A 134,274-nucleotide genomic window follows, 5' to 3' on the forward strand; every position below is an offset into this window, starting at 1 on the left:
TTACTATAATTTGATATGATTTTTTCTAGTTTATAATCATGTATATATATTTTTGTTTTTGGATACATATATATATATATATAGAGAGAGAGAGAGAAAGAGAGAGAGATGGAGTTTTAATGGAGTTTGCATAGCTGGGGTTGTGTGCTGTCGGCTGAAGGAGCTGAGGCCTTGATTTGGGGTTTTGATTATTGCCTTCTTAATCATTGTTTAATGCTTTAATTTTTTTATTTTTTCCTTGGGTGCTTTTTGTAGTTTTTGTGCATGGGGAGGGTGTTTTTTGCTTATTTTTCTTTTGCATATTTGTAAACAACCCCTTCACTTAATCTTAATTTGAAAACTTGAGAGTTTTTTTCTTTTCTTTTTTTTTTAAATGAATTTTATTACATTTTTATATTTGTTTATTTATTTTAATTTATTTATTTATTATTATTATTATTTTACCAATATTGATGTTTCTCCAGGTATATAATCTATACTGACCAGCACCTCAGTTTTTGTGCTCATTCTCTTCTCTCTTTGAGACCTCTCTGCTTCGTTGTTCTTCTTCTTCTTCTTCTTCTTCTTCTTCTTCTGGTGGTTGTAGTTGGGTTGGTCTTTGTCTCAGTGCTTGCCCCTTGTTTGCAAGGGGGCTCATGAAGAGGCTAGTAAGTACGTTTTCTCCTTTGCTTTTTGGTTTGGTCTTGAAAAGGAATGCTCTTTTCTTGATTGCTTGAGATCTTCTCAGAGATAAGTTTGCTATTATTTTAGTTACTGTTGTGTTCTTGTTTTACTCTTGTGTTTCAATCTTTTTTTGTGGTTTAAGTTTTATTTGGTTTTTGTCTTGCATAATTCTACTTGTTTCTTTTGTTGGATTAATGGACAGTGATGAGTTTGTTCAGTCACTTTGTGTCAAAAAGGAAGTAATTTGCTGAACAAATCTTTGTTCTTCTTTTTTGGTTTTTGTCTGAAATTGATTTCTTTGTTTTCTGGTTGCTGGTTTGGCTTCTTCTTCTGTCATTCTAATGTATCTAAAGTAGCTTCAGGTTAATGGCCTTTTGTATAATTCAATGCTCATTTAATTGATCCATACTGATGAAATTTAGCACTCTCATGGTCAATGAATTCAGACATTGTTTTTCTGGACTCTCTCAGACATGGTCCTGTTTTCTCATGGGTTTTGGTTTAAAGATTAAATTCCATTGACTTATAATGTCCTCTCGAAAATTTCTCATGATCAATCCAAGCTTCATTTTTGTAACCCTTTTGTATCAATATTGCATCATCATGTCTTTGTTTCATATATATTTTCTTGAGGTGGTGATAGTTTTATTTTTTCGCTTGTCTTTCAGGTAGCATAGCAGTGTTGTTAGTTCTACTAGTTACCAATGCTGCCAGAGGCAGTGGAGGGGATTATGAACATTGCACATCCACGACCAGCTTAAGCCCGAGACCGCATAGTGTTTCCATCTTAGAATTCGGGGCTGTTGGCGATGGAGTGACGTTGAACACTATTGCATTTCAGAATGCCGTTTTCTATGCAAGATCATTTGCAGACAAAGGTGGCGCTCAATTGTATGTTCCCAAAGGACGGTGGCTGACCGGAAGTTTTAGCCTCACCAGCCACCTCACTCTATTTCTGGACAAGGATGCTGTCATTATTGGAAGCCAGGTTTATAAATTTCTCTACCTTTCCTACTAATGAATTCAGTTTGGTTCTTGTATCACCGATTTGATACTTTATAGCATGATTGTCTAGCAAAAGCTAAATTGAGGCATCCATGCACCGTCTTTCTTACAGTTCAATGTTGTTAGAGTTTGTGAGGTTAATGCCAGTCATATATATTTGATTGATTGGAATAATCTTCATGAACAAGTAGATTGAAGATTTTTCTGAAATTTTTGGTGCAGGATTCATCTCAATGGCCTATAGTTGATCCTCTGCCATCTTATGGTAGAGGTATAGAACTTCCTGGTGGTAGGCATCGCAGCTTGATAAATGGCAACAACTTAACTGATGTAGTAATCACAGGCACGTAAAGCACGATTTAATTACTATAATCAGAATAAAAAGCTTTCATTCATATTATAGATATTCTAATTCACGTGATTTTATATAATTTGCTCAATTTAACAGGTGATTATGGAACTATAGACGGTCAAGGTTCTGTTTGGTGGGACTGGTTTCACTCCCATTTCTTGAATTACAGTCGTCCTAATCTTGTCGAATTTGTGAGTTCCACTGATATTATCATTTCAAATTTGACATTCTTGAATTCCCCGGCCTGGAGCATTTATCCAGTCTATTGTAGGTATGTTCGGTGTAATCATTTAACAAACATGAAATATATATATATATATATATATATATATATATATATATATATATTTTTTAATTTTTACAGCTATTTGTATGAGACGATGTGGAAATGCTAAACTTTGCTAATTTTATTTATTGCAGGAATGTACAGATTCAGAATGTAACAATCTACTCATCACCAGATTCCCCGTTTACAAATGGTATTGTTCCAGGTTAGTACCTGAATCCCATCCACGTTGTAGACTTTTTTCTTATGTCTTGTGTTCTGTTTTGTTTTTTTTTTTAGCTTGATAATTGCCATATATTGGTATAAAGTTATAAACACTATGCTTAAGATCTTGAACTGAGTATTTTATAGCGTTTTTCATCGATGTGACATAATGTACCAGATTGACGTGTCTTATAATCTGCATTTCTTTTGCATGTTAAAAGATAAGCTTTTAATGTGAGCTGTGAAAACAGCATCTGTGCTTGAAAGTAATGTTCACCAATCCCCACTTTAAGGTTCATGTTTTTATTTAAATTGATTGAATTGTTGGTTATCTATGGTGAATGGTGTCAAAAGGTGGACCACTTCTTGTACGTTTCTATCCTATCAATCAGAATTATACAATGAACTCATCTCTGGCTACTTCATTTAATATAATATGATTTTTTAGATTAAAGTTAATCTAATAACATCTTAATTTACCGAAACAAAAGGTCGATCATGGCAATGCCATCTTGCTTGGTTTGTCTCATCTCTCTAATTGGATCACACATAAGAGTCCATTATACGAGCATAAGTTTCTGACCTGCATCTCTGTTGTAAATTCAGATTCATGCTCGAACACATGCATAGTATACTGCAGTATCAGCGTTGGACATGATGCTATTTCTCTCAAGAGTGGTTGGGATGAATTCGGTATTTCTTATGGAAAACCGGCTTCAGATATTCACATCCATGAGGTCACTCTCCAAACCGCCCATGGTTCAGCTATAGCATTTGGCAGCGAGATGTCGGGTGGCATCTCTGAAATTCATGTCGATCATCTCCATATCCATGATTCTGCCACTGCCATACAATTCAAGACGGCAGCGGGCCGTGGAGGCTTCATGGAACACATACTAATTTCGGATGTTGAGATGGAAAATGTGGAGACAGCCATACATTTCACAGGTCATTCTGACAACCATCCTGACGAAGATTATGATCCGAATGCACTCCCACTGATCAACGCAATCACAATCAGGAACATCGTCGGCAAAAATATTTCCACCGCCGGAATCCTTACTGGAATAAAAGGTGACCCTTTTACTGCTCTATGCTTTTCGAACATCTCTCTTTCTGTTACTTCAGATCCAAAAAGCTCATGGGATTGTTCCGACGTATCGGGTTTTTCGCAATCAGTGGTTCCACAACCTTGCTCAGACCTCAGTCAACTCACATACCCAAACTCTTCTTTCCAGTGTTTCTCCCTTTTAGACCAAAATGGGTATGCTTTAGCCGAATAAAATCATTTTTTCTTCATGTTCATCGTCTTCACCGATTGTTTCATCCTACATTTCGGGTCTGGCCAAATTCTTTTTCCAATAAAACCAAGAAAACCATCTCTTGTTCCTAGTAGTAGGAGTGTACTCCAATAATATTTTTATGCCTATCGCCTCCAAGACGAAGCGATGAGTTGTCTTGCCTTCACCAGGACATCGAAGATTCGCACCGCACCCTCAAAGACTACAAATGTGCACTCTTGTACAGCTCAATTTCTTCATTCAATCTGTAAGAAAAGAAAAGAAAAAAAAAAGGAATTTTTGATAGTGGTGTTGAGAATATGATTGATACTTCTGTTGCATTGGTTGTTACTCTTGTTAGATTATGACATATAAGTGTTGTGTTTGTATATTCTATATGATGGTGATTTGAATCAGAAATGGTGGTGTTCTTATATTATTTTTATATAAAAGGGAATGAGAAGGGAAGCTGTTGATCAAATGGGCACATGGGTTCATGTGGTGGGAAATGAGAAATTAAAGGGTGGGTGGGTTTGTTGGTTGGTTGGTTTGGTGGGTAGCTGAGGAAATTGAATAAGTGGGTATTCGAACAGTTGGTGGGTGTGTGTGTGTGTGTGTTGTCTCCTCTCTGGGTTTCTTGCTAATTATTGTCAGGGTCTTAGCACTGCACAATGCATGGCTTGCACTGGACCACTTGGCTCATTGAAATTTATATGATTGTTTGGGTCTCTGATGTGTTGTTAAATGGCATGCACGACATTTTTCTAATGGGGTTGGTGGACTTAAGAGGCTTGCAATTATACTATACATACAATTATTCACCTTAATCCTTAGTCAACTTTGTTAATTAAATCATTCAATCCAATTTAAAATAGAAATGTTATTATTATTATTAATGCTCTATGGAGCAGGAGAATAAATAAATAAATACATAATATAAATCAAATTTAGTTCCATAGCGGAAGATGGAAAGGGAGTGACAGGGTTACCAAGAGGAGAGTCAAGGCTAAAGATTAGAGTATAATTTTCTTGGCCTTTTGGCTAAAAGATCAATGGTAGTATCTGTATATATATATATATATATATATATATTCTAAATTTAAGTATTATCATAAAGGCTGTGAAGTTTTGGAAGTAGCAAGAGAATGTTACAAGTAAACATAAAGAAATTGAAAGTGCAAGATAAATAAATAAGAGTCACAAATACAAATGAGTTATTTGGCACACAAGAATCACTTTTAAATGAATTGCAAAATTTCATCTGAAGCTATTTATCATTCAAAGAAGAGGTTGTGCATCTTTTGTTTTTCTGAAGCAATGATTGATTGATATTACAAGGCACTTGCATGTTATGGTGTATTTCGATTATACTGCAGAGAGACTGGCTAATTTGCCAAGCTCAGAAGGATCTGCATGGTAGTATAACTTGATTCTGTTCGACAGGGATAGACCCGAAGCCAACGGAAACCGGATTTCAGAGTCATCTTGCTCAGCTATGTCATCTGCGAAGGCCGTCACATCTCCTAATAATCTGAAAATAAGCCGTTGTGTCTGTAGCGGCCTGGGGAAATCAAAGTAAAGAGCAGTCCCTGCTTTCACCTCAGGTAATCGATATTCGCCAACAATATATAAATTCCGGGGCTCCTGTCATGTGTGAAGAAAAGCAAATGCTAATCAATCATCAGAATAAACCCTGAATCCGAACGGATGTTGTAAGGGGCCTATCAGAAAACTAAAATGGTCAAACTTGAATATTTCTATAAATAGAATTCCAGTTCTGATTTAAAAACAGAACTGCATTTGGAAATTTTCATGATGTAAGCCACAATATAAAACTTATAGTTGGCAAATTAAAGTACAACATGCCACTACATCTGATCAAGGAGATGTGTTTTATCAAGACACAACTTAAATCTGTGTGTCAAGAATATGCTAATCATAGTAATATCTTTATGACCCTATTGTAGCATTAAATGAGTTGCGGAGGTTTATAGCAGACCAAACTCAGACTTGGCACCCGAAACATGATGGCATGATGCATAAGTTCTAGTTTTGGGCAGTGTTTTATTTTTCAACATGAAAGGAATACAAGCTTGGAGAAATACAAGCTTATCCCTGTATCACCGGGGATTAGAATTACCTCAATGGCTTCTGGATGAGGCCCTTGAAGCTGGTCTATCTTTCTAATTTTTGTTTGTTTTGTTAGATCTGTAGCTTTTTAGTTCTTTTGTCAAAAAGGAAACTTCATTCCAATGGTGCTAGCTAATACCTGTCACTACCATTTCTATGGTTTGCAAGAATTCCTTGTACCCAATATTTAAAGCAACATAAAAATGAAAGTAAAGAAAAATGACACTGCAAACAAATTAAGTAGTTACCTGATAAGCAGAAACTTGGATATGCAAGACAGCAGGAGTAATATGCCTGTCTTCCAAGCAAGTCAATGAAGAACCCCAAATACTGGAATCTGAAGATGGAGGAGAATGCGTAATACGTGGTTTTATTACATTGAATGCATCTAAACGAAATCCTGCTATCAAAGGTACATTCAATGATAGATACTGTTCAAGCACAAGGTCCATATCCATTAACCTTTCAGCTTCAACAGGAACCTAAGCAAGAAACAATATAGTCAGTAAAGGCAGTTATGACAGTAGAAGTCAACTAAATTATCAGGACTGAAGTTTACTCTGAAGCGGTTTGTTTGTGGAGGTCTGTCTGACAAATTTCTGAATTTTAAATTTTCAGGGGTTTGCATTGATGTGTCAGAGCCTATTTCTTTTCGCAAAGGTTTTCCAAATACGATAAGCCGTTTTGCATGGATAAATGGCTGGCTCCCAATACTTCCACTGAAAGAAGCACGCCTTTTAGTGTCTGGAAAGGAACTATCATCCAATGATAAAAGATTATAATCCTCCTCCAAGTTCAATGATCTTGAACCAAATTGCGGAAGGGTTAACATTATCCAGATAATCCGGCACCTCACAGAATTACGGAACAGAAACTTTATGTGCCTAGGCACGTTTTTTTCACTGCCAACTTTTTCTGGACCATATAACTGCGGTGATGATGATGCTAAAGATTGGAGATCCCATTTTCCCATGCATGAACGCTCCTCCCTATTTATTTTATTGCTTGCCCAAATTTGTACCTGGGTAAACAAAAAATTACATTTGTCATTAAATACCAAAATTGGAAACACCGGCAAGAAAAATAAAATGCATTTTTGGGTTCAGATAGATGTAAATTTCCATTGACAGGGAAGCAGGAAAATTATAAACTAAGAGATATATGTATTTATTGAAACAAAACATCAAATGACATTGAAATGCTAAAACAAGAGCTAAGGTATTTACACTGAATGGTGATACAAAGCATCAGGACAATGATGCTGGTGTAATGTATGATAGTTATTAGGCATGATACTTATGCGGATCAGTATTTCTGGGTGCCAACACACGCACGTACACACATATCAAACACATTTTGTTTACGGAGTAGCAAAATAAGTGATGGTTTCAACACTATGAGAAGTAAGAGCATCAAAGTGAATAATTTCTAAGCACTCCTCTGTCAGTTACATGACCTTTTTTTTAGAAATTCCTATTAAATAATGAAAATTGCACTAACTTCTATGTTTCATAACCGCTTGAATAATGACTTGAAAAGATTTGACAAATTAAGAAAAGATAATACTAAGACGAACACAAAAGGTAACTGAAAAAGAAAATTAAAATCAAAGATGATAAAACATTATATCAAATGGGGAGGTTATGTGAAAAGAAACACAAGAAAACTAGCAAGAACAAGACAGCAGAAATGATCATTAAACATAAGCAAAAGCAGGTAATGCTTTCAAGTATCCCATATGTCAATGGTTCGGTAAGAAATGCAAGACATTGTTTGGATTTATCTTTTATAACATAGTAAATTCAGGAGAATAAGAATATTTTTGAAAACTTTATACACACACATGCGTGCAAACGCGCACACACACAAATGCACAAGAACACAAGATATCTATTTTTCAAATAGATACAAGTAAATACATAGATTAAGTCATAAAAAGGACAAGAAAACGGCAAAGTTGTAGATGCTTACAGTAGGGCAATCAAAAGATGAATAGCCACATGAACTGACAAGTAATGCAACCCCAGAGACATCAGCAAGATTTCCAAGGATAACTGAAAATTCTACAGTGGATACTCCTGTTGGAGCTCTCCAAAAGGAATGATGAGCCCCAATTCCAAGTGGTGCAATCAAAGACAATATGGGTTCTGAGCCTACTGCTGTTTCAACCTGAAACATAAAATATGATTATTGAACATGGACAGACGTGAAAGACCCAAGCTCATCATTAAGTTCAACTGTGGTCGAACTGAAGAGTCCATATGCAAATTAGGATGTCATATTGATTTTTTAATTTTGCAAATATTACGATGCTGAACTGAAAATGGCAAATAGCAGAGATTTTTTAAGGATGAAGTAGTTATACACACTGGTTGGTTTCACTATAAGCCCCCTTTTAACAAAAACCACGCAGTTTATACTTCATAAATGGTCAAGTTCCCTTTCAGTTACACTAAAATACTTCCAAGTCTCACTTCAAGAAACAACCATGTTAACAATATGCCATGAGATATGCAACACTTTCATTTTGAAGCCTGTTTAGACTACTAACACATCCATGATAAGACTCTGAAACTTACGCAACACTTCAATACAGTGATCCTGAAAAAAAAGCTATTTCATCACAGTGACATTATTTGGCATGTACTCTAAAAAAAATAATTTGGATCATGAAGTGGCCATTAGCTTTCCTTGAAAAAAGCACACCTGAAAGTTGATCATTTGCAACCAATTTATAAATGTCTTGTTACTGAAATGAAAAAAAAGGGAACTATGGGTAGTATTCCACTGGTGAACATTCCTCATTCTGAAGAGCATTTCTCCTAGTTTTGTATTCCATTTTCTTAAAGTTAATGCTTAATTAACTAGTTTACCTAAAGGCAAGAGCACAATGCCATCCTTTCAAGTGGATGGCAGTAAATTTGCTGATTTGTGAAAAAAGAAGAAAATTCACATGCACATGTCAACATAGGTATCACATTTAGAATATACCGGATGCAATATTCCTGCATTTGGAAATTCAGCAAGGGATTCATCTCCGTTTAGTAACTTTTCCAGCACCTTCTTTCCAGTGTCTATACCTTGTGAAAAGCCATGAAACCCTTTCAAATCAGGAATGACTTGATTAAGAGCTTTAAATGCTGAATCATATTCACGATTTCTTCTTCGCAAACTGCTCAAAACCCTGATATAATCCACAAATAATGCATGAAGAACAACTTCCCCACAACATATCTTACACACAACTTCATCTGAAGAAGTTGAACTCTTATAGAAATCTAATTCACTCTGCGCACCAAAATCAGAACCACTCTGGCTTGCCAAACCGCCATAGATTTTCGCATCTTTATAACTACTGCTCATGATCAAAGTGGCCCCTTTCCCAGCACAACAAGCTTTACAAGCCTTTCTTCCACATTGGAAACAAACCAGAAGCAATGAAGAATCATGGGAAGAGGCTTTTGTAGGTGGTGGTTGGATTTCAGCACGAACTTCACACATTGCTCCATAGCAGGTTCTTCCAAGCTCAGAGCTGTTCCAGAAATCTATAACATTGTCATCTACACATTCTAGGCCAATGGAAGCGTTAATCTCGTCTTCATATGCTACCTGACCCAGCAAAGAGAGGCTCTTTGCAAAATAGCAAACCTTCACCATGTAGGAATCCTGAATTAAACGATTCGGATCTAGCGTTGCAGGAACAGTACTGATTGACACAAGAGCTCTATCTCTTTCAGCAGCAGAAAGATTGAGTCGCAGACGCTCAATTTCTAACTTCATGGCTTCCAAAAAGCTCAATTTTTTATCCTGAAAATGGTTTCCATTCACAAAAATTCTAATAAATTGCAATATTCAACAGAACCCAATTTGCCGGAAAATAATTACAAAATAAAAATTACAGTGGCAATCAAAACTCTAATTGAACTACAACTGAGAGCTAAACAACATTGTAATTAAAAATCAAAAAATTATGTAGAACTTTCAGGTTACACTGAAAATATAAAAACTGGATCTACTGCAATTGTATGTAAATCTTGCCAAGACATTTCAGCAATTGGTTTGTGCTGCATGATGCAGCAGATAATGAAAAAGAGAGATAAAAGCACAATATTGAATCAGGAACAATACTCGATAAAATAAAATAAGTATGTGATTGTATAGAATGTTATGACAAAAAGAAAACTTAAGATCTAATATGATTGAGTTGCAAGATGGAATTTTTGGAGATTAAAAAAAAAAAATAGAGATCAAGTAAATTACAGCAATCTCCTGGTGTGTTTGGGGAAAAGGAAAGAAAATTGACATTTAAATAGGACTATCAAATACAAAGGCTAAGAGAATGCTACATTACCTTTTGCGAGCCAAGAAGGGACTTGACTAAATTAATGTATTTCTGAGTACTGCCAGATCTGTCAGGTCCTTCATGGTTTTCATCTTGTGATTGTGCATATACTTTAGAAGCAGTTTCAAAGTTGTCCAAAAAATCTAGAGCATCACCACTAGTGGAATGAATTTTTTCTCCTGCGTTTGGCATCTCTGTTTGAGACAAATATTGTGAAGATTCAACATCTCCAGTAAGAAGGTCAAACCAATTAGTGACTACACTTGGCTGAGATAATTGTGGAACATTATTATTCAATGAAGATGCAGCAGAGACACCATCATCATATGAATCAGAAAGAAAAGGGTTGCTGGTGCCATTCATGTCTGAATCAGCTACAGAAGTATCAGGCCACTGAGTTTTCTCAGAAACATGCTTGATAAATTTTGCACCGGCGTCTTTATTATTAAATATGTTTGACCAAGGAAGAGAAGCTCCAAGGATTTCAATCTGTACAACCCATAAGGGAAAAAAATTATCAAGGTTAAGTCATGGTGAGACACAAGAAACAAACAACAATCTCTTATTGGCATATAATTCATAACTTCAAACAAACAGAAGAAACTAAACAGATTGCTGCATTCTACTATAAATTGATGGACATATAAATATAACTCCTCGATGCAAATGTAACAAACTATTTAAAATCATCATCCTCAACCTCTAATATTAATTTGAAATGCCATCTAAGTTGAATCCAACAGCATATGTACAAAAGATGAGTTTTATCTTCCATGTAAGTCTAAGACACATTCTATCATATATATATATATATATATAAGTTGCAGTATTAATGGAAAAATAGAAGGTAACTAATTTCTGATATCACAAAACAAGTAATGCTAAGTTGTATGATGGCACACAATCACAATAACCTAGACTTACCAAGAAAAGTTTACAATAATAATATATATACATACTTGAGTTGCATCATAATTTCATTGAAACAGAAGACACACTAATGAGGAATTTGGAAATAATTCAAGAAGATAATGCAATCAGACCACATATGCCTCACATTTTCAAAACAGCTACAGTAATGCTACAATAAATAAGGCCAGCAAAATTGTTAATCATAAGATGAAAAATACTAGAAAAGTGCTAAAATGTAGAGGATTAAGTTACTTCTGCTAATTAAACTATCTGTGATGAAGATAAATGAAAAATATAGACCCATTCATTTGTATCAGCTTGACTAAGCCAGCAGCAAAATAATCATCAGATATTAAATGCAAGATAAGAAAAATAAAATCAATGCAGTACCTCACCAAGAGTGATGGGGATTCTTCCAGGAACAGCAGGATAAAATGTAAGTGCAACAACACGTGTAAGAAAATTTAATTCTCCTTCAAGTTCTTCAAAGTCATACAACAAAGGGAGGTAGGGATTTTCTTCAACAAGAAAGCGTGTACTAGTACCAGTAATAGCAAAATCTTCTGGATCTATTTTTCCTGACAAGGGTATCAAGAGGTTTGTGCCATTGGAACACTGAGGAATACAAGCACCCTGGAACAGGAAAGAGTAGATAAAATTAGCATTATTTCTAATGTAATCAAGGTAAAAGCTAAAAGATCTCACGCAAATACTAGCAAGAGAACAGATCATATTCAGAGATATGAACAAAGACATCAAGCAGAAGAATTGTACTCGAAGCTTCTTTAGACATGGTATAAATATTAACTAACTAGTACATGAAGACTCCAGATAGTAACCAGAAAAAGAACTGAAACATCATAAGCAGATCACTCTCAACCTTTGTTTCCTATATAAAAAAAATATGAATTTGAAAATCTCAACTAGCTCAGTTTGGAGCCTCATAAAACCAGAATTCCTTGATGAGAAGTTGGAGAAGATTTTTTTATTTCAATTGTGTAGAACAATGTCCATGATCACCCTTAGTCTTTCTCGCCACATAATTTTAAAGATTTGTTTGCAGGTAAACAAAAGATAGTCAACCGACCAAGTAAATAAAATAGAAACAAGGTGAAATAAGTTGAAACTTTAAAATTCAAAATTATCAAAAGACACAGATGGTTCTGTTAACTATACTTTGTGTTACAAATGATAAAATGATGCTACTGATTGAGATTTTAGAAGAAACCAACCACAACCAATGGCAAGACAAACTAATGAAACACTTTAGCCCAACAGATTATACAAGGGAAAGTACTTGACCTTTCCATGAGCTAGTGAAGAAAAGCAAACATACAAAAAGGAAAAAAGCAATGTAAGGAAGTAAGGACCTCAAGGACAAGCTTAAGCCCTTCTAAGTTGCTTCCAGTCCTAACATCAACGGTGGCAGGATATGATGCATCTTCAGCACCATGTGAAACTGTAAGAAGAAGCTGGCAAACATGGCAAGGCTCTCTAAGATATATAAAAACTTCAACTACATCTGCAGCTGGTGGGCATACCTGTGCAAATATATTTTTGTTAAAAAAAAGACCAACTCCGCTGGGGACATTATTGGTTAATAGGGAGATATCATGTATGCAAACACCTATTTATAACAAAATTATTAGTTTATGTAGCATGGCAAAGAGTAATACCCATATCAAGTCTTTATTTTTAAAACTTAGAAGGCCAGAACCACCATTAGCGGTTGGAGCAATACTTGGGACTGGTTTCAGCATGCATCCAGATGGTCGTGATAAAACCTGAATATAGATAGATGCAATAAATAAAAACCTATAATTTATAACAACAAAAGAGTAATTGAGAATATTTTATCAATGAACATGAGAAGCAAATACTATTTGCACCTACTTTTAAAGGATCAACTGCAACAGAGGGGAGATGCTTGAAAAGCCTTATTCCAAGAAACATTTCAAGCTGCTTCTGGCGAGAACTATCAACAATGACGTTTTTGTACCTACGCTGTATGGTTATCTTGACATTTTGAGCAACAGAAAACTGTTTGAACTTCCCACCATCTTCACCAAAAATATTTAGGATCTGACTGTGCATGGCTTTAGAACCAGTATACAGCGTAGCATGGATATCACCTGCTAAAAGGAAAAGATCAGCCAGCAGATTTATTGGAGCTGATAGTGTTGTGCTTTTAAAGTGATCAAAGGTCATATCAAATCTCTTCCAAGTATTATCCTGGCAAGGACGCTCCCATGTGGTGGTTCTTGTATTATGATCAATGTAAAAAGTTTTCCCTGTCACAGCATCAGAACGTTCCTCCCATCCAGATGGTAATGGTGAAGTATATCCACGATAATTACCAAAATCTGTGTATCTATTTGTTGATGGAAACCCAAAAGCTGCATCCCTGTCAAGTGGGATACCCAAACGATGACACTGTTCAACAAAAACCTGAAGAGAACCAAAAAAACTAGCAGCATTTGTTCTGTCCAAAGAATCTGCACAATTGAACCGGATCACCCCATTCTGAAATGACCTTAAACAGAACACACCTTCAAAATCATCATTACTGACAACTGCACCTTTAAATTCCTTTAAATGCACAGATGAAGGAGAGTACATTCCCTCGAGAAAACCAATGGCAATGGTACGTTCCTTGAGAAGTTTCCAAAGCCCCTCAATTGTCTGTTGCTCACCTCTGGTCTTGACAGTGGCATGCCAGTCATAATTTATCAATTTGATATGTGTGCCGCGTAGTTTTCCAGTTGAATTAACAAATTCTACACATTTCTTAAAGTAATTTACTAGTATAACTTCTGATCTTTTAGGCTCATTTCTGAGTAAGTTAACACAGACAATAGGAACCGAAGGAGTCTTTTTTTGATTGACCAGTGCAAGGTCAGAGTTTCTAGCACCATATCTGTTACTTAGTCTCTGGAAATACTGTAGACTACCTTTGAAAGGATCATGAGCTGAAACATAAATCTCAGCTTCTGCAGCTGTCAACCTTAGCTCTGCACCCCACCAAATTGGGATGGTGCCCCGTCGCCAGACATACGTGCTGAAAAGAACATTTTCTTCAGCTCTCTTGGCAACCCATACAATTTGCTCACATTCCACTTCATTTCCTATTAGAGTAGATGATGCCAATGAGAATCCATGAATTACACTGTCAATATGCATAAAGCAATATCATGATAGAATTCTGTGACAGCAAAAACATTTGAAAATGATGGTCAAAACATTCCTTCATGGCCAAAGCATGTACAAAATCAACCACAGTCAAGTGACACATGGCAGGTAAAACAAAGGCTAGAAGAAGACAGGATGATATCAACTCACCAAACTGTAGTTCATTTTATAATGAAAATGATCGTAACAAAAACGCATGAGACTATAGAGTAAACAGCAAGATGGAAAAGTAACTAAATCAAAATAAAAATCATCATGAGATATGCACAGAGTTACAAGGGAAAAAACATATGACCATACCTGAGGAAATTTGAAATACCAGAGATTCAAAATTTAATGACAATCAACACAGATCAACATCAAAGCAATGCAATAAAATTTAGATGCGCCGGATAACACAATAAGCAAAAATGGATCCACTAAACCAGCAGTGAACAGGAGAAAGAGTGAACAATACACATAAATTATTCAAGAAAGATATAAAATACTGTGAAAAACTATAAAGAAATTAAATAACAAATAATTCAGCCATTATGAATCAATCATGAACTTAACATATTATTGGCTACCTTCCAAATTTAGACGAGAAATATTTCTGAAATGACCAAAGGCATGAAACACTAATTAAGCTAATTATTTTTCATTCTTATCGTTGTCATTTATTAGCATTAAAAAAGTTCTGTATTTTTCAAGTACTGCAACTCAACCTCAAAATTAACGCCTATAGTTTGCATAGTATAAATACCATTACCCTACATGGCAAAAAAGATATTATCCAATACCAAATCCATTTAGTAGCAGCAAAAGATTACCTGTGCCAGAACAAGCATTCAGCCCTCTAGCCAAATATCGAGTGCCGGGATGTAACCTACTACGACGAGCCAATAGAGCAACAAATCCAACTGGTTGACCAGAGCCGCTAAGACTTCTACACTCCGCGAACCCCTAAAAACAGCATATCATACAGAATAAACAGGATGAACAAAGACAGAATATCATTCCCAAGTGTTGGTACACCACCAGCTTATAACTAATATATCATAAATATGGTTAGCTGGAATAAATGTCCGCACCAGAAAATAGACAAATAAAGGTGAACACAAGGCCAAAATAAGGATATCTTCAAAGCACAGAAATAACTATAAGGTGAGGTAAGATCCTTATCGAGGAACAAAAAAAAAAAAAGATTGATTGAAATCCTCCAGTGCCTAAAATAAAGCAAAATTAACTTTTCACTAGAAACTAATCAACAATGAACTAATAAATTATCTTTGAACAAAATAAAGTAAATAAATGAGATATTTCACCATTACATCTACAATAAATATAAATATTTTTTTCCAAAAAAAAAAAAAAATTTTGAAGCCCAAAACAGTACCTTCTGCCTTAGATGTGAAGCATTCATGTAAAACATGAAATCCTACAAAGTTCCTAAAAAGGTTATATATCTCACAAAAATTGAAAATTCTTATATTTTCTACTTACAAAAAGAGATTAATTCCAGCATAGACCGATGTTGACCACATACATAGGTATGTTTCAACAATTAATCATCAAGATTATGTTGAGACATCATTCAAGTCAATGCAACAAATTTGCATATAAATGAGTGGATCTGCATCAGATTTCAAATCGGATAAAAGCCCACCAGTGAAACTGAATGCACCAAAGATGAATGTACAGATCAGTAGCTTCACTGAAGGGCTCACAAGGGTGACTGTGGTAACCACCAGTATGTGGTTCACTGAAATTATTGTTCTTCAATGAGTTAAATATAAAATAATGCCGTACACAAAGACATGAGTTGATGATTGTATTCTCGTGGATGCCCAAATGCTGCTTTTCCATTCCAAAGGAATTACTTTTTATTTAAAAAAAAAAAAAAGTTTATGCAGTCAAGATGAGGTTTAAGGACCTCACAATCTATGGATGCACATACCTGTAGAAGAATGACACAGTGGTTTGGCAAACCAATGTCCTTAAAAGGCTTTGAAAACCAACCGTTCCAAACAAATTCATCATCAGGATTCTGGTGAGACATACGGCTTGGAAATGGCCTGCTAATGTCCCTTGTTTCACAAAAGAAGTGCTTTCCGTCAATGTCAAGCTCAGCTAATTCCATCACATTCTTTAATTCACCTTTCCCTTGAGTTTGAGGATTTTGAAGGGGAATCTTAATCCACTTACTTTCTGTCACCGTATATACACGCCCACCACCAGGCAGACTAGGAACTGTAGCAGACAGCTCAGTTGCAACTAGAAGCAGCCCAAGGCTTCCTAATGCTGAATAACCAAGCAATGCTCTTGCATAGATGGTCTCTTTACACAGCAACCTAGATCCATCTGTGATGTAGTCCAAAGCCTCCTCTTCAGAACGAAAAATATCATGTCCCCAATGCCCATTATATGACAACAGCCCAGTGGTTGGTTCAATATAAATAACTTGGGTGTCATTCCCAGTTGACAAACTGACAACAATATATGTTTCGCTAGATTCTAGCACAACGACTAGGACTGATGTATCCCTTCCACCTGAAACAATATCCAGAACACAAACATTCATATAATTAAAAAACCCTAACTTATTCAAGAGTACACATTCAAATTAAGAGTAAAATATGCACTCCTATAGTCCTCCTGCATGAAAAAAGAAAATATAATAGGCAAAGTACAGAACAAAAATGCAAATGATCTTTGGAGTATCCTCAATTACGTCAAAGCGTGTCCGAGCTATCAGTTAATGGATAACAAAAGCAAATTTTGCTGGTCTCAATAACAATCAACTAGTTCTTGGTAATGAACTAGCATAGGTATAGGATTATGATTTGTCACAGAATTCATATTCCATATATCACCAATCAATTATCATCAACAAGTAATTGGTAATCATATACAATCACCAAAGAACCAGCAACAAGTTTTTTTTTTTTTTAAAACAAAAGGTGGATAAACCACTTCAATAAGAACCAGCAACAAGTCAAACAGATCCAAAGATCTCAAATTTCTTCATTAATTCAATCAACGGGTCCATAAGAAAACAATAGCCAATTCAGTTAATTGCATCTTATCACAAGATCTACAAGAATTCAGCAATCGGATCACTTGCTAAGAAAAGAAACTTCTTGATTCATAAAGTCTAAATGAATCTGATCGTCACACGATTAACGATCAAGAAGGCTTCATATTCTTTCATGGCTTACAACTAAAGAGTCATGGATCTGAGGCAATACAACGGAAAGGGTTTCCAAATCCGGTGATTCAAGAAGCATAAGTCATAAAATGGAAGCGCGAAATATACGAACCTTGGCGGGATCGCAAGGAGAAGGAAGTGGACATTGAAGCGCAGGATGTTCCCCGCGGTGAGGTCCCGCGGAGGAGCTGTAGCGATGGCGAGAGAGAAGGCAAGACGGAGATGGAGAGAGGGCGAGCTCCGATCGGGGAGTTAGAAGAGATTGCGGGTCGGATACCCAAAAAGGATCCGAATCCAATATCTTCTTGGGGACCAAGAACGGACGAACCGACCCACTAACGTGACTCGTGGTTTTTCGAATTTACTAAAATAACCCTCTATTATGTATTTATTTGTTTTACCGAATAAATATTCAAAGTATTTAAAATTAAAAACCATAAACATAAAAGTTAGGAACCATGTGCTACGCCAATAGAAACTACCCGTGATTCCGATTAAGAGGCCTTAAATTTGAACATCTCATATTACAATTCATGTTCAGGATCTCTATGGGAGTTATATGTAAGGATTAATTCTCGTTTTTTCCTCTAGAATGATATGATGGGGTTATCCTCATGAAGCTCGTTAAATCATTATATATATATATATATATATAAAAAAACCTTTATTGCTGGTATTTAATTACATAAGAAATAAATTGGCTTTAATTGATCACCTAATTAAGAGCTATATTAGGAACACAATTTTCCAGATCAAGGCATGGAAATTGGATTGACTGCAGGGACATGAACAGGGAATTGATCAATTTCATCAAGCCAAGGGGACCTTCTCTCAGGCTCAACATTCTTAAGAGCTCTCCAAACAGCACTGTTACACTTAAACCCAGAACCAAACCCAATCTGCCAAACTCTATCACCTTTCTTGACCCTCCCTTTCTCCTCAACATAACCAAGTTCATACCACACAGAACTACTTGAAGTGTTACCAAACCTATAAAGTGTCATCCTTGATGGCTCCATATCATATTCACTGAGCTTCAACCTCTTCGCCACCTCATCCAGTATTGCCCTCCCTCCTGCATGGATGCAAAAGTGCTCAAAAGCCAGCTTGAAATCTGGTACGTAATCATTGATCATCTTCATCCTTAGCACTCTTCTTCCAATAAGGTTCATGAGGAAATGGAGTAGCTCGGAGATGGGAAGGACTTGAGGTCCTAACACAGTCATGTTAGTCTTCAAAGCCTCACCGGCGACGAACATGATTTGTTTAGAGAGAACCACGCCGACCTTGTTTTCGTTATCTTCTTCCTGGAAGACACACTTATAGGAGTTGTCATCGGCGCCGGCATGCGTACGAATCAAGTTGGTGAGCCGGTACTTGGCGCGGCGGCGATCGGCGGTGAGGTTGGAGAGAAGGATGGCGGCGGCTCCCATGCGAAAGAGACAGTTAGTTACTAGCATAGATCTTTTGTTTCCGTAGTATGCGTTCTGTGTTATGTTTTCCGTACTCACCACCAACGCATATGAATTTCTGTGTACCTGCATGCATGCATGCATACATATATTAAATTATAATTTAAAAAAAAAAATCTCTCTCTTTAATTAATGAAAATAAGAACTAAGAAGTATATATATATATAATAGTACCTTGAGGAGTTGGGTGGCGAGATCTACAGAGATAAGACTAGCACTGCAACCCATGCCACTGAGATTATAAACCTTGAGATCCTCTCTCATTTGATACCTATTAATGATAGTCTCTGAAAGTGATGGAGTTGGAGAAAACAAACTACTGTTGAGAATTAGGAACCTTATGTTCTTAATATTATTCTTGAACATAGTTTTGTCAAGAAGGTCATCAATGGCACCAAAGATAACCATCTCTGATTCCTCCCTTACTCCAACCATGCCTGGTGACTGATGTTTTGAGAGTGCCTTTGGGAAGTAGGTTGACTGGCCTAATCCTGAACGTTCAAGTATCATCTTCTGAAAATTCACATTCTCTGGAGTGAAGGTCCCTGCATCTATTGCCACCTTCACAGTGGCCTCACGAGTAAACTTGTAAGCTTCACCAGGTCTGTAACATGAGAAGTTGATCAAATAGAACTGGGGATGATGATGATGATGATGAAGAACTACATACAAATATATGAATGGAGGAATTAGTATTGAGGCCAAGAGGATGATGGTAAGAGGTGGTGCAGGTTCATAAGAAGCAATTAGATGAAGGAGATACTCCATTGAGTGATGAAACTAAAAAAATGGTTTGAGTAGTGAAGAGAAGGGAAAGAGATGGGAATTTAAAAGGAGGAGTTTAATTAATGAATTCATGTGATTAGTGAGAGACAACTGGGATATTTATATATCTTAGAAATGAATGTACTATCATTTATTGAGTTGGGTGTTAGCATGCCTTTTTCCCATCACTTACCATAAAAGATGAATGTGCACTAGTGCATTGCTATATTGCTATTTATTTATTTACTTAAAACTGCAAGCTTTCCTATTGATTTTATCTTTCACTAGCAGGGCTTGAAGAAAGTCAAAGAACTGTTAATACTCCAGAAATTAATCATCAATGTAGCATCACATACAGTTCTTGGGAAAGAAAAACTCAAAAAAGACATTGAAGGCAATGAAACAGAGGCAGATGCTTAACTTAAATGTTGTCAGAGATGGTTTAATTTTCTCACCTTGGATTCTTGTAAACATAAGATTCATATATGGGCTTAAATCCCTCTAGTCATCAGCTCAAGCACACAACATTGATCAAACGATCGAGTGTTAGTTTTGAAGTTCTACAATTATGGTCATAAAAGTAATTAAATAAACATTTATGGATTTATTGAAAGCAACTTAGTATTGTAATATATATATATAGTAGTATTTTTATTTGTCAATTTTAATTAAATCATATAGATTAAAAAAATTAGTTAAAATAAATTGATAATCTAACATTTATATAAATTATATTAACTTTTTAAGATTACTTTTTATTTAAAACATGTTTTAAATAAATGTGTAATTGAATAGTATAATTTATTGGAAGTTGTAGAAGTAAATTATATATAAAAGTAAATTAAAAAAATATTTAATGCTTTATAATTTATTTTATTTTTCCAAGATTAAAAAATATGTTAAAATTAGTTCTTTAAAATTGTATTAATTTTTTAAAATTACCTCCATTTAAAACCTATTAAGATTTTTATTAATTTCTCTTTATAATTTAATTATATATTTTATTTTTATTTTAACATAGTGTTTTTAGTTAAATATTCAAAATTAAAATGTAGTAGTATATTAAAAATAAAAAGTAAAGTTAGAAAAAAAACTATTTAATGTTTTGTAATATTTTTTAATGGACATATAAAAAATAAAAAAAAAGTTTTTAAAATAAGACGAGTAAAAAATTAGGAAAAGAGGGAGTAAATGATATATTAAAGCAAGTGGTTCTCACGTGAGTAACACGTGAAGATGTGAAGACACGTGGCGTGTTCGTTGTCGAATTTTTCGTTTCCCTCTCTTTTGTTGCCTCTTTCTTGGGCTTCCTCTTCCTCTGCTCGTCAGTTCCTCACCAGGGTTAGGGTTTTCAAGGTTTCTCTCGAGCTCCTTCTAGGGTTCCAGTGAAGCGAAGAAGATGTCTCTGAGGCCGAACGAGAGGACGGATCTACGTAGGAATAAGTATAAGGTTGCCGTCGATGCGGAGGATGGGCGGAGACGGAGGGAGGAGAACATGGTGGAGATTCGGAAGAGCCGGAGGGAGGAGAGCCTCCAGAAGAAGCGCCGAGAGGGTATGCAGCCACTGGCTGCCGCCGCCCACGCCATAGCCTTTGAGAAGAAGGTAGTTCACCACTCGCAATGAGATTATTGGATATTGGATTTTGGATCTTGATTTGTGTCTGGGTTTTGATCGGTTCTTTGATTTTAGTTGGAGAGCCTTCCGTCGATGCTGACGGGGATTTGGTCCGAGGATAGCATGTTGCAACTCGAATCGACCATGCAGTTCCGGAAGCTCCTTTCAATAGGTATCAGAAACCAGGAATTAGTTTTCTTTTTATTCTTTGATATCGAAATTGGATGATTAAATTACTAATAGTTATGCTTAGGTTTTGAATCAGGATAGTTTGAGCTATCCTTTTTGCGATTTGGTTGTTCTGTGATTGTTTAGTGCTTTCTATATGGCAGAACATATATTGGGTCTAGGAACCGTTCAGAAATTTGTTGTTTTAGTGTAAACTATTTGATTTGATCGTTGCATGGTTAATCTTTGACGAAAGACTGACAAAAAGTTGTTGCCATGTTTCACCAAAGAGGAACAAGATGATCCTCCATTTACTCTTGCATTATTTCTCAAATTCACTTTGACTGAATTTCAGCCAATAATGCATAATTTTTTTATGCAATTTACTTGAAATATAATACTTTGATTCTGTTGTTAAATACTATATTCACATTGTTGATCAACATCTACAAATCGCAATAATGAAACATAAAAATGTAAAGCGACCGCACAAAGATAGAAATTTTTTGGTTTTGCAATTTTGTTCGTTGTTGACAAAAATCCAAGAATTCACAAGTTCATCGATGTAGATTATTGTTATATGTGTAAGTTGTGAGTTATAAATTATCATGGATTGGCAAGGCTTTAGTAATTGTTGTTGCATTTGTTCCTTATTCATAAATAGCAACCACCTTTTCTTGCAACAACTGGAGTGCTTTGGGATGTGGAGGTTACCCATTTTGATAATGTTTCTTGAGCTGTGGAGTGAATGCCCATCTGTGGAATGAGGACTTCTTTATCATTTACAAATACAGCCGCTCCATTGTCCAGTTCTAGACGAGGAGAAAAGAAAAAAAAAATGGCACTCATAAAGATAAAATGGCAATTTATTAATTTGTTTTATCTGTCTGCAACCAGACCAACCTAGGTGATCTATACTGTGTCCTTATTCTGCTATATTATACGTGCAGACAATCTTTTTGTTATTCTGTGTTCTGTTTTAAAAATCTAATTCTTTTAAGTATAGGATATGAGGCCTAGCCTGCCTAGTACTGGTTGGAAATGGATTAGATAGACTATGAAAATATTGAGGAGCATCAGACTGAAGAAATGCTAGATTATGCTACTTTCTTGACAGCTACCCCTGTTTGTTTTTTGTGGATGAGATTACTATCTGAAAGAATTTCGTTGCTATGCTTCATTTGTGACTGTCAGAGTCTGATTCATCTTTATTTCCAATATATGTCCAGCAGAGATTTCAGATAATCCCGATTAATGCTTCCTATACAAATAGTTCTGTAGAAATAGTTGGAAAATTATTTTCCCACTCTCAGATCTCTCTATAGCTTATCATGTTGTGACTGTCAGAGTCTGATTCATCTTTATTTCCAATACATGTCAAGCAAAGATTTCAAATAATCCCGATTAATGCTTCCTATACAAATAGTTTTGTAGAAATAGTTGGAAAATTATTTTCCCACTCTCAGATCTCTCTAAGCTTATCATGATGGCAAGGTATATTAGTGTAAGTAATTATTGTTCAGATGGTCAAGAGTACGATGGGCTATAATTTAATATAAATTTTAAAGTGCTGAAAGCCCGGAAAAAAAACTCGAAATAAATTTCATCTCATATTACCAACGATCAAGTGGTCTAATGATAGTCGGGTCCCTATTCAAACGTTTCACAAGTGGTGAGAGTTCGAATCATAGGTGAAGGCACATTTCTGGGAGTGTGAGTAGTGGTTGTGTGTGGGTGATCTCAGCACCTATATGTGTGAGCCCTATCCCCACTTGTTCCGCTGTGACTTGTGCATGTCTCTATCTTTCTTTTAGCAGCCTAACCGCTCATCTTACCAAAAAGAAAAAAAAAAACCTCATCTCGGGTTAAACATTTAGCTCACAATTTTAAACTTGTTAGAATTTTTTTTTTTATTATTGGTTTTTTTGTTGATAATTCTTTCTATTACAGCTGCTGTCTACTGAGAGCAGTTGCTGAGATTTCCCAATCATGGCAGAAATTATACACGATTTTTTGTCATTTTATCAGAGCGATGCCCTCCAATTGATGAGGTTATTCAGTCAGGAGTAGTTCCAAGAATTGTACAGTTCCTAATGAGAGAGGAATTCCCCCAAATTCAGGTCATCATCTATGTATCATTTTTCTAAAATTTAATTGCGTGTATTTCTTGTATTTTTTCTATAGTTGTGGTAATTTTTTTTCTTCCTTTCACAGTTTGAAGCAGCCTGGGTACTGACCAACATTGCTTCCGGGACTTCAGAGAACACCAAGGTCGTGATTGATCATGGTGCTGTTCCAATCTTGGTGAAGCTTCTTGGCTCCCACAATGATGATATGCGTGAACAGGTATGTGCTAGTGTTTTTTCTGTTCTCAGGTGAATGTCATGCTTCTCATGGTAGCTTTCCATTCTAGGCTGCGTGGGCTTTGGGCAATGTTGCTGGTGATTCTCCCACATACAGGGATCTTGTACTTCAATGTGGTGCTTTGAGCCCACTGTTGGTGCAGCTGAATGAGCGTGCTAAGCTTTCTATGGTGAGGAATGCCACTTGGACTTTATCAAACTTATGCAGGGGAAAGCCACCACCACCATACGAGCAGGTTGGTTGTTTATTTTGCCTTAGGATTTTTCTTTTTTTAATTTTTCAGAGTAATCACTGGGATTAGTTCTGTTGTTGAATGCTTTTCTGTCTTTGCTTAATAGACAAAACCCGCTCTTCCTACACTTGCGTGTCTCATTTATTTAAACGATGATGAGATTCTAGCTGATACTTGCTGGTCACTATCATATCTATGCGATGGTACGAGTGACAAAGTTCAAGCTGTAATTGATGCTGGAGTTTGTCCACGACTTGTTGAGCTTCTTACGTATGTATGATGTTATTTTCTCAGTTACAATTCTTCATTTTCCCTTTTAGAGGAATAATTTTTATTGTTTTTCCATGTAGGCATCCATTACCAACTGTTGTTATTCCAGCCCTCCGCACTGTTGGCAACATAGTCACTGGAGATGACATACAGACGCAGGTATAACTGTTGTTTTCCAATGCTTATGTGATCTTATAGTTCCAAGTCCCTACCTTTTCTTCCATTGAAATATTCCAGGCTGTATTCTTCTTCTGTACCTTTCCAAGTTCACTCAGATCAGGTAGGGTACTAGAGCTACTTAGTTTCCCAAACTGGTTGACAAATCTATTTATGACCCAATCAATCATGCATGAGGTGTTGTAAAATTAAGACTGTAAGGTTATTAGCTTAATAAGCCTGAGGCCTTCTCATAATGCTTGGAAACATTTTGAAATCCAAACTCAAAATCTTTTGAGAAAAATTTGTAGTAATGTTTGTGATTTTTTCACCTTCCCCTGTGTATGTTCATTTTTTTTTTTCAGCTGCTTAGCGTGGTTTGGTTTGTGCACCTGCCAGTTTTGCATAGGTCTGTTTTTAGGGTTTCCGTAACTATTACGGGTACGAAATGGTTATTTTTGGGTGCATGTGTACACGCGTGTGCACGAACTTGATTTAATATTTGCATTTAGGTGTTTGTTAGATATATTGGTTATTTTCTAAGTGTGATGCCAGCATTTTTTAATGATATTAGAAGTATTTCTGGAAAATTATTTTGGAATCCAATATGTAATGACTATTTCATGGGGATTACTGAGGGGCATTCTTCTTTTTTGCTTCTTAAATAGTGTCATATGACTTAACATTTACTCACTCTTCTTTCTTCTATCTAAAAATATGTTGTATCTTATTAGTATTTTTCTCCACCCACACAGCATATTATCAGTCAAAATGCACTTCCATGTCTGTTGAACCTTCTGATACGTGATCATAAGAAGAGTATCAAGAAGGAAGCTTGCTGGACTATTTCAAACATTACAGCTGGAAATAAGGATCAAATACAGGTAATCATTGCATATTGACGTTGTTAACCTATGTTTGCACGCCGGCATGTTTGCCTTTAGAATGCCCACCGTTTAATTTGCAGGCAAGTGCCCATCATTCTTAGCAATCTTAAAAGTGCATGCTTTAGATGTGTGGAACCACAACAGCACGTTAGGCTTGGCTTCTGGCCATGTTTATGCTAATCCGCTAACCCAATTTGAACTAATTAAAACACTTTGGTCTATATACCATCAGAAAATAATTGTTTGGGCCCCATGCATGCACGGACACACCAATACATATCAGATTTTTTAAAAAAAAATTATTTTTATCATTCATGTCTCACATCATGAACCATTGTGTGTGTGGTATGCAAACCTCTTTAGACATTACATTTCATCACTAATAATCAATTAACAGGCTGTGATTGCTGCTGATCTCATCCCTCCGTTGGTACATCTTATTAAAAATGCTGAATTTGACATCAAGAAGGAGGCTGCTTGGGCAATCTCAAATGCTTCTTTAGGCGGTACCTGTGACCAAATAATGTATTATGTTGCGCCTTCCGCCATTTATCTCTGATTCATGCACCGTGAATCGTCTTGCTGACATTGTGACTTTGGTGCCAGGTTTCTAGTCAATGAAGGTTGCATCAAACCCTTGTGTGATCTCCTTGTATGTCCAGATCCAAAATGTGTGATGGTTTGCATGGAAGGGCTAGAAAGCATCCTTAAAGCTGGCGAAGCTGAAAAGAACATGGCAACTGCAGATGTGAATCCCTACGCTCAAATGATTGATGATGCTGAGGGTTTGGACAAGATTGAGAACCTGCAGAACCATGACAACAACGAGATCTATGAGAGGGCTGTTAAGATCCTTGAAACATACTGGTCGCAGGAGGAAGACACTGCTGCTATTCTACCAAATGGTTTGCCAAATGGTTTACAGAATGGTATTCCTCCTGGTGGATTCAACTTCAACCTATGATATGGTACGCAATGAAAATTGAAAAACAATGCTCTCTTCCTTGTTATGTCATGTTTCTTTTCTGGTGTCATCCAACTGACATTTTACTGATTTATTAAAATTACCATCTTTCAGGGCACTACCAGACCGTTTGACTAATGTGTTGGCTTAAAAGGAAAGGAAAAAAATCATTGCATTTCATTTTGCTGGTACGGCAGTGTGAGTTTTGTGTCCTATTTCCCCTTTGTTTTCACCAGGTATTTGTGGTGGTGGTAAATGGCACTGGGGAATAAGGAAAATTGATTCACAGTTTTATAAAATTGAAACCACACTATATTTCCATAAAATCGCTTCCATTTTTGTTTTTATTTTTTTTCTTTTTGGTGAGGATAAAATTTTTTGTCTAAATTCCCTTGAATTAAGATGATAGCTCATAGCGCTGATATCTCGGTAACGCTATTACCTTTGTTTATTATTTGATGGATGAGCTGACACGTGTGTGCTGATCCACCTCCACGTGCCAAGTATTGACTAACCTGAGTGTCCACTAAACCGACAACAGAGGTCATTATTGTCATTACACTTGAGATGGATCGATGTCAGTCCTAGGGTTTCAGGCGGCTGGGCTTAAAACTAAAGGCGGTGCAACACACCTTGAGTGATAAGTTGTGCCGGTCCTCTTACATAATAATCCTATACCATATGGATATAATAAACAAAACAAAGTCTATTACAATACACATCACAAATGCATCTCTTTCTCTCTCCATTTCTTTATTTATATTTATATTTTTCTATTGCTCCATACTCTATAGTGTTGTGTAGAGAGATCCTCCATTTCCCTCCACTCTTCTCTTGTGATCTCCATCCTAGGGCATTTATAGCCAGGGAGTAACATTCGTTCTTGTTCCCAATCTCTCTCTCTCTCTCTCTCTTTCTCTCTTCAGGTGGTGGTAGTGGATTCTGTTAAGGTGATCAGTGGATCATAGATTTTGGTGTGATCCCTTCGTAGAAGAAGAGAAAGGCGAGGGCGAGGGTTTTTTTGTGATTAGGGTTTAGATTTTGACAGATCTAAGTTGGGGATAGTAGAGAGACAGAGAGGTGGTGGTGAGAAGGGAGAGTCATGGATCTAGATGATGAAAAGGTGAGGTCTCTTCCTCCTTGATCTGTTGTTGTTTCATCATATACTAGTTAAAAATCCAATCTTTTGATCATTTGAGTTGTGTTCTTGGTTGTAGGGATCTGGATCTAGTAATTCAAGTAGCAGGGGATCTCCAGAAGCTAAGAGTTGTGCTGATTGCAGGACTACAAGGACACCTCTCTGGAGAGGAGGGCCATCTGGCCCTAAGGTCATTCTCAAGTCCTTCTCATTTGATCCAATTGATTTGATAACCCTCTTTGTTTTATTTTGCTTTATTTATATCTTAGTTTTGTTTGGATTGCAGTCATTATGCAATGCATGTGGGATTAGATATAGAAAGAAGAGAAGAGGAACTATGGGCTTGAAAGATGGAGGGGATGATTGGAAGAGGGGAAAGAGTGGTGCTGTTAGTAGAAGCAAAGAACAATATGTTAAGCTTGGTATGTTAGGAGGAGGTTTGGGGAGAGATGTGATTTTCAAAGATAAATCTTTTCTTTGGAAGCAAATGAAACTCAGGGAGGAGGAACAGGCTGCTGTACTTTTGATGGCTCTTTCATATGGAAATCTCTGAAAACAAAAAATAGAGAGAGGAACTCTCTCTATCTAACTTGTTATAATTATCTTCTTCTTTACTATTAATTTTGTTTTTGTATTTGATTTCAACAGTAGTTCTCCTCAATCTCCCTACTTGTTTGCCTCTTTATATATATATATATATATATATATATATATATTTCTCAATTTTCTTAGATTATTGTGAAACTTGGGTTATCTTCATTGCAAGCAGGAAGGCACCCAATTAAACTAGTTATACTAGTATTTTGTATTCTTGTTACCAACTAGTATGTATGATACAAGGAATCAATATCTATTTTTTCATTGTTTGTCATGGATTTTTAATTTCATTATGTGGTGTGTTTTTAAATATTGTTTGGGATGATACAAAACCAAGTGAAGATGGGATTGATTCACTGATCTGCTTGTTTGTCCTCTGGTTCCCATTTTGATTCTTTCTTTTATTCGGTATCCATGGAATATTGGAATTCAGAGTGGTTTGCTAATAATTATTTCCACTATGAATCCTTTTCATTGAGCATTATGGATTTGTTATTTAGATTTATATGATGAGCTTGTCATCGTCAAGCTTGTAATCATGGAATTTGGCCTACCATTTGTTGCACATTTATCTCTGTACTAATCTCATGTGATTTGATGAAGGTTATGTTTATTATATTTTGCTTTACTTAAGAGTGATGACTAGTGATCATTATGGAATCAAGTTTTCATTTTGGAAATGATCTCTCCATTTATTAGGAAATAATGGCAAACAAAAGTGTGGTCCTTACAGCCCTGTGTTTGTGGGTGATCCATCAGCATCAGCATCAGTATTTATATATAAATTTTTTTTCATTAATCTAAGTACAAACTCTTGTTATGTTCTCAGAAACAGTAATGAAGACACTACACTGTGTGGCATCTTTTGCAAACAGTAGTCCTTTTATTGCATTTGGCTGCAATTATTGAAGGCAATAACTAGAGCTTGTTACTTGTTAGTGATGATGAAGAAGTTCTCTGCTGAAGCTTCTCAAAAAGTACTTTAGATGGTAATTTTTGGAACTGCAAGTCCTCACGGTATGACTGGAAAAAAAAAAAAAAACTTTTTTCTTCTTTTCTTTTTTAAACAGTAGGATCTTAGATCATGGTTTAAATATAGACTAAAATGTTATAATTATCTTTTGAAGCTTTACAAGAAACACTTTTTCCAAGTGGAACTACAGGAACCAGAACCTGTGATGACTTTTATACAAAATGAAATGAGAATTCATATAAATATATAAAATATAACATAGTGATCATCATCAAATATATAACCACAAAGAATTACTAAAACAGAAACTTAACAAATGAGAATAAGAAAATCAAGAGAAAACAAGACATGGGTTTCAACTGAAGATCAGAAACAGATGGCAAAGGTGATGGTGGACTATAATAGTAAAATGGGAAGTAAGGCAACACTGGGTTTGGCGGCGGCGGTGTTGTTGCCGGATAGTAACCACCAGAAGGCGCCGGTGGCGGTGGTGAGTAGTAAGCCACGGCACCGGAAGGTGGTGGAGGTGGTGAAGCATAAACAAAGGAGCCTGAGGGTGGTGGTGGAGGAGGAGAGTAGTAGTAATCAGTTGGTGGTGATGGTGGTGGTGGTGAGTAGTATTCAGTGGGTGGTGATGGTGGTGGCGGGCAGCCGGAAGTGTCGGTTGGTGGCGGCGGTGGAGAAATGATTGGTTGGCAAGGATTGTCACAAGATGAGCACATTGTGCATGGGATGACACCATCATCATCCTTGATCACTGTCTTTGATGAAGCCATGCATGATGAGGATGATATGAATAGTAGTAAAAGAAGAAGAAAGAGTAGAGCTTGTGCCATGGTTTTTTCAGAGAGAAGTTAAAGAGAAAGAGAAAGAGTTTATATAAAATGAGAAGAAGAAGAAGAAGAAGAAGAAGAAGAAGTAGATCAATGGGGTTTGGTTGAGCTAAAAATCATAATGCATTTTTTTGGCTTTTCTTAGCCTTCTTTTTTGTCTTCTAAGTTAAGCATTGGTTTTCTTTTTTTATCTTTTTTTTTTTATATATAATTTTTTTTTGTTTCTTTATATGGATTGAAGGATTAGAGATAATATAATTTTATTAAAGAAGTGATTGTGATGACGTGGGAGTAATTGGTTGGTTAATGAGCAGGGGACGCACACGTGGGAGAGACCATCGAGGTCGGCAAGGCACGTGTGGAGGAGGAATAGAAGGCTGGCTCTTAGCTTTTGCTTCTCCATGTTCCAATGTGAAGAAGAAGTTCCATTTGAACAAGAATCATAATAATAATAATTTTTATTAGTGTAGTCACTATTCCAACAATAATCATCTTAATAATAATATTAAATTCTAATGAATTCACATCAATAAGCAAATTAAGTGACAACAAGTCACATGGATCACGTTGTATACATTAATAATGAAAAAAAAACTCCAATCTATTCAACAATTCACAAAACTCAGAGAAATCAAAGTATCAATCAACTAACATGAACTGATGAAATTCAGGAAATCTAACTGCTGCTAAGAAACAATCAAACATACTAAAAGTTCAGTATATTCCAATATATATATATATGAACTCTTGTTGCTGTTGCTGTTGTTGTGTGATCTCTCAAGGGAACTGGAAATTCATGGAATCCTTGAACCTTCCGGCAGGGGGACTAATGTACACCCAGAGCAATGAAATGACAATAGACAACAGCCCGGACCAGACGTAGATGATCGTCGGAACTTTTCCTCTTCTTCCCATCAATCCTTTGGCGAATGGATAAAGATGACACAACACCCAGAAGCTGAAAAAAACTCCTCCAAGCAGCTTGCTCCATTGAGGGTACTCACTGTACATAGTCCTCGCCACGCCTACGGCGATACTAATCATGTTTATCATCATTATAGTGATTGGAGGAACCATTAAAAAGCTCCATTTCACAGCATACAGCTCTGCAAACATGTCGTCATTGTCATCGCTTGCCGGCTTTGATGTTAGTGTGAAGGAGATGTCCACACCTGCAATGACTTTCAGGAGTCCTTGTAAAACTGCAGCTGGGTGTGCACTTGTGCCTCCAATCAACCAGAATTGCTCATTTCTCCACCACTCATGAAGTGTGATTCCAGACCATTTGATCTCCAGCAATGCAAGCATGCACAATGTGGCCGAAATGGCAAGCAGGAACACCAGAAAAGTAATGCTCAATGACTGCACTATGAACTGGCCTGTGAATAGAGAGATTGCAGGCAGAATGCAGTAGACAAGCAAGAATATTGATGTGAATGGATACATGCCTACATTGAAGTAAGCCACTCTCTGCAAGAACTTCATTCTTCGGGTTGCAAAAAGCGCGTTGTTTCTGGAGAAGAAGATCTCCACTGAACCTGTTGCCCAGCGGAGAACTTGGTGAAGCCGGTCGGTGAGATTGATTGGTGCTGTGCCTCGGAATGCATCTCGCTTTGTGACACAGTACACTGATCTCCATCCTCTGTTATGCATTCGATAACCAGTGACTACGTCTTCAGTGACAGAACCATATATCCATCCTACTCTCTGGCCCCATTCGGTTTTATCTTCATAGAAACATGAGATGACACTGATAGCTTCAGCAACCGTTGCAGCGTCTAATGGCTCCCGGGGGACAGTGAGTGCGCCAGCAGGACGGCCTTGTCGAACACCGGGGAGGTCTTGGAGCAGCCTGCCTTGATACTCTGCCACAGGGATGGATGCAACTAGAGTTGCTGAGCTTCCAAACCTCTTAGGCAAGAGCTGAGACTCGATATCTCCATCTTCTGTAGGTTGTAGCATAATCTCTTTATCATCTTCCAATTCTCTCTTCTTCCCCATTGTGTTCTTTCTCAAGAAAAGTTTGATCTTCTTCCTGCCGAACCATCCATGATGCTCAGTAGCTCGAGGAGGACTAAAGCCATAAAGAGCGGTTCGTCGGAATATGCAGCCAGTTCCTACATACATTGGCCCTTGCAAACCATCCATGGCTCTCATTGAAACATCAAAGAACACCAAATTGTGATTAGCGTATCGGTCATTTGGATCAATACCTTCGAACCTCTGAGGGAACTGAACATAGCATATACGGTCACCTCCTCTATCAAGCATGAAGCACATACCTTCTCTCAGTGCCAGAGAGTTGTAGAAATAGTGATCACAGTCCAAATTCAGAATGAAAGGACCATTGGACATTATGGCACTGGTTCTAACAAGAGCATTCATGGCTCCTGCCTTCTTGTTGTGATCATATCCAGGTCGTTTCTCTCTTGACACATAAACAAGCATCGGAAGCCTGATGTCCACGCCGGTTGTGTCAATGAGGTTCTTGTCACTAGCCTCTAATCCCATGACAGGTTCTGAGTTTGGAGGAGCAAGCATTGCCTGAAAAAAAAAAATAACAAATAACAGGTTAAATACTTGAAGACATGAGAGTGTGATTATAAAAGAATGCATATGATTGGGATTTATGGTCACCTGAATTATACCGGCGTGATCGCCTCTAGAGTGATCCTGCTCGGCAGAAGGCCAAGTCCCAGGCCAATGCGAACCATCAGACATCCAAGTAGCCTTCAGTATCTTGATAGGCTCAGTGCCATTGCCTCCTGCTGCTTCCTGCTTCTTGGCCCTGATTTCTTCCTGAGCATTATAAGCATCAGAACGCCTTCGAATGGACTCCGGCAATGAGTTTATCCTCACTTTGAACTCATCGTACTCTCGCTTCACCTTCCGGCGCTCTCTGACGAAATCCAAGCGAACCTTGTTCTTCAAAGGGTCTCTTTTCTGACTGAAGTATGCCTCTGGATTCCTTGGCTCGATATCATGCTTTCTACAAAAGGGGACCCAGACACCAGCAAAGCTGGCAGTTTCAGCAAGAGCTTCAAAAGTGAGGAGTGAGCCACCATCATCGGAGAGATAGCAAGCAAGCTTTTCAACAGGATAGTCAACAGCGAGAATAGAAAGAATGGTGTTGGCAGTGACCAGAGGAGGCTCTTTTTCCGGGTCAGCAGTCGATACAAATACATCAATGCCTGGAAGGTCAGACCTTCCCTTGGGATTACGAATGCTAGGAGACTCAAATCTCTCTTTGAGAACAGAGAGATCAGTAGCCCTGTTGACAGGGCAAAGCTTTGGGAGCTGATCAAGAAGCCATGAGAATGCAAACCAGACCTCACAAGTAATGGACATTGCCCAAAGCCATATAGCTTCATGGTTTGGATGCCTAATTCTCCAATGCAAGAACAATCCCAGAGCCACCAAACGAATCATAATCAACAATCTGAAAACAGCAACCCAAACACTCATTGCACAATGTTTCCTCGAAATATTCACAAGACATTGATAAAAAGAGAGAAGCTAAAAATTAGTGTTTTAGTACCTGTATGGGCTGATGATTGCTTGAGACACTCCTACTTTCCTTGTCAATGGTCTCCGGCACCTCCCACCGAAATTCGGTGGCTCATCGAATCCCTTAAACCCCATTCCTCCTCCTCCTCCTCCTCCACCATGCCCGTCTTTGGGCCAGAGAGCATTGCCATACCCATATGTTCCCTTTGTCTCAAAGAGCCACCGGTTGTGATCGAAATCGGGTGGTGCCTTGGTGGACCTCATCAGTGACATTCTTCTCCCCGCTCTCAACTCAGCCATAGATGTTAACGGCAGCGCCTTGTCCTCCTCCTCCTCCTCCAGCGACTCTTCATCATCGCTCACACCTCTATAAATCTCCTTACAACCTGGACATTGACCTCCACTGGCAATACACTCCAAGTAACAATCCCTGCAAATCATGAAGTCACACTCACAGGGAGAGTTCGAGCCACAGAGAAACGCCTCGCCGTCACAGCCATTCATCCGACAAACCATTCCCGCCGACTTGACCCCGGCTTCCTCCGAAGAACTATCAGCAGAGCACTCCATGACATGGCCGCGGGTGACGCAATTGAAACCTCCGGTGAAGATAGTGCCGGAGATGAAGCTTCTCTTAGGGGATGGCAGTGGTTGGTGGTCAGGAGTTGGGGGGATGTGAACGGTGTAGTGGACAAACTCGGAGGTGGCCTCACTGCCTTCATCTCTGGAAGCGGAAGCCGGGCAATAGCGGCTGCCGCCGCCACTGGAAGCCCGCCCGGAAGGGTGAGAGGCGGTGACTGGAGAGTGGAGGTTGTTGGGAAGGGAATGACGAGGGGCTGGGCTGGTTAAGCCCATGCTCCTGCTACTTCCCATTGCTCCCTCCGCAGCTCCTCTTCCGCCGGAGGAGATGGTGATGGTGACCGGAGACGCCGGAGAGGATGATCTCTGGAGGACCATCTTCAGAGAGAGAGAGAAACAGAGAGAGAGTGAGAGAGAGAGAGAGAGAAGAAGAAGAAGAAGAAGGTGACTGAAATTGGAAGTGAGACTTTGAAGGGTAACGGTTAGGGTTTTTAGAGTTTTGAATTGCAACGGTCGGCTTCAACGGCTACTATTTTCAAATTTGGGAGATTTCCAAAATTGACTTTTCATACACTACTTTCTGTAAAGAAATAACGGCTATGTATGCATAAAAAAAACAGCTAAATAAATAAACAACATAATGCTTAGAGTATGTATCTATGTATGCATCATAACAAGGAGATGTTTATAAATGTAAAGGAGTGCTACACCAAACAAAAAAAAAGCCTAAATAAATATACAACATAATGTAAATGTATGTATATATATATGTATGTATGTTAGTTATTGTTTCACTCTACAACTGGAAATCATTTTATCAGCTGATCTCTGAGAGACATTTTTACTGATTTACATCACATAAATGGAAAGCATTGGATTTGAATTCTCTGACAATGTGGGCCTCACATCCTCATAACAATGCAGGCAGAACCTGCCTCAATAACATGCTTGCCTTGTGATTTTTATCTGAAGAAAAAAATCTCATACAATCAGCATTACATAGGTGAACAATACCAGTTAAGACCAGCGAGTTTGAACGATTGATTTAAATGGTCTGGTTTGGTTGCTGCAATGAATAGATAATAAAGTCAGTCAAATGAGAAATCTTTAAATGTCAAATTGGAAACTTGATGAACTATGTAAATTGTTCATGTTTATGATGTTTATAATATGATTGCCCCAAAACAAGATGAATAACCATGATAAAAATGCAAGTGTCTAACTCACTAGTTCAGCAGTCAAAGCCGGCAATGTGTGCCAAGGAGGATAAAACTTCTAATGGCAGTGATGTTGGGAGTCATGAGTTCAAATTTATTATCTTATAAGCAGGTTATTGTTGGTAGAAATAGATGTACAATAAAATTCGATGCTTTTGTTATGACAGTGATAAGAACTCACTTGATTATAGGAGCGATCATCAAATGTCAAGACACCACATGACCCAGAAGTTGAAGCCCAATTCTGAATGCTGGCATTATAACCATGCCCGGGTGAATCGAATTGATTAACTTGGTATTCTACAAAACCTTCCCGTGAGCTGATTTCTGCAGGTTTGCAATTTTTCTCATTAAGCAGATTCGAATTATAACCCTGATAAGGATATTGGGCTCCCAGCTGCAGGCTAAGGCATTCATTTTGGCTTAACCCATGCGTGGAGTCCCCTTGTCCTGGCTCGTTGGTATCTGTTTGCTTCTCTGCACTACTGAAGTAACTGGGATAACTTTGAAGGGATGTGTCTGTAGAGCATCCAATATCCCTGCAAACCAAATCAACACATTGGAAAAAGGTGTGAAGATCCCAGCTCTTGGCAAGATTTTTGTGGATACTGTAACTAAAGATTTTATGAAAATTTTTCCTATTTAAATAAGTTTTTCAACAAATAAAAATGATGACTGGAGCTTGTGAAAAACAAATAAGAAAAGCTTTGAATCTATCATCAGTTGAAAATGCAATAATTTGATATTGTAGATTCAACTCACCTCTGAGGCAGCAAATTAGAGACTTCTGGTAGCATAAGTTGTTGGCCATGATTGTTATGAAGCCACATGATTGGCAAGTTTTGTGGCATACTACACAGTGCAAAGGGCAAATGCAAGTCGTTCTGGAACTATGAAATTCACAAATATGATTAGGCAATTCCAGCAAATTTGAAAAAACTGAGGGAATTTTTTTTTTCCAAAGTTCAGATAATGTAGGGGAAAAAATTGCTTTACCTGGCTAACAGATTCTAGAGATATATATTGCTGCTTGGCCAAATTTTCCTGTTAGGCAAACAACATGGCATCATCTTAAGAAAGGAAACATAATAATAAGAATCAGAAATCATTTACTGATGTCATAAATTATGCAATTTCCATAAAGCAGCTGCTTGTTTTGTTTCAGCCACATTAAAAAATAATCACTCCGCAAGCATAAATAGAATTATTCAGGACTGGCTAGACAAGAACCAGTGACACTTCTCATTATTGTCGACAGTTGCTGCAGCATTTTCAGTCAAGTTCATGTGAAGAGAGACTGCTGCTCAAATTTGCCACTATGATTATGTGGGTCAAAGTAAAAGTAAGGAAATTGTGCAGCCCCATGGGTCTGCCACCCACCTTTGCCTCCAGAAGAGCCAAAGGATGAGTCCACCCCCTTCCATGGTCCACCTTGAAATGAACATATTAGACATGGAGCAATATGCAAAAAACCCCACAAAGACAATTAACAGTTCACAAATGTGGCATATTTCATAGCTGGTGGGCAAAAGTTTACAGAAGATAGCAAGTTTTAAGTCCCAATTACCAGGTTCACACAACTACCAATTAAAAAATGACAGCTTTCATAATGCGTCAATGAATTGAATGCAATAGTAGGTGTAAAATAAAGAGTATAAGTTTTTATGCATAAATGGCATGTATCTCTAAGTTTCAATGATAACACACCTTCTGTAATTGTATTTGGTCAAGAGTTTCCTTGAGAGATTGTTCCATTGCTCTGATTTGGTCTATGTCATCAATCTTTTCGGGTTCCATCCAATAACTGAAGAAATGAAATTTGTGAGATATGACCAAAGATAACAATTATCTTGCTTATTTAACCAATATCCATTACTAGCATGTTCCTTGCAATTGCAATATAAAAGCAGCACAAGTATTAGAAACATATCATACCCAATCAAAATGAATTAGAAGGGCACTGGCTCTGTAGTTCTAGTCAAAGCATTTGCAGTATTCAGATTATATTTTACTTTCTTTTGGATTGATAATCATCACCCATATTACAAGAGCAAAGACAAAACTCTATAAATTTTATTCATAATAGACATTGAGGAATTTATTTTTCTGTATTCTCACTGAAAGAACCACAGAGAATTTGACAATTTCAGCCAGCATTTTAGCATCTGGCACAGGTTATAAGTCTAAAACTAATATAAATAAAGGGAAGTCTTAACTCGTGAAATGCTGGTGTCAAGCATATCTCACCTCTCACATATTTATATAAGGGTTTGTTTAAGGCTTTCCAAATACATTGTGGTTTGGCATTGCCTTTGATTTTATCAGAAGTTATTCCAATAAAAAAAGGGTTTCATTTAGATCATGTGAATCAATAATGAGTATTAAGATTCAATATTGGATCTTAATATTTAAAGTTCAACTTATAAATGTGTCAGGAGTGTGTCATTTTCATCCATAAACAAGTTAAAGAATACCTTAATCTCTGTTGTACCTCTAATATTTGAGCTTGTATTAATCTCAGTTGACTAGCCAGTTCCTGTTCAAGAAATCAAATCAAGACTAGACATGCAAAGTAGAGAAGAAGCTAAACCTACTTTTGCAAAATATTGCAACATAACAGGCCTTTGTCACACATACCTCAACGGTTTGAGGACTGCAAGAAAACAAAATAAAAATCATTAATTTTCCCATTCACTGAAAGAGAGTTTTTGGAATGGAGGATTGGGTGTGCTATCCAAATCTAACTTCAGAATATACCTGGAGCCCAGAAAGTCTTGGATATTGACCTCATGGTCCAGCTTCTTGAATGTCTTCTTCAATGCCTATATTCTCAAAAAAAGATAAGTTTGTTTCTAGAAGCCACCCACTGTGTGAAGATGAAAATGACTACAAATGATGGGGAACTTACTTCAAGACTCTCTAACTTCCTGTTAAAATCAAGAAGAACAATTGTTAAGAGAATATATATTTCTTAACTTTAAGGATGGACCATATCTGCAATAAGTAATAACAAGTAGCCACCTTTTTTCTCTCTCCTGTGGAGTTAGTTGAGCAAATTTTGCTATGACCTCCTCAATGTTGCTGTCAGACAAACAAATTAAGATGCTGACCTTGAGCTTTCAAGTTCCCTTATAATTCATAATGAATACTATAGCACCTATATTAAGAATGCCCATTCTTTGGATGAGTTGGAGAGGGAGGACATGAAAGTATACCTTTGTTCTCCAAGACACAATGTGGGCTTGCCGGTGGGTGAGAACATGAGAAGAACAATGTCAATGTCACATAATATGGAGAGCTCCTTGGCCTTTTTCAAGATCCCTGCCCTCCTTTTTGAGTAGGTAACTTGTCTCCCACTGGAGTTTTCCAATCTCTTGATCTTCAGCTTCACTCTCCCCATCCCTCTCTATGGCACAATCCTCTGCTCTAGTTTTTAAACAAAAACCCAAGAATCTACAAATGCTAACCACGAAAGCATTCCACAAAGGTTACCAAAACAATAACTTTTTGGCGTCGAAAACACAATCGAGTAACAGGACGTCAAGCTATCTAATTTAATCGATTTCCTCAGAGCTCATCCAGAGATCCCATCAAAAATCAAACCTTTAAGTAGAGGCAAGGCTAAAAATCAACAAAAAAACTAAAAACACCAGATCGAAAGAGAAGCCAACCACCAGAACCCGATTGATTTCCAATAAACGAAGAAAATAATTCAAATTCAGTTGAGAGAATCCAAGTAAAACTCTAATAAATCCTATCTTTCGAAAGACCCCCACAGCTCACATAGACATGAAAGTATACCTAATCTGAGTCAATTCAGAGCAAATTCAACAAGATAACAAGTAATACATACAACCCTCAAGCGAAACCAAGAAGGAAATCACCAATCTCCGAGAACCATCCTCGAAATGGAGAAAGACTGGATCAAAATCAACAGAAGAAAAACAAACATCAAACGAGAATCAAGAGCGAGAAAGAGACGATAACGAGGTGGAAATCATGGTGCGAAAAAGGTCGATGAGGATTAGAGGAGAAGGAGAAGGAGAAGTGGCGGGAAGCGCGGGGGGCGGGAGGGGGTGCGAAAGAGCCCAACACTGCGGTCCGTACAACGAAAGCGACATCCCTAAGAAATCTCTCCGGCGAGCGATGCTGACGCTGGTGGGCCTCTTCACCTACGGCCCACGGACTCCGCGCCTTCCCACTTTAAATGGGCCCACTAGGCCCTTCTCTACCGCAACTGACCTTTTATTTAAATCTTTTAAAAATAATAATAATAAGGGAAAATTACTGTTCATCCCTCGTAATTTTCAAAACTTCCCAAAAACCCCCTCCAACTTTTGCACACCCCGGACAGCCCTCCGTTATATTTTTACATTCACTTTAACCCCTCACGGTAAGTTGAAGTGTGTCCCATGATATGAAATTCCTTTTTTGCTGCGAAAAGGAGGGAAAAAAAATGGTACTCAATCACATCATGTCCGAACTTTATGCGATATTTTTTTCCAATGCCTCCTGCTTGCTTTTTCTCAAACAAAGTTTAGGGTACTCATATCTTGTTCTTCTTGTTCTTGTTCTTATTCTTGTTCTTCTTTTTCTTCATCTCATTTGTTGTACTCAATTTTTAGCTCTTCGATTAAATTATGGAGTTTTTTGTCTTTGTCGTCATTGCCACCCTTCTGGTTCGCAAGTTGTGTTGTAGCCATTACCACGCTAACTGGTCACAATCGCAGATCGTCGATGAATCATTGCCAAGTAAGCATTGTGTATATACTTGTTAGTATTGTTTAAATATTGAACTTTAGATTTACATATATCTGTTATTAGTTAAATATTGGCTTATATGTTTAAATGTTTTCTTTTATCGTTTAAACTGTATTTTTATCCGCTTAAAATATACAACGCGATGGTGGCAGCGGTCTCCAAGCGTAATTAATGCACGTTCGGTTACCCAAGCGTTTCCACTGCCGTCATGACATAAAAAAATCGAGGCTCGAAAGCAGCGGTCATTGGGTTTCGCGAGATAAATGGGAAGGAAGAACCATTTCGTTGAACATACTCTACTGGCGCAACCACTCCTCTTCCTCTTCCTCTTCCTCTTCCTCTTCTTCTTATGTGATGGTCATCCTGTCGAGTCGAACATTTGGTGTTCACGACATTCACACCATTCAAACCACATTTTTTACATCATAGACTTTTTACAGGATGTGTCATGATTGTTTTTCCTCTTGTCATCCCCTAAATAGCTCATGAGGTGAAAACTTTCTTTTTCTTGCCCAAGTCGAAATGCTCGCCTTCTTGCTCTACTCTACGGGTAAGCAATGAGCGGAGTGCGTTTCGCCTGGGTCAAGAAAAGAAAGTTTCACTCTGAGTTGATCGCAGATGATTACGGAAGAAGGTTCATCACATATCCTTTAAAAAGAACTTGATCAATAAAAAAATGTGAGTGCCGGGTCAGTGCGAGTGTTGTGGACACCGTATTCACCGCATGTACTTGATCTATAAAGCAATGACTGTCCGTGATGGTTACGTCGTGCGTTAAACGGAGAGTTTGAAGCTTAAACAGAGAATTTTTGTATTGTCTTACATTCTATTTTTTTATCAGAGATTTGTATTTTAAGTGATGGTCATCCGTAATTACTGCTGATATTTAATAATAAAATGAATGTTGTATTGTATTGTATTAAATATTTTTTTATCGAGATTCAGTATTTTTAAGTACATTTCATTAGTAATTACGCTGATACTTCATAAGAAAAAAATGTTAAACCCGTAGAAATGAAATTTAAACATGACAAAAATAAGTTAATATTGAATAAGAATGTTATCGTAGATTTGTATTTTTCAAATTTAAAAGCGAGACATAACAAAAGAACGGCATTAGTAAACAATACAAACAGTTTATACTAATAATCGATTTACTCTTTTAAACAATGACAACGGTGTTTAATCACATACATAAAGATGTTTAAACGCTTTTACATATTATTTACATTATATAGACTTTAGTTAAAAAAAGTAAAACCGTTATTTTTAAACACTATATGTATCTCGTTTAAACATAAAAAGCTCGACGCTTTAAACAGAGACTCATGTTGAGGTGAGAACTTTCATTCGAGCGATGATAATATGTCTTACTCGTGACATTGACATATATTTCCCTTTTTGCCCTTGGGATGGAAGGAAAAATACCGCCCAATCACATCACATCACGTCTAGTCTATCCTCCATGCATACAATCGCGCACTTTTTGTTTGCCTATCTGACCGTTGTTTGTTGTTTACATCTTCTTTTTCTTCTTCTTCGTCTTCTTTTTGTTCTTCATTTCATTTGGTTCGTACGATTTGGTTTTCGGCCAGTATATTATGGAGAATTTTTGCGGTATTGCTAAATTCAACGGGGAGGGAAGAGTGCCGATGTTCACTGCTCGGACTTCTTGGGAGTTGGTGTTAGCTGAGATATGTGAGCGATAGGGGTCTCGAAGTTTCCCTGTCGAGGGTGAAGTTTATCACACCGGATGGATATAAAAGCGGTTTGTCCAATAGAAAACGATGTTGACTTCCAGCGAATGTGTCACGTGCACTCCATCTTCAAATGCGATGTAGTTGATCTTGTTGTCGAGACGCATAATGTGCCATCGCGGAATCCTAATGAAAAGCGAGTTCTACTCGTTAGTAAGTTCCTTCTCTTTTATTTCGATCCATCAGTATGGGTTCATTATTGTTTAAATATGTCGGGTCATCGCTTAACATATTGTACTAGTCGCTCACGCTAATTGGTAACGGTTTAAGTATTTAATTTAACGCTTTAAATATTGGCATTATCCTTAAATATTATATTCTCGACTAATATATTGATCGTTTCATTCTGATCGAAGTGTCAGGTGGGAATTCGATTCTCGCGAGTGCTCCCGCTCAATCCCATGGTGACCCGGACGGTGTGGGATGTCTTCCATCCCTCGCCGAGACCATTCTCAAGTGCTATCGTTGGATATTGACAACGCTTTTGACGCTGTGGAACATTTCGGGGACGTACTTGAAATCATGCAATCAAACGGAATTTTGACTTTCAAATTCATAAAGAACGAGAAACATCGGAGTGATCGTGGAATCGCGGCACGATGGTTGTCATTAGGCGCCTTTCACGCTTCAAAAGAGTATAATAAAAAAATACTTTCGTAATCAAGACAATCAACACGTCACACACTTGCGGTGGTGGCATAGGTTTGGCGTCATATCCGAAAGCGTCCAAAAAATGGGTAAGCGCATCGGTGATTCGAGGCTCAAGGACCGCCCTCGTATCAAGGCCATCGACATTCGTGAAGGGACATGTTGCGGGAACATGGTGTCACATACCATACAAGCGGGCTTGGTTGGGAAAAAGAGCCCTCGCTTGATGGTATGTGGACACCATGTGATACTCATGATCTTTCACGATTTCGATGCCTGCGGATTTGTCTCAGCCATTTTATCCATCAGCTAGCAGCATCGTGAGTCGGTGGTCCTTGATGGCAGTCGACATCTCCGCCATCTGATCGCTTTGCTTTGATATGTGGATAAGGTGACGTGACATCCCGGCAGCTAAGCGATCGTGGAAAAGAGACTGAGATCGCTTTTAGACGCATGCGTTCTTTTCTTTTCAGCGTGTATTGTGGGATTCAAGAGGGCTTTGCGGATCAGCTGCATTTTTCTCGATGGTACCCACTCCTCTGGAAAAATATCGGGGCATACCATCAGCTGCCACGAGGGAAAGATGGAAACAATGGTTTTTCCACGTCGCCTTTCGAGTATAGTCAACAACGAGACCGATGCCAATTGGACTTGGTTCATATCTAAGTTAGGCGATGCTTTATATGAGGAAGGAGATTATCATGAGATAATTACCTTCGTGTCAGACAGGTGGAAGGGCCTTGTAAACGCAATTGCGAGAGTCTTCCCTTCTTCGCCACATGCATCACTGCTTCGACATTTGGAGGCCAATTTTATGAAAGCCAATGTCGGACTTGGGAAGACATCGAAGGATGAGTCTCGGTCGATATGCTCCGCGATCGCCAAAGATTTCGATGATACCGTGAATGAATCGCAGCCACATCACCCGAAGCTCATCACCGGGTTGATTAATAAATCGGATATGGCACATTGGTCGAATTATCTGCTCGGAGGTGATCGTTAGTGGTGAGATGTATTCAAATGTCGCGAGTCGCTCAATGCTTGGATCAAAGAAGCTCGCCATTTACCCGTGCGACGTAAAAATGGTCGACTCCATAAGGTCTCGCGAATTTTTGATTTACACTTAACATTTCGTGTTACCCCTTTTAAAATGTTTTTTTATCTTTGTTTAATTAGACTTCTCCGACATTAGATATTGATTTTTATCGCTTTAACCTTTTTACAATAATGTTTAAAAAGGTTCACGAATTATTTAACCATCACTATCTTTGTTTAACGTTATTTGTAGGTACAAGTTGATCGCGCGTTATGTGAACCCGGGCGTGAGCAAGCTGAACAAATGGGAGACCCTACTTATGCCCGCACATACATTCAAGGTAGAGATAATTGTTGAGGATAGCGAAATCTTCGTGTTGGTCGTCACATCGATGATCGTTACGGCTGATCGACCGGTCAGAGAACTCCGTGGATCTCGCCATCGTAACTTGTTCATGTCGAAGGTGGCAAGTTTATGGTATTCGTCTAGAAACACGCTTGCTACCGCAATAATGCATGCAGACACCCAACGTTCATCGATTTATTAGCGGCTACTTCACCGGCCGATAATTACAAACTGGCGTATAAGGAAGCTATATTCCCATACCCGACGTATGCAGCCTTGCGACGGAAATCGTGAACTTCGCTTATGCATCACCGCGACGAGAAGGCGACTCAGGGCGCCCTAGAAGAAAGAGGATCGAGTCGCAAGAGTTTGATGTCCGCGAAGTTACATTGCAGCTCACCGCCATGGATCCCGTCACAATCGTAGATCTCTAGAATGAAACTGTCGCCGACTAGGCATTGTAAATAAGCTGACTTCTAAAGAGAAACAATTTGAATTGACTGCCAATTTTTCATATTTAAACTCTTATTCTTCACAGTGTTATCCATTTTTTAAACAGAGACAGTGTTCTGTTAAACAGGGAACCTGTAATTTTAAATGTTTCAAACTGATATTTAAACAATATATGGTAAAGTTAAATAATTAAAATGAAATGTAAACAATCACACGCCATGGATCCGTCACAATCGTAGATCTTGTAATGAAACCGTCACGACTAGGCATTGTAAATAAAGTCGACTTCTAAAGAGAAACAATTTGAATTGATCGCCAATTTTTTTCATATATTTAAACTCTTATTCTTCACAGATGTTATCGATTATTTAAACAGAGACATTATATGTTAAACAGAGAACCCGTAATTTTTAATCTGTTTCAAACTGATATTTAAACGATATATGGTAAAGTTAAATAAGTAAACTGAAATGTAAACAATCACACTGTACAATTGAAATGAAACCGAATGGAATTTAACATGCTTTTACAATTGAAAAATCAAACAAAAATTTACATCGACATGTACAAGTCATGTTCAACGAAAAAAATGAAAACAATGAATTGAATACAAGTCCTCTTCTGAGAAAACAAAATTTAACCCGCTTCGGACGACCCCCCTTTCTCATGGACGCCGGCTGCCCTCCCCTCCTTAAGTATGCAGGTAACATACTTTAATCTCAGGTAAGGCCTTGCTTGGGAGGGGGTTAGTGAGGGTATTGTAAGGTAGGGTTATGGTCCATTCCTTGTTTGGATCAAGGGTTATCTAGAGGGTAAAGTTTTAGGGGGTTAAATGGAGGGTTGAGAAACCTCCATTTACCCCATTTTCTCAACCCTCCAAATTGGGGGGTTGAGGAGGTTTTGATTTTCATCTTGACCAAAATACCCTCAACCTTTCCAAATAATTACATGTATGTATTATTATTAGTATTAATATTAGTATATTTGTACTCGTTTTATTATTATTATTATTATTATTATTATTATTATTATTATTATATTAGTATTCATATTTGTATATTAGTATTAGTATATTAGTATATTATTATTAGTATTAGTATTATTAGTATTTCTATTAGTATATTAATATATTTGTATTATTAATTATTATTATTATTATTATTATTATTATTATTACTATTAGTATTTATATTTGTATATTATTATTATTAATATTATTAGTATTAGTATTAGTATATTAATATATTTGTACTATTATTACTATTATTATTATGAGTATTAGTATATTAGTATATTAGTGTTAACATATTAGTACGGGTATTATTATTATTATTATTATTAGTAGTAGTTGTATATTAGTTTTAGTATATTAGTATTCTTGTTCATATTAGTATTTGTATATTAGTATTAGTATATTAGTATATTATTATATTATCAGTATTAGTATTATTAGTATTTCTATTAGTATATTAATATATTTGTACTATTATTATTATTATTATTATTATTATGAGTATTAGTATATTAGTATATTAGTGTTAACATATTAGTACGGGTGTTATTATTAATATTATTAGTATATTAGTATTATTATTATTATTACTATTAGTATATTAGTTTTAGTATATTAGTATTTGTGTTCATATTAGTATTAGTATATTAGTATTCATATTAATATTAGTATTAATATTAGTATTATTGTTGTTATTATGTCTTGTGTCTTTTGTGTATTAATAGATAAATATAATGAGTAGATAGTTTTACATAATTATATGTCATATGTGTCTTTTTTTCTTATAAGGGTATTTTAGTAATATTACCATAAAACCTTACCCTCTATTACCTTCAATCCAAATATTACAAGGTTTGGTAACCTTCATTTACCTTACCTTTGTCCCAAACAAGGTATAACTTAAAAACTCCATTTCCCTTACTTTACCTTACCTTACCTTCCATTATGAACCCCTCCTTCACCTCTCCCAAGCAAAGCCTAAGGGACGTCTGTCTGCGGTAGCCGTAGCTTCTCACCCCAAAGTAATTGCTCGATAAACCGCATGACATAGACGCTTCCTTGTTTTTGCCGTGGGGTTTCCGTGTTGTACAGGAGTGGGTACTTTGCGGTCGCCGACTCGCCGAACTCCATATCGACAGCCGTGTCGAATAGATTCCGCTGTCGAGATATGCAAGTTGAGATTAACATACCGAATTAAATAACAAACACTATCGATCGGAATAATTAAAGAACTTACCATGTCCGGACGCGCTCTTTTTCGTACTCAGCGCATGAAGAATAATGCTCAGTATTCTTGTTTGTCATCACGAGGACGCACGACATGGAAGTGGCCATTCATTATGATCGGGAGGATGACAATTTGAACTTCATGCAAGTTGCGCACAGCATCTCCGATCATAGCCATAGTTGTCTCATGTGCGTCGTCGTGCTTTGACATAAACAACGCCAACGGTCTTATGATGGAGGCGCGCTTCTTGTAGGGATATGGCACTTTGCTCAGTGACTTTTGTATTATGCATACAAAAGCGTCCATCACATCATCTGTGACCATCTCCTTCCCCTCAAGCAGAGTGTATAAATTGGCCCGTGTGGGCGATAGTCATTCTTCCACACAACAGTGCTGAGATTAAACGATAACATATATAATTAGCCCATATTCTAAATAGTTAAATGATATTAGCAATGTTCAAATGATATTATAAATAATTAAACGTTAACTAGAAAACTTAAACGATAACATATAAACATTTAAACAATATCAATAGAAAGTTAAACACTATAAACAAATGTTAAACACTATCATAAAAACTTTAAACTTACCTATCCATACGGCAATTAAGGAAGATCCTCATCAACTCCTGCTCATACTTGTTAAGCCGAGATTGACCAACCCATTTTTCTTCTTCGGAATGAAGACTTGCCGAGCCGCTCTTGTCTAATTGTTGATCGCCTCGATCATCTCTCGCGTTGATCGGTCGGGGGTCTTCATGGAGCACTCGCCGATGTGCCTTGAAAGGCGTTTCGAAGATCAGCCCGCATCTTCCTTCGATGCGGGGACGACGGCGACAACATCAACCGCGGACACATCCTCACGTGGTTGTTCTTGTTGTAGGGATTGTGTCCGCTTCGACGCGGGACGACGACGACAACATCAACCGCAGTACACATCCCTTACATGGTTTTTGTTGTTGTGGGATCGTGTCCCGCTTTGATGCGGCGATACGGGCCACGCCACCGACCACGAATCAACTATCTTCACCGTTAGCCCGCAGCAGCAAGCATCATCCCGGAGACAAATCCTTAGCTTGTTCTTGTTCTTCGTGGATCGTGTCCGGCCTTTGATCGCCGTATCTCTGAGCCGGTTCCACCGGTCGTGGATTTCGTTAACAAGAGAGTTAACGATCTTTTGCACCTCGGCGATGACCCACATCATCTACGATGTCCTCCACCGCCATGGCCATGTCATCAACGGCGATGACTTCGATGAATACAGCATCCGCGCGATGGTTTTGCTATTGTTTCACTGTCACCGGCGCGTGGAGACAGAGGCGTGATTGTTCTCCTCTTTTTCTCAAGTCTCTTCGAATGTGGCCGTCTTGGAATGGCCACCCCGACGATGTCGTCGTCGTTAAATTCCCTCGCGCCTCGCTCGTCCCGGGTGCTTCAGCTTGTTTGGAGGGACGCAGTGCGATCGTGAACGTCCCTTCCGTAGCCTCAACACGAGTGACAAACCGAGGAAACTCGGTCATCAATATCTGGTACGCCTGCATAAGAGTTGCAGTGACATCTTCGCCTAATGTCGCCGGTGGGGTCACGCTACTGATCGGAGGGGCCGCCATGGTCGGGGATCGCCATAATCGGGGAACTGCCGTTGTCGTAGTAGGGGGCGCTGCAATCCGGGCGTGGTGGGGGAGGCTTCTCGGCCGAGGAATGCGTGCGCGTGGTGGGGCTGGAAGATGCGAGAACGGGGTTGAGCGCAGCGATGAGTGCCGCCCTCATCTCGCCGTGTAAGTGGTTCCGAGCAATAGCATCCCTCCGCTCGGTTGGCCCCAACATATATTTCTTCTTCAGCACTCGCCGGAAACAACTCAGGAAACTAACATATGTAAACCAAACAATTTCAGCGAAATCATTCGCTTTAAACTATAACAACTAAAAGTTAAACATAGTTTTTTTATATTAAACATTATCGAATTTATTTAAACGGAAAGCACAATGTTTAAACATCAAAGACTTATGTTAAACATTGTCCATAACTACTTTCCTTCGAGCGATGACAAGTTGGTTTCTACCGTCGCTTGCTTCCGGTAACTACTTTCACCGTAGCACAGACATCCTTGGGACCTCGCTGAATCGGACTTTCTTTCCCGTCCGGCCATCTCAGAAACCATACGTTAAGCGCGACCGAGCACCCCTTAATATATCCCCGTGTTGGTCTTCTTCCCGGCAGATCTATCTTGCACTCGAGCTGGGTCGCCGTGGAATGTCTTCCATCGCCCACTTGTGCGTCGCCCTGCGCCCTACGCCAGTACGCCTCTATGGCGGGTAGATCATCGACATAATCAACGATCCAGTTCGGAACCGAGATAATGTATTTGGGAAGAGGACTGTACCCATGAGGTACACCATCATGAGTTTGACAAAATTTTCTTCTTCCCCTCTCGTCGAACAAGTCGACAAGAGCGCTCTTGATGGAGTCTCCTGTCTCTCATAGGTTTTGATAAATATCTACCTTGAACTACGATCGGATTTTTATTCTTCTTAAACACAATCTAGCGTCGCCATCACAACGCGGACCAGAACGAGGGCCACATCTTGAGGCCTCGAAACTCAGCGAGGCTTTCCCGATCCCGAATTTATTAGTGCGGCCATCGTGCACTTTGCAATAGAGAATCAAGAAGGGCCCTCTCTTGGTAGATAGCTTCCAAACTCGATGAATCGCCAGAAACGGTGTCCTTCGGATGATCTCCCCGATGTCGAGGGGTCATGTTATCTTTCGGTTCGACTAAGGTCTCCACTACTGCGTGTCAAATAGCATCGCTCATTAACTAGGGTTGATCGCCATAGTCAAATGCTGCTGACAATAACAACACATTAAGCGGAAATATAAGATTTTAAACGGTAACATTCGAGTTATTAAAGCGGAGATATCATTTGTTAAACGGAGAACTAGTTTATTAAAGCAGAGACAACAATACTTAAACAGAGACAACAACATTTAAATCAGTAACATCTCATTTTGTTAAACGTAAACCTCATTTTTAAAAGCTGAAAACCATATCAAATGAAAGGGGAATTATGACATTATAAATATTACACAAATCATAACAATCGAAAAACTATTCCGATAGTGATACTGACGAAAAGCGTAAAAACAACACAAAAACCCTAGCCGAGAAATCTCTCGCAGACTAACAAAACCCCGAGAGAAATCCCACCGCAGACTTCAATATCTTCCAATAAAAAGCAGGGAGCACAAAACAAAACCGAAAAATCTTTCTTTAGTAGCAGAGCGAGCTTAACATAAAACCATACTCAATACCTTAGTTTTGCAAACCGATGAAATGCCAACTACTCAGCGGGGACTTCTCCTTCGAGATCGTCGGTGGAAAGGGAAAAAGTGCAGATTACAGAGGTCATACGGTAGAGACAACTTTGGAGACGACTTCGAAATGGTTTAACCGAAGACTCTAGTTGAGAAAAAAATAACTACAAGGCTCGATAAATTCCTCTCGTTACCCTACTGAAAAACCCCCACTTCCTCTCATATCCCGAAATGGGTCTGCAATCACGACTCCCCACTGCAAGGGCATTTTTTGTCCATAAAAATTTTTAAAAATAACACCGTTGACATCCGATTACATGCTTTGGGGTTGAAAAGCATGGAAATAAAAAGGAAGGGGTTTTTGGGGAGTGCAAAACTAACGTGGTGTTTTTGGCAATAATGCAAACTTAGAGGGTGTTTTTGACAATTTCCACTAATAATAATAATAATAATAATAATAATAATAATAATAATAAATTCTTTAATTGTATGCTAGTGCTTAAGTTGGCAATTCAACTCAAATATAAATAAATAAATAAAAATAATAAACACATTTAGCCATAAAAAGCACGTCACTTTCATCAAACTTACAAATAATATATATTAAAAGATTAAAAGAAGTTCGGAGAACAGAATAGCACTTTATTTTATTAAAAATAAGCTTTTTAAAAACATGCATTAATCGAAATTTAATCAAAAAAATAAACCACCAAGTAAAAGAGATAATTATGGGTCAAATAAAAAAAAAATCCTAGTGTCCACCAAAGATATAATTCAAACCAAATAAAATATTAATAAAAATATAGACGGAATGAACTTATGCTATTTAAGAAACAATTTTAATGAGTGAATCATTTGTGAAAAATAATTCTATAAAATGTGGGTAGAGGCAGAAATTTTAGTAAATATTACTATTTAATCAGCTATTAAATAGCCCAATAATATGACATTTGGGTGCAAAAAGAGGGCAAAAATTTGAATTCTTCCCAACAGTACTGTTTATATAATGTTTATGTGTTATTCACTTAAATGTAACACTGTTCATTTAACTTAAGTGTGAGTCTTTTGTGAGAGAAACAATAATTTCACCGCTCTAAAGTTACAAGACATGTGATTTTATTAAGAGGTTTATAAATCACTATAACTAGTGCACCTCTATATTTATTTGTCTCTTTGATAATCCTTTAAATGATAGCATTTGTAGTTTATTAGTAAATATATATATATATATATATATTGGGTATCATAATCTCACCCGAATCAATGTATTAAGAATAAGCATTTAAATATAATCAAGGGAGACTGATGGCAGAATTTCACGGATTAAAAAGGAACCTTGCTTCATCAATGTTATATTAATTAATTCCATTGATTAAATATTTAAAATCAGTTTTGGTTTACAGTTGGGAGTGTTATCAGACTGACTTGGAAAGGCACACTAAAAAACGTGGCATGCTTTGTTTCTTATGCCTTTTTTTATCACTTTTTTTTTTTAACCTTTAAAATATAATAATAATAAACTTTCTTCAAAAAACAAAAAATAAAATAATAAATACCTTTACAAATGTTTAGGTTCTCATAACCAATAAGTAATTTTCAAAGGGTTTATGTGAAAAAAGAACCGGCCTCTTTTTTGGCCACACGTACTAACTTTTCCATTGCTGGTAGGGAAAGGAGGATTGTAGCAAACAAGAAAACAACACGTGGCACTTTCCCTTGTACTTATATTACGTGTCAAATTTTTATTGGCAGCATAAACTCTATGCTGTTTGTGGCTTCGCAGAAAGACCAGAAGACAAGTGGGCACGCCATTACTTGCGTAGGAAGCTTACTAGAAGCACTGTTCCCAAAAAGAGAATGGCAACGTTTCCCGCGAAAGGGAAACGATATTATCTAAATTCCATGATTTTAAATTATTTTTTATTATTCAAGTGAAAAAAAAAATGTTTTAAGAAAGCAATCGATGGTACGTACAGGGTTGATTTCTTACTCTATAGTGCTGTAATTAAATTACTTATTTATTATTTTTTAGACTTAATATTGTTTATAATACTATCTAAACAAATCAGATAGATTTATTGAGAGAAATTATATTTTTTTTTCAAAATTATTAGTTCAGTATAATTTTTATAAATTTTTTGGGTGAGTTTGTTATGAGAAACGCATAGGAAACGGTTTAATAGCCGACCACGTTTTCGGACACGAGTTTTTTTTGCAGAAAAGCCCTCGCTTTTTCCTTTTATCAAAATGCCCCTGGAAAACTCTAAAAGTCCCACAAACTATAAATAGTCCCCGCCCTTCAATTATCGCCACCAACTCTCCGTCCTGTCTCGCTCTCGCTGGCTCGCTCGCTCTCTCTCTCTCTCTCTCTCTCTCTCGCTCCTTTTTCTAGGGTTTGCAGTGTTTCTCTTCTGGATTAGGGTTTTTGGTAGGGAAAGAGAACCATGGAGGCCGATTCGTGGACCCGATTCTCAGCGAAGCATCAACAATCCGCCGTTTTGCAATCCCGACATGGTGAGTGCTAAAACCTAATGTTCGGTTTATCGGATGATTAGGGCTTCTTGTTGGTGTGCGATTTTATGGGAGGTTTTGTTGATAGATCTGTACCTGGGGCTTGACGAGATCGATGGTGGTGGTGACGATGGGGCGGAGTTCCCTTGCCCCTTTTGCAGCGAGGATTTCGACATCGTGGGTCTCTGCTGCCATATTGATGAGGAACATCCGGTGGAGGCCAATACTGGGGTAATTACTTCTTGGATATTGCTTTTATAGTCTAAAAATTTTATCTTTATCTTTATTTTCATTGGGGGGAGTTCTAGAATCCATGTACTGTGTCCACTGAGCTTATTCAATTTAGATCATTCACTGTTTCCCTTCCATTTTTCCTCTTTTGTTTCTGTTTTTATTAAAATGTGATTATTGTATACAATTTCTTTATTTTCCACTTGATCTGGAAGTCCTTGTGTTCACCTATATTAGTTCCTTTTATTTTCTTGGATTACATTTATACGCAGTATGAGGGGTAGTGTATAACCATCATCAGCCCTATTTCCTTTTGGGACTCTGTCACTTATTATTTCCTGTTCTTCTTTGCTTGTATATACTATGAATTCCGAACCTGGAGTACTTTCCTGAACATGTTATTAGCCAAGGATAAGCATACGGTGAATTCATTAATGCAATCATAAGATTATAGCAATTTTGAGATAATCTTTGCTGTTTTTGTTATAGTGTTTTGTGATTTTCAACTCTGAGAATGAAAAACTGGGAATGTGAAGAATTTTTTTTGGTACCAACATCATTATAATCTATCTGTCATTTGTGATGAGAAATTCGGGCTGTATATGGATAATTTTGTGTTATATACCATGTATTCTATTTAATTTAAGTGTAAATCATTTGAGTTTTGATAAAGTAGGCTGTTTGATTCTTGGAAAGTTGGGAAAGATGAGTTGTGGCCAGTTATTTAAAGGTGAGTTTTTTTTTTTTTTTAATTTTTCCCCTTCTTTTATGCATGTGTATCTATTGAGATTTTTTGGATATTACCCGCAATCAGTTATATTAACATGTTTTTGGAACAATCCATTAATTGTTTGCACATGTATCCATTATTCTTTTGGACATGTTCAAAATATTAACTTATTAATGCCTTATTCTTGAATTTGGATTTGTCGTATTTTGCAGGATTGCCCACTTTGCATGACTAGGGTTGGTATGGATTTGGTTGGGCACATAACAATGCAGCATAGGAGTGTCTTTAAGATATCCTTTCTTAATTCCTTGTCTACTTTTAGGTTTATCTGAAAACTTGGGCATATATGTCCTCTCATGTTGCCATCGTATGCTATATTTGTTGATGGAGTTGGAACTTTTGTCCAGTTTCAAACGCTTGTTAATTTTATGGAAATTGTTTTGACAGTAAAGTCTGAATAACACGTAATGCATTCCTTGACAAGATATTACAGTCAACAAAGGAGGAGAATCCGAAAAGGTTCATCAGGGTCTCATTCTGCAATTCCTTTTTTGAGAAAGGAAATTCGACAAGGAAATCTACAGCCCCTTTTTGGGGGATCTTCTTTTGCAGCTTCCTCTAATGCGGCACCTAATCCATTGTTGTTGTCATTTATTCTCAATGTTCCTGTTGCTGATTCAACAAAAGATCTACAAATTGAGTCTTCAGATGAAGGAACTGTGATGGATGAGGGCTCAGTTGAAAAAGTTGTAGAAAGGTACTACAAATGGGCACTTTTTAACTTTTGAATCCAGATTTTGTCGTTTTCTGATAATCCATCACTTATATCTATTGACAGCCTCGAGTTTTAATTTCTTAATCACATTGTCTTTTTTTGAATGAGTGTATCATTTATTAATGGCTAGAAAGCTGGGATTTTATTATTACACAATATATTTAAGTATATAGTAATTACAACCATTATATTTGCCTTGGAACCAATATGCCATACAAGATCTATAAGAGCTTGAAATCAACCATCACTCTCTATTCATCTTCACTAAATACTGTTCTTTTTTATGATTGTTACCACTCATGTTCTTTGCTCAAATGTCTTGCACATACACAAGCTTTTATCCCTATGTATGTGTTGGCTGTACCAGTGCTTTGACATATTTCTAGGCTAATCACTAGCCTTCTTTAGACAATATACAAATGATCTCTTATGATCCATGCATACTTGGGGTTATTTCATTAGAAACTGATCCGGGCCCTGGATAAAAGGGAGTCCTTCACGCACAAATGGAACCTTCGATGCCACTGAATAGGAAATGCATTATTGCTTTAACCCTTTTTTGTTCCTTACAGTGCGGAACCATCTCTCTCTGACAAGGATCAGCAGGAGCGAGCTTTTAGGAGTAACTTTGTGCAGGAGCTCGTACTTTCAACAATATTTGAGGACATATTATGACTTGGTGCTTTTGATTTATGTCGATGGCAGCAGCAGGAACATTGTGACAGGCCTGGAGGCAGCATTCATGTGGCTTTACTATTGCATGGTCCACATGCTCGTATTAGACAGGGATCTGATTTATAAAGGCTGTATGTTAGATGTGTTGTTGTTGTGTGTAATAGCATCAAATGTATTGTGTGTGTAAAACCTAATGTATGCAAAGATGCAGAAACTCTTATAACAAGGCTTATTTGAAATACATGAACTTCTTATAGCAGGAATGCGCGTGTTTTCTTTAATATGTGTCCATATTCATGGTTATGTCAAATTGTTTTGCATGAAATTTGACAGCAAGGTGAAAGGATTTAATTACAGGGTGATACATGCCCAGCAGGAGGGTGATTGATCTGGTTGAGATGATCATCTAAAAATTGGTCATGCTTTCTGATGAATTTTACAGTCAATCAAACATAAAAATCTGTATTCCTTCCTCTTTCACCTCAAGAGAGTTTCAGGTTCATCCTTCACAATTATCTTTCCCTTTTTTTTTCTCGTATTTATGGAAAAACAATAGCAGCAAAGAATGGAAGTGGGAATTACAACAAGACTGGTTGAGAAAACACAAGCAACTGGAATTATTGCCACCCTCAAACCTGCTAAACACAATCCTCAATGCTATCTGTGTCAACTCTGAAACAAACCAAGAAACCTGATAACCATTAGCAACTTCTTATTTCCCATTCCCCGTCTTCCCAATTGGCAGCCTTGAACTCCGGTTTGCATCAAAACTAGGCAGCCTTGAGTTCCGGTTTAGTGATTGAGCAGAACTCTGAAGCTTTCTTGATGGTGACGGTGATGGAATGTGTGAGCGGTTTGGAGTCCTGGATAGCAAGCAAAGAAACCATCAGCTAATTCAATACTGAAAATGCCGATGATCACAAGCAATGAATGTTTGTTTCACATCCAACATTAAATTTACAACGAACCATTTGTTTAAGCGTGTTTACCTTATATCTGGGCTATTCATCAACTTCACTTGATGCTTTTTGATCCTTGTCCCAACACCATTAGGCGTGCCAGTAACCTTCGGAAGGTTGAATTGCCACAGCATATCAGCCTCTGAGGAGTCACTTGTTGCAACATCCAGATCATCAGAGTCATCAGTAGCAACATTGTCAAACCGATTTCTCTGCACTTCATATTCATGGTTCTCATTCCTTCCACCAATATTTCTATTGTATTGCTGTTCAAGAAGGTCTCTTGTATCAGGTTGATATCTCTTGTAGAAGAAGTCAGGTGCATTACCATTATCCCCTTCCCAATCTCTTGGAGAATCATCATCTGTCCCAGCAGCTCCGTGCTTATGAAAATTTAAACTGGGATCGCTGTCAGCCCAGGGATGAGATCCAGTTGCCAACAGTAGCTGTTGAAGATCAAAGCCTGTGTTCTTTTGCTTGAGTCCGGAATTTCCCCGCACCTACAAATAGAATTATACACAATTAAATTGACAGTGATAATGTCATTCTTGTTAGTCAGGCAACAAGTAGAAAATAATTGGTTACCTCAATGTTTCCAACTTCCTCCATTGGCTGCCGGTGATTAATCAGGCAATCCTCTTCATCATGTTGTCGATTTGATAATGCTCCCCCAGCCTTCCTTGCAAATAGATCAGGGCTGGACATTGTACTCTGGAGGTTTTCGAATTCTCCATCTTTCCGGGCCACTGCTGCCTTCAGACTAGCTATCTGCAATAACTTAAGATACATATGAGAATGCAACATTCATCAGAAAAAATAACTAGAAAATAAATAGGTGTACCTGCTCTTTAAGTTCTTTGATTTCTCCGCTTTCTTTGTTAAGCCGGGCAGCACCAAGCTCAACTGTGGCAACCCGTTCAGCAAATTTAAGCGTGCTAAGTGTTTCTCCTATAGCATCAGCTTCAGGACTTATATGGACAAACATCAATGTCTTTGCTTGCCCACCTAATTTGTATAAAAATAGTATTTATTAGTGTTACCAAAAAATGAAAGGCTGCTCTTGTAATTTGCCAAGAATGAAGTCTCACCAAGTGAATCCTGCAGCAGCTGAGTGAGTTTACTATTTCTATAGGGAACATGAGCATTCTTCTGAGCAAGGGCGGCAATAACATCTCCTAAAGCTGAAAGTGACTTGTTTATATGTTGTGCTTCCTTCAATCGTTCTCCTTTGGCTTCCGATTTATCAACTCTCTCACTTCCTGCCAAATCAACCAGGTGCATGCATCCCCGAAGAATAGTTCCCGATGTTATGTCTCTTCCTTGGACATGAATGGTCAAGCAACTGCAGAGTAACTACTCATTAGCAAAACATTTGATAGAAAAGTTCCACAAAAATTATCTTGAAATTAACAAGAATGATCAATCAAATTCCAACCTGTGAGAGCGACTACTGCGGTCATTCAAGGCTGTAGAACCAACTGCACGGTTTCTTTGCCCAATGTTCATCAATTCAATAACCTCAGATGTTGATGTAACCGGGATCAAGCTTGCATCAGGTACATTAAGTCCTTTCTGAGAACTGTTACGGATTTCTAATGTAAGCACATGTAAAGGAAATTCAAGAAATATAAATTCCATGAAGAACAGACGCATGCTTAGCACATTGGCATAGAGAATTTCCCAATAAAATTAATTTATTCCAGAACTTAGTTTCCGAGATAAGGAAGAGGATGGACATAAAAGGATATCTTTTGTTAATGCCATCTGTAGCTAGGAGATCTCTCACTTGCTCATTATAGATCTCAATCATCTGAACAGCAATTTCATAATGAAATGCGTCTTTCCTCTGTTCTGAAAGATAAAATAGGTCACTTAATGCCCGGTAATTAACACCACGGCCCTGCTCATTTAGAACTTTAGGCCCACTCTGCATCATAGTGAAACTCATAAGTTGACGATAATAAAATATGCCGCGGCAATATCAGAGAACCATAAACAACAACTATAGACATAAACAACTCAATTAAACTTCTATGATATTCTCACCATTGTATATGTCTTCCCAGATCCTGTTTGACCATATGCAAATATACAGACGTTGTAGCCATCAAGAACAGATCGAATGAGAGGCTGTGTATCTGAAAAAACTTCCTCTGCACCATCAAAGAAAAGTCAGGCTGCTTTCTCCTTGTAGTTGTGGATATTAAATAAAATACATTGCAACAACTGAACTAACCTTGAGATGCAGATGGGCCAAACACTTTGTTGAAGCTGAAAGATTTACGCCCCTCTTTTCCATACTTAAAAGGAGTGTTGATTGTGATATTTCCATCCTCAACCCTACCAACAGTGCTCATAATACTTGACTGACCAGGGAGAAATGGTCTAACTCGACAGTATACCCTTATATTTCCTGTTAGATACAGATATATTGAGTCAGGCTAGGGAATTCCATGGTAAAGATATCAAAACTAGAAACATGGAATTACCTTTAAGATCTTGCACTTGATTGTATAGCTTTCTGTTTTCCTCAAGAACTTTGTGGTATCCAGAAGCAGCATGGTAGAGATACTGCAACTGTTTTCCTGTAAAAAGAGAGTCAGTGATGGTAAGCAGATCATCTTCTGAAAACTTATAACTGCTGAGCAAGATAAACTCTATGTCAAAAAACTTACCAAGGTTATTAAACTCCTCCGAATATTGTGCTTTCATGTACTGCATACCAGCTTTTGTAGTACATAAAATATGTTTCAAATCCTGAAAAGAACGCCAGGTATCAGTACTGTTTGATGAACTGTTATCCAATGATGCCAGTGGAATACATTTGTACACATACCTGAATATGTCTCTCTTGTTGAGCTAGAATAGTATTCTGCTTCAATAGTATGTCGTTTTTTGGTGCTTCTTCATCTACTAAGTTCATGCCAATGTCCTTTGCTTCTGAAGTTGGGCAATTTTTCTCTTGGATATCAACCTTAACATATAGAAAGTATAAATGCCTTCAATGATCAATAATGCACCACATAAGTTTTATAATGACAAGCGTACACAAAGGTGAACATTACCAAAGTCTTACACCAACCTTAGGTTTGGAAATGAATCTGCCACCATCATCCAGGTCCTTCGATGTGGTTTTTACCTAAACAAATTGGAAGAATTATATAGAAATGTCAGAACAGTTTTTTCTAGTCATCAACAAAAAATCAAAACCATCTTAATATTTTCATCCATTGTCTTAAATTAGCAAAAGAGAGTCAAAATTATGAAAGGAGAAAGAGGAACTTCATTTTAACTGTGGAACAATTGAAGACTTCAAGGTTGAAACCTTATCAAAGTAGTCGTGAATATTGTGAAATACTAGGAACTAAACAATAAGACAATTTCAAAGCAAATGAAGAGAACTTACCAGCTCATTTTGACTGCCAATACGACGCTCAAATTCTTCCATTACTTTACTCAGCATTGACTCCACAAGCTGCGCATGCATAGTGGTGTTCATTATGTCTCCATGGCTAACAATTATTTCTAATGATCACTTGATTAGACAAAACAGGAGTAGTCTTACAAGTGGGATTTCTTCCGGCTTCTTCTCTAATAGAACAGCACGTACGAGCCCCCGAAGAGAATGTGAAGAATTCTGTGGGTCATATACAATGAAATTTTTACACAAAACTCAATCACTCAATTTATTTCGTTAGATTCTACAAATTTAGCTTACCAACCATTTCAGAGGCTTCTGTTGCAGAGTCCCTGTTTATGTTCTGTTCATGATACTTATCATTCATGGAATTAGTTCTTGATAAGGAATTCATGAAAGGCTCAGAGTTTTTTCGCACAAAGTATTTCCCTGAGCTGACGGGTTTCAAATTCCCACCATACTTCCAAGAACCATTACCACCCATTTGTTTCCATTCACTGTATGATTTTATAGCCAGAACACAGTTCACAACCCTGGAACTTTTTCCTCCCTGGATTGTCATCCATCAAAACAAAAGGAATATTAATCTGGAAATATTCATGAATCTGAATAATCGTCCAGGGTAATATTTGTCAACTTGCAAACTCCATGCATGAACCAAATCTAATCAATTTGGTAGTTTATGAAACATAGGATCATTGAGGATATTCTAAGACAAGCTGCTATTTGTCCAGATCCAGACTCCTTGAAAATCTAGAATTGGGCAACAAGATTTAATATTGCCAAGACAAATGTCAAACCTAACACACCAAGAAAAACGTACATTCACAAGGAAAGCAAGAATATGTTATAAACTCCACCAAACCCCAATAGAAGCAAATAAACCCAATGCCCACCTGCTCTAAATCAGAGGCCTCAAAGGTAGGAAGACCCATGTCTTGCAAGGCAACAAGAAAGTTCCGAACGTTCTCAAAGTATTGATACGCTGACAATGCTGCCCCATCAGGAATAATAACAGAATCCCCAGGTGTTTCCACAACCTTGACAAAAAATGAAGGCAAACATCTAAGAAGCTGAAAATTTGATAATAGAATCAAAAACATTGCAGCAATAACAAAGGGGAGAAAAAACCAGTCTTTTCCTACCTTTGGAACTGCACCAGGGACAACCTTGTTAAGCACATTGCAGAGTATCATCCCACTCCTAAGTCCAAGCCTAAACTCCTCCTCTGATGGCTCTTCAGGCAAGTCTTTCGCAGCAACAACTCCCACTGTTTTCCTCAGCCACCCAGCTGCCTCATTTCTTCTTGCAGCTGAAATTGGACATAGGAAATACAGTATTCAGCTGATAAGGATTATAATCTCAATTACTCTTTATTTAGGAAGTATTACTTCAGCAAAATCAAACCAGATGTAATTTAGTAGCCTCATCAACAAAAACCACAAACAATCAAGGAATTCAAAATCTAATTTTTAGAACACATAGATGTTCAAAATCATCGCAACCAGAATCTCATACACGAATAAAAGACTCAAGAAGAAAACAGACAGACAGAGAGAGAGAGAGAGAGAGAGAGAGAGAGAGAGAGAGAGAGAGAAATCCATTATTTTAATTTTTTCTTTCTTTTTTTTTTAAATAAAGAAACAAAAATTCAAGAAGAAATGAGATCTGAATCACCAGCTTCCTCCGCTTTCCTGGAAGCAAGATCAACATCATTCAACCGCTTCCCCTGCTGCTTAAGCACATCCTCCACCACCGACATCATCGACAGAACTCCCCCCGACTCCATCTCCTCTAACTCTCCTATCAATTCTTCTATCTCCTCATTGAAATTTCCTCAAAAAAACCACATATAAATTAACCAAGGCCGGCAGCAAGATATTCTTCCAAACTACACCAAAATTAATACAAAATCATCAAGAAATAGCATCATCGATGCCTCTAAAACTCTCTCTCTCTCTTCTCCGTTTCCGACACAGAGATAGAAAGAAAAATGAAAAGAAAGAGAGAGAGAGAGAGAAGGAGGAAGGTGGAGCAATGGCGACGAGCTTTGAGAAAGAAAGCAATAAGAGAAAGAAGAAAAGGGCGTATCTTTGGCTCGGAACCGAACCTTGCTTTCCTATTTCAGGCCGTGAGATGGAGTGAAATGATAAATAAGATAATACACGAGGTCTCTTTTGAAAAAAAACAAAAAACCAAAAATTAGAGACCGTTGGCTCTTACTTAAATTGACAATATTGACCCTTGTGTGGGGTTTTAGATCCGTTAAGGCTTTATAAGGACTGCAATAGTTTTAATCATTTCTATACCTTTGCCTTCCATGTGACCCTGCTCACTTTGTTAGTCCCCTACAAGAGTTGAATTTTTTTTTTTTTTCAAATTTTAAATCAATTTTTTCAAATATTTCTTGTGTTGAGAAAAGTATGAAAATGCCTTTTTTAATATATATATATATAATTATATATATATATAATTATTATATATATATATATATATAATTATTGTACAAAATAACTATCATATTTATTAAGGTTGGTCTAACATAACATTAAATATAGAAGACAATATTATACCAAATTATTTAATAATTAGCATTGTAATTAGTTGCCCATTGGTTTTCATAAGAAAAATAATCAAATTAGATTAGATGTTGATGTGAGTGAGACCAAGTCTAATTGTCTATATTGATGTCCGCTTGACCATCCTTTTTTATATATAAAAAAACAATAAAAATTTATTAAAAAAACTAATACCTAGATTTATTGAAAATATAATAATTTCTATTATTAAAATATATATAAAAAAAAACTTTGAAAGCATAATAAATTAGAATAATGTCAATCTCACCCACCTTAGTATTGACAAATGGTCCTCCATCCTTCCAAGTTCTTTGAAGCTGCTGCTGCAAGTGTCCAACAACCAAAATGGTGAACTATATTACATCATGAATTGACTCATTCTCTGTTTTACATATCCATCCTAAGATCAAGCCATGCCTTGCAAGCTTGCATCCTAAGTTAATTAATTTGAACCAAAAATTGGGAGGTTAGCGGATCATTGTGGGTTACGACATTATTAGTGTGTTAATTCATCCGACGAGAATTCGAACTTTCATCACTCCGTACGTCACACGAAAAGTTTATTTTTAGTGCCGTTAGTCATTTGAACAAAGTGGTTTTGACAGTCAAGCTTTATTTTGATGATTAATTTCAGTAGTTCTCTTTCTTCAACCACTGTTTTAGCTTGAGAGTTTGTCACTGATATTTTTTCTAATTTGTGTATTATTTCACAACTACTTTTATACATAATTTAACTTTAAAAAAATGGTTTGTAAAGTTGCATACTAAGTTAATATGAGCTTAGAATCATGAAGGCAAGTAGAATAGTGAGGCTTTATTTTGGTTGGAGAAGTAGCTCTTATATGTTTATGGTATGTTTAGTGTTTCTCAACTATTTTGTACCTCATTTAAAAGGAAATAAAAAAACATGGTTTGTAAGTTTGCATCCTAAGTTAATATGAACTTTTTTTTAGTTTATTCCACATCAATGTCATGTTGCCATAGGTCCTAATCAAGTTTTACCACTTATTTGTTTGCCATCATGCTTATGAATGTATATAGAGAAAGATGTGTTTTTGTTTGCTTTAATAGTTAGATGGATATATAATAATCTTGGTTGTGATTTTGATAGGAATGTCTTCTTGAATTGTAAGCTAAGCTAGCTATTTGGGCTAATTAGAGCATAGTATGACTTTGATAACGTGTGTTTAAATTCTCATTATGTAATCTGAGCCAAGGTTTAGGGTCTAGTCTAAGTAATAAAAAGCTCTTTTTTGGACTTCTTTTGAATATACTATTAATTTTTATATTTCATGATAATGCTCACTTTGACCTATATATTTTTAAATATTTATTGTCATATTATATCATAGCATCAATTTTTTTTTTAAATGATATATTACTAATCATACGTTTATCGTGTTAGTGTATGTAATTCCAAATAAAAAAAAACAAATAAATTGGGGGCTCAATTAGCACAACAAAGTGCAATTAGGAGTTTTTGAGATCTAAAGAAAAAGAAACGAGTGATCCTAGTGAGCATGCACCTCCTTAGAAACCTAGATGATTCATCACTAGTACTTTCAATGTTTTTCTGAAAAAAAAAATCATGTGTCATCTGCTCCTGTGGACCAATGTGTTTTTTTTTACTTCAACTATTTTTTATGGTAGAATTTATTCATTTTTTGTGAAATTATATTGTAATTCTTTTATATTGTATCATTGTACCGTCTGTGTATGTTTTTTTAATATAATTTATATAATTTATCCATCCTTATTAAAAAAAGATACATTACTAATTATAGTTAAAAGTTATATTTTTTTTAAGCGTGGTAGAAAAATTATATATTCTTAAATGTCACATCTATAGTGTTTTTTTTAATATTTCATTTCAATAAGTATTGCTCTAAATAGAGATCTAAACATATATATAAACCATGTTGAATATTTTAAAAATATAATGAAAACATAAATATCATACCTAACATAAAGATGAATGGTGGATTGAACAAGGAATTGTGTGCATTTTTGTAGGTGAAACGTAATTTGAAACTTTTCCAAGGGGTAGAAAGTGAAAAACTGTTTATTTGAATCACAGAGAGAGAGAGAGAGAGATCTAACGTTCGAAAAATTCAAACCCTAGACCCGGGTCCGAGCCTCCGAGGCTCGGATTCCAACGGTCACCTCTTTTTATTTATTTATTTATTTTTTTTATTTTTGGGTTACGCTTTATAAATTATTAAATATAAAGTATTTACCGTAAGGGGGCCCTACATGTTCCAGCCCATTAGGCATTAGGCTTGGGACAGGGCCCCACAAGCCCAATAGAATCTTTTAAGGGCCCAGTACAACATCACTATTCACTAATAATAATATGATGTACATCAAATGTAAATATTTAATTTGGGGGCTATAAAATTATTGACATTTTACTGGAAATATTTATTATATTTTATACAAATTAATAAATATTTTTTAAAAAATTTGTGGCTCTTAGACTCTCTCTAGTGCACAAAACTTTATGATTATTTATATAAATTAGTTGTGTTGGCACATGAATGGATCTAAGGAACAAAATGTTGGATGGTTGGTTTTAAATTTAAGGGCCAATGATCATGCAAGGACAAAGTGGAACAATGAACAACACTAAGATTAGATATATATATATATAAAGCTAGCATGTTGGATGTTTGGTAATCAGTGAAAAACTCTTATTAAGCTTATTAAATCAAAGCAATTGATGACATTAAGTATGATTAAACAATGTACAAGAAAATGAGTTGCATGAAATGAGCACCATGAATGAATGAATGAATGAATGAATGAATGAATGAATGAATGAAGCCTTGGTTGCCATGCCAACTCATTTGTGTTTCATTCAAATGAAATTCTAGTTTTTAATGAATGAATGCCTTGGTTGCCATGCCAACTCATTTGTGTTTCATTCAAGTGAAATTCTATTAAAAAAAAAAAATGGACAAACCATGTTGGGAGATTAGAGATGCATGGATTTGTTAAACATATCACACACTTTTATTTAAACTGTGGGTGTTAACCTCTGAATTTTCTCACACGTAAAGTGAGTTTTTTAAATATATATAAGCATTTTTATTTTGAGTTACGGAAAAATTAACTATTAATCTTTCTCAAAGCTTAATGTTAATAAACTAATACGGTTGACATGTCAAAAGAGAGTTGACACTTGACATAAACACATAAAAAGGTTAAAAATAACCCCGGGGAACAAAGACAATAGATTATAGATGTATATATTCTTTCTTCTAAAGTACCATTTTCTTTGGAAATGATAAGACTCATTAATCCATGTGCATTGTGCACCCACCCTTGAAGTTGGGTCCAATGGTTGTTACCACTCTGGACCCAAAAGAAAAAAGGCTTAGGTTGGATCTTAACTAAAGTCTCCTTGAACATGTTAGATGTTGCTCTTTTATTAATTTCTTATGTTAAAAATTCTATTATACCCAATGATCTGCGGGTTTATTGGTACACGGGTCGCCGATAGAGCTCTCACTGAGTGGTGAGAGTTTGATTTTCAGCTGAGGGCACATTTCTGAAAGTTATGAATAGTAGTTGTGTACGAGTGGTTCTAGCACCCATATGAGCGCGGTCCTGTTCTCACTTGTTCCGCCAAAGTTTGTACACGTCCCTGGGGTCTCTAGTGGGTTCACCCCTCTCATCTTCCAAAAAAATTCTATCATAAAAGAATAAATTATATATATAAAAATAAATAGATAGGTAGATAAATGTTAAGAATGATATATAAAATGGATCAAGAGAAAGAAGAAATGAAGTGTTTTTTTTTTCAAAGAAGAAATGAAGTGTTAGTGGGGTTGATCTTTCTTTAGAGGCACATGACCAAGCTGAGATAGGGGTGGACATGGGCAGGTCGGGTCGGGTGCTGAGTCTAGACTCAAAAAAATACAACCCATATATTCGATTTTGAGGTACGGGCCATGTTCGAGCCAAATTATTTTTAATCCAAACCCCGACCCATTTGATTGTCGTTAGGCCCAGGGCTACAACCCGACACAAAAAAATAAATAATTTTTTTATGAAATAATTGAAATAACTAAATAAAACTACTACTACAACCCCTAAAAATTTTTTTCAAACATTTAAAAAAATACAATCAAAGTATTATAAATGTTTACTCTTTTCAAGCCCTATTACTATTATATATATAATTATATATATTATAAATAATATATGATATATATATTATTTATTTATTCGAGTCGGTAGGGTCGGGTCGGGTCAAAATTCATCGACCCAGCCCAGTCGAAATTCAATCAGTAAAACATTTGAGTCTCAGGTTTTAGGGCCAACTTTCTAAACCCAGGCCCTGTATTTTTTGGGCTGGGTTCGGGCCAGCCCATGGGCCGCCCGGCCAATGTCCACCCCTAAGCTGAGAGAAAGAGAACATGTAGTGTTAGTTATTCAATTAAGATGGACAATGAACAGTGAGCATCATATGAAGTACTATTGCCATGTGATTTTTTAATTCAAGTGTCCTTCCCATCTTTGATTTGATTTAGACTGCTCAACTCACTCCACTGCACAAGTACTTTAGATCATGACTTGTTAGCCAAAGAGGATCCGGAGCTTCCATCTCTCTTGGACAAAAACAAACAGTCAAGGGGAAATTTTCCAAACATTTTTTTTTTATATAGTTTCTTGAAACAGAGATACAATTTTTTTTTAACTATATAATTTCTCATGCTAGTTTAACAAAACGTTAGAGGTATTAGCAAAATCATTATTATTTCATTTGAAAGTTGTTCTATATTGAATAAAATTTGTTTTCTTCTGTTAATCCTTTTTAAAGTTCGACTAAAATACAAAAATAATTTAAAATTACAAAATCAAACGAAATCATGTTTAAAACAATATTTTTTCATGCAAAGTAGAAATTTTTTTACTTAATTAACCATTTTACTCCTGCCAAATAAAGAAGAGTTAACACGATTAATAATTTTTTTTTTTTTACTAGCCGGAGAACCCACACAGTTAACACCGCAAAACTAGCAAACCACAAATTTTTTTTTTTTAACTTTCCAAAAAAAAAAAAATTGTGCAGAATTTTCTTTTATGAAATAAGAATCCATGCAAAAACTAGCAAAACTTTCTGACATTCATTCATCTTCTATTTCTCAGTCATGATAACAATAATAGCAACTGATTGAACATTTTACATTCATCACAGTTCCCTGAGAAATTAAAGGGTCTATGTACACTGGTACCTAAAAAGACAAAGGCCAAGAACAAACACTAGATTGAGCATTAAAACTAACAAGAAGAAGTGAAAGAATCTATTATTATTCCTGCCAAATTGGTTTTGTAAATTACACCGTGTGTCTTGCTCATTGAGCATTGTAGGACGAGCAATACATCTTGATCTAATGATCTTAAATAGTTCTGAAAAGCTTGAGATATCAAGCTTAATTACACATATCTTTTGGCCTAAGTGCACAAAGAACAATTACTTTTGATTTATCTTTACATTAAACAACAACACTGGTGGTATCACAGAAATTTCTTTGTCTTCCCCTTCTGATCTGTTGTTCTATTACTATTGGAACCGCCACCACCTCGACCTCTACCTCTACCTCTACCTCTAGAATGCATAGCACCAGCAGCATGACTATGCTCAACAGGCTGGTTGCTAACTGGAGGAACATCTTCAATAATCCTCAAGAGTTCTTGAATGGGATTAAGCGATAGAAAAGCTTCTTTCGAGGTTGAGCTTTCATCATCAATACCTATGAAACATATGTCCTCCAACTTCAAAGCAGACTCTTCAAGAACAGGAAGTTCCGCATTTACATCCCATCTACGGTGTGGCCCGTGCTTATAATCTGAATTGTACCTGAAAAATGAAAAATAAATCAATCAAATATGTGACTTGCTATCATGGTGATCGGAGAAACCTAATGACAACCAATTAATGTGAAAAATAGAAGGATGGTCTGAACCTGGACAATAATCTTAAGTTTGAATGAACATAAGCAAGATCATCAGCATGGTTTGCATTCAGTCCATTTTGTTTCGCATTACAGATGAAGTTATAATTGGTCCATGGTCTCTCAACAGAGCAAGTGCTAATTGGTTGTGCAAGTACTCTGAATGCTAAATCTCTCAGTTCCTTTGTATCACCACCATGAAATTTCCACCACTGCAAAACGTTGATTTTAGGGTTTTTAGCATCTCTTTTGGCTGTTGGAGAGGAAAATCTTCCCTTCTTCTCCATAAAGGACATGAATTGAACACGGACTGTATCTTGAATTTCAGGATTTGGATACATTTTTTGTATTGCTAATTGGGCTCTGTCAAAAATATGATCATCTAAATCTGTTTGATTATGCAAAGACATATCAGTGACATATCTTGCTGATACTTTAAAGTTCAAAAATGCTGCTAATTGATGACATTACAATAAGCAAGATTTCAAAAAATATACCTGGTTTGCGTCTCTCAGTACCACCAGGACCAGGGAGTTGAAGGTATTCCTCGTCATAGTACTTTGGGTTGAGGGCATGAGCTAGACATTGTAAAGGCATGTTCATTTTATTCCACTTTTCTCCGACAACAGTTTGCACAGCCGCAAAGACTTCCTCCTGACCTTGCAAACTATCTTTGATTTCCCCCAGCATGTTATCCATCCTCTCACATACTTCCCCAATTAAAGGGCCATCTTGATCAGTGAATTTAACCATCTTATATACCGGTTTTATAATACACAATGCTAACTGGAGAGCCTGCCAAAAGCTGTCAGACATAATTGCCGCCTTTACAGTTTGATCTGTGAGTTTTTGTTTTGCATCCAAAGGAGAGGTGCTCGTCCAAACGATCCATTGATCAGATAACACAGCAGCCCGTATAGCATCTTTCACATCAAGTAAAAGGCGAAGAGTGATATAATGTGCCCAACTGGTTGTAGCAACTTTAAGCAATTCCAATTTTGGGTAGGTTTGAAAGATCTCTGCAGCTTGGGGATGGTCAACAATATATTTCACTAAACCCTTGGCAGTGGAACAAGTCCTCTCCAGCCAAGATAGTGAATTATTGTCACTAGAATGGATCAAATCTTTCAATATCAAATGCAAAATGTTAACCATACAAGGTGTCCAGAATATGTGAGAATATGTCTTCATCACTTCATCACTGACAGCTCTAAAGTTAGCTGTGTTTTCTGTGATCAACTGAACAACATTGTGTGGCCCTACCATTTCAAGCACTTTCAACATATAATCTGAAATGCTCCTTGGAGATTTATCAAGAACCATATACTCAAAGGCATGCAAGAATAACGAACCAAATTGATTTGAAGCTAGTATGTTAATTAGAGATTGGTTTTTGACATCAGCTTGGGCATTTGAGATGATCGAAATACCATATTGCGTCCACTTCTGTTTAAAATCGTCAAACTCTCTTTCAACTCTGTGCCTTTCATTCTCCAACAAGACAGTTTGTGCTCTTTCACAAGAAGGGCTTTTGTATCCTGGAGTTCGATTGATTGCTGTAATCATTTCATCCCAGTAAGGTGATCTCAACACACTGAAAGGGATGCCATTGGCGCATAAACAGCGCATGACTTTAGAATCAACATCATTCCCGTCATGCATTTGATAATCTTTCTCCGAGGGACCTACATAGGACAATGCTAAAGAGGGGCCATTGGAAGTCATGCCAAAACTTGCAGTGAGTTTTGATTTCTTCAATGGAGCGCTACTTGGAGAGCTCTCAGCTTGCTCAACCTCTCTTTGTAAAAGCATTTGCAAGTTTTTGTCTCCCTTCACAACAGCACAATAACCAATTCCTTTACTTTCTCCTTTCTTATGACCCATCAAATGCGCATATACACGCGTATATGTCCCATGATATATCTTCTCACAATACTTGCATTTAAAAACATGAGAACCCCCATGAGCATTACCGCATTTTTTCCCCTTAACAACGTGTTTCCATAACACAGTGGCTCCATAGTCAGAAGGAGATTCTTCTCCAACCTGTGCCTCAAAGTCATGTTGCATTTGATCACTCTCACTATAAATTAAATTTTTATCCTCAAAGACAAAATGACCTTCATCAATAGCTGGAAAATCCGCCCCAGTATCACTGGCCCCAACATGTTCATCCACAAAAGCAGATGCCCGAGACATCCTCTGTATATATACAAATAAAGATTCAAAACAGGATTGTAAATAAAGAAAACTGATAATGAATAAGACATGATTAAGTTATTGTCCATAAGTAGAACAAAAAAGAAAGGGGAAAAAGACATGCACAAATGAGCAGTGATCATTTCTCCAAAAATATTTACAAGATAAACCTTAATCATTAATTGATCCAAACAAAGCAATTGATAGATTGGGGCAAAATAGTTTACTAGAAATAAACCCCCCGAAGGGACTAACTATGGCACACCAGTCATACCATTCTCATGGATTGAATGAGGCCAATTTATCAACAACAATGCAAAGGTTTCGCTTTCTTCGTAGAAAGCCTGATCACAACAAAATCAAACCACGAGAACAGACTTACAATTCAATTCCATTACAAGCAACAACTAATTTGACGATACCCACCTGCCAAATAATTGCCATACTGAAAGTTGTGGCGCAGCACATTGCATAATCTTTTAAACAAAAAAAAAAATGAAATAAGTGCCAAATGTAGAGACCAAAGTCAGTGAAGAAACAGGCAAAAGAAAGCAAAAGAGAAATCTCAAACCACCTTATATAAACAAATAAGTGGCTCACCAGAATGATTTGAAATTTTCATCAAGCTAGATTGGAATCTGAATTTAAATCTTACTAATTTTGCAAGATCCAGAACAAACAATTACAGATGGCAATAACTTTGAGTTACTATCTGCATGTCATGTTCCCGTTCATTGCACTAGGATGATTAAGACTAAATTATTCAACTGTATAAAGCTATAGTTCCATTTTAATCAAGAAAAAAACAAAAAAAAACTGTGAGACAGCATGAACACTGAGAAGAAGAAACCCACAATGAAGTTGGGTTTTATCTTTGATTCTTGGAAAAAAAAAATGAGAATATCCAACCACAAAATCTTAGTAGCAAAGCTGAGTGAACAGCGACAAAAATAATCATGGGGGAAACCACAAGGAACCCGATCCTCGTTTCCCATGGAGTCAATCGAGTTTCCCAGCTCGGGAAATAACTAGGGTTCCATAATCAACGCAAGCGCGCAAGAGAAGCAAATTCCTTTCAGACCAGTATTCCGAACCTAATCATCAATTCCCCATCGAACAAAGAAAGAACCCCCAAGAAATCTTCTTTCGATTCATTACTAAAGATTGCTTTTTTACTCGAAAATCAATGAGAATCAAAAGAGAAAACAATGTAAAACCACCAAACGAATCGATTCCCACAACCATGCAAACACAAATCATCAAATTTTTTTTTAAAAAAAAAAAAAACTAGGGTTAAACGACGAATAACAACACCCAAAGCATTAAACGAGAACAATCCTCTCACCCTTTCCTAATCAATCAGCTCCGGCCTCGGCGGCGGTAAGGGAAGAAGGGATCGAAGGAGAAGGCCGTGCGGCGGTTGACTCGAAACTCCGGCCCCGTTTCACAATCCGTTTGAGAAACGGCCGTGTCCAACGTCGAGGAACGCCGATGGGTTCATCGGGGAAACGGGAAACGGAAAAAACACGGAAGCGCTATGAAATTGCTGCTAGGGTTTCACACAATAGAGATAAAAAAAAAAAACAAAGTTTCTGTTCTATTATCTTCCAACGCGTTTCTGCCCCGCGAGGGAGAAACGTTTCTCGACGTTTCTCCGAAACGTTTCTCCCTCGCGAGAAACGAAAAACCAGAAAAAAAAACAACTGACAATGCTATTGTTTGCTAACTTTTTTTAAAAAAATTATTATTATTTGAAATTCTATTATTAATATATATTTTTTTTTAATACTAACGTGGATAAGTCACATGTCAGGAGTTGCGCAAGCCGCCCTAACTCGCACTAGAAACTTATTATCACTTTTTTACATCCGGAAAATTTAAACTTAAGACAATAATCATACCGCTGCGTTATAAGCTCGTCGGCTTCCAAGATTAATAATATTGTTTGTCATATTTAATAATGATATTTTAATGTAAAATATAATAATATAAATTTGTGACAAACACGGTGAATTAATTACTTAATTAATTATCTGACACAATTTAAGAGACATTTCAAGCTCATCACAGTACTGAATTAGGTCAACAAACATAAATAGTAAGCTGTTTTCACATTCATTCTTATCTAGAGCAGGAGACCAGAAAGTAACATGCATGCAACCTCAATGTGTTACTTGTGTCACAAAACCAACGTTCTTTAGTCTTTGAGACTTGTATATAAATACCATTGCTTATGCTCCTATACACACTTCAACCATCACCAGTAGTCTTTCTCTCTCTCCTCAATATATTTTGGTTAATGAAGCAGCTCAACAGAAGTGGAATCTTATTGTAATCTCCTTTAGATTAGCAGCTCTTTGTTTCTCTTTTGCTGTTTTTGTTAGTCTTCCTAGTTTTTTCGTTTCTTGTTTGTATGTTTTTCCAGACTCTCTGTACTTCTTGTTTTCATTTCAATAAATAGCTGATCCAGCTCCCTTTCCCCAAATAAAAAAAGATATAACAGCAAAGAAGAATACATCAGCATCGGCCTTGGCTCGCCGAGCATGGTTTGCCATTAAGACGAGAGCATTATCAATGTTCAACCATGAACACTCCGATATAGAATGTACTACGGCGATCATCATCAGCTGTCATTTGATGAAACACCTTCCTTCCGCTTCGGCTTCTATCTGCAGAAAACTTCTTCGAGGGGGTTGTCGTCGTGCTTCCCGTGCATCAAACCAGTTGCTAGTTTCAACAGTGGTCTTGAACAAGATGAACAAGGTATCGACATGAAGGCGGAGGAGTTCATTGCCAAGTTCTATGAGCAGATGAAGCTGCAACGCCAGGCATCGTTGTCGCTTGCCACGTGATGCACTTATTCATCACTCGAAGACAATTCATTGTATTTTTGATAAATAAATCAAGAAATAAAACAAAGTTGTGGCACAAGAGTATAAATTTGGCAGCATTACGGTACGATATAGAGAAAATACATGTATTAAAACTCAAATGAAATTAGTCAGTAATCATGTATAAACTACATGATCCACCCAAAATTTATCATGCTAAGGATTTGAATGCAGACAAAATTGTAATCCTCCACCACAATTATTTTTCTTTTTCAAAGCTAAGTATAAGCGTAACCAATGAGACGAATCCAAAGCAGTTGATGTCAAAACTCGCGCTACATTTCTTAATTCAATGCAGTTTTCTATGCTTCGATCTTCAGCAACTCTATCCTAAGATACAAAACAGAAGAAGAATTAGATAGCAACAAATAAAATTTAACCCAAAAAAAAAGAAAAGAGATAGTAAACAAAAAAAGGTTTTGATGATCTAGATGAGCTTTTAGGGGTGCCCAAGCAAGAACATATGCTACCTAAAATTGGCAATGTCATCTGGGAGCCTGCCCAAATATGCCTGCAGTTTTCCTGTAGCTGCCAATATAAGACCTAGAAGGAAACCAGCATTGACACAGGATTAAAATAACATAATGTACTAATTAAGAGCTCAAACTCTAGATAATCACGACGTCATAAATTTCCACCATACCAAAAAAATCACACACTGATGCGTGCAGATGACCTAGTGTTCAACAGAATTACATGGCTATAATTGGTTTCAAGGTTATTAACTTCGTGAAGATTTTTGAAGGCCTTTTTCCATGCCAGGAAGTTATTGAATGATACATAATGAATGAAGGTGATAGGGATTACCTAAAAATAAAGCAGATGGCTTTCCAGGCCTTGATTTAAATTCTGGATGAAACTGCACGCCTACATAGTAGGGATGATCTTTTAACTCAAGAATCTGCTCAAGGATGACCGTGTCAGACAAACATGACTTTTAAAAAAGATTGAATCAACAAAAGCAAATTTAGTGGTGAAGTACCTCCATCCTTTTCCCACTCTCATCGCTTCCAACAAACTTAAGGCCAGCAGCTTCCAGTCTGTTGACAAAATCAGGATTTACCTGTAGGAGGTTTCAGCAAAATGCCTAAGCATGCCCCCAATGCCACAACATTATAATTCAAGGGACTTTCAAAGTCCTTCTAGACTAACTTTCGATCAAAGTCATCATAGAGAAGAAACTTGAATCGTGTTTGCATAAATTGTCCAACATTTCATGGTTTAAATGTCCTTAAGAGTGATATAAGCTTACTTACTACCTCCTGCAAAAGTTGAATACCGATTCTGCTGTTTATTAATTGACAGAAGTACATTAGACATGTGCCAAACCATAAAGAAATAGAATGGAGGTAGCCAGTTGACTGTAGAATTCACAAGGTCTACAAAAGCATGCAAAAATTGAGCTGGAACAACAATTTAATACTAACCTCATATCTGTGACGATGTCGCTCATCAACAAAACTAGGGTTTTGGTATCTGGCAATTTGAAAGATTTACTCAAATAGTGTGATCACATAAAAAGCAATCCAATAGGAAGAGAGTAGGGTATAAGTTTATATCACACAGCTTGGAAGCAAGACAATCAGCATCTTTAAAGAAAGTTCTCCGAGATCCCAATCTCATTGTACTTCCCATATGTGTCTTTGAGCCCTGTATGAAAGCATTTAACGTAATGAATTTATTTGCACTGATAAAGCACTCGCACTAAGCATAACTATCAAATACCTCAGGCATAAATATAACAACTGGATAGGGTGTTGAGCTATCAAACTCATCACTGTTTGCTCTTTCCAGATCCAAAACCTAAGTGAGTTCAAGAAATTCAAAAGCAGAGCGAATGAGGTACATATGACCAAAAAAAAAAGAAAAGAAAGAAAGACGTGCATGAAAACAAGACTAATAAACCAGTAGTTTGTGCTTACAAATCTAGAAAACTCAATCACAGAAATTTGCATCCCCAAACAAATTCCAAGATATGGGATTTTATTTTCTCGAGCATACTTTGCAGCCAATATCATCCCAGGCACTCCACGATCACCAAACCCTCCAGGAACCAAAATGCATGAACAACTCTGCACTTGAGATTATGCATGCAACTCTTATATTAAGTACTAATAAACAGAAAATAACTATGATTGAGATTATTAATGTGTCAGAAATATGCCAGAATACAAAGAATGACAATGTACAATAAGGAATAATGAAATATAGAAAGATCCTTACTTTCAGACTTTCCCATGCTGCATTATGCACTTCTGGAGTCTGCATGAGGACATAGATGGAATAAGAAGTACAAAATTAAGAAATTAGACATCAAATTAAAGTTGTCTTGATGGCTCAGTACTGTTCTTGCACTTTCATCCTCAAGATCAGAAGCCGCAATCCATTCAATTGATGGCTTCAAAGAACAAGCAACACAAGCATGCAGAAGGGCCTGCCATATGGAACAATGCAAGTTTTTATTAAATCCAATTATAAGTGATCAACACGAATACACGAATACACAAATATAATTAACATCAAGGCCCCTTGCATTATCAAAATGTCATTGCTTCAATAATCATGGGCTGATATAAAACTCTAGGGAGACCCCATGCCTAGCAAATACTGAACACATGATAGACTTCAAAAGATATATGAGATGACCAAGTGTAAAATATGAGTATTAAATTCACTATCCTAAACATTTATACTATTATTTTATATATTTACTGGTTTATCCAACTTACAACACAAGAATTCACAGGCCAAATGACTGAAGTTCCAAACTAATAATCCTATTTTTAGCAATGTACCTCACATCATTTCTTGATCATGTCTGAGAATGTGACTATCATCCAACATATGAAAATATTGCTGAACCAAGAAATTATTGTAAATAAGATTAAGGCCTAATTTAACACCTGAACTTACTATAGAGTCAGCATTCATTGAACTACCACACTAATAAAGCTATGGCCTGGTATGCAGTAGAATATATATATATATATATATATATATATATATATGCAATTAGTAAAAATTAAATCAAATAAGAAATTGTATTGACAAAGTGGTAGCACCTTCACCACTGATAAATAAGAATCTGTAAGGCCTGTGTACTTTCCAACCATTGCAATTTTAACCTGCAGAAACAGCAAAGTTCAATTACATGCACTTAGCACTTACAAAATAATATCATCGTATAACATCTGGAGAGTTGATTATACTGACAGTTCCCATTAAGTTATCATATAACTCTGCCATCTTTGTCCAGCCAACTAAATCTGGTGGAGTAGCAATGCTGGAAAAAAGATATTCTGTACTTAGTTATCCAAATTAAATTCAAACATTGTCAATTCTGATTAGCAGATCAAAGCATAAATCTTACCTGGCACAATTTAGTTGTTTCAATATAGCCTCATGAGCATTTTGATTCTGAGGAAAGTTTAACATAAAGCAATTAATATTGGCCCTTAGTGTAAAACATAGAACTAGTACCAGGTCGAGCTGGTACGTGAGTGAACAAATATACATAGAAAACTCACACGGAGCAGTAGTGGAATATGCCAAAGGTTAGGAACATCATGGATATTAAGAATATTTTCAACCTGTTAGAAAGATATCCAAATGAGATAGTACATTTTAATTAAGAGTTTGTCAAGCAGTTGTACCCACAAATACATACTGGTACATGGCAAAATTGTGAAAGCTTCTCCTTCGTGCTTGTTCCTAGTGGCTGAGAATCAAGGAAAAGTCATCTTTATTAGAGTCCACCAAGATGTCTAAGGCTTAAAAGATAAAGAAACAGCTCCAAAGCTGTTAAAGCAAGAATGATTATATCATAAATAATCAATACACATGAAAACACTGATGCACACAAGTTCATGACAAAAGCTAGATGAGATAAGAAGAAATACCTGTGCAGATCGGCACGTCAACAGATTAGGAGTCAAACCAAGAGCCCGTAACTCTCGAACACTATGTTGTGTGGGCTTTGTTTTCTAGAAAAATCAAATATATACGAAATACCATTTGCTTAATTACAAAAACAAAACAAGTACCGATCATGCACAAATGATTCTAATAGAATAATCACAACGAAATTTAAGGAAGGAAAAAAAAAAGAAAAAAGAAAAATGGTATTCTCTCTACTATTTGATGACCATAACGAGCTGTGAACAAATAAAAGTAGTGGGAAGGAAAACTCACTTGCTCTCCAACAACCCCAAGCACTGGTACAAGGCTCACATGAATCAGGCAAAAATTGTCTTTACCTGCAATGTGTGAAATTTAAATTAGTCAAGACTGCAAAATATGCTACTACAAGCATGAACCACATACATACCACTGATACAGTTGTGCTGTAACCCACGGTTGTTTGTATGGCAGGAATAAAACCCAACACAAGTTACATTAAAACCGTTTGAACCACTTAACTATTGTGTTTCACCTATATTCATTCATACCTATGGAAATCCAATTTTAGAAATGCCCAACCATTTCATTTGCCAAGTTTCTATTCAAAGTAAACCAAATTTACACTGAAAATGAAATTTGACCCCAACCTAACTCTAACATTGCCTTCTCTAGTTATTTTGTTTACTGAAATGACCTTTCCTTTGCTTTCCTAAATTGGAACATCATCTTCGTTACACTAAACCATCCTTTAAAATTTCTTTGGACACCACACTTTTTGGCCCAGGTTTCACTCACCAAAAGTTCATATAACCAAAATAAAAGCAGGGTAAATACCAGTAAAATAAAAATGTTTCATATGCACCTCATGTAACCCCCTAGCTTTCTCTCATTATATAAATAACCCATCTTCAAACTCAAAGACTCTAAATGAATAGCCAATGTGATTGTCTCAGACTGATGTCAATGTGATAAAAACTGGGGCTGAGTTCTGGATCAATACACCCCCAGCACGAAATAATGGCAATGACAACAGGTGGCAACTGTGTTATCATGCGAGTTCTTTTGTGCACATTACATAATGGGTCTTCAAGAAGTAGTGAGATGTGGCATTGTGTTAATTCCAATAGTATAAGTCATGCAAATAAAAATCAAGGGGCACAGACAAAATTCTACAAAGGCTGTCTTACCAACAGAAAATGACAACTGGCGCAAAGCTTCAATAAATGGCATAGACTCAATGTCACCTAAGACACAAATGAAGCAGTATCACCTGTGAGTGTATATATGTTATCGTTCAATATGTTTATGCTATATTTGCAGTTCCCACTAGTAGAACATAAATTGTGATCTTACCTACAGTACCACCCAACTCTATCACACAAACATCAGCTGGGCCATCATTTCCATCTACAGGAATAGAAGATACTGAGCCAATCCAGTCCTTAATGGCATCTGTAATGTGTGGAACAACCTGAACCATGATTGTTAGCAAGCAAATTTCAAAATCATCAACTCCATTTCTGGAAATAATTTCAATAATCATGGTCTCCGGCAACTACCTGAACAGTTTTTCCAAGATAATCACCCCTCCTTTCTTTGTCAATGACGGACTGAACCAGAATTAAATGCATTCATTACAATGGGACACAAAGGCAAGCATTAACATGACTAGAACTCTCCTTGTGGAAAGAAATTTACCTGATAAATCTTTCCTGTTGTGATATTGTTATCTCTAGTTAGTGTGACATCCAAAAATCGCTCATAGTTTCCCAGATCCAAGTCTACCTATAGATACAATAAAAGAATGAAAAGCACTCATAAATGTAATTGTCATCATTAAAAAATGGCATAGGAAATATCCACCTCTAGATAGCAAGGGAATGAGCAAAAAGAAGAGTAAAAAGATATAGACTCTGATTTAAGATATGCAAGGTAAGAAGGCACCATATAACATTCTGACATGCCCATTATAGCAAGTGTTTAATGAAAAAACAAGTTTAAACAGAGTAAAACATCACACTGATCAGGTTTAAATCAAGTAAATGGCACCAAAGCTGTGGTTGAGCCAGAAATTTTCCTTGTAGAACTAGTGCTTTCTATCATTCTCTATGTTTCCATTTGCTAGTTTGAATTACTAATTCAAATCAAATGTTAAGGATAATTCTAGATTCCCTAGACATTGACCCATCCAGAAAAACGATGATTCCTAAGCATGGACACCGCATCAAAAGACTCCCTTTCAATTATCTAATAAGGAAATTTTATAAGGACTGACTTTGTCATAACTATCCTTTAGGGTAAGGTAGCACATTATAAATTAAAATATGTCTTGCATAAAACAAGATAATGCTGAACAGAACTAAGCCTGCCATTAGGATACATACAATAAACCAGAAACATAAAACAAACTCCATCTACAGATATGTGCGCGTGTTAATTCCAACAGTGACAAGTATACTGGATCATCAGAAAAACAAGTCAAGAAGAAAAACCTCGCCACCATCATCAAGAACAAAAACCTCCCCATGTTCAAAAGGTGACATGGTCCCTGCATCTGTGTTCAAGTATGGGTCTGCAGTCAAAAATTGGGAACATCTGAATTAGTGACTTTATAATCTCCAGCTTCCAGAAATCAAAATGACTGATGGCATGCGAGTGAGAAGTTGTGAAAGTATCAAGCACCTTTACCATCAAGATAAATACACACACACACACACACACACACAGAGAGAGAGAGAGATTAGCTTTGGGAGAATGCTCCAAGCATAACAACAAACAGGTTTACACCAAAATAGCTTCAAATTCTAACTTCTTTGACAAAGAAACAAAATTAAAGAAAAAATGAACCTCATGTCCCCTACAGATAACATGTCACATAGACAAACAATGATACATCTATAAAGGAGAAAAAAACCAAAAAGAAAGCTTTCTCATTATAACCCATTCTCAATAAAAGGTCTACACAGAGAGATGGGAATTTCGGGCCAAAAAAGGAAAGAAAAAACTCAAAAAAGCGAAGAGATTTAACCATGAATCAAGTAAAGGATGCAGAATAGTGCAAAATAAAAAACAATAGGGCCCTTTTTTATTAATTCAAGCCCAAAAAATGGAAAAGCTCCAGGAGAAGAACGAAAGCCCTGCATTTCCAAACGCTTTGACCATAAAAAAGAAACGTACAAAAAGAAAACGTATTTGAAGCGTCCCAATAAAATCACAAAATAAAACCCAAAACCCTTGACATCATACTACACGCGCTTTTAGCAAAAGAAACAATAATAATAAATAATAGGAAAAAATGACATTTTAATTTCTCGAGGAAGCTCAATGCTGCCAAAGAAGCAAGAACAGGAGACTTAAACTCAACCCAAAAAAAAAGAAAAATCAGAAAGGAAACTAATCCAAGAAAGCAACAGATAGACAAAGGAAGGGAAACAAAAAAGTAAACTATTATATTCCTCATAGAAGGTTTCGCCAAAATAAATAAATAAATACATAATAAAAAGATGAGACCTTTCATCATCCAAGGAGGATAATCATTCTAAAATCAAGAACAACCGACTAAAAATCATCAGAAAAAAAAAAACAAAGAAAGAAAGATCATTCACCCACATAAGAAGAACAATGGATAATAAAATCACTAATAATTAACAAAAAAGCAATCACAAAAACGATCAGAAACAAAACCAAGAACAAAAAGCTACCTATTTTGATGGAGGTGACACGAAGGCCACAGGCCTTGAGAACGACGCCGATGCTGCTCGCCGTGACTCCCTTTCCAAGCCCGCTCACAACTCCGCCAGTGACGACCACGTACTTCATCGGCCTCCCCATCGCCCTCTCCATCTCACCTCACCGGAGCGGGAGCCGCAATGCAACCGCTCCAAAACCCTTCTTCAATCGCTTGAAAATAAGAAAATGAAAAGCAATATATTAAAAGAAAATAGAACTCGATGCTCCGCGTGACATCATCTCAACCGTTCATTTATATATCATCATGTTTTTTTTTCTACAAATAGGAGTTAAAAAATCTTAGAATTTTACTTTTTTTTTTTAATCAAGAATATATATTTTTTTAATTATGTGACTGAGATTTAGATAAGAACAAGAAATAAATACATATAATAAATATTTTAGATTTTTCTTTGACAAAAATAAGTTTGACAAAATGATTGAAGTCAATAAAGAGAAAGGCACTTACTTAGCCTTCTTATAATGAGCCCCCTTTGACAAAAAAAAATGGTAAAAAAAAGTTTAAAATGAGTGGGACCAAAAATGAAACCTCATGAATGACACAAGCTTATCCATTCTGTTTATATGTTTATTTATATAGAGTTTATGCAAAGTCAACAAGAGTAGCATATGTTGGATTTATGGTGTTTACTGCAAACTGAATTAATACAATGCTTGCAATTTATCATAAATATTGATGGTATTAGTACAACAAAATTGCTCGATCGAGAAGATTTATATCTGTTGATCAAACAAACTTCACACCTTCACCGGGTCCGACTTCACCGATGAGATAAGCTGAATGATGTTCGGAGAGTATTCTTTTGGATGCCTCATTTGTGACGACGAGAACCATTCCGATGCCCATGTTGAAAGTTCGCCTCATCTCAGCATCCTCAATTCCTCCAGCCTGCAGAAATCGAATTTGTTAGCTTATTATTGTTTGAAAAAGCTTTTGCTGCCAGTGTTCTTGTTTTGGCATTTTGGAATGTTCTGGCATTTGTTGTATATCATTTCTGTCAACAAAGATCTTAGGACTGGTTGTAATGCTTGCAATGGCACAATGGATTGCTATATGCATGTTTGATAATAACAAATTGCAATTTGTAACGGAACTGTCAACAGAGCATTGATTTACAAAAATGATATACGACAGAGCAGAATATAATTCGGCCAGGGTATTAGAATTTCTTCGCAGGCATAGTATGAAAACGAAAAATATATCATAAGAAAATCAATCATAACTGGCTTGTTACCTCTTGTATCCATTTGAATACAGCTGGGGCATCCCAAGAATTACTGAAGATCTTAGCCCCAAGACCAGAAGGAAAAACTCTTGGTATATTATCAGTAAAACCACCGCCAGTTATGTGGGCTATTCCTTTCACCCCTCCTTTGCTTATGATGTCGAGTACCTTCATGTAATTTAAGTTTCAGGAAATGATGAACTTGTAATAAGGAATAAAACAAGGTAAAGATACTGTTCAAATACTTGCCTGTTTAACATAGATAACTGTCGGTGCCATTAGTGCTTCTCCTAATGTTATTGGCTTCCCATTATTTCCAGGAAGCTGATCTTTCAAAGAGAGACCACTATAAGACAGGACCCTGGTTCAAAAAATATATGGTAATTATATGAGGATTACATGATAATTCACAGAAAAACGCGAATGAGTGTCATATACTTCAAAGAATATGAAATTAAAATATCAATGTTGCTCTTGCATGCTCATTTTTATGTACCAGGCTGCATGATTAACATCAAAAATAGGCAAAAGGTGATAATGTACCTCCTCACAAGAGAAAACCCATTGGAATGGACACCACTGGATGGAAGGCCAATGAGAACGTCCCCAACCTCAATGTTCTTCCCATCAATGACTGCATCCTTTTTGACAATGCCAACAGCAAAACCACTGAGATCATACTCTCCATTGGGGTAGAAGCCTGGCATCTCAGCAGTCTACAAACCATGAAAAACATCAGCATATGCTGTCCATATTTTAAAAAAAGAGTTGATTGTGAAAGAAAACGAGAGTAAAATTTGTGTGAATGTACAATCACAAAGATTTGCATAGAAGCGAACACAGTCATGCTTATTCCTTCAAAGACATTAATTCACCTTTAAAATTAAATTTTAATATTTTGCAAAACAAACAAACAAACAAACAAAAAGGAAAAGAAAGAAAAAAGAGAATCATTACCTCACCACCTAAAAGAATACAATCAGACTGTTGGCATCCATCCACAATTCCTTTTATCACCTACACAGTCACAAGGAAATCAAGCTAGATTGCCAAGCATGATAATCACATAGCCATGCACCTCAAATAAGGAATGGATAAATACAACAAGATGGACAGTCATTGTTAATGAAGAAGAAAGAAAACCAGATTATACCTTTTCAGCAAGGTCAACATCCAAATGGCCAGTGGCAAAATAATCAAGGAAGAACAATGGCTTTGCTCCAGAGGTAACAATGTCATTCACACTCATGGCCACCTTACAAGAAACATGTCTATTCAGTAAGTTATAGAATCTAGCTTAAGTGGCAAGGTACATGTTTTACCAAATCAATGCCAATGGTATCATGGATTTCACTTTCAAATGCAAGTTTGAGTTTAGTCCCCACACCATCAGTGCCAGCCACAAGGTATGAATCTCCTGTTGAAAGGTCAATTGAGTTTAGATGAATTTCCAGTCAGTTATATAACTATAAGTCAAACATATCTTTTAAAAAGACTGTGAAGAAAGTTCACTAATTGAGTAAACAAACAGTACATATAATCAAATTACACAACATAAATCCACACCAACCCTTGAAATCGCTACAAAAATGAAAGCTTGGGAGTTCAATGAACAATTTCACGATTGTTTTTGAGATTATATCAGGCAAGCATCTTTAAAACACAATTAACTAATATGAACCATTGAATTCATTGATATAAGCGAACCAGAGACAGGCACAAAGCGAGTAAAGAACATATCATTATAAATAGTCAAAATTTAAAAAAAAATGATTTTGATCCATAAAAAGAGGGATACATAGAAAGAACAAATCAATACTAGCCTTTGAAATCTCAAAAAAAAAAAAAAAGTGAATCTTATATCATGATTGATCTTGGGATTGTACCAAGCTAGCATTTCCCGAAAACAAGCAACTAATAAGAACCATTGAATTCATTGATGCAAGCAAATCAGAGACAGATATGAAGCGCTCATAGTAAAAAATAAAAGTAAACAAATTAAAGATTTAGACTATACCCAGAGGGAAGAGCCCTCCAAAGCCACCAATCCCCGGCGCCATCTTCGCAATCCTCCGAACAAGCTCCGAGCCGGCATCGATATCAACCCCAGCATCCTTGTAAGTCAACTTCTGCACCTCCTCCCCGCCCTTAGAGCACTCGACGGCAATCTTCCTCTTCTTCTCCGCAGCCACAACCGAAGGCAAACACAAAGATCGCTGCGGCAATCGAATCAGACCAGAAGGTCCGGAGAAAACGGCGTTCTGGTAACGCCCTTTGGCCGGGCCACCGCCGATGAGCTTCGCCGCCGCCGTACCCGACCCAAAGCGCGCGCTCATGGTGAATGGAGGTGCTCGGGTTCTGGGTTTTGCCGTTTTGGGAAAGGGCACCAAAGCTTTTACAGAAACCTGCCTCGAGATCGGATTTCTTTAAAACCTATTTACGAGGCCTAATGGATGGTGGATACGAAGCTCATCTGAATTATTGAAAATAAATATAAACATTTTTTTTTAGCAATTGTGCAGTTAATTTGATACCTTATAAATGCAATTTCCTGATGATTTTTAGTTTTCATTTGCAATTGTTTACATAGAGTGAAATGATATATATATATATATATATATATATATATATTACTAAAAATTTATGTGCAAAATTAATAAATAATTTTTTTATGTATTTATTTATTTATTCTTATAATGTGGCAAGCTAGGTATACATTCATCCATTACATCCATATAAATCAAATGTTATAAGAGGCATAATAAAATAAATAAAATTTTCAATTGTTATCATTTACAATAATAATTAAGCCTATTTTAAAAAAAATTAAAAAAATGGATAAACCATATTCATTAAAAAGCACTTGAAACAAAATATCCATTAAAAATGAAGATTGATAGAAAAACAACACTAAATAACATAAAAGAAAAAAAATACAAAAACAATATAAAACTACTTACTCCCACCGCCTCGAGATATGGAAAGATAAATCAAATGTTTTCGTCTATTATAAAAATTATGTATAATTTAAGAGGCAAAATAAAATAAATAAAATTTTCAATCTTTATAATTTACAATAATTATTAAGTCCTTTTTTAATCATTTATTATTTTTTTTATTTTACAAATATATATATACAAATGAATATGTGTGATAATATAAAATAATAAAAATAAAAGTCCAATGAAATAAGGACATGTCATCTTCAAAAAAAAAAATGCTGTTTGATGTTTGGAACCTTGAATCTAACTTGAGAATTTGAATCTAACTCCCTCTCCTACAAAAAAAAGTAGCCGTTGAGTGCCCGTTGTCTCCATGTTCATGTCCTCTTTTTATATATATATATATATATATATATATATATATGTTTATTTAGTACGTAAATTCGATAAAAATTAAATGACCTCACTTGTCTCGTGTTCCATCTCTATGTCATTAATGGTAGTGTCCCTCTCTTCTCTTTCTCTTTTTCTTTCACTAAAGCTACTCTTCTTCTAGAACTTCCACTCAAGACCCATTTCCTGCATTGAAGGAAGCTGTGACCTTTGATTTAGTGTACAAATGTGAGCTTTCTAGTTGATATTGAGTTTGCTTTTCTATTCCTTGTAAAAGTTGTGAATTTTGAGAATTAATGTTTGTTTTCTTTTGCAAATGATAGAGAAGTACTTCACTACTGATGCTGGTTTTGCTCTGCATTGCTGCCAAAGTTGTGAGCTTTCTGTTGATCTTGTGTAAAGTTTTGTGCTTTTTGTAGGACTTGTGTTTTTTTTTTATATTCTTGTTGAAGAACTTTCACTTGAGTTTGTTTTAGTCTGTGGATTTTTTCTTCTTTTTTGGGTGGAGAAGTTGTGAGCTCTCTTTGAGATTGAATCTGTTCTGGTGTTTGTTCTGCATTGCTTGCAAAAGGGAATTGAAGTGTTTTATGCTTGGATTTCATGATCAAGGTGTCATTTTTCTTGTCCAAAGGAGTGTTTATTGGAAGTAATTGCTTGCTTTGCTACATGAATTCATATTAGACTTGAATCATTTTGCTTCTTTTTGTATATGATCTTTGTTTTAACTGTTTTCAAATTGTAGGATTTATCATTGAAGTGATGATGATAGCGTGGATCTGAAAGGCTCTTGATCTCAAAGAAAAACAAAGAAATGGGGGCAGAGAAAGGCAGTAAGAGAAGTGGTGGTTTCTTTCACTTGTTTGACAGAAATCGAAAATCTCGAAAGAAACTCTTCGCCAATGAGAATATTTCTCCTGGTTAGTCTATAAAATCTTCATAATCTCTGCATCAAACTTGTGAACTTCTAGAAAATCCAATCTTTAATTTACTTCAGCTCACACTATAATTTTCCTGAGCAGAAGGAACAAAGCAAGTGAATCGCATTCATGACAATCAACAAAACACAAGGCTTAATTTGGTGAGAGTTTACAGATTTGATTACCATGTGTTCATGTCCTCATCTTGAAATTCAATTCATTTGGCCTTGTTGGTTAACAACTTATTTTATTTGCTAGATTGACGACGAAGATATTGTCAGACTATCAACTGTCATAGGAGGTAGCAGTTATAGTTCTGCTTCTTCAGTGACGGATGATGGAGTTAATGGAATTAGAGCTCCGGGACTAGTGGCAAGACTAATGGGATTGGATCCTTTGCCAACATCAAGTGTTTCTGAATCCTTTTTTATGCCTTTATTTGATAAACGGCAATTTCAAGATAAACTTTGCAATAAAAGAAGCCATGTGTCGTACACGGACGATGAATTCGGCTTTGCAAATCACAGAATTGATAGTAATAAAAAGATGCCAAGCAGCCCAATCGAAAGGTTCCAAAGAGAAATGATGCCTACAACTTCAAGATTGGCTAGATCACTACCAATCACACAGCACAAGCTGTTATCGCCAATAAAGAAACCCGGGTTTATATCTGCTCCGAGTGCGGCTCATATAATGAAGGCAGCAGCAAAGATCCTTGAACCAAAACTTCAACAAACATTCGGTTCATCTTCAACTTCTCTCAAGGTTTGTGAATCAAGGGAGAGTGTCATCACATATCAGAAGGCATCAAAGATTGCAGAATCGTCATCGAAAAGATATATGGAATCAACCGTGGCAAGGACACTGAGAGGGCAACCTTTGAGTAAAAGTTGGAATGGATCAGAATGGAATGCAAATTCTTCTAGGCCTTCACTTGACTTGGAGAAGAATAATTCAGATAAAACAACTGGTAAAGGAAAATCAATCTCGCTAGCAATTCAAGCTAAGGTGAATGTTCAGAAAAGGGAGAACTTAGGTGCTTACACTAGGAGTATACCGGCGGAAGAGAATGCGGAATCTAAGATGAACCAACCATTCCAAAAGCATAAACAGACAAACAAATCTTCGGCAATTCACACTACTGGTGTGCTCAAACAAAATAATCAGAAACAAAACTGTCCAGTAAGTAGAGAAAAGTCAGCTAAAAAGGCATTGATCTCTAACCAGAAACGAAGAAAGGCAGTTCACACGGAAACTTCCTCCGGCAAGAACAAGACTGTAAATAAGCTTTCAGTAAACCAGAAAAATTGCCTGAGAAAGGAAGTGTTGGATAACAAAAACTTGTCTCAAAAGAAAAGATTGATTGGTGTCAGTAAGCAAGAAAAACCTGCTCAAGCCAATGTTCTTATTGACGAGCAATTAAGACAGAAGGAAGATGATGAAGGAAATGGTCCAGATGTTGTTTCTTTTACATTCACTTCTCCTTTGATAAAAGACTCAAAGGATTGGAATGCGTTTCACCGCGATACTTTATGTGAAACTTCTCCGGGGCTGAGTGTTGATGCCTTGAGTGTTCTTTTGGAACAAAAATTGAGAGAATTAACATCTGACATTGGATCACCACCTGCATTGCAAGAATCCATGGTTGCTTCTTTAGATGATGTGACTTCAATTGATGGTCAGGTGACAGGTACAGAGGAGAGTTTGACGGTATGCTATGCTCTTCTAAACTTTTTATCAGATATTTCACCTCTATTATTTCATGTCTAGATCATCTAATTGAATCACTACAGGAAGTACAAGGGCCACTTAACTTAAAGCTTGAACACAACCACCAACAACCAAGTCCCCTCTCCGTGCTCGAAGTTGAGTTCTCTAATGAAACTTGCAATTCACCTGAGAGTTGGGATGGTAATAAGGCTAAAACAGTCCCACTATATATTTTCATATGGTTTGCTCCAATGCTTACTACAATTGATTTTTCTCTTGGCAGAAAGCAAGATGTGTTCATCCTCAGTTCAAGCTCAAAATGTAGCTGGTTCAAACAACAGTAGCAGAAATCCAACAGCGGCAGAAGAAGAGAAGGAACTAACAGATTCAGCTTCTTCCAGAGAACATACATCAAAGTTCGACAATTTTGGGTTGTCACTAAATCCTAATCTTCTCAAGAATTTGGAAAGTGAAGATGGAGGACAGATCACGGATTGTGAAACAAGGCAGAAACTGTTGTCAGATTGTGTGAATGAATGCTTGGAAGTGAAATATAACAAGTACTTCAGGGCAGGATACAAGAACTGGGCAAAGGGATCAAGTTTGATTGGGAAGGAGATGACTGAGGAGCTTTACAAGGAGATATCAGGGTGGAAGAGCATGGGAGAATGCATGGTTGATGAGCTTGTAGACAGAGACATGAGCAACCATCTGGGTAAGTGGACTGACTTTGAAATTGAGGCTTTTGAAGAAGGAATAGATATCCAAAGAGATATTTTAACTTCTTTGATAGATGAACTTGTGCATGATCTTGGCAGCAAACGCTAAATGCTGCTGTGTTCTTTCTACCTTAATGAAAAATTCTTTTCTTTTTTTTTATTACTCAGAGAAACTAAGCCTAATAGAGATGATTGCTAATTGGATAATAGAGATGATTTGAATCCATGAAACGATGATTTACATACAATCCAAAACACACCACCAAAGTAGAAAGTAAGGTTGTTGTAATTGTTCTAACAAAGAACATTCAAACATCATATGTTCTCTATACATTGATAATCAAAGGTTGCCTTCACTGACTAGAGGAATAATTTCCTGTGTTTTCCATTTGCAAGTTGGCAGAGACCGTCGTATGCAACCGCATCTGCAAGAGAAATGTGCTTTAGAATCACCAGCGAAATTAATAGCGATAATGTATCTGCCATATGGATGCCACATTAGAAGAGTAAGGTGCTAGGAAACATTTAACTGGTTTCATGATATTTAAGCATAATATTTCAGAATGGTAAGAATCAAAACAACCACTTGACATACAGCAAGAACTTTACAAAGATAATTCAGTCATGATGACTCCTCACTTTATACGAATCATAAAACCATCAACTCTCTGATAAGAAAGTAAAGTGCTAAGAAACATTTAACTGGTTTTATGATATTTAAGTATAATATTTTAGAATGGCAAGAATCAAAACGACCACTTGACATACAGCAAGAACTTTACAAAGATAATTCAGCCATAATTCCTCACTTCATACGAATCATTAAACCATCAACACTCTTATTAAAAAGTAATCAGAAAGGAAGCATGCAAATGAAACCTGTGTAAAAATTGCATAAAAGGATAGAGAAGCATTAGAAGAGTTGAAACTATTACCAAAATTCTCGCCCAGGTCAGTGGAAATTTCAGCGCGAATGGACTGGTTTCCATCAGCAATTCCGATAACCTCCACAAAGTGTGACAAAGGAAAGGCCGGAGAACCCTTCACGGTTAACTGCTGCCCATCAGTTGATTTTCCCACAAGCACACCACCTTCATTTCGTATTACCTGCACCACTGCCCGAACCCTCCTTCCTGTGTACATCTTAATAAGTTCCGCATTAGCAAAGACTGCAGGACTCGATGTATCCATTTTCTGCAAAAGCATAAAATGTATCATGTTTAAGCATCAGGAAAATATTTAAATAGATGAAAGAACAAGCAAAGCAAATATCTTCATATCATTAAACATAACAAAGCAGCCAAAACTTGAATATAAAGACCAAGACAATGAAAATGGATTTACATTAAACCTAGACAAAGAAAATTGCAGACAAATACATGGAAACATACATAAATACAAGTTTATCCAAACCCTAATATTTGGCCACCTAATCTACGGCGAAATCCAAGCATAGGCTTCACAGGAATTACACCCACATCTCCAAGGAAGCCCTAAATTTAAGAAATTTTCCCAAAATTAATCAGTACATAGAACGATGAAAAGAAGTTTGCTTTCTGATAATCCAAACTCTGATTTCGCCAGATCACCAACTCAAACCCTAAAATCCCTTCCTCTACGAAACTATCTTCAAGAAATAAACCAAATTGCGTGACATCCGAACACCAAATGGAACTCAGCACGACAAAGCAAAAATATAACCAAAAAAGAAAGAAAAGAAAGAAAAAATCAGATCGAAGAACACAGATAAGATACTAGGGTTTGTGCTAAAACCCTTAAAGACGAGATCATCATCTAGAAATACTAGAGAAAGATCGAAAACTAGGGCTTACCCGGTGCGTCAAAGGAGTGAATCAGATCGAGTGGTGGAGGAGAGAATTAGGGCAGGAAGCGAGATTAGGGTTTCTTTGGTTGTGCTTTTATAGCAAGAGAAATGGCGGGAAATATCACGAGCGGGGGTGATCGGGTCTGTTATTTCAAGCTCGGTGGTTCAAATCAGGGTTAATGGCTGCTCTTTTTATTAAAAAAAATTCATTGTGGTTTGAAATATTTACAAAATTAACCAAAAAAAAAGTTTTAACTTAAATAGGCAAAATCACAATTTTATTTAAAAACTAACTTATGACATAAAAATATATATTTTTTTTTAAATTTTATTAGTTTTTTTTTAAATTCTGCTAAATAAAAAAATTTAAATTTTAAAAATCAAACAAAATCATGTTGAAAAACCATGTTTTTTTATACCACAGAGTGACTTTTTATATGAATGGACAATTTAACCCTATTCAAAATAACAAAATTAACACTTTTTTTTTATAAATCTGAGAAATCACACATCATACAATCAGAAAAATCACATTCTTTATTTTGCAAATCTCTAGAAACCGCATAGAGTTTTTCCTTTTTATTTATTTTATTTGTTTGTTTTATTTGTTTTTTTTAATAGAGTGGTGTAAATTGTAATTGAGTTTTTTTTTATTTCTAAATAATAATTAGGCTTTTAATAATAACCCAAGAATGTATGACCTCGCAGGCGTACATATGCGAGAATACAATATCACAAAAATTCAAACTCTCACCGCTCCGCACATTATACAAAAAGACCCATATTAATGCTTCTAACCACTTGAATCAAATGATTTTGACTCATTCATTTTAAGAATTTATGAAATTTGTCAACTTTCTTTTTCACTCTACGTGCATTACATAAACTACTTTCATATCAATTTTCCTTTTTTCATATTTTATCTACACATTTTATTAAAAAAAAATTAAGAATAAAATTTGAGAAAAAATTATAATGCAAAGTTAGGCATCTAAACTAGCTACAAAGAAAACCTGTTCAACTAAGAAAAGTAAATTAAGTGAAATTTTAAGCAAATAAGCAAAAATTTTCAATGGATTTTTTGAAAAAAAAAATTCAATGAATTTGTAACAGTGAACTCGTCTGCCTCTAAAAAGAACTGTTGGACTTCAACAAGAAAAGAAAATAATGGTAATTAATTCGCTAGCTCTTCAAAATATAATGCCATATAGTTATAAATAACAAATAAAGTATTTATATCTAATACGAAGTTACAGCAACTGAAAATTCACCTTTTAGGAAATCCTTTCAAGCCTCTCAATTTCTTTCTTTTCTTGGCACTGCTAGAATCTTTCTAGATTTAATTCCTCAAAGTTATGAAGCATTAAACCAGAACTAAATATTGACATTCTTTTACCTTTTTTCCTTTCCGCAATTAATTAGATAATTTGTTTAATGGCTTAATCTAACACACTAAGCACAGCTAACTGCTTTTGGCTAAAGAGCACATGATCTAGTACCATACAACAATTGTAATCATAATACATTTTCCTTATTCATAAAAATGCTGTTTTCTTCAGGAAATTAAAGAGGTTGTCTAAACGAAGTAAACATAATTCTCACTCTATTCTCTTTCTTACCAAGATAAGACTTCCTTATGATATAAGGAATAATATGAGATCTAGTTCCACACATCCCATTGATGATTAGCAGATGATTGATTAGCAGAAAAAATAACTTAATGTAGATGTGGATGAATCTCCACTTACTTCGGAAATGAGATCACCTTCCCCACCCCAGCTGGTTCCACACTTCTCATTAATGAATTTGACAAAGTCATCTGATTCACTGTTGTTCTCTGCGTAAAACTTGAGTGTAGGATAGTCAATGAATCAATGAACAAACCTGAGCATACTGTTCAGAGCACAACAGATTGAAAAGACAAACATAAGAGTACATTGTCTAACAGGTTAAAAGTTAAAAAGAAAATCAAACAATAGCAACATGATTATATAACCCATTTTCAGCTGAATCCATGTATTTATCCACATCAAGATTTGCAATTATAACATCTTGATCTGGTTTGTATGCTGTAGTGAGGTTTTCATATATCTGTGAAGAACAGAAGAAAATATTATTTGAGCTATAAAAGCATCAAGCTCATGCTCAAATATCAGAAAAAATATATATATCAAGCTACTCACAGGAGCAAGGCTCTTGCAGTGTAAAGAAACAAAAAAACATGGAATAGTTAAAAATTCACAGCAATGATAATACAGCAAGAAAGCTACACACAATGAGATATTTAAACTATACAGATGAACCTAAAGAAGACAAATTAACTCACCATGGCATATAGAAGCACTCAGTCAGTCAATACAACTACACTGGAAGGAATCAGAGCCACTTCCTCATTTGTTCCAGTATAAAAGAACCCAGTGCTATGTTAAACAGGGTCAACCTTCTACAAGACTGATATAAATGGTAAATGGTAAATGGTAATTTGATATTGGAAACAGAATCATAATCAGTGGATTAGTTAAAATAAGCAAAACAATTAAGAACATTCCAGGACAGTACCTCCTTCATTATTTACAAACTCAGCAAGTCCCTTAACGGTACCATGGCTGTAATATCTTTTATGAACATAATGATCCATGCAGAAATCATAATACATAAAAAGCGTAGAGAATGGCAATATATCGCAATCACTAGTTCGGTTGCAAGGACTTTTGGGAACCACGCAATTGTTGGCACTCACATGCCATGATACTTGCTGCGTAGACTCTCGTACTCAACATAGTCCACCTCAAAGGAAAAAGAAATAAATGACAGAGAAGAACACATGATGAACATTGCTCTTCATCATGAAAAACTCATGGCTGAAATAATTAAACACGGACGAGTTACATCAATGCACATGCGTAAAGTTTATGTCTCAATGCACCCGTGTCCTCACTGTACATGAACTAAAATTCAAACTTAACTCTACAGCAATAACGCAAACACTCTATACAACGAACCCGAAACCAATAAACCCAGCGCTCGTTGGCCAATCCGGTAAATCAATGCCCACAGTACACATGATGTATTATATTTAAGAGTGAAAAAAGAGTTTACCTTCCCGGTCAAAATGGATTTTACTCATGTTCAATATCAAGCTTCTCACCATACTGATAGAAATACACAAGTAAAACAACATCCCTGTCAGTAAAACCCCCACCGACCCAAAAAAAAAAAGAATTTTTATGCTTGTGCTAAGTAAATACTGATGGAAATACAAAAGGAGCATGATTTCAAATAAAAACAGCATCTTTCATCAAAACACAGAGAAGAACATCATTCAAATAAACACATACAGGAAAAGAATCAGTTTCCCCTAAATTTTAGAGAAATTTACATGAGATCAAATTGAAAGTAAAATCTATGAAATAAGCCTATGGGATTCAACCCTAAGCATCACAAATCTCGTATAAACTGCAGGAAATCGGATTGAAACTTCAGTAAAAGGGGAATGTAGATGAAACAAACGAGCTGAATGATAGCTAATTACCGGGGCGCCGTAGAAATTGACAAGAGGACAACGACGTCATCGTCCACCAGCGCTAGCACAACAATGAGAGCAAGGGCTAGGGTTAGGGTTCCATTCTAATCTGAGATCACTCCGTTCCTCTCGGGTTTCAAGCTGAAAGCACGCTTGAGCCAGTGATGAGCGAGGGAAACAATGAAAATGTGCTCTATTATTTTATATTTTTTAAAAATCAGAAATTATATTTTAAATATTTAAAATTAAAAAAAAATGAAAGACTTTTCCGGGATTTAAAATTATCTATCAAAATATTTTTATAATTAATAATAATTTAAAAAAAAATCCTAACATTGAGGAGTAAGAGGAAATAATAACACTAATTTTATATTTAAAAAAATAATAAATATATAATGATTTTCTCTTATACCTAATAGACAATGATATTTTTTACAATCATTTATTTCTTATCATATGTTCTAAATTATTGTTTAAATAAAAAGGTTCCAAATATTCTTATTCTTAAGATTAAGATGAGACTTTCACGATGACCAAACCTCAATAATTAAGATGGGACTTTTAAGATGACCAAACTTCAATAATAGAGATCGTGAGATTGACTAAAATAACACCCAATACAACTAATATAGAAATATTGAAAAAAAATAGATTGTTTTTCTTTTATTCCTGTCTGTTTTTTCTTTGTTTTTGTTTCTTTTTTTCCCACGTTTGTGGATTTCTCTATTTTTCCTCGTTGTAATCTTTTTTCTCTTTTAATAAATATGATTTATCATTTTTTTTAAAAAACCTTGTTAAACCCCTTTAAATAAAACTATGTTTTTTTAATTAATTTATTAATTTATTTATTTACAAGGTGGACAAGTGATTAATAGTTAAACATATCAGTGTACTGATTTTTGCCTGACTCTTTCTGTATTATATCATTCCAAATAATCTTTTTATGAAATATTATTGATGCATATGGCCAATAATTAATAAATAATAATAATAATAATAATAATAATAATAATAATAATAAGCTAGCTAGAGAAGCTCTTCCTGATCTCATCCATGAACTCAAATAGGCATTGCAAACTATCCACAAACAATTCACAAAGACCAAAGTCTCCTTTGCTGATCAACAGCAGAAAAACATGCATGATTATTCCTACAATGGCAACACTGCAACTTACAATAATACAAAAGGGTAGTCCTGCCTCTACATAACAAATTATCTTCAATAAACTCACATCATTAAATTAAACACTCTCAGATAAGCCAATTAGTGACAGACTGTTCTTGCAACAATAACTCATCACTTCCACAATCCCACATCCATGGTTCATCCCAAAACTCCATTCCCCAACAATCAACCAACTGGTCTATATTCATGGACTTAACTTCATCTTCATTAATCCCCAACCATTTTCCCACTCCCCATTCTTTCACACCATTATCACTCTCTTCACTTGTCACAAGTGATCCACACTCCCTCTCCTCACTTGAGTTGTTGTTCATCTTTCCATTTTGATCCTCTTGTGGCACCACCACTTCATGACCAGTACTTCTTTCAGTGCTTTGATCCAATACATTAATATTGCTCTCACTTTGGACTAGAGAAGAAGAAGATGATGATGATGATGTTGTTGTTGTTGTTGTTGTTGATGATGATGGTAATGATTCAGGCTTTTTGTTGTCCTTTCTCTTAATCTTCTTAACATTTGATGATTTGCTCTTTTTCTTAAGTTTTTCATTGTCTGAGATCAGAATTAGATCAGAGTCATTGAACCTCTGTAACTTCCTACTCAGATGAGAGTTCCAATAGTTCTTGATTTCATTGTCTGTTCTTCCTGGAAGATGACTTGCTATCAATGACCACCTACACATATGCATTAGACCAAGATTAATTCAAATGCTAATAATAATAATAATTATAATTATAACATAATGTTTAATAATAACATCACATGTGTACTTGGCGTGAAAAGCGAGAACAAGTTCAATCATGCAAGTTGGCTAATTGGAATACCACAGTAAAATATAATATATTTTTATTTCACTATTATCCAATAAAAAGGTTACACGTCAGCACAAGATTTGTCCTAACGTGGGGCCCAGATATTCCTGCATGGATTTGACGATGGCTGGGAGATACACAGTAAACAGAGAGAGAGAGAGAGAGGGTTCACAGGGATCTCATCAACGGTGGACACCAGTCCCAAGTACTCACGTGGCTATTAGTACGGATTAACACGTGTGGAAAAAACCAAGGCCCATCTCACTGGATTAATTTGTCGTCTAGTGTTTCATCATAAGCTTACAGACCCACCATTCAATGTCTGACACTATACATACATAATTAATAATTTCTTCTCTACTTTTTTTTTTTTAATTATTTTTTTTCTTTCTAAATTTACTCTTTTTTAATTTCTAAAACAAGAATGCTCTAACAAGAAATAAGATTGCATACCTGTTTCCAAGAGTAGTATGGAGTTTAACAATGGCTTCTTCTTCTTCTCTAGAGATGTTTCCTCTTTTCAAATCAGCTCTCAAGTAGTTAATCCACCTCAGTCTACAACTCTTGCCACATCTCAGCAATCCTAGTAAAAGTTTCACACAAACATAAAAGATCAATGACACTGTAAATATATCATAAATCACCCTTTAACAACAGTAAAAATAAGAAGAAGAAGAAGAAGAAAGGTACCAGCATTCTTAGGCAGTGACCTCCATGATCCTTCACCATGCTCTGCAATGTACTTCACAAGCTTCTCATCTTCCTCTGTTGTCCACCTCCCTCTCTTCAACCCAACTTTCTCACAGCATGGTGCTCTTCCCATCTTCTTCTCCCCTGCTCTTTCTCTGTTACAAGCTTTTGATACAAAAGATGATAAAGAGGTTCAGAAAGATGGAGATGGAGATGGAGATGGAGATGGAGACAGAGACAGAGAAAGAGAGGAATGCTACTAAATATAATCAAGTTGCAACCAAGCATGTGTGACTTGGCCTTTAAAAGGACAACAGTTTAAGAGGAAATAAACTTGTGGGTTTTTACGGTGCCAAATTTGTCCACGATTCAAATGCCACACAGGCCCTGGCGGCCGAGACTCTGGGACCCAACCTTTGCCATCCATGCACTTCATAATAGTAATTTTTTTATTTTATTTGCTTTATCTGAGATGAACGATTAGACCGCTAAAATAGACATGAACATATGTAATCTTAGCGAAGTAAATATAAGCATGTTCATATACATGCTGATACTGAAACAATTTGTACATAACCACCATTTATACTTTTAGAAATATACCATCATCTGTAATTCAAACTCTCATCACTTGTCAAAAGTTCTAATGAAAATCCGACTATCACCGGACCACTTAATCATTAGTTAATGCTCTTCATTTCATTGTTCACATTTGACACCATCCTCCTACTACTGCACATCAATTGAGAGACAAAACACAAGGCTCTGTTTGAAAGTTGCTTTTGCAACATTATTGTACTTGCAATCAGCTGGCCAGCCCATGGCTTGTCATGATCCACAAGTTGAAAATGTCAAAATCATTCTGTATCCTCAAAATAAGCTGCAAAAAAGCTTTGTGTAGAGAACATAGAATCAATTTTAGAGTGTCTGTTTCTGAAGAGATTGATGATTTTAAGCAATGAAAATGAAATAAAAGAACAAAATAAAATATATATAAAAAAAAAAAACCGGTACATTGATATAGAACACTTGCCTTGTCATATATGAACATATAGCTATTTCTATTTTTTTCTTCTCATCCATCTTTGCATATACAAACACACATAAAGACATATATTCTGGTGCATGGTCAATTTAAAAATATATATCCACATAAATTGTAAACATTTATACTTAAACGTCAATTTAGCTGAATAGTTTTTGTATGTTTGGTTTGAGTCTTTGAGAGATAAGCTAGTGTTGTCCAAATAGTTAAGAGAAGCAGCTATTTTCTTCCAGGAAATAATTAAAAACGAAACTCTTAAAAAAAAAGGACAAAGATTAGGAAATCTGAGTTTATAAAAACAATAAATACAAATGTGAGTTTTCATCAATGTGTTCTTCCATGGCTGAAGCTCTAACACGCTCAAATGTACAAATACATACATCAACTGCAAGTTGTGAATCATTACAGTTAGTTCACAGGTTCTTGTCAAGCTTTCATGGTCTAATGATCAACAACGTGGTGTACTAATACCTCACATTTCAATTCACTCATCATCAATATTTCCAAAACTGTGTAATTGTGAAAGAGAGAGACACTGTATTTAAAAAAAAAAAGAAAAAAAAAGCATTGCAAGCTATACATTAAAGCAAAGTCTTCACAATTTTTAGTTCTAGCAATATGTTTAAGAACATAAAGATCTAATGCACACCCTGGAGACTGGAGTGTCTCTCCATGAGGCATTTTTCTGTCCATGAAGGACCTGAATTTTCAGGACACCCTTTCCATCAGTGCAAGGTCACTAGCAAAAACACTCCCTTTCATGAGCTACAGTGACACTAGACAGGATCATCAAATGTTGTTCTCAATCGTTTGGGGAAATTTAATTCAAGACCAACAAAGATTGATCATGCATATCAACTAGTTTTTTTTTTTGTTTTCAGAAAAAAAAAAGGTGGATAAACTACATTCATTAAAAATAAATAGATCAGTTCTCTTTTGTCTTATAGCATATAAATAAAATCAACGTTTTAATCACTGCAATTATAATGAAGTTGACATCATACCTACTATTCTTTTTTTGCTACTTCCAAGTCAAGTAAACATATTTATTTTTATATATTTATCTCATTGTCTACATCAGTAATTAAGACAGAAAAAAGACTCCAGTTGAAATACTTGCTTACTTCTTCCAGACAATTGTTTCAGTATTTGCAAATTATATATATTCAGAAAATGGGTTTATTGCATTGCTTTCATTATTTTGAGAGTTGTAGGACAAGGTATACTCAAACCTCTGACCCCTGCTCTCTATAATACACACGACTTTCAATTCCACTCAATGTACATAATATTTAACATTCTGAGGACCTGGTCCCCTTCCTAAAGGGACCAATGGATGGTTGATGGTTCAAGGAATTTAAAAATAAGTAGACAAGTGGAGTAATTTTTTTTTTTATTTGTTTCTTTTTGTTTTTTTCATTTGGAGCAGGTGTTGTCCACTTGGCAAAACGTGAACCAAAATGCAAGAGAAACAATAGTTTTCAGGACTATATTTTGAAATCAATGTAATCAATGCAAAGCATTGAATGAGCAACCTAATCTCATTCCAGAACTCTCTCTATTCATCTACTGAATTGTGAACAAAATCTAAATGTAATAACGCCCTCTTCCTCAGGACATGAATCTTGTTGAGCCAGTTCATCATCTTTAAGACTGATTCAAAGAAGATAATGCAATGTCTATAAAAAAAAAAAACATGAGAGTCACATTCTAAAGAGCTTCCTAATTATTTTATAGTGAAAATTTCAAGATTTTTCCACTATGATTAACACCTAAAATTCTTAGCACTTGGCAGACAGAATTTCAGTCCTATAATGCCTGTTTCTGATGAAGGTACAATAATCTTCAGCTTTTCACATTGCATGCATTCACAACAATGCTACCAAGTTATAAAACCAACTTTCTTGATATTCTCCAGGGCACTCACATTATATCTTAAAAAATTTCCTTATATGGACACCTACTAGTTCACAAGTCACAAAGCTATACATATTACCTACACATCCATGTTCCCAAATTAGTTTCTTCTTCAATGGCTTCCATTATTGACACTTTTGAAAAACATGTAAGAACGGCAAATTCAACCCAATAATTTGCATGTGTTTCATCTTGTATGAGTGATACATGATGATTATCAGTTTACGCTCGGCTGCTCCAATTGTTTTAGTCATACAACTAAGTGGAGTAGTCTATGAGTGCAAGCAATTAAGTCTTTAACAAAGACCAACTACAGAAGTAATTAAAAAAAAAAATCATAAATTGAAGAAGACAAAGGAATATTATTTGGAAATAAACAATTCAGGCAACCTTTTGCCACAGTTTTCATGTGTTTCTTCATAAGAGTGATGGATGACAATTAACTTTTCATTATTGAATGCAGAACCCAGCCAATGATGCAGTTGTTTATAAAAAAAACAAAGATGGCATCATGCAGCCACATGCGGTTGTGCAACAGTAAAAAGATAAAGAAAAGCTGTAAATTAGAGGAAAAGAATTCCTTAATGTCAGATAATGAATCACTATCGAAGAATATATAAATGCATGTTTTTGAATCTCTGTGACATGTGGCTGGTTTTTAATTTATTTTTTATGGTAAGTCTAAACTTTCTGTTTTTGTATATAAATGTGAGCAAGTTACAAACTCCCAGTTTTTGGGAAAGATTCAAATCCTTGACTTTTTATTTGAGAGAAAATAAAATACTAACTCTTTTAACTAAAATAGAACAATTTACATTCAGAATATCAACCCAACCATAATAAATCAGTTAGGTGGCTAATAATTGTTCTAAATTACAATGTCTGTGCAACGAATGTGAATAATTAATGAATCTAAACATCTCATGAGCATTGAATTGAGTCTGTCAAATGATAAAGAAGAGAAATTGGACAAAAAAATTTTAATTTAATTTTTAAAATATTCCAGATTAAGACAATATAGAAAAGTAGCAATAAGTGTGCACCTAGAAAGACAGTGATTGGATACTGTTGAATAAAGTATATGCTGTTCCATTGGTCCCATCTTGCTCCAAATCTACAAAGAACAAGGCTTGTCTGCAGATGATGCCACAGAATTCATGTAAAGCAATGTCCTCAAAAGCAAAATCATTTTTAATTTAAATTAGAAATCCACATTCATTGCAAAACATAAGTTGCTCAATAACAACCATTTGTGGTAAAAAAAAAAAAAGAGTGTAAAATTTACCATTGAAGTTGTTCCAATCCTTCTTTGCTGCCTTTGATTTAGAATATGTAGTAGTTCAGCAAAGGTGGATCAAAAATCCCTTTTCCATCCCTATACTTTCCAGTTTGAATGCAGAAAATAAGGTAAAAAGTGAACTGGAAACATGCATTTGCATCTGTTTGATGAAATGCCTGGCTGTATGTGTGGCCTTTGGCTTTAGCAAGTCAAATGAAATTTGTTAACCATTGGATAATCTAATTGTATGACACAATAGTGTAAATGAGAGAGCAAAGATTCGAATACTTCTTTAGGTAATATTGTTCTATACTGTACATGCATCGTACACTTTGAAGATTTAATACTATTCACAGGCTTAAGTGTGGGGTTGTAAAAGAAATATTGATTTCATCGTTCAAGAATTACAGAGTAGTTGATTGATTTTTTTTTTAAATATAAAAATAGATTAATTACAGTTTATTAAAAAGTAAAAAATAGTTACATATGATAATAAGGGAAAAGAGGAAATAGATAGGCAATAAAAAATAAGAAAAAACGAAAACCAAAATATATAAGGCCTAGTAAGAAATGAGGCCACATAATCCACAGTAAATGAAGATAAGGCCGAAATAGAGATAAAATCATCACTCGATAAAGATTAAGTATGGCACTAGGAAACAATTAATCATTATGGAGCAAATCTTTTTGTGCAATTTAACTCTGTAGTTGGGTTTGAAGTTGTACATTGTCTCTTTGAGCTTTGTGGACGTATTCAAAATGTCAACACTATGTTTAATAGCGATGCTGCAGTCCTCCAACTCAAGCATCACTTTATTATTTATTTTATAAGGTTTTCTTCAATTAACACTTAATTATTTATCTTAGAAGATTTTCTTTTTTAAGTTATTATGTACATTTATGCCATAAATAAAAAAACTATTGTGAGGAAAAAGATATTTGTAATTAGTAAATCACATTAAATATTAAAGAATGAAATGATCAATTTTGAAATTTGATGATATTTATTATGGAAAACAATATTAACGTTCACAAAAGTTGTTTTCTCGTACAGATTAAGCAAAGATTGGTCCAATTTTTTATTACATTAAGATAAAAAAAAATCATGTGAAAAATGAATTGATTTGATGAAATAAATTATAAATTTTTTGCTTTGCTAAAAAATTTTAATTGGTTATTATTATTATTATTATTATTTTTTGTTATTGGTCTAATGTTATGACACAAAAGTATTAAGATGAAAACTAATAGTTTAAATCATTCCATAACAGTATTATTTTTATATTATTTATATGATGTACATTTGAATTTAATATTGTTTATTAATATTATTCACGAGTTCGAGTGGATCTCTTATAAAAAAAAATGGTGGTTCATAAATTATATAGTGCACTTGGGTCCTTGACTATCCTTTTATAAGTCTTTAAATGAAAATCACTTGTTGCATATTTGTAAAAACAAAAAAAAATTAATGCTATTCCATGTAAAAAGGTTGATGAGTACATTTTTAGGGTACATTTTCTTGATTTTTATGCTATTCCACACGCCCCACTCCATATCGGTAGTCACATTTTAGGGTACATTTTCAGCGTGCCGATGAGTACATCTTCTTTCAAAGTCCAAACACATTTGTAAAAAAGCGCGGGATGGACTTATAAACACGTGTCCGAATTTCATTGGCTTAAACACATGATTCTCTCCTCATATTGGTCCGATTCGACTCATCGTTGACTCGTATCGTTGACCACGACTCATAAAACGCGTTTCCCGGCCATTCCCATTCTCCCGCCAGCGCGCGAAGGTCCAGGAAATCCCATCGATCAAGAACTTCTTCGAAACCCTAACCCTAGTTCTCCAGGTCCCGAGCGCTATCTCCCATGGAGCGCCGGAGGACGACGCTGCTGCTTCTTTTCCTCATCTTTCTCTTTTCCCTCTCAGTCTACTCCCTCGGCTCGTATGTCCAGTTGAATCTTTCCTTTTTTTTCGATTTTTTTTTTCTTGATTTTTGGGTTTTTCTTGGGATTCCAGGAAGAGCTACTACGATGTGTTGCAAGTGCCGAAGGGCGCGTCGGAGGATCAAATCAAGAGGTCGTACAGGAAGCTCGCTCTGAAGTATCATCCGGATAAGAACCCTGGGAACGATGAGGCGAATAGGAAGTTCGCGGAGATCAACAATGGTATTTTTCTATCGATTTTTGGTGTTTTTTTTCTTGATTTTATTCTTGCTGAGTGGATTGAATTTGTGGGTTTAGCTTACGAGGTGTTGACGGATAAAGAGAAGAGGAGCATCTATGATAGGTCTGGAGAGGAAGGATTGAAGCAGCATGCGGCTGGTGGAGGGGGAAGGGCTGGAGGGATGAATATTCAGGACATCTTCAACAAGTAAGAGTATTAATTATTAATTATTACCTTTTTAATAATGTATTTATGGCTTAGAGATGGTATTCTTAAGAAATGCTCTGTAGTTGAATTAAGCAATGAAGAAACCATCTGAGATTGATTAAATGATTGTTTGTTGCCATTGCTAATGTTGATTATTTTTCCATAAATGCTGATGTTTGTGTTTGATAGATGGATGATGGATCAGTGAACATTTGTGTTTGTTTGAATAATTCTGGTTATAGGGAGGGCTTTTAACTTCTTACTGTCTCATGATTTAGAACTCTAAAATCTCATAAAGAGTGAATAGTTTCATCTGAGAGAGTTCTAGGAAGATTTGAGTGTGAGCCTTTTACTAAAGTAATGAAGGAACAAATATGTTTCCTTATTATCAAATGACCAGTGCTGTACTTCGATTTGTTTTTGGAAAGTCAGCTTGTCTAAAATTGGTATTTTCTTGAATGGATAGTGGCTTGATAGTTTTTGTTTGTTATTAAAAGACAGTGGCTTTTTATTCCTAGTTTCTTTGGTGGCGGTGGTAGAGCAGAGGAGGAAGAAGACAAAATTCCACAAGGTGATGATTTAATTGTTGAGTTGCATGCTTCATTAGAAGATCTTTACATGGGTGGTTCATTGAAGGTATAGTGTTTTGTTTTTCTCTTGTTGCAAATACCTGCCGAATTTTAGATTTTTCTCTCATTACATTTTTAAGCATTCTTCTGCTGCTTCAGAATTAGGTTGTCCTGTCTTAACTTTAATCATTTATTTGTTAAATATATTGAAAAATGTTCTTTGATTATAACCTAAAAAGAAAACTAAACTTGGGTACCTACAAATTGACAGTGAACTTATTTATGTGCCATATGCATCCACTAATTGTGCATCTTGATATTATAATTTGTCTTCTAGGTATGGAGGGAAAAGAATGTCATAAAACCAGCTCCTGGCAAGAGGCGGTGTAACTGTAGAAATGAAGTCTACCATAGACAAGTCGCACCAGGAATGTTTCAGCAAATGACTGAACAGGTACTCTCAGCTTTTTTGTAGTTTCTGTATATTGACAAAGTCAAAAAAGGATAAACAAGAAAGGAAGAATGAAAGCAAGGTGTGTCTAAATGAAATTTTAAGTTCATGATGATTGATCACTCATTATTTCAGGTATGTGATCAATGCCAAAATGTCAAGTATGAAAGAGAAGGGTATTTCATCACTGTTGATATCGAGAAAGGAATGCTAGATGGACAGGTAGAGATTACCTTTGTTCTCCATTTTGGTCCTCATGGCTATGCTCCTAATTATGTAAAGCAAATAAAGTGTTAATGCACTGATTTCATGCTAAGCGATGTTTTTTCGGAATATTTCAACTTTTATTTTTCAAGCAATGATTGCACATATATATATATATATATATATTTAAAAAAAAAGGTGGATAAACCACTGATTTATTGAAAAGAAAGACGACAGTACAAAGTGGGAGATCCTCTCACCAGAAGTGAGGGGGTACAAAATGATTGCACATATTCACTCATTTGCTTTGCTCATCTCAATCTTCTTTATTTGGGTTCTGATTCTATACTAACATCACCTTGGCCTTTCATAGGAGGTGGTATTTTACGAGGATGGTGAACCTATTATTGATGGAGAAGCTGGAGATTTGAAGGTTACCCCTTCATAGAGTAGAAGGATTCTTGTGCAAGATTCTTTTGTTGTTAGCCTGTTATCTCTCATTTTAACTTCTGAAATCAGCTACTATATCTGAACAGTTCAGGATCCAAACTGCACCTCATGACCGCTTCAGAAGAGAAGGCAATGACTTACATACAACAGTTACAATTTCACTGGTAAATTTCCAGCTTAGCTTTCTTTGAAGAAATCTTTATGCTACACCTAGTCAGTTTTTATTCCTCCTTGAAATTGGGAACCTGTATTGAGATTTTGTCTGATGTCCTTAAACGTCAAATAAAGTTATAAGAGCTAGAACAGCAATTGCCTTAAGTTTTCCTACAGTAGGCCATCCTTGAACACATTTACAATCCAAAAATGACATCAGTTTCTACATTATTTGAAGGGTCAGCGCATACCATGTGACTATAATCAAGTTGTTTTAATACAGCAAACAATTTAGTTGAGCAGCTCCGGAGATGTCAGATGTGAGTTGTGTCATTTACTGGAGTGACACATCACAGTAGTCTGTTGGTGGTGGATGGCATAGTGAACTATGGAACTTCTAGTACGCCACCTGAAAGTGGTCCATTGGTGGTTGAACCGGCCTGCATAACCACCCACCCACCCACCCACCATGAACAAAATATGGCATTGGCAGTACGTCACCTGAAATTACTGTGTTGGTAGCATCATGAGCCATATGACACCCACCACACATGAAAGTATTGCATTCGTTACCCACGTAGGAACAATAGTTCATCTTATGATGGTCCCTTTTTCCCTAGTATGATAAATTTTTCTCTTACATTTTTTTTTCCAACCTGGTGTTTCTCATATGCTTTAATTTCATTTTTCTTCATTCTTTAGATGAAGTGGCATCATGATTGAGTAAAAAAAAATAAAAATAAAAATCTTAAATGGTGTCTTTATGGCGTTATCTGTTTTTGTCTTACTCTTGCTCTTTTGCCAGATCCAAGCTCTGGTTGGTTTTGAGAAAACCATCCAGCACCTTGATGAACATGTGGTTGAAATTGGCAGTAAGGTTAGTAGTAGTAGGAGTATAACAAGCATCTGAAAATGGCTCTTACATTGAACTCTGCCATTCCAATGTATCATCAGGGAATAACTAAACCCAAAGAAGTGAGGAAGTTCAGAGGTGAAGGGATGCCACTGCATTTGAGTAACAAGAAAGGAGATGTCTATGTCACGTACGAAGTTTTGTTCCCCAAGTCGCTGACTGGAGATCAGAAGACCAAGCTCAACACAGTTCTTTCTTGAAGATTCAACCTTTCCCTCCATTTATAATTTACAAGATCAGCTGTTTAAGTTTCACGCTAAAACCCAATTATATATATATTAAAGATGTAAATGGTTGTTGTACTCATTAACTGTGCACCTTCCCTGATTTCGTTCTCCCGGATTTGTAAAGAGAAGGCGCACAATATAGGATTTTACAAAGAACTCAAAAACAAATAATTTAACCAAAAGATGGCTTGTGGAGATGCGGGGTATCGATTCCCGTACCTCTCGCATGCTAAGCGAGCGCTCTACCATCTGAGCTACATCCCCGTTTCTTATTTTGAATCAACCAAAATTTTAACTTGAAATAAACAAATAGATTACCAAACACAATCAAACACATTTAAATTGATAATAAAATAATTAAAAATCGGTGTGAGAAAAAAAAATTCAAGGTCAAGGGGGGAAATGCTAATCTCGAGGCAGTGATCTGCTTCGTTAGTAAAGAACTCGTTGCTTGCACGTCTCCCAACAGTGAGTATCGAGCGGCTTCTTTCGTTGTTTTTTTAATTCTTTGAAGAAGCTCTTCGTTGTTGGTCATGCCTTCCAACGAGCTCCGCAATCACCGGCATGGATGTGCTCCACCTTCTTCAATGGTTTCCTTCTCGTCCCTTGAGCCTCTCCCGGCCCCGCTCTCACCTACCTGTTGCCTCTGCCGCTGCCGCGAAGAAATCAGCGCTGCCGCCAGACGGAGCTCTCAAGGGTGGATGGGTTCTCAAGATATTGCGAGTGGGATCACTCTTCGCCGAAGGTGAGCAGAAGAAGAGGGAAGCCATTGATGGCGCTTTGGAGGGTGATGAGATGGAGATGGACGTGAATGGTGATGATCGGTGTGTTGATTGTGGGTGTGCTTGTGGAGATGAAGAGACGACTGCGGAGTTTGATAGGGAGTCTTTCTCGAGGTTGCTCCGAAGAGCGTCTCTTATGGAAACCAGACTCTATGCCAAGATGTCGTATTTGGGCAGCCTTGCCTACTGTATTCCACGGATCAAGGTGCTCTTCTTCTTCTTCTTCTTCTTCTTCTTCATTCCTGTTGATCCTCAGCAAGTTAAAATTTGTGATTTGTTAATCTCTTCACATTCCTGTTGATCCTCAGCAAATTAAAATTTGTGATTTGTTAACGTCTTCACATTAGAAAATTAGGGATTTGGATTTTTATGTTATTTTGTTTTTCAATGGAAGTCATCTTTCTTTGTGGTTTTGAATTGTTTTTTTGTTAAAAATCAGTCAGAACACCGGCTCAGACGCCATGGATTGCGCTTCGTCACCTCATCATTTGACAAGAAGGAAGCCAAATCTTTAGCCGCTGAGAAGGAAGGGACACTAATTCAAGATTCACAGCCAAAGGAAAAGACTCCTGCAACTGCAACTGCAACCAAGGAATGTGTGCATGAACATAGAAAAGATCGTGAAATTAGCGCCCCTGCAGCCTATCACATTGCAGCTTCAGCTGCTGCTTACCTGCAATCTCAAACAAGGGGCTTTCTTCATTTGAGATCTCCCAATGTTAATGTAGGCAAGGATTCACCTGAACTCGGCATCAATAATGAAGGTAAAGATGAGGAGAATATGACTGCTAAGATGGCGTCTTTCATTGCCACCAAGGATTCAGTTACAGCAATGGTCGCTGGGAAGGAGGAGATGAAACAAGCGTTGGCCAATGATTTAAGTTCATCAAATTCATCGCCTTGTGAATGGTATATCTGCGACGATGATCATAGCGGCACTAGATATTTTGTTATTCAGGAATGTGAAGTTACATGCCAATTTGTGCTTTTACATCTTCGCAACTATTGATCATTGTTTGTACAAAGATGAGTTTCATACCTTTCCATTTGCAGGGTTCTGAAACACTAGGCTCTTGGCAAGCAAACCTTCTGTTTGAGCCTATTGAATTCGAGGTACTAGTATTCTTGATTGAAAGATCTGTCTCATCTTCATTGTCATTTACAATGTTGTTCTTTGTGTTCTAGGGAATGGATGTTCTTGTGCATAGAGGAATCTATGAGGCTGCCAAAGGAATCTACTCGCAAATATTACCAGAAGTTCGACAGCATTTAGAATCACATGGTGACTCTGCTACCTTTCGATTCACCGGGCATTCTCTTGGTGGTAGTCTCTCTATGCTTATTAATCTCATGTTACTGATTAGAGGTGAAGTACCAGTTTCATCCTTACTGCCTGCTGTAACCTTCGGCGCGCCATCCATCATGTGTGGCGGTGACTACCTTCTCCGCAAGTTAGGCCTACCTCAAACTCATGTCCAATCTGTAATGCTACATCGAGACATAGTTCCTCGAGCCTTCTCTTGCATCTATCCAGACCACGTTGTCGATATTCTCAAGGCGATCAATGGAAATTTCCGCCATCATCCATGTCTCAACAAGAAGGTAATAATCATCTAAGTCAAATTCATGATTGTTGAATGAAAGATGAGTTTTTGAACTTCTCTGCATTTCAATGAACAGAAACTGCTGTATGCTCCAATGGGAAAACTATGGATCCTGCAACCAGAAGACAAGTTCTCACCACAGCACCACCTTCTCCCTGCTGGTAGTGGCCTGTTCCTTCTTGATAGCAATTCATCAGCAGATTGTGCTGATGCATTGCCGTTGTTGCAGTCTGCTTGGTTTGCATTCCTGAACACACCGCACCCTCTCGAGATCCTTATTGACCGAAATGCATATGGTTCTAGAGGGAGTGTGATCAGAGACCATGATGTGCATGGCTATTTGAAATCTTTGCAAGGTGTGATCCATCAGGAGCTTAGGTTCATCAGAACAACAAACCGGAAACAGGGTCTTCGTACTGGGTTGAGCTCTAAAAGTTTCGGAATTTACAATGCCATCTTTCATGGAGGAAAGGAGACATTGAAAAGATTAAGCAAGCTGATTACATCTCAGAGCATGCAGATATTAGTTATTTTTTTAGTACCTATAGGATTATTATTTTCTGGGGCATTAGTGGTTGCCATTTTGGTTTGATCTCATTGTTGATAATTGAAAATTTTTCATTGGTTTACCATTATAGGTGCAATTTTTTTCTTCTTTTCTCCTGTGCAAAAACGAGGAGGATAGAACATGTAAACAGGCACAGTATCACAAATTTTAATTACTATTGTGGATTTCATTGTGCAATGTTCCAGAAGCCTTTATGGAATTATTGAATTTAGTTTTAGCAAAGTAAACAAGAGCCTGCCTGAAAGATCTTTTAATGTCTCTTGTCTTTATCTTTGTCATATTCTTTGCTTTATTTTCAAACATGGGAAATTCCTTGTTGCGTGTTTTAAGTGCCAATTCAATTGTAAGGGAAAAAAATTCCAGGAAAAACATAGAAATGCTTCCTTTGTTGTATGGCTGAAAATTGGAGACCTGTCTGCTCACCTGCAAGGGTGAGTGAAACGTCAATATTTGAACAAGTAGAGTTTGGGAGGCAACACATTGGCCAGTGATGTTGATTTGATGATCTCTTTTTTCTATCCTTTAGATTGACCATCTACAGAGACATTTCTAACAATGTAGTTCAATTTCCATCATCAGTCCATCAAGGCTGCATTGGTTGAACATTGACATGTTGTTTGATTCATTCACACTCTCATAATCCACAAACAAAATTAAGTTTTGAACATCCAATTCCCGCTTTGTTTTATATTCCGTGTTGTTTGATTAATTCACACACTCATAATCAACAAACAAAATGAAGCTCTGAACATCCCCATTCCCGCATCGCAGCTGAGCTCCTTTATCATCATATCATCTGTTTCAGTAAAAATAAATAGCTGAAGCAATGACATAAACAATATATATATTTAATAGAGTAAATACCATCAGTTTCACATAAAAAAAAAACAGTCAATTTAAATTCTTATTGAGAAATTTGATGGTCTATCATAACATAAGAAGTCAAGATGAGTAAAGAGAAATAAGCATTCCACTAATGGAAAAGAAAAACAATAACAGATGCGGAGTTTAATAATATGAATAATACCTCACCAAAAAGAAAAATGAGTTTTTCTTGATAATGAATGGAAAGAATCCAAAGTCACAGCTTTCTCTACAATTGGCAACACTCCTTAAAAGTCTATCATTCCATAGCCAAATCATTTCTTTAGTACAGAATGCTGCAGAACAGAGCCATTGAAAAAAATTCTCAGCTAAAAATGACTATGAAATTCAAATATGGATATATTTTACCTTAGTCAATACAAATAACTACCTGTAAAAAGCTGAAGCCAAAAATTGCATAATCCAGATCTCCACATTGCCTTATGTAACAATTTCTTTTCTTGTCAAGTTTGCCTTTCAGTTCATCGTATAATTATTTTTAAAAAATAACCAAATGCCACACACAATAATAACAACCCCATCTAGAAATGATCTTCATCAACACGATAGATTGATTTCAGGCTCAACTGTCAGATAGGTGTTACATAAATTTCCCTCCTTCAAGATTTGTTTGATACTCAGGCCTTCCACAAATAGGGTAATTAAATTTCTGGTGAATCACCCTGCAAGAATTAAGTGTGTTGGAATACCATTCACCTATGCAATGAGCAAAGTCAACTGTTGACAACCTTTTCAATTTTGGGTTCAATCTTTATAGTAGGAAGAGAGTCTACAGATATTCCCCTCCCTTCACATTCGCTAACTAACTCCTGTGCTTCTTGGAAGCGTCCCATATAAGACAGTGCATTGATAATCAAGCTATACGGATGCAAATCAGGAGCACAATCGTTAGCTTCCATTGTCAGCAGAGTTTCTTTTGCCTCTTCGATTTTATGCGCATCACACAAAGCTTCGATGATAGCATTGTAGGTATATCTGTCTGGTACCACACCAAGTCTCAACATCGAATCAAACAAGTTCTGTGCCTTGTCCATTTTCTTCGTCTTACAAAAGTTTAAAATGAGTGCATTGAAAGAGTAAACATCAGGATCAATCCCTGCCTCTCTCATCATTTTTAATAGCTTCATCGACTTGTGTACATCACCAACAATGCACAGGGAACGGATCAGTATGTTATATGTGACTGCATTTGGAGGCACACCCCACTCTGCCATCTCATGGAAGCAGTCAAAAGCATCATCAATCTGGTAGACACGACAGAGACCATCTATTATCGAGCTAAAGGTAAAGACATCCGGTTTGAATCCATGCTCTAAGAGCATCTTTAAAACATCCCTTGCCATGTTTACATCCCCTACCTTAGAATGCCCGCTAATGAGTGTGTTATAGGTAACCAGGTTTGGAAGAAATCCCTTCTTGAGCATTTCTTTGAAAACCCCCATAGCTATTTCCATTATTTCAGCTTTGACAAAGCAATCAATTAACATATTATACGATACCACACTGCACACTAGTTCATCCAAAACCATTCTGTTGACAAACCGATCTGCTTCAGTGAGCTTCCGCTCCTGTAACAAGTAGGTAATAATTGTGAGGTATGTGTTGAATCCAGGTCTGCCACCTCTTCCAACAAAATCATCCATTAACTCACAAACCTCTGCACATCCCAGATTCTTCACAGCACAAGCAATCACAACACCAAACACTGTTGTGTCTGGCAAATAACTCTTCACGCTCATCCTGCGTATGAAATCTATTGCCTCTCCACCCATTCCATTCATTGAAAGGCAATGCAACAATGTTCCACATGCATGCTCATGAAGAGCCGTCTCCCGTTCTAAAAGCCCACATAGCATCTCATATGCCGTCCGGGTTTCCAAACACCGAAATGTACCATTGATCAAAGACCGATATGTCGCATCACTAGGAGCAACTTTCCTTCTAGCCATCATATCCAACACTCTAAATGCTTCATCAACCTTCTTAGCATTGCAGAAACCATCCACCAACATAGTGTAAGTGAACACATTAGGGGTGTGCCCCAGACGCTCCATCTGTTTCACTAACCGAAGAGCTTCTCCCACAATGCCTAACCTACAAACTCCATGAATAAGTATATTGTAAGTGAATCGATCCGGCGAGCAATTTTCCGAAGGCATCTGTTGGAACTTGAAATAAGCCAAGTCAAGAGAATTGGATTTCACCAAAGCGTCAATTACAGCATTGAAAATCTTTGTCGTTGGCTTCAAACCCAAAAATGACATTTGGCCGAACACCTCATTGGCATACCTACCCAGCCCTAATCTCCCCCAACTACACATCAAAATGCTGAGCAAATCCTCCGTAATAATCCCACAAGTAGAACTTCTGATTTCATTCACCAGCTCCACCGAAAGCACCACAGGACCTTTCCTCCATAAAAGCTCGACCAATACTTTCCGAACAAATCGGTCTTTGGCGAATTTATCATCTAAATTAGAAGCCCAGATATAGAATTTGAGTGAGAACAACGGATTTTCCAGCTTTTGCAAGACACTAACTACAGATTGAGGACCGAGATGTGCCACAATCGATTTAAACTCAGTGTTGAGCATCAAAAACCAGTCTTTTTGGGAGAGAATAACACAAAGGCGATCAGGGTCAATGAATTTTGGAAATTTTTCGTGGTTTTTGTTGAAAAGGAGGGATTTCGAGTCTGGGATTGCATCAGAGGCTTTAGAACCTCGAAAAAAAAGGGATTTTTTAGGAGGATTCAAGGGAGACTCACCGACTGGGATTCGGACGTCGGATCGAGGGACGCTTGTGATGGAATCCCTGGTTGGAAACTTCGTTGACGAAGATGATCGTAGTTTGGGAGATGGAAAACCTCTCATGGCGGTGAAATCGAAATCGAATGAGAGATGTAACAAAGGAGGAGGTTTGCCTTTGAGCAGCTCGCTCCCAGTCCCCGCCCTTGTGCTTGTTCGCTAGTTCTCAACGACAACCGTCCATCACTATCTATGAAATGTTGATGAACGGTCTAGATCGAAGAGCAAGCTAGCTCAATACACGGGTTATGCAGTAGTTATGAAGGGTTACTTTAATTTAATAATTTTTTAAACTAACAATCATCTAAGTAATTATCAATTTATCCATATATTATATAATAAGTAAAAAATAAAATTTATAAACTCATGATTAAAAATAAGACACATCTAAGTTCCGTGGTAGTTATTATGGAACCGAGTTTTACTAGATTATTTTTTGATAACTCCTTCATATTTTTTTTAATATTATTTTTAAAAATAATTTATTTATTTATTAAAATATATATTTTAAATTAAAGATATATGAAATTTATTCATATTTATTTATGGCCTGTTTATTTTGCTAAACCCATGGCTGAACTGCCTGAAGTGGTGAGTTCGATGACATTTTTGTGTGTTTGGTTCGATGAACTTAGGCCAGAAGTTCTGATGTGACAAGTCCAGAACCCATTTATTTTGCCATCTGATTTCAGACCAAAAAATCCCAAAGTGGGACTTCGGTCTCTACTTCCAGCATGTAATAACAAGTGATGAACCTTATGATTACCCCTACTTCCGCGATTGGCTCTTCACTTTCTCTTTTTTTCGTGATCCTTTGTTTTCATCGCCGCCATCCCGTGATGTTCTACATTCTTCGTTAGGGTTTCCACTCTGTCATCGAGAACCACGTTTGGCTCTTCACTTCCCCCATTTTCCTCTTCGTACATTCTTTTTTTCATTTTTTTGGGTCAAAGATTGCAGTCTGACTACTATCTTTTTGGTACAAACATAGATCTAATGAAAGTCGGCAATTTTCTTCTCGATCTATCGCAATTCTTCGTCTTGGCGGTTTCCCCTTTGCTCGCCGTCCAAACTAGTTTTTACCCTTCGATGTGAGTTTTCTTCTTAATATTGTAGATATTTTCAGTTTGTCTAGAGATTTTCTAGGTGTCTTTCCCGGTTTTTGGTTTGTTTACTAATTTTTTAGTTTGTTTTTCAAATATTTTGTTTGTAGAACAATATTTCTAAGCGTTGTTGTTTCTTTGGTCTTTTGCATGTGTTTTATTTTCATATTAACCCATTTTTGTTTGTTTTCCATATGCTTTGCTTTCATATTAACCCATCTTTGTTTTTTTTCATGCGCTTTGGTTTTTTTCATATGTTTTGTTTTCTTATTTAACCCATCTTTGTTTGTTTTCCATGTGCTTTGCTTTTTTTTAGTGTGTTTTGTTTTCATATTAACCCGTTTTTGTTTGTTTTCCATGTGCTTTGCTTTTCTTTTTTTTTTTGCGTGTTTTGTTTTCATATTAAAAAACATCTTTGTTTGTTTTCCATGTGCTTTTTCCCATGGGTTTTTTAAATGCTTTCCTTACAATCATCTATTATGTTCTTTATTTGTTGTCTAATGATGAATTCAATGTTGTTTGTTTTCTTTGTTTTTTTTGTTCTTGATCTTTTCGGTTGGAGTTTATTACAATCATGTTTTTTCTCACTTGTTATCAAGATGCCTTCAATGCTTGTGCATATAGTGTTTTCAATTTCTATTATAATCATTTTTTTAGCAATCTTACTAATGTACGCATGGCTTGTGTTGAAATTTCTTTTTTCCTTCTTTATGCATACCTGACTTTTAACTGTTTTTCCTCTTATTAATGTGTCACTGCATTGGCAGTTTGAAATTTCTTCGTTATGTATGTGATCAAAATTCATATGATAGTTTGTACTAACTTATTCTAGTGCACGAACAGTTCTTCAACATTATTTTTTGTGACTTGTGTTCCTTTTTAAGAAGTTCCATTCATGATCTATTTGGTTGAAAATGTTTGTTATCTACCATGCCAGGGCATATGCTACCCATTTTTTAAACTAGTGCATGAGCAGTTCTTCAACACTATTTTATGTCACTTGTGTACCCTTTTAAGAAGTCTCATTCATGATCTACTTGTTGCATCTGTGTATTGTCTACCATAGTAGGGCATATACTTTCTCACCTTTCTTTTATGTAAACTACTACCTAGTTTTGAATTGACTTGTGGTAGATAATCATATACTCTGTGGTCTTATATTTTATTAATTGCAGTATTATTTTCATACCATGCTCTTTGTTAAATCTTCTCTCAGTAATACAGATGGATATTGGGAGGTAGACTTTTATATTCTCTCTTTACATTTTTTATTACGTTAATTTTTTATCTTGTCTAGCGTGCTTTAATGGTATAATGTTTTTTGCTGAAATGTTTTTTAATCAGATTTGATTTGTAATCTCAAGGTAGTTGTTGTGTGCCATACGTGTATGCCATTGTTTGCTTCCTTATGATGCGTTTCTTAATTCGGACAGTAAATCATAGGCCGGTGCTTTACATAACATGATTATCCTAATAGGTATATATAGTTAGTATGTATTGTACCCAATTAGCATACCTGCTTAATTTAGTCTTAATCCATTCGACCATTATTTAGATGGATAGTTGGGCCCTTAATGAGCATTAATTTGTAGGTTATCGTAGCTAATTTCCATTTGCATCTTCCAGGATCTTATGACTTACTCATGGCCAGTATAATATGTGATTGTAATGATGGTTCGTTCGTGTGTATGTTTTTTATAACGTTATTTTTATTTTTATTTTTTGACTTTATGATGTTGTTTTCACAGGCTTGTGTTGAAGGTTGCACTTGTTGAATGATGCAGATGGGGATTTCCATCAGCACATGTACATGATTTCAACCCCTGAAGTTTGTGGTCATGTGATATTATTTTTTACTGTGAGGAGTCGTATAACAATGAATGGAAGTTCTAGGCAGTTTACAGTGACGATTTCTATAACAATGAAGTACAGTGTAAACCATTTGGTTGAAAATGTAAATAAATTTTGAACTTTGTTACTTTTGATGCCTTTTTTTTTGGGTATGTTAAAAATATTGTTGTATTTTTGTGCATCCTTAGCTCAACATGTAAACGTAATCGTTATCCGAGTACAAAGAGAGAAGAGACCCAATCTTTTAACCTAACTTTAATTGTTTTGTACATGTCATTTTGTTATCAACAACTTAAATTATTAGCATGGTAAAACCAAATTTTTATATTATTATTATGTTTTTTTTGGCAATTTAGTTAATTATTTATGTAATTTTGCGTTAATAGTTTGATTCCATCATAAAATTTTAAATAAATATTAATTTCATAAATTTTAAATTATAAATTTTCATACAAACATCATTAAAAACATGTTTATTTAAAAAAAAAACAAAACTAAATTAATTTTAACATAATGAAATTAATAAGTTAAATAAACAATATTAACATGTTTAACAGCATACTTAAACCATTGATCCAATGGTGGAGTAATCTCACCTCCATCTGAAGTAGTGACTATAACTCCACTTCGGTGCTACCAAACACCAAAAACTCTAGTAGTCACATTTTCCGGTCTCTCACTTCCATCATCCAAACACAGGAAATGTTAATGATTTCACACTTTCCCTTTCAACCAAATACATGAAAGTAGACACTTCCAACTGAATCCCCCACTTCAATCGAAGTGTTGTTTTCGGACTTCCACAACTACGGTTATTCACTTCCCAACCAAATGGCCCTTAATGTTTAACATGAAGTATTAATAATTTACTTCAATATAGAAATATATAAACAGAACTGTTTAACAGTGTGATCTTATAACCTCCTCCAAAGAAAAGCCTTTATAAAATAGATATCCATTTCTTTTTTTCTTCCACATTGAATCTTTCCATTGGATAAATTACAAGAACCATCCCGTAGGAAAAGAATCAAACAATGTATTTATTTGTTTATCAATTCAATTTCTTTTAGCAACCCAAAGACTTGACAAAGCTTAGAATGCCAAGGTCTCTGCTTTGAGAGAGAGTGAATGAGAGAGATCACCAATCTGAATGCTATGATCCCCAATTGGAATTCTTCGAATCCCATTGTTATCAGCAATGCTAAGATCTTTACAAACATCAATGTTCAGTGTCACCCTTGTCTGTGACTTTGCAAACACTTGCACCTTCTCAAACCCAACAAGCTGTTTTTGAGGTGGAGAATGATCAGAAGATGAAGATGGTGGCCTTGAGAAAACTAACACTGTATGAGACCCATCCCAATCACCTTCATTTTTAACATCCAAATGAATGGGCATTATAAGTCCTTCACACTTGGCATGAGTGACTCTGATCAAAGAGTTTAACATGGTGGAGTTCTCAGACCCTGCTTTCCGGCCGTCGAGCCGGACAGTGAGCTCACTAGGTGCATGTGAGATGGAGTGAGTGAATCTAGTGTAGCTCAATCCATGCCCAAATGGATAAACAACAGGGCCCTTGTAGAAACGGTAGGTCCTGCCGGGGTACCCTTCCGATGGGTTTGGACGCATGTTCATGTTTGTCATTGGCACTTTTTCGACAAATTGTTGTGGGTACCATGTCATCGGAAGTTTACCACCTACATAAAAACAGTATAAACTTCTTATTTAAAACCCAATACGCTTTTTTGATACATGCTAGTCTATTTTTAATTAAATGCACCTGGGTTGAATGCACCGAAGATGACATCAGAAATAGCAGCACCGCCGGCTTGACCAGGGTACCCGGCCCAAAGAATGGCGGAGATTTTTGGGTCATTCTTAGCGAAGGAGATGTCCACTGATCCACCGCATATTAGGACGAGTATACATGGTCCCTTTGAAGCTGCAGCCACTTTGGTGACTAGTTCCGGTTGGCGACCGGGGAGGAGAAGTTCGACTCTGTCTATCGCCTCAGCTTCGATTGATTGATCAAGACCCATTATTAATATAGTTGCATCTGATTTACTTGCAGCAGCTACAGCTGCTTCTATTGGCTGGTTACCGGAACAGGCCACATTTGTGCAGCCAACTTGATGGATAGTTCTGGCATAGTTTGCTATCCCTTGTAATGGAGATGTGTATCTACATGGCACACCTGATAACTTATCACAAGTTATTGTTTTTCTCTATTCTTAATAATTGAAAAATTAAAATTTGTAAGACTCTCACCGGCATAATTACCGATCATGGTAACGGTGGCGTCGGAGTTGGGACCAATGACGGCGATGTTACGATAGCGAGAGTGAGAGAGGGGGAGTGCATTAGCCTGGTTCTTGAGCAGGACAATGCCTTGACGCGCGGCTTCGAGCGCGAGGTTCTGGTGAGCCTGTGTGCAGACATGCTGTGGCCCCAAGTTGCCGAACGGCTGTCGAGACGGATCGCCGTCGTACATTCCCAACCGCATTTGCACGGTCAGTGTGTTTGTTAATGCATTGTCGACATCCATTTGGTTTAGCTTTCCCTGTTTCATTGCTCCCTCTGTATATTGTGCTAAGAATGGTCCACAGTCCAAGTCTAAACCTGTACATCCAATTTGTAATTAATCAATCAAACAAGAAAAATTCAAGTACAAAAATTAAATCAAAAGTATAAGGGGGAGGTCATGGATTCAAATCCCTCCCCCGACAGTACTGCTCACCGTACTGTTTATATACTGTTCACCTGGGATTGTTATACTATTCTCATACCATATATATACTATACATCCGGGTTCCAGTACTGTTTGGTACTGTTTATGTTCATATAAAAAGGACGCTTGTCGTCTATTATTCAAAAAAAAAAAAATTAAATCAAAAGAAATAAATAAATAAATAAATAACAACCTGCTTTGATTGCATCTGCAGCTGCTTCCTCTGGAGTGGAAGTGTAGTGTTGAGAGTTATACATAACACCAACAGAGTCACAGTCCGAGACAATGTAACTACACAGTAAACCCCAAGTGTTTGTATTCTTTTAATTATGGATCATCATGAAAAGAAAAGAGTAAATAGAGAGATTTGGACTGACCCGTCAAGGCCCCATTGGGACCGGATTGTGTTGCGGAGGAGATTTGGGTCCGCGCAGGTGGGCACACCATTAACCTGGTTATACGAGCACATTACACTAGCCACCTTGCCTTCTACCACGCATGCCTTGAATGGCACGTCAAATGTGTCTTCCAAGTCTTGTTTGCTCACCTGAATATTAATAATATACATTGTATTGTTTTCATTGATTAAAAAGCATCCACTTTATTGGTAGGCTGGTAGTCCCCTCATTGATGATTGATACATTAATTATTGGGGAATCATTCACTAAATTATTGCAAAAGCTAGTTGGGAATGATTAAAGGAGCAAGTTTGGTTATTAGATTACCTCGGCATTGAAATGGTAACGATCATATCCATTCCAATTATCAAGATCATAAGCAGTGTAGTGTTTGCAGCAAGCTGCGAGCTTGAGACGGTTGTAGCCGGAGCGGCCACCGTATGGTTGTTGAAGGCCCCGAACATAGGCGGCCGCGTATCGGCCGGCTATGGTCGGGTCTTCGCCGGGTGTTTCTTGACCACGTCCCCATCTCGGATCTCTATATATGTTCACATTTGGACTCCAATATGTTAATCCTGCTTGTCCTCCATTGTACATTGCTCGCGCCTCATCTGATACAACCTATATTATTTGAAAAATATGTTAAAATAAGTAATAATTTCACATTTCATTAAATAATATTAATAAGTACAATCTTTATGAATTTGACTGAAAGAAAAAAAGCATTAAATTGTGCTGAGAAGAGTGAAATATAATTGTTTAAAAGCAACAGGAAGGAATTAAGCATGCATGTTTATACTGATAGCCTATCTATCAATTGGAATTTGGATAGTATATTAAGAGGGTCCCATTCAAAGATATTATAAATATTTTATCCAAGAAAATAAAAAAAAAAAGGTTAAAAAGGATTCGTTAATCTGTCACATCTTTCTCGAAGGCCACCATTACGAAATATATTAAATGAACCACGGAATTTGATGTACTTAGCTATCCAATCAATACAAAGCCTGAAGCCATACACGTCCGTGAACCAAATGCCTTATTTATTTAAACAAATAATAAAAACTAATAAAGGATCACGAGCTCCTTCCACATGTTCCACATCACTGTAACACCCTACCACTTTAGCATTTGTCTAAAAAGTCACTGCAAGTCAAAATGAACCCTTTTTTTATTATTTTATTTATAAAATTTAATTATAATTTTAAAATTATTATTTTATCTTTTTTTTTAATAAATTTGTGATTTATCTATTTTATTAAAAAAAAATTATTTTAATCTAATTTACCTAGGGTTTGTTAGCAAGCTTCCAATGAGCACACCGAAATTAAAAACATTAAGGGAAAAAAAAAACAAATAATAATAAGGATAAGAGAGTAATTTTAGATTTTTAAAAGTTTATTCTGTACATATGTATAAAAAAAAAAAAATTTATTGCATAGGTACAAAATCTCAAAGTTCCAAGGGATCATTTTTCCGTGCATGAAGGCAGTGTCAACAGACAAAAACACTTTTTGGCCTTTAATTTAGACTTTCTTATGATAAAAAATAAAAATAAAAATAAATAAATAAAAAAAAGCATTGAATAACATATCCGTTCTTTGAATTAGTGCCATTTACACCATACTATATCATCAGCTTCATTGAAACTAATAAAGGTTCAGAAAAAGTAAAGTGGTTAATTACTTAATACTCACCAAAGACTTTTTTTACCAGATACTTATCTAACATGAAATTCAACAATATTTTCTTAATTTATAATTTTTTTTTTGAAAAAAATTATTTTCATATATATAATATAAAGTGGGTAAAACAATTTGTTTGGCAACTAGAAAAAGAAATTTAAATAATAATAATAATTATTATAATACAAAGTGGGACCCAATGGAAAACGATATAGAGGTTATAGACCGGCGCACAGCCAAAGTTACCTACTAAAACCTACCGTCGAAAAAACAGGCGCCAAAAGACCCTGATCTGGTGCTCCGCGGAACAAGTATAACCTAAATGTGAACCATCACTGTCACGAGATACCATCACCGTCCCGGTGAGGTTACCCTTAAGAAAAAAAGAGAAGTGATAGAGAAGAGCTTACCCTACCGATCAGCTCCCAGAGAGAAGCGTTGAAGGAGGCGGCGGAGGAGATGACCTGAGGGAAGCTAGTGGCGCCGGGGAACTTGCCGCCGAAGTGGACTCCGGGGCCGACGTTGGAGACGCCGTGGAGTGCCTCCGACCACCACTCGTAGCCTCCGATCCCGAGCCGTTGCACGCCGGCCGCGTTGTTCACCAGTAATCGCACCTTCTCGTCCAACGTCAGCCGTCCGATCAGGTCACGCACGCGAGCTCGGATCGGGAGAGATTGGCGACAGAAAGGGAGGCCTGCGGTGGCTCCGCCGCCGCAGGCGAACGCCGATCTCGCGTCGCCACCGCGGCATCCGAGGATGACGAAGAGGAGAAGAAGAAGAAGAAGAGATGGAGTGATGATGGACGGCTGAGATTGACCCATCGTGGAGTGATGGGTTTGGGATTTGTGGTGGAGTATTTGGAGGGAAGAGTGAGAGGGTGATATAAATAAGGAAATTTTAATCCTTTTGGGAAACGAGTTCTCTTTTTTTTTTCTTTCGTTTCCCACGTAATTTTTTTTTTTTATTATTTTGAGATAAAAAAATTAAAAATGAGTATTAAAACATCGATTGTAAATCAATCATGGCATACGTCATCCACTTGATTTATTTATTTGTTTTTCTTAAAATAATTAAATTTATGGTAGTTAATGTGGTATAATAAAAAAAATTATATTTGTAGGCCACAATAATATATATTCACTTATAAAATAAGAATGATTTTGATATAAAAATATGAATAATTATTTTGCATATAATTACATACTTGTATTTATTTTCTAGTATTTATTATATATGTGTGGTCTTTTAATTTCAGCTTTTAATGCAGTGTTTTTATTTAAATAAATAAACATATTTTGTAATTTAAAATTCTAAAAATAATAAATAAAGAAAACTTGGGCTCATGTTTGATTGGATTTCCACGTCGGATTTCAGTTGGCAAGAGGAAGCGTGAAGATGCATTGAAGGATATTTTCTAAATGACCTCGGATTTAATTCGATTTACAATAATGCTACTGAAGATGAATACTTTATAATTTGCCTTGTTTGAATTTCTATTTTTATACTTAGATTTTCTTTGCAGATTAAAAAAAAATGAATAAATAAAAAGTTCACGGGCGGTGGATCCTTTGCGGGCAATGTACTCGTCTCTCTCAAATCTCAACTCTCATTCGAATATTTATTTATTTTTATAATTTTCATTTTCATTTGTAAATATCAATAAACCAAGTATAATAGTTTTTATAGCTCAACGATACACTCAACCATGGTCCATGAATACTACAACAAGTCTATTTTTTTTTAAAAGAAAAAAACACCATAAATATATTTTTTTGTTTTATTTTAATTTCCGTTAAATAATTATATTCCACTCACATCAGAGCATTTAAAAATTTTGCTTGGAGGGAACACCATTATCCATTGGCCTTATCTCCAATAGCATCTTGATTTGCAAGTATGGGTCTCTTTTAGAAGCACACATTCTAAAAGACCCAGCATGGAATTTAAAGTAATAAAATCAAAATGATAACAAGAGAAAGAAAGAACACCTTTATGATCAATATACTATTTCCATCTTTCTTTCCATTGTGGAGTTTGTTTTGGTGTATTTGGGGCCAAAGAAAAGAATAATTTTGTTCCCATATCTCCACCATATTATTATTATTCATCTTCTAGTTTTGTAGACACCCCACTTGCATTGTTTTCTTTATTCATTGAAGTGCCATGCTACCAACTTAGTCATTAAAGCTTATGTAGACTTCTTCTTTTTTATTTTCTTCTTACTACTGATTAGCATGATGCTCTGATAATTTTAGTTAGTAGTACATGATTAGTTCTGGGAAGAGATAATGTTGCTGATGATATTTCTCTGAACATTAATTGCGTTGGTGAATGGTGAATGGTGAATGGTTGTCACCAATTAAAGCATTAATAAGGACAAACTAACTTTACTTAGGAATGGGGAAATAGATTTTGGGTAGCATTGATTTCCTAATTGATTGGATGCATGCAGCCAATAATCTTCATACCAGACAGGCCACCGGTTGTTAGTTGTTGAGCAATGTGGGTCTCTTCATACAGTCTGGATGATATATCATATATGTGAAGATTTCAATGAAAATTAGAAAAAAAATATAAATAAATAAATAAATAAATTTGGATAATGACAAACTAGAAATATCAGACAAATTGGATAAGTTGCAAACGTGGAGTATCCATCCATACAGAGTGTAATCCTGAACAACATTAAGAGAAGCTCCAGCTTGCACGGCTCCAACTGCCTCCTCTAATTCTTTCAATTTTTTTTATGCTTCTGTTATTTTCCCACACAAGTATGACTGCTAATTAGAGTTTCTAAAGATAAAAACATCTTGATTTTGATATCATGATAACATAGACTCTATGATTAGATCTAGATAAAAAAAAAAACTCAGATAAAATAACAAAATATAGCATCAGAAGATCACCTCTGTGAGTAGGTATAATGGAAGTTTGCAATGATGTTACAAAATGTACTTCCTACTTTATAGCACTTTTTTGTTTTTCATGATCTAACAATTAATATACCATAAAAACTAGGGTTTTCATCATCCACTGAGAATAAGAAGAAGAAGAAGAAGGCTACATGAGTTTTTATAAAAGACGAAGGCTAGTGAACATGGAGGTCATGGATTGCTAGTTATCAACATTAAGATCAACCTACAATGGCATTGTCTACTTGATGTACTGGGAGACCCACTTGAAGCCATCGCCGTAGCCCATCTTACGAACAATGCTGCACATAAAAACCTCGAGAGGACGAACATTGGAGTCTGCAAGGTTTACATTGCCCTTGCCGGTTGTGAAGTTGCTTAAACCTAAGTGGTACCTTAGCTCCTCCTCGGACGCAGCATATGGAATGTCGATCTTGTTCCCTAGCACAAGAAAAGGGACAGTGGCCAATGACTCATCGGAGAGGAGTGCATCCAGTTCCCTCTTTGACTCTGCAAACCGGTCCTTGTCATAAGCATCTACTAGGTAGACTACAGCATCCACCTGTTAAATTTACCATGAACAATTTATGAGTCAAGAACGGACCAAATACATAGTAAAATCATCAATGTTGGCACGTGAGCAACATTATACACATAATAGAGGTGTCAATAATGGGATGTCATCACTCAACCACGTTGAGATTAAATTACACAAAAGAATATTGAGTGCCATCTGAACTTTTGGAAGCCAGCGAAGCTGGTATAATGGAAGCACCATTCAGGAAAAAGAAAACCTAACCGTGGATCACAATGAAGATCAAAATTGGGTGAAGTAGCACAGAAATGGGACCATAGAAAAATAAATTAATTTAGCAAAGAAAGAGTACATCAGAACAAATAAAAGAAGACAGTAGGCAAATGATATAATGCGGAGAAAATACAGAACCATGGAAGAAAATCTGTTCTCCACAGACATTAAGTGAAGGCAAAAATTTCTGGTCAAATCAAAAGAAAAACACCATTGAATGAACATCAGCTGACAAAGATATACATGATCAAAACCAAAGAACTAAAGCAGTGAGGTATTGCAGGAAATGCATGAAGCCTCCATTTGGGAAAAAGTGAGGCATAGATTTTAATATCATACAATATAAATTAACAGACTCTTGAAGGGCAATTGTTTGTTGTACAAACTTAAAATAAGATTGAAATTTCTCTCATTATAATTTAGAAATTGTTCACAAAAAAAAAACAACCATCAATGGGGAGACTCAGAACATCAAATATAAAATATAGAACCTTTCCTAAATTTATTTTTCCCAAGCACAATTAACTGCAGATTAGATTGCTCTGTTTAAGTAAATGATACTTTCTGCAACCTTGTAAATAACAACAAAGGGCATCATATATAAACTCACCAACACCATTCTTACAACTTCTGAACCAGTATTTAATAATAAGAACGTACACTATGATAATACTGATCAGGATATGCACTTGTATGCAAAATAGCATAGTAGTGTTTCCCTATTCCAAAACAAAATGAAAGCATAAAAATAGTTGGGCACCCTAGAGCCTCCTTAATGTTGAATATCAAAATTGCTCAACGATTAATCAGAATAACATCTAGAGAAAAATGTTCTCCACCTAAATGCATATAGAAGCATTCAGCAATTCATCATTGTTTTGACCTTTTCTCCTCATAGCATAATTGTCCAGCTGTAGGCATGGCATTTTAGTTATAAATATATATGTGTGCATATATATATATTCCACATAACGGTCAACTTATCAATGTGCAGTAAAAGAAAACATAAAACATTTACCCTCCACTCTATTTCAATGGCCCTCTCGGAAGTCAGCTCATGTCAAGAGCACAGAACCAGAAGCACGTTGGTATTAGGTGAGTAAACTATACTCAAAATTGTAGCAGCAAAGCACTCTTCAACTAGAGCATTCAATATGATAAGACATATATATACACAATATGCATATTCTATGCAGCAGTGGATAAAATTCTTAAAAGTTGCACAGTAACAGCCAACTAACAAAAATTCTCATTAAAACTTAAAAGTAATCAAATAAAAACCACCACCACCACAACAATAATAAGATGTCCTTGATCCCAACTATTTGAAATCTGCTACATAAATCTTTCTATTCCATGTTGCTCTATCAAAAGACAAAAAACTAGATCAACTAAACTCTACTATGTCATTAAGTGAAATTTCTATAAAACATTTTTTAGGGTGACCTTTCCATCTTCTACAAACATCCACTTGGAGAGATTTCACCTTTCTTACAAGGACATCCACAGGACATACCCATACCATCTCAATGAATTCTCAATTTAACTTGGGAGTGATAAGTGCCATACCCAATCTATTGGCATCCACCCCAACTTTCTCCTCCCAGCCACACCCCATGAGTATAAAAAGAGTCCATATTCATTAAAATAAAATTAAAAAAAATAAATGTAACCTTTTCTTCAAATTACAAGCACACACCGAAATCAAAGCACTCTGGAAAAAATAAAAACCTCAATAAAAATGATTTAAATACCTAAGATAATGAACTTTCTCCTCGAATCTCCATCTCTAAATTGGGGAGACGAACATAATAAGTTGGAAAAAAAAAAGTGAATGTTGATACCTTCGCGTAATAGTCTTTCCAAACGCGACGGGCGATCTGATGTCCTCCGAGATCAAAAGCTTTGAACTTGATCTTTCCAATGCTCAGCTCCTCAGACGTCGGAAACTGCGTCGGCTGGTGCTGGACCAACCTCTAAAAATCCAACAGAAGTTCATTATCAACAACAAAACAAACATTCCAAAATTGTGAGATCAAACCTCTACAAAAGCTAGGGTATCAAGATCGTGAGATCAAACCTCATCTTTAAGCATATGGAGAAGAGTGGTCTTTCCCGCATTGTCTAGCCCGAGGAACAAGATCTTCGCCTCCTTCTGCCATAGGCCAAGCGACGCAAGCACGCCATAGAACCAGTCGATGAGGAACATCGTCTCCGGCGAGGATCCGGCCTCCAAGTCCCGATCAGAGATCGATCGAGAGAGGCGAAGAAGCCCTAGAGAATGGCGCTTTCAATGGCGGGGAAAAGGCTTCGTGTATTGTTAAGGCGAGGATGAGCTGGATTCGGGTTTCGGATCTGCTGTTCTGCGGATCCTTTTGACCGGATCCCAAGGAACCAGATCCGATTACGGACCCACCCCGCATGCCCGAATCCGCAACCGCAAAGATTAGTCTTTTTTCCTTAAAACACCCTTCATTACTTCAAAATTAGTTATTAACCTTTTTTTCCAAAATTTAATCTTAATAGTAAAAACAAATGGATTTATTAATAATAGTACACATTTTGCAATGGAAACTAAAACACCAACATGAACCAAAACCGTTGATTTATTAATAAAGGTCTGGAAAAAAATGGAATAATTAATATGGAATTGATCAGCTGCACTGGTCTTATTGCAGCAATAGCACTCTCTAAACAAGCATGCTCCGGAATTAAAAAAAAAAAAAGAGCTCTTTGTCCTGAGTTTTATGCAGCAACTGGTTCATTGACAGAGTGAGATGCACCAGTATTTAACTGCAGAAACAACAGAATAAGTATTAGCTGAATTAACTATTAGTTTCGTATTACCAACATATATTGATTACATCAACAAAATAATAAGAGTTTTTTTTCAAACAATCTGGCATGATCAGCGTTGATGATCCAGTTATAATGGAAAATTTAACTTGAATTAAAATGAATACCTTGGCAGATTTGAAGAGTTCATCTAGGACTTCTGATAAGGTTGGATGAGCGTGAACAGCGAATTTTATGTCCTGTTATGGATAAAATATATGAATGATGGTCATTTAAGGTTGACAAATATAAGTTAAATGACTGCTAGCTTATCAACAAACTTCACATTACGACTAAAAGATTGGGCACCTGAATGCGGGTGCCTAACGCTATAGCATTTGATGCCTCATGGACGAGGTCTGCAGCATGTAATCCCAATATGTGAACTCCGAGAATCTCCCCAGTATCAGGCCTGTAAATCAACTGCAACGCAAAAGATCAAACACTTCAATTAGGTAAGGACACCAGCTAAAAACTTTCTTACAGTTAAAGGGGAAACAGGGAATTAATTTCTAAACACAAACTCAAATGCAAAAGCAGTAGTTACTCAAATCAGTAATTCAATCAACAATCACTGACTGTTCAAGGAGCATTACGATCTTTGTTTTAAACCTTAAATTGTGAAAAACAACATTGGTAAAATCCACGCAAAGAATGTAAATAACTAGCCAATATCAATGATGACCTTCGCAAGCCCTTCAGCTTCATTTTCTGCCAGTGCTTTCGTATTAGCCTTAAAGCTTGTCTTCGCAACCCTTATTTCAAAACCATTCTGTTCAGCTTTGTCCCTAGCTTGAGGCTGCAAGAACGACACAAATAAGATGCATAAAGAAGGCAAAGGACGCATGCACATAAGTCTAATCACAAAAAGAATACATCCCATATCTTATGAAGAACTACTTTGTCGATTCAGGTCAAAAGAAAGTATTTGTTACCTCTGTGAGACCAACCATACTAATCTCAGGGTGGGTGAAACAGGCAGCCGGGATGCTTAAATGATTAAGCACATTTTCCTTCCTACAGACCCGCTCAACAACTAATTGACAGTATTTAACATTTATTTATTTTTGTTCCAGATACAAGGAAGTTTGGCATGAATCAATTAGTAAATATGAAATTCCAAATACCTGAGATTCCTTGCGCACTAGCAGCATGAGCAAGCATCATTTTTCCATTAGCATCTCCAATGCAGTACAAGTTAGGAACCTACACAAAACTAGAAAGTTAATAATAACAAGAAGGAAATATTAATCATGCAGCAAATCAGAACCCAACAACACTTGATGCCGGGAAGTTTTCGTCTTTATCAAGAGAAAAAAAAAGATCATGCATCAAATAGTAGAAACTTATATGATGTTCAAGCAATTTTTACCAAATCACCATTTGCATCTAGAACTTGCATATGCTCATTAACTGGAACGAAGCCTCGCTGTGTAACTACATTTATCTGAGGATAAATCAAACAAATATTAGAACCTGAGGAGCAGCTGATACGCATAAAACTGAACAAGGACTTTACATATGCTGTAAAACTAAGATGCACACATTTTCTAAGCCAAGTCCCTTTGTAAATGGAGCTCTTCCAGTGGCTATAAGGGCTGCATCTACCTACATAATAAAAAATATTTTATTGTTTACAACATGACAAAAAGAATCAAGAAAACATTTTAGAACTGTGCAAACACAATCCTTTGGATCTCGGGAAGATGTATAAATTCATCAAATACAATAAATGACCTCCAATGTATCTTTTGCTTCCTTTGTCTTTGCATCAATCAGCTCTATTCGTACAGGCTTGCCATCCTTTGCTGGAGTAATCTAACAAGCTCAAAAATACATAAACAGAAAAATAATGAAATAATCCGCTAACAAAACAAGACACTCTCAGAAAAAAGTAATCACTATCAGCAACGAGTATAACCTTATTTGCAAATACTCCAGTAAAATAATCAATTTTCCTAGGGTTGATAAGTATTCTCTGGGCCAACTTTCCAATCTCAGGATCAAAACCTGGCATCAGTTGATCTAGAGCCTCTATGAAAGTAACCTGTTGCGAAGAAAGCAAACAATTAATGTAACTCAAGATTGAAGCTCAACAGAAACTAAAGACAGAGAACAGAGACATATTGTACAACAGTCACAGTAAAAAAGTTAACCAAAACAGTACAAAAACCTGCACAATCAAAACCACAAAATTACAGCTAAGTGTATCTGCCACTACAAGAAAAGCTATATTCATGCAGGAAAAGTCTGCCTTATCATGGCACAAAATGCATTTTCATGAATACCTCACTTCCAAGGGCTGTGTAAACATCACTGAATTCAAGACCAATATAACCACTTCCAACAATAGCTATCCATTCCGGTACCCATTCAAGTTTGAGTGCATGATCACTTGTAAATACAGTCTTCCCTGTAAAGAGAAACCTATAATCTATAAATAACCCACACTGCAATAGAAACCCTACGAGGACAAATGATTATCATACCATCAATTTCAATGCCTTTGGGAATGAAAGGAACAGAACCAGTTGCAATAATAATATCTTTAGCTGTGATTTCTGTTTCTGAAAACCCAACTTTTCCATATTTCACCTTTTGCGGACCCTGAAATAAATAATTAAGTGCAACTATTATAAGCACAAAATTGATAAATCTCATCACAAAGAGCCATAATATCATGAAAACTTGATCATTGTCATATGCACGTGTTGTCCAGGAATGAGTAATAAGTATTGAGAATATTTTTTTGGGTAACAACTAATGTACTGAAAATGGGGTATGATTTACATTTCACATACCACAATTGTGCCAACACCAGTCAGAATGTCTACACCTAAAGCCTTCAACGAGTTGGTCAAATTGTTACGAATTTTTAAAGCAAGATTATTTGCATGATCTGCCACTCCTTGTCTATCATATTCAGGAGCTGAAACCTGAGATTTAGAGAATTAAGTGTTATACGAGAGTAAATATTATTAAAGGAAATGATATCTTGAAGAATGCTGGTAAATTACCGCCATTCTTATTTCATCTCAACTGAAACATGGCACAACAGATTTGGAAGCTAGGTCTTCATGCAAGTAAAAAGGAAAGAATACTCTGATCACCTGTAAACCTAACGTCTTCAGGTGATGCTCATCTTGAAGCTCTCGCATCCGACCACTCACAGCAAGAAGAGCTTTAGATGGAACACATCCTCTGTTTACACAGGTTCCTCCAATAACATCCCCCTCAATGATAGCAGTTTTCAAACCCTGTGAAACAGCAACTCTGTTTATCACCATATAATATGGTCCTGAAATTTGAAGCATATTGCATGGTAAAAATAAGTTCTTCTTGACAAGCTTAATACATAAGAACTAGAGTTGCCAACAAAGAACATCATAAGCATCAACAAAAGCGGACTTCACACTACTCAATCAATTTAAGTGAAAAAGACAACCCCAATCAGGTTGAGATATAAGGTCATATTGGGATATGGAAGACATCAATTCCGTTGAAACAAGGTAAGCAGTACAATTTGTACAAATACCAAAACACACACACACATACACACACACAAATAATCCGAAAATATATAGGAAATAGTACAAAAATAACTCTTTTCTTGGGCACACACACACACACAGATAATCCGAAAATATATAGGAAATAGTACAAAAATAGCTCTTTTCTTGGGCCTTAAGTAGGGAAACTAATCTACACAAACATGCTACAGAGCTCAACACCATTAGCATCTAGCACTGACTACTTAATCCTTCCATTTCAATGGAAATTACAAAAATATATAGTCAACAATCATGATATGCAATCCGCATGCTAAATTATGAAAGAAATGCCAAGTAATACTCAGTTTGTGTAAACGAGCATCATCGATCATTAAGCAAACGAGTTCTCTTACAAACAAAAGTAAAAAAGTTGCTCTCTTGCATATGCCGAGCAGCTCATTGTTCAGAAACTCCAACAAATCCACGAAGATCAGCATTCCAAACAAAGTAATCAAACAACGATCCGCTACCTGCTCAACAGCATGAAGAGCAGCACCATGGCCACCAACACCAGCTCCAATAATCACCAAATCATAATCAAACCCCTTGGACGGGCTCCCATTTGCGGAAATAACAGCCGATACTCTCAGCGGAGAAGTTTTCCGGGCTCTCCAGGACCTCACCGGATTAACAGCGCGAAAAGGTATAGTCCCCCGGCGAAGGCCACAGAACCGGAGAGCCGAGTTGCAGGAAGGTGGCTGGAGAGCCGAATGGGATCCGGAGGAGATCGCCGGAGAGGCGAGGGAGAGGGAGAAGGAGATGGAGGACGGCATAGAGAGTGGGATCTAGGGAAAAGGATTCCTCTGGTTGGAGCCTTGGAGGGGACTGAGGAGCTAGAGTGAAGAGATCACTCGGTGTCGTTATCGCTCTTGGAAATGCTCAATGGAGTGCGTGCGCTCTAACTCATCCACCATTAAACTTGTCTCGAGATCAGGATTTAGTATTTAAGTTTTTTTTTTTTTTTTTTAAATTCTCTACTTGGCTTTGAGTCTTTGACAATGGAGTGACAGACACAGTGTGTATCACGTAAATGGGTCAACTAGATTATTATAAGATGGAGAGCTCTCATTTTATTATATTATTTTTGTTATCAATACATTGATCTTGATTGCAATTGGAGACAAAATTATCACTCCTATTTGAGATGGAGGGTGATTTCTCTCATTTTATTATATTATTTTTGTTTTTAATGCATTGATCTTGATTGCAATTGGAGATCACTCCCAAAAATTGTACTTTTACCATCACTTGTTAAGGGTTCGAACGGGTACCAGTTATTCAAACTTTTAGTTATACCAACTTGCCGTGCAACTCTTTTAAAGAGAAATAGTATTATTAAGTAGGCTTTGTTGCCCTTTTCTTTTAAATGAAGCTTTGTAACACTAGCAACGTGATATGTATATTATATATATATATATATAGTTTGAGTTGATAAATAAGAATAAAGAAATATGAAGGAAAACTCAATTCTAAAATTCACTATGATGAAATGAAGCCATGACAGAACTTCAAACAGTTGTTCCAAAACAAGATATATAAATCTAAAAGGTTGCTAAACAGGGCGAGTTGAAAACCCAAATCATTGTCTCTATAAGTAACCGAAGTCAGAAGCCAAAAATAGCACTTCTGCGCTCTTCATCAGAAGCTCTCTTAAAGCTCATCCTGAAATCACAAGTCAAGAAGAAAATTAGAACAGGCACAAAGAAAATTAAAAAATAACAATAAAAGAAGGAAAATAAATAAAGGCAATGGTACATGTTTTTTATCATCTTCTTTCTCAGCCTCTTCTTCAGGTTCAGCATCCGCTTCTTTTTCATCAGTCTCAGATTCAGCGTCAGTTTCATCCCCCTTCAAACCAGGAAAAGAAAACTCAATTTCAGATTGTGAATTTTGGTCATAAACAGTCACAATATCAGTAGAACATGGAGTTCAAGAGTCCAGGACTTACTTCATCATCTGAGGCATCATCATCATCTTTAGAATTCTCCTGAAAATTAAGAAGAAACAAAAGGAATACAACACCAAAGTAAGTAACATAGTCTAATATTTTATTGTTAAAAGCATGCCAAAGCCATCATCATGATCTCACCTCCTCCTCTTTCTTTTTCTCAGCTTCATCAAATGCTGCCTTCTCAGCCTGCAAAACAGAAAAAATCAAAGAATGAAAAGTGTCACCTTAAAAACTCTTTGGGTATTTGCAGAAACCAGGATGTTATTGGATCATACATCTTTCTGCTTTCCCCATGTCTCTTCAGCCAGCTGCTTGGCATATTCAGGATCATCGCAGACTAATACATTGTCAAATAAAGTTCCTGATTTTACTTGCCACAACTCAATGCCAACATATTTAAGCTTGGGGAAGACATAGAGGTCTGGCACTTCCTTGTACTCTGCACGAAAAGATAGGTTAAATGTATCAGCTATGTGATCAAGAGTTCAAACAATGTCAGAAGAAATTGGGTCAATTGCTGGTAGAAATTAAACCTGGGTTGTCAATCATTGGTGCCTTCCATTTGCCCTTGTAATTTGGGTTCTTAATTTTCTGAAAGATATGATGAACAAAATACAGTCAATACTGCTATCTGAAATGTGTTCATAGAAGAAAAATAATCTTCTCTAACCTTTGGAGTCCAGGGTCCTTTGTATTCAGGGTTGGGAATGGTCGGGGCAGTCCATTCACCATCTTCTTCATCATTCCAATCCTCAGGCTGCAGCAAATACATATTAAAGGCAAGAAGGGATCAAATGTCAGCAAATTCACATCAAGCATCAGATTATTTATTGGTAGGTGAAACAAAGAATTACCTTCACAGCCTCAGGGTCTGGAATTTCCTTGGGGATATCATCATAACCCTTAAAGCAGAGAAAAACAACAATACTAGTAGTGTAAGACTCAATAATAAAGTTGAAATGTATCGAGTTCAAGAGAAGAGGAACAAAAGTAATACCGGATCAATGAAGAATTCTCATGTGAACAAATTTTAAAACTGGGATAAGAAAGGAACAACACTGATGCAACTTATTTTCCAAAATGAGTTTAGGGTTTATAATTAGTGGAACCAGCCAATGGTAGATTGCATGAACAAATACCTCTGGTTTCTTGTCCTCTGGATCCGTAATGTACTCTTTGTCTTCCCAATCTTCGGGCTGAAAATTGGTAACAACAGAACATCAGTGACACAAAACAAATTGTTGTATAAATACACGAAGAGCAGAATTAGAGTTCCCACCTTCTTGGCCTCAGGATCCTTAATTTTCTTTGGAGGAAGAATATCCCAATCAGATGTTATGTTTCCAGATTGCTTCTCCTCGTTATCAATGAGAATGGAGTATGTAGAATCCGGACGAATGATAAAAGTATACACATGAGATAGCTGATCAGTCATGCAAGTAACATCCTTTTTGATCAGGTGGTTTGTGTCATTATGATTGAGAATGGCATGAACCTTCTTGGTGCTGTAACCGCAGATATCAGGTCCAAACATGATGCTGCAAGTTCCAAATCTACAATGTTAGCCTTGTATACATAGATACAGATTCCGATTTCGTTTTAAAAAATATGTCAAAAAAGATTACCTATATGGGGTATCACCACCAAACTTTTTCTGATCAACATCACCACTAAGAAGCTTCATGTAACCACCACCACAATCAAGCTTCTGTTCATGCTTGACTGAAAACTGGAAAACCAGGGTCTTGTCCTTGTTGCTGAACTCCGGGAACTCTGCTGAAATGGCATAGAACCGGTAGTCCTCGGTGGTTTGAATACCTGCATTTAGAAATTATAGATATATTAC

At 36.4% G+C, this 134,274-nt stretch overlaps 23 protein-coding genes across 34 annotated transcripts in view; 7 read left to right on the forward strand and 16 right to left on the reverse strand.

Moving 5' to 3' along the window:
- The first annotated feature begins 468 nt into the window (after nt 1–468).
- LOC120249818 (probable polygalacturonase) lies at nt 469–4,226 on the forward strand. Its single transcript, XM_039258487.1, has 6 exons — nt 469–651; nt 1,332–1,651; nt 1,891–2,011; nt 2,117–2,291; nt 2,441–2,511; nt 3,117–4,226. Exons 1-6 carry the CDS (start codon nt 636–638, stop codon nt 3,791–3,793), a joined length of 1,380 nt encoding a protein of 459 aa, XP_039114421.1. The 5' UTR covers nt 469–635; the 3' UTR covers nt 3,794–4,226.
- A 725-nt stretch (nt 4,227–4,951) lies between these two features.
- On the reverse strand, nt 4,952–17,820 carry LOC120283375 (probable phosphoinositide phosphatase SAC9). Its single transcript, XM_039290044.1, has 13 exons — nt 17,666–17,820; nt 16,303–16,895; nt 15,176–15,308; nt 13,068–14,299; nt 12,851–12,958; nt 12,545–12,715; nt 11,565–11,807; nt 10,272–10,751; nt 8,912–9,727; nt 7,892–8,089; nt 6,480–6,941; nt 6,169–6,402; nt 4,952–5,434 (listed from the first exon to the last, which is right to left on the reverse strand). The coding sequence occupies exons 1-13, from the start codon at nt 17,697–17,699 to the stop codon at nt 5,156–5,158; spliced, it is 4,983 nt and encodes a 1,660-aa protein (XP_039145978.1). The 5' UTR covers nt 17,700–17,820; the 3' UTR covers nt 4,952–5,155.
- Nucleotides 17,821–18,229: 409 nt separating this feature from the next.
- LOC120249640 (3-ketoacyl-CoA synthase 20-like) lies at nt 18,230–19,838 on the reverse strand. Its single transcript, XM_039258216.1, has 2 exons — nt 19,200–19,838; nt 18,230–19,091 (listed from the first exon to the last, which is right to left on the reverse strand). The coding sequence occupies exons 1-2, from the start codon at nt 19,791–19,793 to the stop codon at nt 18,306–18,308; spliced, it is 1,380 nt and encodes a 459-aa protein (XP_039114150.1). The 5' UTR covers nt 19,794–19,838; the 3' UTR covers nt 18,230–18,305.
- Nucleotides 19,839–21,088: 1,250 nt separating this feature from the next.
- LOC120249639 (importin subunit alpha-1a-like) lies at nt 21,089–26,604 on the forward strand. Its single transcript, XM_039258215.1, has 11 exons — nt 21,089–21,393; nt 21,481–21,577; nt 23,602–23,693; nt 23,788–23,919; nt 23,987–24,172; nt 24,276–24,439; nt 24,520–24,598; nt 25,351–25,479; nt 25,880–26,007; nt 26,089–26,450; nt 26,561–26,604. Exons 1-10 carry the CDS (start codon nt 21,190–21,192, stop codon nt 26,444–26,446), a joined length of 1,569 nt encoding a protein of 522 aa, XP_039114149.1. The 5' UTR covers nt 21,089–21,189; the 3' UTR covers nt 26,447–26,450; nt 26,561–26,604.
- A 569-nt stretch (nt 26,605–27,173) lies between these two features.
- Nucleotides 27,174–28,153, forward strand: LOC120249641 (GATA transcription factor 16-like). Its single transcript, XM_039258217.1, has 3 exons — nt 27,174–27,569; nt 27,664–27,774; nt 27,871–28,153. The coding sequence occupies exons 1-3, from the start codon at nt 27,549–27,551 to the stop codon at nt 28,135–28,137; spliced, it is 399 nt and encodes a 132-aa protein (XP_039114151.1). The 5' UTR covers nt 27,174–27,548; the 3' UTR covers nt 28,138–28,153.
- Nucleotides 28,154–29,446: 1,293 nt separating this feature from the next.
- Nucleotides 29,447–30,324, reverse strand: LOC120250343 (leucine-rich repeat extensin-like protein 1). The gene has a single exon (XM_039259146.1). It carries the CDS (start codon nt 29,988–29,990, stop codon nt 29,451–29,453), a length of 540 nt encoding a protein of 179 aa, XP_039115080.1. The 5' UTR covers nt 29,991–30,324; the 3' UTR covers nt 29,447–29,450.
- A 201-nt stretch (nt 30,325–30,525) lies between these two features.
- LOC120249801 (cellulose synthase-like protein D5) lies at nt 30,526–34,549 on the reverse strand. Its single transcript, XM_039258457.1, has 3 exons — nt 33,526–34,549; nt 32,625–33,426; nt 30,526–32,531 (listed from the first exon to the last, which is right to left on the reverse strand). Exons 1-3 carry the CDS (start codon nt 34,449–34,451, stop codon nt 30,765–30,767), a joined length of 3,495 nt encoding a protein of 1,164 aa, XP_039114391.1. The 5' UTR covers nt 34,452–34,549; the 3' UTR covers nt 30,526–30,764.
- A 247-nt stretch (nt 34,550–34,796) lies between these two features.
- Nucleotides 34,797–39,451, reverse strand: LOC120283280 (agamous-like MADS-box protein AGL30). 2 transcript variants are annotated; one of them, XM_039289921.1, is made up of 11 exons: nt 38,506–39,451; nt 38,312–38,371; nt 38,199–38,217; nt 38,048–38,112; nt 37,928–37,943; nt 37,765–37,826; nt 36,998–37,094; nt 36,287–36,334; nt 36,053–36,174; nt 35,472–35,829; nt 34,797–35,139 (listed from the first exon to the last, which is right to left on the reverse strand). In XM_039289921.1, the coding sequence occupies exons 1-11, from the start codon at nt 38,688–38,690 to the stop codon at nt 35,119–35,121; spliced, it is 1,053 nt and encodes a 350-aa protein (XP_039145855.1). In that variant the 5' UTR covers nt 38,691–39,451; the 3' UTR covers nt 34,797–35,118. The 2 variants fall into 2 exon arrangements, with proteins under 2 accessions (XP_039145855.1, XP_039145854.1); XM_039289920.1 differs by having other exon boundaries at nt 34,798–35,139; nt 36,053–36,180; nt 38,506–39,450.
- Nucleotides 39,452–52,159: 12,708 nt separating this feature from the next.
- On the forward strand, nt 52,160–55,033 carry LOC120283575 (protein DEHYDRATION-INDUCED 19 homolog 2-like). Its single transcript, XM_039290282.1, has 5 exons — nt 52,160–52,362; nt 52,448–52,590; nt 53,533–53,610; nt 53,812–54,077; nt 54,668–55,033. Exons 1-5 carry the CDS (start codon nt 52,293–52,295, stop codon nt 54,768–54,770), a joined length of 660 nt encoding a protein of 219 aa, XP_039146216.1. The 5' UTR covers nt 52,160–52,292; the 3' UTR covers nt 54,771–55,033.
- A 185-nt stretch (nt 55,034–55,218) lies between these two features.
- LOC120283574 (kinesin-like protein KIN-14F) lies at nt 55,219–61,256 on the reverse strand. Its single transcript, XM_039290281.1, has 19 exons — nt 60,825–61,256; nt 60,293–60,459; nt 60,044–60,187; nt 59,452–59,697; nt 59,295–59,366; nt 59,136–59,204; nt 58,812–58,868; nt 58,566–58,703; nt 58,405–58,486; nt 58,219–58,314; nt 57,966–58,142; nt 57,776–57,882; nt 57,478–57,656; nt 57,165–57,326; nt 56,818–57,071; nt 56,571–56,734; nt 56,315–56,497; nt 55,760–56,229; nt 55,219–55,633 (listed from the first exon to the last, which is right to left on the reverse strand). Exons 1-19 carry the CDS (start codon nt 60,934–60,936, stop codon nt 55,483–55,485), a joined length of 3,030 nt encoding a protein of 1,009 aa, XP_039146215.1. The 5' UTR covers nt 60,937–61,256; the 3' UTR covers nt 55,219–55,482.
- Nucleotides 61,257–67,026: 5,770 nt separating this feature from the next.
- LOC120283937 lies at nt 67,027–71,498 on the reverse strand. 2 transcript variants are annotated; one of them, XM_039290749.1, is made up of 5 exons: nt 71,231–71,498; nt 70,312–70,361; nt 68,184–69,888; nt 67,699–68,074; nt 67,027–67,592 (listed from the first exon to the last, which is right to left on the reverse strand). In XM_039290749.1, exons 2-5 carry the CDS (start codon nt 70,351–70,353, stop codon nt 67,250–67,252), a joined length of 2,466 nt encoding a protein of 821 aa, XP_039146683.1. In that variant the 5' UTR covers nt 70,354–70,361; nt 71,231–71,498; the 3' UTR covers nt 67,027–67,249. The 2 variants fall into 2 exon arrangements, with proteins under 2 accessions (XP_039146683.1, XP_039146684.1); XM_039290750.1 differs by lacking the exon at nt 70,312–70,361 and having other exon boundaries at nt 71,231–71,495.
- A 1,363-nt stretch (nt 71,499–72,861) lies between these two features.
- Nucleotides 72,862–80,588, reverse strand: LOC120283939 (CTP synthase-like). Of its 2 annotated transcripts, none has more exons than XM_039290756.1 (23): nt 80,378–80,588; nt 79,169–79,248; nt 78,375–78,461; nt 78,236–78,286; nt 78,030–78,147; nt 77,864–77,920; nt 76,968–77,032; nt 76,676–76,759; nt 76,444–76,494; nt 76,304–76,366; nt 76,147–76,193; nt 75,990–76,059; nt 75,839–75,901; nt 75,121–75,210; nt 75,000–75,038; nt 74,699–74,848; nt 74,502–74,579; nt 74,341–74,426; nt 74,204–74,252; nt 73,759–73,839; nt 73,584–73,677; nt 73,247–73,319; nt 72,862–73,101 (listed from the first exon to the last, which is right to left on the reverse strand). In XM_039290756.1, the coding sequence occupies exons 1-23, from the start codon at nt 80,517–80,519 to the stop codon at nt 72,933–72,935; spliced, it is 1,887 nt and encodes a 628-aa protein (XP_039146690.1). In that variant the 5' UTR covers nt 80,520–80,588; the 3' UTR covers nt 72,862–72,932. The 2 variants fall into 2 exon arrangements, with proteins under 2 accessions (XP_039146690.1, XP_039146692.1); XM_039290758.1 differs by having other exon boundaries at nt 72,991–73,106; nt 80,378–80,587.
- Nucleotides 80,589–80,949: 361 nt separating this feature from the next.
- LOC120283940 (phosphoribosylformylglycinamidine cyclo-ligase, chloroplastic/mitochondrial) lies at nt 80,950–84,028 on the reverse strand. Its single transcript, XM_039290759.1, has 8 exons — nt 83,670–84,028; nt 82,975–83,069; nt 82,806–82,907; nt 82,610–82,669; nt 82,196–82,368; nt 81,902–82,013; nt 81,662–81,820; nt 80,950–81,315 (listed from the first exon to the last, which is right to left on the reverse strand). Exons 1-8 carry the CDS (start codon nt 83,986–83,988, stop codon nt 81,154–81,156), a joined length of 1,182 nt encoding a protein of 393 aa, XP_039146693.1. The 5' UTR covers nt 83,989–84,028; the 3' UTR covers nt 80,950–81,153.
- A 1,023-nt stretch (nt 84,029–85,051) lies between these two features.
- On the forward strand, nt 85,052–88,509 carry LOC120283938. Of its 5 annotated transcripts, none has more exons than XM_039290751.1 (7): nt 85,052–85,215; nt 85,311–85,361; nt 85,730–85,904; nt 86,007–86,065; nt 86,163–87,614; nt 87,698–87,815; nt 87,898–88,509. In XM_039290751.1, the coding sequence occupies exons 3-7, from the start codon at nt 85,799–85,801 to the stop codon at nt 88,440–88,442; spliced, it is 2,280 nt and encodes a 759-aa protein (XP_039146685.1). In that variant the 5' UTR covers nt 85,052–85,215; nt 85,311–85,361; nt 85,730–85,798; the 3' UTR covers nt 88,443–88,509. The 5 variants fall into 5 exon arrangements, with proteins under 5 accessions (XP_039146685.1, XP_039146686.1, XP_039146687.1 ...); XM_039290752.1 differs by having other exon boundaries at nt 85,311–85,358; XM_039290753.1 differs by lacking the exon at nt 85,311–85,361.
- Nucleotides 88,510–88,549: 40 nt separating this feature from the next.
- Nucleotides 88,550–93,299, reverse strand: LOC120283941 (replication protein A 14 kDa subunit-like). Of its 2 annotated transcripts, XM_039290760.1 has the most exons (5): nt 93,258–93,299; nt 92,485–92,609; nt 91,907–92,005; nt 89,269–89,527; nt 88,550–88,758 (listed from the first exon to the last, which is right to left on the reverse strand). In XM_039290760.1, exons 2-5 carry the CDS (start codon nt 92,485–92,487, stop codon nt 88,694–88,696), a joined length of 426 nt encoding a protein of 141 aa, XP_039146694.1. In that variant the 5' UTR covers nt 92,488–92,609; nt 93,258–93,299; the 3' UTR covers nt 88,550–88,693. The 2 variants fall into 2 exon arrangements, with proteins under 2 accessions (XP_039146694.1, XP_039146695.1); XM_039290761.1 differs by lacking the exons at nt 91,907–92,005; nt 92,485–92,609; nt 93,258–93,299 and adding an exon at nt 90,166–90,298.
- A 1,436-nt stretch (nt 93,300–94,735) lies between these two features.
- On the reverse strand, nt 94,736–96,631 carry LOC120283533 (transcription repressor MYB6-like). Its single transcript, XM_039290231.1, has 3 exons — nt 96,371–96,631; nt 96,134–96,263; nt 94,736–95,542 (listed from the first exon to the last, which is right to left on the reverse strand). Exons 1-3 carry the CDS (start codon nt 96,501–96,503, stop codon nt 94,933–94,935), a joined length of 873 nt encoding a protein of 290 aa, XP_039146165.1. The 5' UTR covers nt 96,504–96,631; the 3' UTR covers nt 94,736–94,932.
- Nucleotides 96,632–102,384: 5,753 nt separating this feature from the next.
- On the forward strand, nt 102,385–106,128 carry LOC120249592 (dnaJ protein ERDJ3B-like). The gene is made up of 10 exons (XM_039258154.1): nt 102,385–102,565; nt 102,640–102,788; nt 102,864–102,993; nt 103,512–103,629; nt 103,900–104,016; nt 104,149–104,235; nt 104,591–104,650; nt 104,754–104,831; nt 105,626–105,697; nt 105,775–106,128. The coding sequence occupies exons 1-10, from the start codon at nt 102,489–102,491 to the stop codon at nt 105,931–105,933; spliced, it is 1,047 nt and encodes a 348-aa protein (XP_039114088.1). The 5' UTR covers nt 102,385–102,488; the 3' UTR covers nt 105,934–106,128.
- A 306-nt stretch (nt 106,129–106,434) lies between these two features.
- On the forward strand, nt 106,435–109,091 carry LOC120249591 (phospholipase A1 PLIP2, chloroplastic-like). Its single transcript, XM_039258153.1, has 5 exons — nt 106,435–106,947; nt 107,182–107,700; nt 107,796–107,855; nt 107,928–108,344; nt 108,423–109,091. The coding sequence occupies exons 1-5, from the start codon at nt 106,525–106,527 to the stop codon at nt 108,936–108,938; spliced, it is 1,935 nt and encodes a 644-aa protein (XP_039114087.1). The 5' UTR covers nt 106,435–106,524; the 3' UTR covers nt 108,939–109,091.
- A 247-nt stretch (nt 109,092–109,338) lies between these two features.
- LOC120250650 (putative pentatricopeptide repeat-containing protein At3g16890, mitochondrial) lies at nt 109,339–112,721 on the reverse strand. Of its 2 annotated transcripts, none has more exons than XM_039259478.1 (3): nt 110,170–112,721; nt 109,947–110,074; nt 109,339–109,710 (listed from the first exon to the last, which is right to left on the reverse strand). In XM_039259478.1, exon 1 carries the CDS (start codon nt 112,670–112,672, stop codon nt 110,513–110,515), a length of 2,160 nt encoding a protein of 719 aa, XP_039115412.1. In that variant the 5' UTR covers nt 112,673–112,721; the 3' UTR covers nt 109,339–109,710; nt 109,947–110,074; nt 110,170–110,512. The 2 variants fall into 2 exon arrangements, with proteins under 2 accessions (XP_039115412.1, XP_039115411.1); XM_039259477.1 differs by having other exon boundaries at nt 109,341–109,710; nt 109,942–110,074.
- A 3,748-nt stretch (nt 112,722–116,469) lies between these two features.
- On the reverse strand, nt 116,470–121,293 carry LOC120249901 (probable beta-D-xylosidase 2). Of its 2 annotated transcripts, XM_039258607.1 has the most exons (8): nt 120,782–120,918; nt 120,632–120,689; nt 119,014–119,307; nt 118,666–118,835; nt 118,482–118,579; nt 117,829–118,179; nt 117,341–117,754; nt 116,470–117,257 (listed from the first exon to the last, which is right to left on the reverse strand). In XM_039258607.1, the coding sequence occupies exons 3-8, from the start codon at nt 119,281–119,283 to the stop codon at nt 116,653–116,655; spliced, it is 1,908 nt and encodes a 635-aa protein (XP_039114541.1). In that variant the 5' UTR covers nt 119,284–119,307; nt 120,632–120,689; nt 120,782–120,918; the 3' UTR covers nt 116,470–116,652. The 2 variants fall into 2 exon arrangements, with proteins under 2 accessions (XP_039114541.1, XP_039114540.1); XM_039258606.1 differs by lacking the exon at nt 120,632–120,689 and having other exon boundaries at nt 120,782–121,293.
- A 1,957-nt stretch (nt 121,294–123,250) lies between these two features.
- LOC120249505 (GTP-binding protein SAR1A-like) lies at nt 123,251–126,402 on the reverse strand. The gene is made up of 3 exons (XM_039258036.1): nt 126,172–126,402; nt 125,936–126,067; nt 123,251–123,845 (listed from the first exon to the last, which is right to left on the reverse strand). Exons 1-3 carry the CDS (start codon nt 126,298–126,300, stop codon nt 123,525–123,527), a joined length of 582 nt encoding a protein of 193 aa, XP_039113970.1. The 5' UTR covers nt 126,301–126,402; the 3' UTR covers nt 123,251–123,524.
- Nucleotides 126,403–126,782: 380 nt separating this feature from the next.
- LOC120249503 (dihydrolipoyl dehydrogenase 1, chloroplastic-like) lies at nt 126,783–131,355 on the reverse strand. 2 transcript variants are annotated; one of them, XM_039258034.1, is made up of 15 exons: nt 130,948–131,355; nt 130,037–130,183; nt 129,728–129,862; nt 129,416–129,533; nt 129,215–129,339; nt 128,848–128,973; nt 128,664–128,744; nt 128,472–128,534; nt 128,299–128,373; nt 128,054–128,132; nt 127,862–127,962; nt 127,612–127,725; nt 127,236–127,349; nt 127,055–127,126; nt 126,783–126,884 (listed from the first exon to the last, which is right to left on the reverse strand). In XM_039258034.1, exons 1-15 carry the CDS (start codon nt 131,248–131,250, stop codon nt 126,837–126,839), a joined length of 1,701 nt encoding a protein of 566 aa, XP_039113968.1. In that variant the 5' UTR covers nt 131,251–131,355; the 3' UTR covers nt 126,783–126,836. The 2 variants fall into 2 exon arrangements, with proteins under 2 accessions (XP_039113968.1, XP_039113969.1); XM_039258035.1 differs by having other exon boundaries at nt 130,037–130,224; nt 130,948–131,064.
- Nucleotides 131,356–131,927: 572 nt separating this feature from the next.
- LOC120250318 (calreticulin-like) overlaps nt 131,928–134,274 on the reverse strand; it is a 3,513-nt gene continuing 1,166 nt past the window's right edge. Inside the window, exons 3-13 of the mRNA XM_039259125.1 lie at nt 134,054–134,246; nt 133,708–133,966; nt 133,568–133,624; nt 133,283–133,330; nt 133,099–133,185; nt 132,962–133,019; nt 132,704–132,867; nt 132,567–132,614; nt 132,426–132,464; nt 132,233–132,325; nt 131,928–132,139 (exon numbers count right to left, since the gene is read on the reverse strand). Of these exons, the coding sequence (XP_039115059.1) occupies nt 132,128–132,139; nt 132,233–132,325; nt 132,426–132,464; nt 132,567–132,614; nt 132,704–132,867; nt 132,962–133,019; nt 133,099–133,185; nt 133,283–133,330; nt 133,568–133,624; nt 133,708–133,966; nt 134,054–134,246 (1,058 nt within the window). The 3' untranslated portion in view covers nt 131,928–132,127. The remainder of the gene's footprint in view (nt 132,140–132,232; nt 132,326–132,425; nt 132,465–132,566; nt 132,615–132,703; nt 132,868–132,961; nt 133,020–133,098; nt 133,186–133,282; nt 133,331–133,567; nt 133,625–133,707; nt 133,967–134,053; nt 134,247–134,274) is intronic.

The sequence above is a fragment of the Dioscorea cayenensis genome, chromosome 19 (genome assembly GCF_009730915.1).
Source record: "Dioscorea cayenensis subsp. rotundata cultivar TDr96_F1 chromosome 19, TDr96_F1_v2_PseudoChromosome.rev07_lg8_w22 25.fasta, whole genome shotgun sequence".
Classification (NCBI taxonomy): domain Eukaryota; kingdom Viridiplantae; phylum Streptophyta; class Magnoliopsida; order Dioscoreales; family Dioscoreaceae; genus Dioscorea; species Dioscorea cayenensis.

Excerpts from the sequence above, each read along its gene's own strand:
- LOC120249818 (XM_039258487.1), top strand. Across the intron at positions 1,652-1,890 it reads CTGTCATTATTGGAAGCCAG|GATTCATCTCAATGGCCTAT; the intron begins GTTTATAAATTT and ends TTTTTGGTGCAG. Across the intron at positions 2,012-2,116 it reads AACTGATGTAGTAATCACAG|GTGATTATGGAACTATAGAC; the intron begins GCACGTAAAGCA and ends TCAATTTAACAG.
- LOC120283375 (XM_039290044.1), bottom strand. The coding sequence starts at position 17,699 with ATGTCCACTTCCTTCTCCTTGCGATCCCGCCAAG. Across the intron at positions 15,309-16,302 it reads ACTGTGTCATTCTTCTACAG|GGGTTCGCGGAGTGTAGAAG; the intron begins GTATGTGCATCC and ends TGCTGTTTTTAG. Across the intron at positions 10,752-11,564 it reads TCCCCATCACTCTTGGTGAG|ATTGAAATCCTTGGAGCTTC; the intron begins GTACTGCATTGA and ends TGGGTTGTACAG.
- LOC120249640 (XM_039258216.1), bottom strand. The coding sequence starts at position 19,793 with ATGGAGTATCTCCTTCATCTAATTGCTTCTTATGAACCTGCACCACCT. Across the intron at positions 19,092-19,199 it reads TCGCCACCCAACTCCTCAAG|GTACACAGAAATTCATATGC; the intron begins GTACTATTATAT and ends GCATGCATGCAG.
- LOC120249639 (XM_039258215.1), top strand. The coding sequence starts at position 21,190 with ATGTCTCTGAGGCCGAACGAGAGGACGGATCTACGTAGGAATAAGTAT. Across the intron at positions 23,920-23,986 it reads ATGATGATATGCGTGAACAG|GCTGCGTGGGCTTTGGGCAA; the intron begins GTATGTGCTAGT and ends TTTCCATTCTAG. Across the intron at positions 25,480-25,879 it reads GAAATAAGGATCAAATACAG|GCTGTGATTGCTGCTGATCT; the intron begins GTAATCATTGCA and ends ATCAATTAACAG.
- LOC120249641 (XM_039258217.1), top strand. The coding sequence starts at position 27,549 with ATGGATCTAGATGATGAAAAG. Across the intron at positions 27,570-27,663 it reads TGGATCTAGATGATGAAAAG|GGATCTGGATCTAGTAATTC; the intron begins GTGAGGTCTCTT and ends TCTTGGTTGTAG. Across the intron at positions 27,775-27,870 it reads GAGGGCCATCTGGCCCTAAG|TCATTATGCAATGCATGTGG; the intron begins GTCATTCTCAAG and ends TTTGGATTGCAG.
- LOC120250343 (XM_039259146.1), bottom strand. The coding sequence starts at position 29,990 with ATGGCACAAGCTCTACTCTTTCTTCTTCTTTTACTACTATTCATATCA.
- LOC120249801 (XM_039258457.1), bottom strand. The coding sequence starts at position 34,451 with ATGGTCCTCCAGAGATCATCCTCTCCGGCGTCTCCGGTCACCATCACC. Across the intron at positions 33,427-33,525 it reads GCAATCATCAGCCCATACAG|ATTGTTGATTATGATTCGTT; the intron begins GTACTAAAACAC and ends TGCTGTTTTCAG. Across the intron at positions 32,532-32,624 it reads ATCACGCCGGTATAATTCAG|GCAATGCTTGCTCCTCCAAA; the intron begins GTGACCATAAAT and ends TTTTTTTTTCAG.
- LOC120283280 (XM_039289920.1), bottom strand. The coding sequence starts at position 38,690 with ATGGGGAGAGTGAAGCTGAAGATCAAGAGATTGGAAAACTCCAGTGGG. Across the intron at positions 37,095-37,764 it reads GAGGTACAACAGAGATTAAG|TTATTGGATGGAACCCGAAA; the intron begins GTATTCTTTAAC and ends TCATTTCTTCAG. Across the intron at positions 35,830-36,052 it reads TCTAATTTGCTGCCTCAGAG|GGATATTGGATGCTCTACAG; the intron begins GTGAGTTGAATC and ends TTTGGTTTGCAG.
- LOC120283575 (XM_039290282.1), top strand. The coding sequence starts at position 52,293 with ATGGAGGCCGATTCGTGGACCCGATTCTCAGCGAAGCATCAACAATCC. Across the intron at positions 52,591-53,532 it reads CGGTGGAGGCCAATACTGGG|GATTGCCCACTTTGCATGAC; the intron begins GTAATTACTTCT and ends CGTATTTTGCAG. Across the intron at positions 54,078-54,667 it reads GTTGAAAAAGTTGTAGAAAG|TGCGGAACCATCTCTCTCTG; the intron begins GTACTACAAATG and ends TGTTCCTTACAG.
- LOC120283574 (XM_039290281.1), bottom strand. The coding sequence starts at position 60,936 with ATGGAGTCGGGGGGAGTTCTGTCGATGATGTCGGTGGTGGAGGATGTG. Across the intron at positions 59,367-59,451 it reads CAACAGAAGCCTCTGAAATG|AATTCTTCACATTCTCTTCG; the intron begins GTTGGTAAGCTA and ends TATGACCCACAG. Across the intron at positions 58,143-58,218 it reads TCAAGTGCAAGATCTTAAAG|GAAATATAAGGGTATACTGT; the intron begins GTAATTCCATGT and ends TGTATCTAACAG.
- LOC120283937 (XM_039290749.1), bottom strand. The coding sequence starts at position 70,353 with ATGTGCTGCGCCACAACTTTCAGTATGGCAATTATTTGGCAG. Across the intron at positions 69,889-70,311 it reads GTATGGCAATTATTTGGCAG|AGGATGTCTCGGGCATCTGC; the intron begins GTGGGTATCGTC and ends GTATATATACAG. Across the intron at positions 68,075-68,183 it reads TACTGAGAGACGCAAACCAG|ATTTAGATGATCATATTTTT; the intron begins GTATATTTTTTG and ends ATAATCAAACAG.
- LOC120283939 (XM_039290756.1), bottom strand. The coding sequence starts at position 80,519 with ATGGAGAGGGCGATGGGGAGGCCGATGAAGTACGTGGTCGTCACTGGC. Across the intron at positions 75,039-75,120 it reads AGGATGAAAGTGCAAGAACA|ACTCCAGAAGTGCATAATGC; the intron begins GTACTGAGCCAT and ends GTCCTCATGCAG. Across the intron at positions 73,102-73,246 it reads GATGACATTGCCAATTTTAG|AGTTGCTGAAGATCGAAGCA; the intron begins GTAGCATATGTT and ends ATCTTAGGATAG.
- LOC120283940 (XM_039290759.1), bottom strand. The coding sequence starts at position 83,988 with ATGAGCGCGCGCTTTGGGTCGGGTACGGCGGCGGCGAAGCTCATCGGC. Across the intron at positions 82,014-82,195 it reads GGGTTTTCTCTTGTGAGGAG|GGTCCTGTCTTATAGTGGTC; the intron begins GTACATTATCAC and ends TTTTTGAACCAG. Across the intron at positions 81,316-81,661 it reads TATTCAAATGGATACAAGAG|GCTGGAGGAATTGAGGATGC; the intron begins GTAACAAGCCAG and ends CGATTTCTGCAG.
- LOC120283938 (XM_039290751.1), top strand. The coding sequence starts at position 85,799 with ATGGGGGCAGAGAAAGGCAGTAAGAGAAGTGGTGGTTTCTTTCACTTG. Across the intron at positions 87,615-87,697 it reads GTACAGAGGAGAGTTTGACG|GAAGTACAAGGGCCACTTAA; the intron begins GTATGCTATGCT and ends GAATCACTACAG. Across the intron at positions 87,816-87,897 it reads TTCACCTGAGAGTTGGGATG|AAAGCAAGATGTGTTCATCC; the intron begins GTAATAAGGCTA and ends TTCTCTTGGCAG.
- LOC120283941 (XM_039290760.1), bottom strand. Across the intron at positions 89,528-91,906 it reads AAGGTGATCTCATTTCCGAA|AAAATGGATACATCGAGTCC; the intron begins GTAAGTGGAGAT and ends ATGCTTTTGCAG. Across the intron at positions 88,759-89,268 it reads TGACCTGGGCGAGAATTTTG|ATGCGGTTGCATACGACGGT; the intron begins GTAATAGTTTCA and ends TTTCTCTTGCAG.
- LOC120283533 (XM_039290231.1), bottom strand. The coding sequence starts at position 96,503 with ATGGGAAGAGCACCATGCTGTGAGAAAGTTGGGTTGAAGAGAGGGAGG. Across the intron at positions 96,264-96,370 it reads GTCACTGCCTAAGAATGCTG|GATTGCTGAGATGTGGCAAG; the intron begins GTACCTTTCTTC and ends AACTTTTACTAG. Across the intron at positions 95,543-96,133 it reads CATACTACTCTTGGAAACAG|GTGGTCATTGATAGCAAGTC; the intron begins GTATGCAATCTT and ends GCATATGTGTAG.
- LOC120249592 (XM_039258154.1), top strand. The coding sequence starts at position 102,489 with ATGGAGCGCCGGAGGACGACGCTGCTGCTTCTTTTCCTCATCTTTCTC. Across the intron at positions 102,994-103,511 it reads ATTCAGGACATCTTCAACAA|TTTCTTTGGTGGCGGTGGTA; the intron begins GTAAGAGTATTA and ends TTTTATTCCTAG. Across the intron at positions 105,698-105,774 it reads TGGTTGAAATTGGCAGTAAG|GGAATAACTAAACCCAAAGA; the intron begins GTTAGTAGTAGT and ends ATGTATCATCAG.
- LOC120249591 (XM_039258153.1), top strand. The coding sequence starts at position 106,525 with ATGGATGTGCTCCACCTTCTTCAATGGTTTCCTTCTCGTCCCTTGAGC. Across the intron at positions 107,701-107,795 it reads CTAGATATTTTGTTATTCAG|GGTTCTGAAACACTAGGCTC; the intron begins GAATGTGAAGTT and ends TTCCATTTGCAG. Across the intron at positions 107,856-107,927 it reads TTGAGCCTATTGAATTCGAG|GGAATGGATGTTCTTGTGCA; the intron begins GTACTAGTATTC and ends TTTGTGTTCTAG.
- LOC120250650 (XM_039259478.1), bottom strand. The coding sequence starts at position 112,672 with ATGAGAGGTTTTCCATCTCCCAAACTACGATCATCTTCGTCAACGAAG.
- LOC120249901 (XM_039258606.1), bottom strand. The coding sequence starts at position 121,192 with ATGGGTCAATCTCAGCCGTCCATCATCACTCCATCTCTTCTTCTTCTT. Across the intron at positions 118,836-119,013 it reads GTTACCATTTCAATGCCGAG|GTGAGCAAACAAGACTTGGA; the intron begins GTAATCTAATAA and ends ATTAATATTCAG. Across the intron at positions 117,755-117,828 it reads CATGATCGGTAATTATGCCG|GTGTGCCATGTAGATACACA; the intron begins GTGAGAGTCTTA and ends ATAAGTTATCAG.
- LOC120249505 (XM_039258036.1), bottom strand. The coding sequence starts at position 126,300 with ATGTTCCTCATCGACTGGTTCTATGGCGTGCTTGCGTCGCTTGGCCTA. Across the intron at positions 126,068-126,171 it reads TCCATATGCTTAAAGATGAG|AGGTTGGTCCAGCACCAGCC; the intron begins GTTTGATCTCAC and ends TTGGATTTTTAG. Across the intron at positions 123,846-125,935 it reads GGAAAGACTATTACGCGAAG|GTGGATGCTGTAGTCTACCT; the intron begins GTATCAACATTC and ends TAAATTTAACAG.
- LOC120249503 (XM_039258034.1), bottom strand. The coding sequence starts at position 131,250 with ATGCCGTCCTCCATCTCCTTCTCCCTCTCCCTCGCCTCTCCGGCGATC. Across the intron at positions 130,184-130,947 it reads CTCTTCATGCTGTTGAGCAG|GGTTTGAAAACTGCTATCAT; the intron begins GTAGCGGATCGT and ends GCTGTTTCACAG. Across the intron at positions 128,535-128,663 it reads AAGCAAAAGATACATTGGAG|GTAGATGCAGCCCTTATAGC; the intron begins GTCATTTATTGT and ends TTTATTATGTAG.